This window comes from Corylus avellana, chromosome ca3, assembly GCF_901000735.1.
Source record: "Corylus avellana chromosome ca3, CavTom2PMs-1.0".
Lineage (NCBI taxonomy): Eukaryota > Viridiplantae > Streptophyta > Magnoliopsida > Fagales > Betulaceae > Corylus > Corylus avellana.
Genome location: NC_081543.1, coordinates 3900237 through 4041749, shown reverse-complemented (window position 1 = coordinate 4041749; position 141513 = coordinate 3900237). Strand labels below are relative to the sequence as shown.

The following is a 141513-nucleotide window of genomic DNA, read 5'->3' as shown; positions in this document are numbered from 1 at the left end:
CTTTCAATTGGAACAATTTCCTCCCAAACAACAAAAATAAATAAATAATGAAAGTGTCCCCCCAAGGTAGCAAAATAAAAAATAACCCTAAATGTTTGTCAATAAGACAAAAATACCCATATACATTCGGAAAAAAAAAATTGAAGTGTAATTTGTTTTTTTTAAAAAAAAAAATTTCTTTACAAAAACTATTTTTTTTTTTTAAAAAAAACAACAAATTACACTTCAATTTTTTAAGGGTATTTTGGTCATGACAGGGTGTTGACAATTTTTAGTGGTTTGGAGAAGACATTGTCAATTGAGTGACAGTTTGATGGTAAGTAGACTAGGTAAAGGAAGTATGGGTAAAAGCTCTCTGCAAATAAAATGGCCACCGCAAAACATGCCATCAACTAGAATATTCAAATGCTTCTTTTCTTGTAAAGTAAGGGTTCATTTGAGATTATGGTTTCAATAAGTGCAATTTTAAAAATTACTTTTTTGAAATCGCTACTTTTTAAACTTGCAAAGACGTTTGGTAAAACATGTTAAAAAAATAATTTTTTTATCAAATATTTTGTTATGTGAAATCGTTATTTTGATTTAAATTCGTGCCTTTTCAAATTAGCACCCATAAGCTACTTATAGAAATTGCATTTTTTTTTCTTATTTTAGATTAAATGTTTTTTAAATCACAATGCCAAACCCCTTATATTTTACAATATCTTTTAAAAATGCAGATTATTCTTACGAAATTGCAATTTCATATGCACCCTAAGGACCATAGCCAATAGAACTAGATAAAAAAAAATTAATTACTACAAACCAGTCTAATAAAGTAACATATGTTTCAAAAACATGTGAGAAGCATATAATTTCTTATTAATTTCTAAAGTAAGGATCAGAGCCAACAAGAACCACATGGACAAAAATTACCTACAAATTAGTTTGTAAGTAATTCCTACAAACCGGTCTAATAAAATATCATATATTCTAAAAACATGTAAGAATCACACTTTCTTATTAGACTAATTTCTAGGAATTAGTTACAATTTGTAACTAATTTCTGTCCACAGAAAGTAGCATGTAAATTACGAGGATGGTATAAATGTTGAAAACGACTCTTGATTGATGTTGAATCTCAATGTTGCCCCACAGTTGTTTCTTCGCATTTTCAGACCATCCCTCATTTCCTTCCTCTTTCCTTTTCTTTTAGCGATCCAGTCGAGTTGAAAAATCGTAATCCGAAATTCAACTATAGAAAAACATATCCCAATTAATGAGATAGACTAGTTGTCGGAGATTTTTGTTTCAAATTTTCTCAAGGTCTAATTTTCTTGACGTACACTCCTTGCTTTCTGTTTCTTCTATCGTCCTCGAGTTGAAAATCCATTATCTAAAATTCAATAACTAAAAATATACGACTATCTCCTTAGGTAGACTCCTCGAAATTGCTGCGTTGAAAACTGCACAGAAACAAACAAACATGGCTGCCCATATATATATATATATATATTATGAAGTTCACGCATCTCTTCACAAATTAAGCAACATGAGATTTGAGGGCAAGAGAATCCTCCTCCCTGGTTTTCTTGTGCTGATTACCACCCTATTCCTTGCATGGAGCTTGTTTTTCACTGGTAATTAAGATCAGTAGCACCTTTTCTCTAACTCATTCGATCTATAGTGTTTCGACATGCATATCAATAAATAGCTAGCATGTATAACACTGAAGTAAATATACAAATTTTTGTTTCTTCCCAATCAACAAAGATGAATTAACTTGATGTATTTATTTCTGGTCACTTTCTATTACACTGTGCTTGCTTATGATCTTTTAAAATCCAGTGCTATATATATATATATTCCTATGGTTTCTTTAATTTATTTGTTTTTTTCCTTGTCTAAACATGTCCTGCTAACTTTACTCAACGCCCAGATGAGAAGATGGACGAGTTAGTCTATGCAAGAGACGGAAAAGAATTGTCTAAAACTATTACTGTAAATCAAATGAAACGTCGACCTTTGGCCTTGGAGAAACTAGTTCATCAGAAACAACCTTCTCAGAAACGACCTGCTCAACCATCGCCACCACCCCCTAAAGGGGCCTCACCGCACATCCCCTAATAGGCATTCCATGTATTTTATATATATGCTTGTAATTGGACTTCAATATACTCACTGAAGTTGGTCCATATAATACCAAGAGTTATATCTCTTGAATATGCAACTTCCATAACCAAGAGAGAGTTGTGTTTCTTGGTTGATTGTAAATAACACATGGGATGAAAGTTAAAATAAGATTAATCATTTTAGAATTCGAAATTTTGAGTCTCTCAATTCTCTCTTTTATTCTCTCTCAAATAACATTTAGGTTGTAGGCATATGTATTTTGAAGGAGTTAAAGTCTAATTACAACTGAGTTATAAAATTAAAAACATAACTTTTTGTGTCTGTTGTAAATTTGATCATGATTTCATTGAAAATTACCTAAATCTATTATATTTTTCACAATAATTCCAAAATTAGAAGCCAAAGGAATTTAGAATATTGAATTTCAATAAGGCTACACAAGTTTGTGAAGCTAAAAGATCACTAGCTTAGTAAGATTTTATTGATTAGTGAGTTGGATTCATCACCAAATAGTCTTTGAGTAAATTTTGTAGCTAAGAAAATCAATTAGAGGAACAAGTTAACTAGACGTGTCAACGGGGAGAATATATGCTTTCATAATGTAAAGAAGAATCATGAGTCTTCTACTAACACATTTATTGATCAATGCATGGTCGATGCTCATGAACTGACATTTAGAGTAGATCGTACATACTATTTTGCATGATTTGTTATTTATGACATTTTCCCCACATTAAAAGATGTCTAATACATAAAATACAAAAAAGCCTATTAAGGGATCGGCCCATTGGGCCCACTAGGAGGTGGCGGTGGCGGTTCAGGTTCTTTGCGTTTCTGCAACCCAGGAGGTGGTGAAAGTGGTTGATCTCCAGGCAATTCTTCCGTATCTCTTGCATGAACTAACTTTTCCGCCATTTTCTCACCTGATCAAAATGTAATTATCACCGACAAATTAAGACAAGATAAAAAAGCAACGAAACGATAGTACTAACTGGTGTTGAAAGATCATAAATACAGTGCAATTGAAAGTAGACATGACATGAACCCGGGTGCCAAGTTTATCATTGTCATTGCGAAGTAATTAAAACAGGAATAGTAAACTTCATTTAGAGTAGCCTTCAAGAAATGGCCTAATTTTCACCAAGCTAAGAGTGCCACAAAATATTTCGCCACGTACACAATATTCAATCAAATTATGGCGGTTAATTAGACTGATATATCTATTAAGAAGAAGAGAAATTCTTGATGAATATTGATGGTGTGGTTAAATCCTTGCACGGTATATATTCATTAATCAGATTTTCTGGACAAAATCTGACTGGGACTTGAATATATAGCCTATATATACATATGATATATACATGTCAACAATATATATATACAGAACTTGGAGAGAAACATATATATACAAAATCTTACCTGTGACGAACAAGGTGCATGCAAGGAACATAACAAGAAAACCAAGGAGGAAGCGTCTCTTCACCACAAACCCCATCTTAATTGCCTAGCATGTGGTTTGTGGAAGAGACTTGCCAATATCATAAAAAATATATAGCCACTCTTGTTTGATTGTTCCATGCATGCAGTTTGAAACGTAACTCACTTTAATTAGTCCTTTTCGTTTACTGGGTCAAAGATATTGGAGAATTTTATTTATTGTTTCCCCTAAGCAAATAGGCGGCTACAGCCTACACGGAATTAGAAAGCCGGAAAGAGATTGGCTTTTCAACAACAAATCCAAACAAAAGTAATAGTGCTAAAATACAAAACAAAAAATAAAAAAATGGGTCTATAAATAATCCATTTACAATTGGAAATAATATCCTAATGAAACCACGAGTTATCAATATTGCAATTTGATTATTTGCCTATTTGGGAGTGTACCTTTCGTGTTGAAAGTAAAAGGGGATAGTCGTGAGTTATAGTCCGTACTACATGGTGAAAAATTAGTGAACAATTGCCACGTCACCGCATGGTGACATGACAAAAATTAGTGAACAGTTGCCACGTCATTAATATTATAGTTTTTTGTAATATACCCAGATTTTTTTTTTTATGGACACAAATTTTCTTCAACCTACTTTAATAAGGTGACAAGTGTCATTCAATATTTTTGGGTTTCTAAAAAATTAATGTTTTGGTTTCTAGATTAATCGAATGAAAATAAATAACTATTTAAATATTAAAGAAAACATGTGAGAGATGACACTTGTCACTTATATTTAGATTAGGTTGAAGAAAATTTATGTCATTTTTTGATTATTAAGGAATACATATTTCAAAAACACAAAACATGCCATCAAACCCAAGAAAATCAAGTCCTTCGCCCAAGTTAGGACTAGAGCCAACATGAAGCTAGAATGTAAGGTTTTTTTTTTTTTTAAGTGGAGAAATGGCACCAATAGAGCTGAATAGAAGAGAATGGTTTATTAGCGGGATTAACAAAAATAACCTATTTAAAAGAGGACCCATGATGCCTATAAGCCATTCTTCTCCTGCTCCTTGGCCGATGGGGGACAAGCCCCATTATTTTTTATGCAATACCAAGGAAATTAGATAAAGGTAGAAATGACACTAATAGAGCTGAATATAAAAGAATGGTTTATCAGTGAGACTCACAAAGATACTCTATCTAGACGATTACTAACCAAAAAATAACCCATGTTAAACACAACCCTTTTTTTTTTTTAGAAAAAAATAATAATAATAAAAATTAAATGTGAAAAAAGGTTACAAGAAATCACACAATTAACCTTAATTTGTAACATGCAAGTTACGAGCATGTTTGGCGGACAAAAACAAAAGCCCCTCCCTTGTGTTGTTGCTTGCGTTCAATGTGTAATATTTCAGTTAGCAATCGAAGGAAATCCATTACCAGAATCACGGCAGTTGTTCCTTCCTCTTTCCTTTTCTTTTACCGGCCGAGTCCAGTTGAAAAATCGTAACTAAAATCCAATTATAGAAAAACATGTCCCAATTAATGAGATTCTTTGAGAATTTTATTTCAATTTTTCACAAAGTCAAGCTTTCTTTGTATCCTTCAAAATGTCACATTACTTTTAAAATCACCATTAAATTTGAGATGATCATTAATTATTAGATTTTAATTTATTAGTAATTTTAAAAGTCACCTTACATTTGGGAGGACTAATACAAAGAAAACACTAAATCTTCTTCTAGCATACTCTTTCACCTAATCATGTTGAAAAAGCATTATCTAAAATCCAACAACACAAAATTTACGTCAAGGGGATAGTCTAAGGGCTTTTATTTATTTATTATTATTTTTTTCTTTCAATTTTTCAAAAGGTCACGCTTTCTTTATTAATTGGACCCCTTCTTAGTTTCTAATTGTTCGTTCCTTTTTCCTTTACCGACTAAGTTGAAAAATCATCACCTTTTAGATCTAATTGCAATCAATATTATTATATAATATAACCTTAACAAGATAGTCCAAGACGTTAATTTCCTGACTTTACATGTATAGGAGGTGGTGCCGTGGTGGACATGCATGGCTCCACCCCTCTTTTGTTGGACAGAAAAAATTATAGGGGGAATAATTTTCAAAGTGATTAAACCAAGTAGTGATTTTTTTTTTTTTTGAAACCTAGATGGCAATTTTAAAATGCGTTAAAAACCATGGACCAATTTTTATTTATTTATTATTCTCTTCATTTTCTTTGCATAAAAATCCTCTAAAATTTTAGGCTGAGACGGAATCACATTAAAACTAAGGGGGTCATCGCCCAAGTTTTTTTTCAAACTTTTTTTTTAAAAAAAATGTTGTTGAATTCAATATTTGTGCTTTTTTTTTTAAAAAAAAAAAAAAAAATTAGACTTAACCCCTATTAAGTAAAATTCGGCTTGATCGACCACTCATTTCATCAAATGAGAAACCCTACTTTAATTTGTCTCTATTCTTAGGGTATTTTAAGCATTTATTTTAAAAACAACATTAAAAAATGGGGTTGAGGACTCACAGTGTTCGACATGTGCCAATCACACCCATAAGTCCTTTTCTCTACCAAGAAATCTAAGTTTGAGAGACAAAATAAGAAATTGCTCCTAGCATGATGAGCCAAGCTATTACTTGGGTGGGGTTGGTCATGTATCTGATCTTCTCCTTAGGGTGAATGTGTAGCCACCCCCTATCTTCTCATAGAGTGGTTGCATACGTAACCACCCATAAGTGAATAAAGCGGATGGTTATGCAACCACCTCCTAAATAATAAATAGGGTGGACGTTCAGCCACCCCTGCCAAAGGATGGTTGTACAGCCATCCTATAAAATAATAGATAAAGGTAGCCACGTGATTATCCCTTATCAGTGTTCAAATTCTTTAATCATAATTATTACTAAAATGGTTCATTTTTCACATAAAAAAGGGGACAAATTGGTCACACAAAATGGTTCAAGCGCACGTCCACATATAAAGTTTTCCATCCAATCTAACGGTGAAACCTAACACGCATGGGACAACTCAAACATTTTGTAATTTATATGTTCGAATTGCAATTAGTGGTAGTGTGGAGATATAAATATAAATAAGGTGGTCTTTTTTGGGTGGGGTAAGTGTTATCTAATTATATCTACCCTAATAATTATGTATTCACTATACACACGGCTATCTCTTTCACTTTCAAGTTTCAACACACGAGGTAGACTCCTCGAAATTGCATTGATATTCCTTGACACATCTCGCTTTGACATGGTTAGAGGAAAAGGGCTAAAGATGGCATGCGTTGAAAACTGCACAGAAACAAACAAACATGGCTGCCCATATATTGTGAAGTTCACGCATGTCTTCACAAATTAAGCAACATGAGATTTGAGGGCAAGAGAATCCTCCTCCCTGGTTTTCTTGTACTAATTACCACCCTATTCCTTGCATGGAGCTTGTTTTTCACTGGTAAGATCAGTAGCTGTAGCATGTATAACACTGAAGTTTATATATTTACTTCCCGATCAACAATGATGATGAACTGTATCTGTTTATTTCTGGTCACTTTCTATTACACTGTGTTTATGATCTTTTAAATCCAGCTGCTATATATATATATACCTATGCAGTGGCGGAGCTAGCCATTCTAAATTGGGGGTGCTGCCAAAAAAATTTTTGACGTCCTAAAAATTTTCTTTACCCTAAAAATTTGGTAATTCACACAATATATGCATTACATGTGAATCTGTGATAGAAAGAACAGAGAACGAAGAGACTAGAGAGCGTCTTAGAGATTTTTTTTTTTTTTTTAGGATGCGGGAGAATTGGAAAAGGGTTGCTGTGAGTTAAATAAGGGTGCGGGAGAAGGGTTGCTCGTTGCTGTGTCTTGGGTAATGGATAGGTAAAATTGTAAAAATAATATTTTTTTTATTATTTATTATTTATTTTGAGGGTGCCGTGGGTTTAAAAAAATTAAAAAATTAAAAATCCTTGGGGGTGCCGTGGATAACGTGGCTCTGCCACTGTACCTATGGTTTCTTTGATTTATTTATTTATTTATTTTCCTTGTCTAAACATGTCATGATTACTTTAATCAACACCCAGTTGAGAAGATGGAGGAGTTAGTCTATGCAAGAGATGGAAAAGAATTGTCTGGAGCTATTACTATAAACCAAATGAAACGTCGACCTTTGGCCTTGGAAAAACTAGTTCATCGGAAACGACCTGCTCGGCCACCGCCACCATCCCCTAAAGGGCCCCCAGGGAAAATTCCCTAATAGGCGTTTCATAAATTAGACATCTCTTAGTGTGGTATAAAATGTCATGGATGGGCAAATACCATTTAAGTACTGTTAATGTTATTTCAGTACCAACGATTTAATAAAGTTGTTAGCAGAATTTCTTTGCATTAATTAATTGTGACATATTTTGTCCTAGTTGAACTTTGAAGCAACGAATTCAACTCCACCAGCCTATATATGGGTCCAATGGCATATCTTGTGTCCCTCCATATAGGTTATGGATCTATATATATAGCATCATCTCCTTAATTAAAGCATTTGAGTCCTTTGCAAATGTGTTGTTTGGATCCGGAAATTCTATGCATTCTGGCATCATTTCTTCCACCTCTTACATACTCATTAATCTAAATTCATGTTTTAAATGGTTCAAAATTATTTTTTGTTCGAATTGAATAAGGAAAATTGTTACAAGGGAGAATAGATCAAAGAAGAAATACAACAGTGCCAAAATGGATACAAAAATTAAGAAATAAGTCAAACAAGTGACTTGATATATAGTTGCTTTTAACCAACAATGATTTTTAGTAAAGAATGGAAGGTGATCAGGTTGCAGTTGTAATTTCGCGTGGATACATGACTTTCGTATTTACCCCCTGGCGAGTTCAATTCTTGAATTTGTAATTCGTATTCTATGCCAATGTGAAATGCAGAGACTTGTGTGATGTTAAAGGCTAGAAAAGTACGTCACCTATTGAAAAATAAGGGTTAAATACAAATTGGTCCATATGATTTATTACTTTATCCAAAAGTTTGTAGGGTTTTCCAAAGTAACAAATTTGATCGACCTACTTGCTTTTGACCTTAATCAAAATGGTCCTTCTATCAACCCGTTGGGGGTGCTGGTCCTGCTGGATGGTCCCTGACCCACCCAGAGTAGGAGATGGGGAGTGGTAGGGCTCTCCCACTCCCTTAATCACCTATGCAAGGTAGTGATCCCCTAAGATCACATAAGCGCGCGTTGAGTTGGGTTGTCGAAAACCCCACCAACACCAATGGCAGGGCATTTTTCCACCGGCGCCACTCCCTTTCCCTTTCCCTCCTTTCTTATTTTCTTTTCCTTTGCTGTTTTTATTTCTTTTTACGAAAAAGTTCACATTTCTTCTTACACTATCACTCAATTGATAATATATTCCCTAAATTTTAAATTACGACAATGCCTTTTCAAATTACCAAAAATTATAGTATCTTCCTAAATGACATAATATATATCCTTAATAAAAATAAGGGTAAATATATTAAAAGTTATTAAGTCAACATGACAAAAATTTTATCTCCTTTAAGTTTTTTTTCTTTCGAAAATTTATTCCATAGGTCAATCAAAATGCTGATAAAATCTTCACCATCAAAATTTTCTAATTGCCATTAGTTTCAATCAAAACGCACCGTTTTGCCATGTCAGAATATTATTTTTTTATTAATTTAATTTATTTTTCTTATTCAGAGGCCCTTTAGAAATAATAAATGCCATTCAAAGGAACTTCTTTCCACAAAGAACTCTCCTATGGTTTCTTTTTTGGGTGACATTGTGAAGGGGCCGGAGATCGAGGAGCAGGTGAAAAAGAAAAAGAAGAACAGATCAATGAACAGATTAAAAAATAAAAAGAAAAAGAAGAACAGATCAATGGTTTCTAACTTTCTAACAATCATATATTGAGAAATATTTTTTGGACCAAGTTTCCCCAAATCTAGATCTGGCCTCTCTGGACATTTTTCACATCTTACGATCACCATCGATCGACGCTAGCTCTCTCTCGAATTTTTTTTCTTTCTTTCTTTCTTTTTTTAATATTTTAGATTTAATTTTTAAATTAAATTAATAAAAATATTAATATGCTGACGTGGCAAAACGATGCAATTTGATTGAGACTAATGGCGGTTAGAAAAATTTGACTACAGAAATTTTATTGGTATTTCAATTGACTCAAAGACTAAATTTTCGAGAAAAAAAACTTAGAGGAATAAAATTTTTGATGCGTTGAACTAAGTACTTCTAATATATTTACCCTAAAAATATATAAATAAATTCTAAAACCTATTTTTTTTTTTTAAAAAAAAAAAAAAAAAAAAAAAAAAAAGAAGACCGAATGGCCAAATTAACAGAATGCCAATTAAATCCACCACCCAAAAACCTTTTTTTTTTTTTTTTTTTTTGTTTGTTTGTTTGAAATTGTGACATTGTGTGATCACTGCCTCCACCACTTCCCCATATTTCCTAACATAATCTTTAAGACGTTCTTCATCTGGACATGTCCCAAGAAATCCCACGAATGAAGAGCTTTCCAAGGTCTGACCATCTTTTCTACAATCAACCATCATCATGTACCTCTATAATTAACAGCACAATCTAAGCACATATTAGCTAAAACTGCAACCCAATTAAGACATTAACCAATGGCATCATTCCTAATAGTTAAAAAGCAGAAAAGTGAGAGGGAGAGAGATATAACAGTAAAATCTATGGTCTGAATTAATAAACTAAATTCTTTCATTGATGATAAATCAAATACAAATAATTGTCATTGAGCGAAAAAATGTAAATACAAGAAGCTTGTGCTGCAAGTTTCATTATTTCATGCAGCAATCAAGCCGCTCCACAAACAAAAAATGAAATACTAGAATCTACAGTTGAAACAATTATTCTCCTTTCGGTGCTTTAGCTGTTTGCTTGCACCAAAGATGTGAAATTGAACTTGATAACTGGCTTTTGTGGGATAGCAGATGTAGAAGCTGGCGTGGAGAATGGTGCAGCATTAAGGTCCTCTTCACCACCATTATTGAATAAACTAGAGCAATTTCTGATCACTTGCTCCTGTAAAGCCGTTAATGAGTATTCCGAGGGTTGGACACTTGCTTTAGTTTGCCCTGCTGCTAAAGCTTCACTCCTGCTCGTTGCCACATAATCACATTTTCTAAATTTATTGTTGGTATCAGATTCATCTGCTTTTCTTTTCCTTCCAACAACACCTTCAACCGCTTGAAGAGGACTGAAATTTCTAGGCTTTTCAGCAGCCCCACCACACACTCTGCCTACTCCTGTAGAACGAGCAGGCCGAATTCCACCAGGAAAGACAAATAGAGGAATGTCACTGCGTTTTTTGTGAGATACACCGATCAACATCCCAGGTTTTACAGACGTGTACATCCCCACACAATTCTTAAATTCTTCAATAGTTGACCTTATATCAAATGGTTCACCTTTCTGATCACGAACAATATGTTTCCGCTTCAACCCCACAAAGTAACAACAACGAAATTGTTTGGATTTGTCCAAAAAGCCATCGGGATGTGGGTGGCACTGTAGCTGCCCATGTGTGTCCCTATCAACCTTCATAGTCAGCAAACGAAGCCGAGAGTCGACCCGTCCTTTCCAACTCATGAAGTCGTCATGATTTCTGGCGGTAATGTCGATCTGTAGATAATTTTTATAAGCCGAAAAGAAATGAAAAGGGTCAAATAGGCTAATCAAATCTGTTTTGCTGCCTTCAACTGCCTCACATATATCCCTTCCTCTTTCAACTTCTTCTTTCATAACACACTGCGTACTCAATGACACATTATAACTGCTGTTTGAGTAGGGATACGCAGGTGTTATTACCGGCATCAAATCTCTGCCATCTCTAACATTTCTCCTTGGATCCCAAAAAGGAAGGCCCAGATATCTTTCTTCGTTGGGACATAGCATGACCGGATTAGGCCACTTCCACTGGCTATACACCTTGAAAAATCTAGAAACCAAGAAACTGGCCACTGCATTAGGATATAATTGGCAAACCCGAGCAACGAGAATTGCGCAATTTATCCCGCCAAGAAACCCTGCCATGTTCGAATAAATTCCCCTGATTTTTGCCCAATAACGTATACATCTTAATGTCGTCTGAAAATTTCGAACATGAGGGACTAGTCTTAGAATCGCATCGGTAACCCTGCAACCATTAAGACTAAGGACGCTCTTCGCATCCAAGTCTTGCAGCACCGAATCTACAGAAAGATCCAACTCTTCGGGAATAACCCAAACGGCTAATTTCGCGTAGAGTAGATCAATAGAAATCCCATCAAACTTGAACTTCATAATAGGAACATTAGCACCAGGAACGGGATGCAAATCTTCTACTTCAGGCATCTCACCGAGCATCCTATGAAGTTCACCAAAAAAATCTTCCTCCCTATTAACATGCCTCGGCCCAACACAGAGGGTGTCAATATCAGCTCCGGGACCATTCACACCCAAGCGATACGAGCCGAACGTGAAGATCATGGCTCTAGCTTCTTCAACCATCTGCTCGTTGTACCCTTTATTTTCGGTGACTTTTTTCACCCAGATGTTCACAACCTGGTCCAATCTCCCCAGGACCTCAGCCCGTTTCAAGGCTTCCGCCGGAGACTCGTATAATCCACGAGACTCCATAAACTTTTCTAATTCTTGCGTTTTAATTACATCCAGTCCAGAAGGCCCAGCAGTTGAAATTGGTTCCCATTGTCCACCTGGTGGATTCGCCGGTGGTTGGATGCCCATAGGTGCAGTCACCGTTGAGACAATCGCCGTGCCGTTGCCGCGCGTTGACGTTGAGAGAAATAGCGAAGACCGTCAAGCCGCACTATAAGAATTGAGAATTGAGAGAGTGAGAAATTAAACTGCGTACAGAATGAATTAGAGACTGTTGTTTATAAAGGAAAAGAAGTCGGTTGTTTTTTGAAATTGTCGGTGCTTCAAGTCCGAGTTCAACTCAATACACCGAGTTCAAATCGGTGGTTTTTTTTTTTTTTTTTTTTTTAATACTTTATCTCCTAAATTATCACTTATTTAACAATTATTCTTTCAAATTTTAAAAAAATATCATTGAAGCCCACATATTGATATTACTATTGTGTGCCAAATTAAATATTTTTGCATTTTTCTTTCCAAAATACCCTTGAAGAAGTTATTGATAAATAAAATTAAAAAATATATAAAAATAAGCATTTGACAAAATAAAATAAGGGAGCTAATATGAAAACGATCACCCAGTTTTTTTGTTTAATAATTTTAATTTTTTACAAATGGTTGTTTTTTTAATAAATTTAAGGGTGTTTTTGGAAGAAAAATATTAAAATGTCTAATTTAACACATTGTGGTAGTATGCAAGACCCCCTACTGCCACTTTTTAAAGTTTGGAGGTATAGGTGCAAAAAGGATGATAGTTCATAAGGCTAAAATGTATTTTCTTTTTAAAAAAAAAAAAAAAATTCTTAAGATTGAGTCTATCCAATACTACCTTCTTATTTTTATTAATCAGTAATATTTTAATTATTTTTTTGAAACAAATCGAAGACCAGCTTTCTCCCAATATTTTACCTCATTTGCTTTTCAAAAAAATTGGTGAGATATTTCTTAATTTGATTCTTATTTGATTATTAAAGTTATTTTATTTTATGGCATACTAGAATTTTATTTAGTTTTGATTTGATAATTATAGTGTAGAGTGGTTTTTAGTTCATGAAAACCTAGGGGTGTTCAATCGGGTCGGTTTTGATAACCGATTATAACCGATTTGGTAGTCGGTTATTAAAAACTGCTAACCGGTTAGGGGTTTTAGGAATAGAAAAAGACGGTTATAACCAATAACCGCCTTTATATATATATATTTGTTTTGCTTCCATTTGGTTTGTATTTTGCAATATGTATCTAGATTTGGAATTTGTCTTTTTAATTTTTTCATTTGAATTTGGATTCATGGATTTGGGCTATGTTTTTTTTAGCCATGTTTTTGGGCTAGAATTTATTCGGCCATTTTTTTTTTTTTTTCATCTTTTTTGAAACATTTTGGCCTTAAACCCTTAAAATAAGACCAAAAAATAGTAAATTAAATGCCCAAAACACTTAAAAAGCTCAAAAACTCATTTTTTTTTTTAAAAAAAAAGCAGTTATAACCAAGCGGTTATTCAATTCAATAACCGCTAACCGTCGGTTATAAAATAACCAATAACCGCCTAGGCGGTTGCGGTTATTAAAAACCAATAACTGCCCAAATTAGTTGTGGTTGCAGTTATAGCCAATAACCGACGATTATAACCGTTTGAACATCCTTGTGAAAAACAATCAAAAGAATTTATCTAGTTGATTTAGTTTGTTGAAATATCAATATCGGTCATCCCTCTTTCCCTTTCTTTTAACGACTCCAGTAGAAAAATCCTAATCTAAAATCCAACTATAGAAAAATGTATCCCAATGAGAATATCTGAGATTAATTCTTATTTCAAATTTTCACATGCTCCAATTTTCTTAATTTACTCCTTACTTTCTATTTCTCTCTTATGCTCCAATTTCTTTCCGCATAAAATGATTTTTAAACAATATTTTTCGTATTTTATAGTATTTGGTGCCATGAAAAATATTAGTTATACCGAAAACATTTTCGGGTTGACAAAAAAACTTCTTTAATTTTCGTAAAATAGTTTTCATTTTTTAAAATTGTAAACTATTTATCCTTCTCAAATTGCTAGAGTTTGCGGGACCCCGCCAAAGGCCACCGGAAGTCACCGGCTCTTTTTCACCATAGCTAATTTTTCATGCAAGCCAATCGCCAAAAAATATTTTACGTATCCTTATTCTCCTCCACCGAGTCAGGTTGAAAAACCATTATCCGAAGTCCATGAACAGAAAATTTACGTCGAGGTGATAGTCTAAGAGTTTTTATTTCAAATTTTCCCTTCTTCGTCATAGATTTTAAACTCTCTAAAAATTGCTACTAGGTTTCAAAAAAAAAAAAATACAATATAAGTTTTAATCATTTTACAAATCACCCCCTCCATTAAATTTTCTGTCCAAATTGTTGACGAAGTTTCTGCCACAACACCTAGTCACCAAGTTACCCATAACAATATATTTAGAGAAAAAAATCATATTCAGCTCATAAATGTTCATTTGATTTGAATTTAGTCTAAAGGTGGTGAGTGCCTTCCTCACAAAAGGGGCGGAAGAGGTCTTCAATCCCTCACAAAGTCGAGAGTTTTTAGGTTACAGTCTCCAACCACATTACGAAGGTGGTAGGAGTAATGCTACAAGTTACTCTTATATTCTTTCAAAAATAATGTAACTCTTAAATCATCATTAAGGTCATGATTGATTATTATTGAATTTTGATCAAATGGTAATTTTCAAAGCCATCTCATTTTTTAAGAATACAAAAAAGACTTTCAGAATTATTCATACGGTAGAGAATAATTCACCCGTATCACAAATGAGGTGCAGGCAGTCTCTACCAGAAAATCTTTTCACAGATGGATAAGCTAGGCAGCTAACATTGAACATTTAGCAAAAGGCCACAAGTATAACAAAAGAAAGGGCTAGAAATGCTTGCAGACAATGACTGAAGATAAATATTATTCATGCATAAATGGTATTCCTAGTGGCTCTCTCATTATGTTCTGAAACTTTATTTTCTCATAAATGCAAGTCAACATATCTTGCATCCAAATTCTGTTACCAATACAGAATAGCAGTCGGATCACAATATTCGTTCAAGTTGATCCAAAATATACCATGGGCTACTACTAGAAACCTAATAGTATGTATGTATATAGGTACCTTAGATCAAGTTGTTCAAACATATTCAATCCTGCTTTAGCTCTGTTCAGAAATGTGGTCATCTTCTTGTATCTCACTTGAGTTCAGCCCTGAGCTCCCACCATTAATCTCCACTGCTCCTCCAGATTCAGATATTTTTGTGATCCTCTGCAACTCATCAGTTACATCTGAAGGATGTGCTACTGACTGATCATCAGCCAGCTGCTCTCTTGGAACCGATGGTTTTGGTCGTCGGATGGCTTCAGCTGCTTCTGCCATTGCAACTGGGGGTGGCTGAGGAGGGACCCATCTACGCTGAACTGGTTGCTCATTGGTTCGCACACCATAAGATCCTGCCTTGAATTCATCTTCATTTTCAACCTCTGTTATTCTAACATTTTTCCGTTGCCACCAAGGGACTGAACTGTCACCATTTGACTGATACATTAGCCCATTGTCTTGTACATTGGAATTCAAGCCTTCACCATTTACCTGAGACTGAAATGCTTGGCTGGAGCCGTTTTGGGTCTGACTAACTTCCCACGGCTAATCAGGAGGACATAAAGTAATAATCAGTTTCTTTCTTTCCAAAAGAGAAAATCAATAATCAGTTTTATGCGGTGTGAATACTAGTAATCCATTAGTATTTCTTTTCCCCAATCTTCAACAGAGATAAAAGTAACAAATTAAGGAGGATTATATTTCTATGATTTTAAATTTTATATGGCTGCATCAGTCTAGGAACTTTCTGACTTATCAAAAAGAAATACAATGACCATTAGATCAATTCTTTTCTTTTCTTTTTTTCTTTAAAATGGCCCAACCATTAAGTGTAACTCATGCAGTCACCTATTGTAATGCTGGAATTCAAAAATTGGAAATGTCAATAACTGGCCCTCAGCCTGAGGAATAGCCACAAACTCTTCAGACCAACAGAATCCAGCTTTAAGATTCTGTTCTTATTCAGTCAGTTTCCATTAGCCCATAAAATCTATTGCTGAAAAAAACAATGGACCTATATTTGAAGGAAAAGTGCTCAAAATCAAACCTTAGGTATTGGTGCTAAACGAGGATTTGATGGTTGCTGATTAGGGTTTGGTGGTAGATCATTTATGTCCTGCATATGAATTTAGAATAAAGAAGTATTAGCATTGACCTCGCAAGCAAGCTGATCTCAATATAAAATTTACAAATAGTTTACTTTGATATTAGGAGGTCTCTCCCCTCTTTGGACCATGGCCATAATCTGCAGCACAATTATAAAAATCAATAGGCATAACTCATTCAAAAACCAAAGCAAGATACTAACATGTCTTTTTCTTCTACTTTTTCTAAGCAATATAAGGGAAATACATCAAAAGGAAAACAAGGAAAATGGGTGGCGTAGCCCAACAAAGACCCTAATACAACCAGCATAGTGCAACATAAACCTAGAGAATATTGAGAATGGGCCAAAAGATTGGCCTGGCCCAGTTGAATATTGGCATACCTGCCAAGAAAAGGGCAACCGTAAATGGCAATTTGAAGGGGAAGTCCAACGTCAGAACTGCCTGTAGCAACCTGTTGTTGCTGCAACATGCAAGCTTGGGAACCACAACAGGGGAGAGAGCACTAGTAGCGGCTGGATTGGAGCTACTGGAGCAGAACACCACAGCAATATCAAGTGGAGAGGACCCAGCCATGAAGGCACAGGGGACACTGAAACTGGATCTGCAGTCGGATTTGGAGGTCTCCATAGACAAAACAGGGGCACCAACTATGGAGATACATGCGTGAAGAAATAGGGGAGCCAGAGATCTTTTGAGTGAACCAAAACAGGAGAGGGGGGGGGGGGTGCATGGTAGTGCACGGGCGTCAAAGGGGGTGATTGGCAGGTGGATCAAGGAATGGGGAAAGCGAGGAGGTGCCACCATGGGGGTGGGGGAGTGGGTGCACAGTGGATATGGCTTCCAAGTTGTAGACAAAAAAGAGAAAAGAAAGAGAAAAGAAAGGAAAGGGAAAGGAAGGAGGAGGGAGGAGGAGCCTCCTCCTTTCCAATCAGCGCTGAGAAGGAAGAAACAGAGGCTCACAGAGGAAGATTCTGGAGAGGGAAAAGAAAGACAAGAGCTCTCTAGACACTAAAATTACATATCAATGGTAAAATGTCTCTGGCTTTACAATTAATCAAACATGAAGAGTATCAGAACCATTTATAGGCAGTAAGCGGTTTTGATTTGGAATAATAAAGATCAACGTGCATATAATCATATGATGTGAACCATTATATTTGACACACTAACCATGGATCTAAATTCAACATCCAGTCATAAAAATTCAGACTTTTTTTTTCAATAAATGGTAGTTAACTGATAACAGATATTAAAGCAGATTTGTTTTCAGATATGTTATGGACATGAACTGAATTGAGTGATATTCACATGAATGATAATTTGACAGTCATTCCAATTTCCAACCTCATGTTTTGCCCTTCTTTTCTGGTTTTTTTTTTTTTTTTATCTGCATTAACATTTGTTCTGAAATCTTTAATAACAAATAACAAATTGGTTTAAATATATAGTTAGACTGCATAAATAACTACTCAGATTAAGGGTAAGTCTAGTAGTGGTCAGAGACGAGAGAATAAAAGCATGTACATCACTAAATGGTAGTTTCATGCTCCCAGGTGCATTATGTAGTCATTCCCATATACAATCTCTCGCACTGACTCTGGTGGAGTAATTCCAAAAGACATGGCCCTCTCATGAAAGAAAATCTAACGCTTCATATCTAAGTATTTACTTGCATTAATTTCCATATTAGCATGATTAAAAATTACATGCAAAGAGGGACTGCCCTCAAGAATACAATCATGCACTAAACATGACATCTTCAGGAGGATTTCTCAACATTGGAAAGGTTAGGTTAACTACTTACATCCATATATGACTTAGGGTGAGGTGCAGTTGATGGTTCTGCAGATGTGGGAGGCGAGGATGATCTCACTGTACAGAAAATTCTAATTAGGAAACAATAAAATGTAAACCAACGGGAATTACACAATAGAGAACTGGCACTTGATCCCTAAATAACAACCTGAGCGTGAGTCATAGTCCGCCTTGTGATGCACATATGATTGCTGCAGCACATTTTAAATTAGTAAGTGCTTTTAGACAGGCCAAATGTGGTTGAGAGAATGTACACTCCAAATCATAGAGAGCATGAAACATTCTCAATTTATACCTACGTTCAGCTCACCTTTGAACTTGATATAATGACTCGGTGATCTTCTGGATCAACAAAAGAAGCTCTCCCTTGGGTGTTTGTTTGTCCTGATGATTAGGCAGAAAGAAAGAATATTAATAATAAGTTAGTAACTGGTTAGACATAATTTTCCGTTATGTCCTTAAACTTCTAACGAAGAAAATTGGTACTAAGAATGTTAGATATTTTCTCAATGAGCAAGAGGGTTCCAGGACCAACCGCACCACCAACAATGAAGCTAGGACACTATTCAGCATTGTATTAGACTACCTAAGCAAAGGTATACAATAGCATTGATAGCCAAGAAACCAATCTAAGAACCAGGATAATAACTTCACAGATTGCTCAGGCACAAAACTAGGTACCCATGCACTTCCAGTCTTAGTGTATACCTTATATATAAGATGCATTCATGATACATTGATACGTGAGTGACATTGTTGCAAGATGGTCAGAAATCAGACACCTCTAACAATTCTCTAGTAAAAAAAAAAAGGCACACCATAAAAGGGGTATAAAAAAGCAGTAATCGAAGAAAATAGAAACAATTTTCAATTATAAACTATAATCTGTTCCATTATTTCTTATAAATTTGGTATTCTCTCCCTTCTAAAATCTAGCCAATCAAAAGATTTGGTCAAATACAGCATTTTTTAAAAGTTTTTTCTTCTTATTTTCTGCTTTCAACCAGGCATGCGGGGCCATATCATCTTTATATCTTCTAAAACAAAACTCTTAGAATAATGACACATTAAGACATCACTGACTTATTCAAAAAACAAACTCTTTGAAGAATTGCAGGTAAAAATGATGCTACATGTTCTTCAGGCACAACAGTTCCATAAATCTGCTTGTTTAGTCAGAAAGAAACTTCTCAGTACCTTCCAATTTATTTATGGCACTAGACATTGACTTCATTTCCCGTACTTGCACATCTAAGAGATTTGTAAATTCTTCGAAGAATCTCTTCTCTGATCATGTATAGAACAAGATGCAGCGATCAAAAGAGATATTACTGATCAGTGAACAATGAAAACTAAATGGTAAAGAGAAAAAACATTGAAGCAAGAAATATAGGAATCTCTTCAAACAAAATCGGCTAAAAATTCAGCATAAACGCACCATCGTTTCTTGAACGCAACATTTCTTGGCTTGCTTTTGCAACATCAGCAGCAGCAGCTGCAGCTGCTTTTGCAGCGGCTGCTGCTTCTTCTGCCAAACTTGGTTTTGAATCTTTTTTTTCCGCAAGGTCATTTTCTTCCTCCGATACAACCTTGCGTATCCAAGACTTCAACCTGGGTAAAATAGCATTCTAGAATAGGGAATATTAATCAATTAATGTGAGCAAGATTGAGATATCAAATAGTGAAAATCAACCACACACAACCAGTCGGCCACAAGTGACATTGGGTGCAAGAACCATACAAAAGCATGCAGCATCAAAGACAGCACTAGAAAAAAATAATAATAAATAAAAGGATAGCTATTAGCATTAGCATGCCTGACTTATGGAAGGTATGACAGGAGATATATTAATGTTGATACCTTAACTACTACAGCTGTTCCAGCACCTGAAACTGCCAGTAATCCTACAGCAAGAATAGCATGAGACCAGTGAAATCGGAAACGCGTTGAAGTACCCACTGAGGAAATGGCAGCGGTAGGAGCTGCTGCAGCTGGCTGCAGAGTTTGTACTGGGGCCTGTGGCTGAATGCTTGACGATGAATTCACCTGCCCATCTGTCAGCATTATGATAAATCATACATTAACATTAGTGATAGAAGGGTTAACCAACTCTGGTCAAACCCAAATCCCATATCAACAGTAATACTAATTACCTTGATTAAAGCTGGTTGACTGCACACTTGGTTGTGGATCCTATAATTTCCAGAGAAAGTCAGCATGAAAAAAAGGAACAGAAATTGGTAAATTGCATATAAACGAATGCTCTAGATGACAATTCAATCGTGTTTTATAGCAAAAAATAAAGTAAACAAAAGATTAAATAACCCACATACAGGCACACGTCTAAAGGCCTCATCTATCTCCTCCTTTGTAAGGCCCTTCTTCTCAAGAAACGATCTTCTGAAGATGACCGGTGAGCCCCTAACTTTCGGGTGCGAAAGAAACTTCACCGCATTTTGCACTTGTTCCTCTCGCATCGGCTCGGAGTTCACAAACACCGAAGGCGTAGACTTTAGATTGGAAGCCTCAGCCCCGGACTCTCGCGTCGGTTCGGAGTTCACAAACAACGACGGCGTAGACTTTGGATTGGAAGCCTCCGCCCCGGACGCTTGCTGATCCTGATTCGTTGGTTGTGCAAGTTCTGTTGCTCGAGTTTAGAAAGACCAATTTTTTAAACATGAACGTATAGCTTTTCTAAATTTACCAAATCTTAAAAACATGCCCAGAATAGCTGAAGTACAAGTTCTACAAAACACTCTAGAAAAACATGGTTCATGGTCATAAAATCGATCAAGAACATCAAAATATGATGCTTTAAGCTCGACAAGGACTTCAACACAGACGACTTGTCCGATATACATATCGTATCTTTTTCCAATTAACATTTTCTCTAGCCACCTTTTGTAGAAATTGCGAAATTAAAATTCAGAAAAAGCAATGCGAAAAATAAGAGAAAAACCCAAACCCAATTGACAAAAATATGTAAAATTAGAGAGAAAGAAAAAGAAAAATCAGACCTGGGTTCGGTTGATTTCCGTCCGTTGGGTTGGGGGGAGCGGCGGATTGAGTCGCCATAGCCAATTAAAGAAGAAGCCACTGAAGGAAATGAGACGAAATATTGTTGAAGCTTCAAACAGAATACTAAAAGTAATAATAACAAAAAGCAGAGTCCATGATCGAATTGCTTACAGAAGATGAGATCAGAGGAAAGAGAAGCTGAGAGCCTGAGACTGAGGGCTCAGAGGTGGGCTTTGCTCATCCCAAAGCGTAATATGATTAGCATTGGCATCGGCAGCTCCTATAGACGACAAAAACCCTGCAGATAATATAAATAGTGTAAATGTGCAATGCTCACTTGCTCTATCCAATTATCCATGTCCAAGGGTGACAATTTTTGAAGTCATCCATAAATTCGATCAACCCAATTAGAAATCTAATTATTAATAAATGATAGATAATTAGATATTGATTATGCAATTTGGTTGACAGTGAAATCGATTTTTTTTTTTTTTTTTGGGGTGCTTGATATCGATTATTGAATTGATTGTTTTGAATATAGTTGTGAATATGTATGATTTACACATACAAGATATGAAATTAAATTAATTAGGTCATGCCAAATATTGGATCAACTAAACCCATTTATATGGAACAAGTTGAAACGAGTTTAAATTGGTCATATTCAGGACAATCCAACGCTATATGTTTATTAAACGGGTTGTGTGAGGATTGAAGGTTTAACCCGTTTAATAAAAATAATTGAATTAAGAATGACTCATATAGTCGTATAACTATAACTTAACACGATACAAACCCAACCCATAAACGCAAATGGCCACTCTAATTTATATCAATTGTTTGTCACTTGTGTTTTCTTAGGCCCAATTGATTGTTCTTAAGAGGATATATTAGGGGCCTATTTTAAGTTTCATGGGCTCTTCTCCTGCCGTGGTATGACAACTTTTGTGCATTTCGTACCTATAAAGAACCTTAGGCCCTTTAAGGTGCACATATGGTTGGATAAGCCCACACCAGGCCCAACACCAATAGCAGGGTGCATTCTCTCTCCATGGATGTGTCACACACGATCCCTTCTTTGGCTTAAGATTTTTTTATTTTCTATTCTTAAATTCAAATGAGGAAAGGATCTCTATTCTTGATTCGAATGGAAGTGAGAATGAAAGACCAATTAGAAATACTTTCAAAAATAAGGTGAGAAGTGGCACATCTAACTAAATAATGTACACGAAAATTAGCACACCTTGAAATTTTTACAACTTTCCAAACAAGAAAAGCAAGCAAATTAAGTATAACATCAGCTATTGCATTAGCAAAGTTCCAATCCCTTCTTTGGCCTATGGTTATAAGTGTTCCCTTATATATTTATTACTACCATATCCAAGGAGACTCTCATAACCCTTTTTAGCTAGCTTTTACTTTCTCTCCATTGAGGTTTACTAACTTAAGCGTTGAAATGTTTCCGGTCTCCAAATCAGTGGCCTTCTGACCACCTTTCCCTTAGTTTGCATATGAAACTCCTCTCTAAAAACTGCTTGAGGTCACTGTAAATGTCCTTGCATCATCAAGTTACAAGAGGTTGAATCTTAATGGACCCAAGCAGGGACGGAGCCAGGAAATTTTATGGGAGGGGGCCAACCAAATTTTTTTTATCAAAAAAAAATTATTTTGGTTGTTTTTTATGAACTAAAGACTACCGTAAGGGCCAAAAAAAGTGGACATTTGAAAGTAAGGGCCAAAAATAAAAAACTTAGTGGGTATGGACCAACAAAATTAAAAATAGGGCCAATTTTTTTTTTTTTAGGGGGCCAAATAACTAAAATTAAAACTTTAATTTTATTTTTTTTACTTTTTTTAATTTTTTTATTATTTTTTTCCTTATTTTGGGGGGGACCATGGCCCACCCCGGTCCCCCCCTCCCTCCGTCTCTGGACCCAAGAAATAAGAAAATTACTGAACTAGAGATATTCATATTCACTGCAGATCCATAAGTTAATGAGAGGAGTCATATCTTTAACGGATCTGTAATGAATAAATTCATGTGATTTCATTTCAAATGAACTTATAAATTATTGTAGCATGCATGCCTCTACAACAAAATGGTCCCTTGCCATATACCTTTAATAAATTATAATGAAACTAAAAATTCAAAAAAAAAACAAAAACAAAAACAAAAACAAAAAACAAAGTAAAAACCAAAAGATATGAAAAAACAAAAACAAAAAGGGCTTGGAGGTGGCCCAAGAGATAGCCAACCACCTTCGGAACCGGCCTTTAATAGTAGTTGAACCATCTCTAAGGGCGACAAAAATGGTTTGGTCACCCCTAGAACTGGCCCCCAAGTATAGTCAAATTATTTTCAAATGCCCTTAAGGGTGTTTACCACCTTTAGAATCGGGTAGGAGTGGCCGGCTACTCTCATTGGCCCTATGGGGTTGTTTCGCCACCCTATTCAAATCAAGATTTTTTCTTTTTCTTTTTTTCCTTTTGTTCGTTATTATTTATTTATTTGAGAGTAAAATTTGTAATCTCATAAGGCCTTTATCAGAAAAATGACGAAATTTGTAGACTATGATCATTTTGATTACATATGCATACCATAAGGATTTATAAGCTTATTTTGAAACCAGAGTAATATATTTATAATAAGATCAAATCACAGGAAATAGATTTAACAATCTTCCTTAATCATATATATATGTATTCAAGGGAAGACTTGATTGAATAATTCTTCATTGCAAATATCTAGTTAGTCTTATATAGCACCGTAATATGACAATTTTCATGTGAGAGTTTGTTCGTACTTTATATATTCAATGAAGTGAGGTTCCAGCTGTTCAAATATCAGTCTGAATAAGTGAATTTTGAACAAACTCTCGCATTAGTTGCCCAGTCTCAATCCAATTTTTTCTACTCACAAGGGTTTGGATAGGACAATTAATATTAGATCAATTGAAGGTGGCTGGGTTTGTTGCTTTATTGAGTGCGAAAGGAATAAAAAAAAGAATGTAATGAGACAGACTATGCGACAACAAAGTACATATTTTAAAGTCATATTAGACAGGAAGTTTTGGGCCGGCAAGTTACCTACGGGGGGTCACTCGCCTCTGCCTTTCACACCATAGGCATTATTAAAATGTCATTTTAATGTTCCAATGAATTTCCGTGTCCTTCTAGAGAAGAAACTAGGAACTAGGATTATAGTTATAATATGAGCCTATTATCTCTAGTTGAAAAGAACGGGAGAGGAACCGATTAGTTATAATATAAGCATATTTTATAACTAACCGGTTAGTTCTCTCATATTATAACTCTCATGTTATAACTAACCAGTTCCTCTCCCGTTCTTTCAACTAGAGAGAATTCTCATTCAGAAACTATGGCTCAAAATATGAATTTGATTCTGTGTTTAAGAAATGAAAAGAAAGAACTATTTTTTTGCGCACCTAAATTAACCTCAGTAATATATCTTCTTCTTTTTTTTTTTATTCTTTTTTTTTTCAGCTCAGAGAAAAAATAATTTTTTTTTTTTTTTAAAAAAAAGGTATAGTTGCACCAAAGTGATCTGGTGAAGCTCGTCACAGTTGCTCAATATCAATATTGGAGGATGTCTTCCACAAAAATGTAGAGCCTCCCCAATTATTGACATTCAAGTGTGATTGTTTTTTCTTCTCCAACTTCACTAATTAAAAGCAGGAAATAAAGTATATCAAACTTTATGTATATCATTTTTGACATTTTTATTTCACAACGTTAAGGTGGGAGTCTCAACTAATCCTTGATTATTTTTTAAATAATAATTAATTCAAGGGTTGGTCAGACTGCCATGTATGTCAGACTGTCAGCATTATAAAATAATTGTGAGATAAAAATGTAGTAGGTAACATTGCTCAGCATTTTTTCTTGATGGTTTTACTAATAGATTAGTTGGGATTCAAATTTCTAGCAATTTTTTGTCCAAATTGTTATGAAGCACACTGCATGTGAGAGAGTCCATATAAAACTTACATGTGATGTCCAAATAAATCATGAGCGGCCCAACCACCCACTCGGACTTCGAACAGATGGGTTGCATATAGGCTCACTCGATAGATATTTTGTCCATGCACAAGAAAATCGACTAATTGGACAACGAAGATGTTATACACGTGGGTGAATTAGTGTATGTGGTACCACAGCAACACGTCAAATAAAGAGATAAGAGACGTATGTGGTTGATTTTTATAATTGCCATGGACCAAAAATGAAAGAGATCGATAGGATTAATTTTATTTTATTTTAGGCAAAGTAAACGTGGTATATTAAGTTATTGTTTTCTTGTGTTGAATTTTCTGATGAGGCATGTTAAAAGCATAGACTTAATTGGCTTATAAATAGAGGCACTCAGGCAGCTAATTCTACCAAATATTTGAAGCAAGAATCCTTACAAATTAACGGTGTGTTCACTTGTTAATTTTCTGAGTATCACATGCATGTGTGCTTCACCATTTATGTTATATTTTCATTTCGATTTCCATTTTTGACAAATTCTATCTTATTCTTCTTATAAACTTATTCTAAGTTTTTAGTGCATGGAACTCTAGTGCATGTAAACATTTTTCTTTTTTGTGATATGTATTTTTAATTAGTTAAATGCATGGTTCCGATTTTATCTTTTTTTTTTTTTTTTTTTTTTGTAAATATTCTTAATTTTTATTTATTTATTGTATTTCATTAATTTATAAGCTAAGATGATAAAAGCTAACACTTTATTAAAAATAATAATTAGAATGTTCACAGTGGAACTCTTTTATTTAAAACATAAATTAACTAGAATTTGTATACATATTTTCATCTTTTAATTTACATTTTTGAATTTGCAGAAGAAGGCACACATATGGCGAAGCAGTCATTGGAGGTGGCGGCCGAACTGCAAGGGACAGATCTCGTTGGCTTTGATCACCATGTTCAAAAAGACCCAGTTCAGATGATTACAGAAGGGTTTAGATACTTCAAGACCAACAAATTTGAGTACGAGATTATTGTCTGCCATTTTCAAATTAACTGCTTTTCTTTCTTCCAAAACCAAACTTTGATAACATTTTTTTGTCCAAAATTACAAAAGCAGATGGTTTTTCTATACCAATTCTCTTGCACGGAGATGCAGTTGCAAGACCAACTTGTAAATCTACTACCTTTTCTTTTTTTTTTAATCTTTATTTTGTTTGGTTTGATTTTTGCAGCAAGAATCCAGAATTGTTCAATTGTCTTGCCCATGACCAGTGGCCTCAGGTACTGTTAGGATTAAAAAAAGCCACCTTAATTAATATGTATTTCTATGATTAAAACCATCATCAAATCTTAATTATGTATAAGATTTAAGCAAGATTAATTTCTGGTCTTAATTTATGGTGTAGTTTCTGGTATTCGCCTGCTCAGACTCTCGAGTTTGCCCCTCTCATATCCTGAATTTCCAACCTGGGGATGCCTTCATGGTCCGCAACATTGCCAACATGGTTCCACCATTTGACCAAGTTAATTTCTCACATAAATTCTTGTCCAGCTTACATTAAATGTTAAGTATCTGATTCTTAGGATAGTTATATTTGAGGGGTATTATTGTCTTTTTACTTTTAATGAGACAAAAATACCACTAATGGTCCAATATAACTAATTGAATATTCTCGAATCCTAATTTCTGATTCGTTTAGATTGCTAATATAAATAGCCTGGGTCGGCATGATATAACTAATTATATTAGATTGCTAATATAATTCGTTTAGATTGCTACTATAACTAATTTCATATTCTTGAATCCTACTGCATGCACAGCTGAGATACTCTGGCGTTGGCGCAGCCATTGAATATGCCATCAAAGCTCTTGAGGTGGAGTTTCATTCATTTATATATCCAAATTTTCTTCTTGTGTTTCTTTTATTTTCCTTTATACTATGATATCCAAGTGTTAAAAAGAAATAAAAATCCCGTAGGTACCAAATATCCTGGTGATTGGACATAGTCGTTGCGGGGGGATAAAGAGGCTTATGTCTCATCCTGAGGATGGCTCTGCTCCCTAGTAAGGCCCTTTTTACATTAAACTTAATTTGACAAACACTTGATTATTTGATCAAAGATATGAAGAAATTTCTTCTCAAATATTGCTTAACTTACTTCATCCATATCCAACTGTGATGATATTGATGTGCAGTGACTTCATCGACGAATGGGTCAAAATTGGTAAACCTGCCAAGGCGAAGGTCATTGCAAAGTTTGGCCATTTGCCATTTGAGACACAATGTGAACATTGTGAAAAGGTTGTCGTTCCATCTTGTTCTTCAAACCTAATCATATATGACTCCAAAAAACAAAATCAAGTAATTTAATTGAACAAAGCTAAACATAGTTGTGTGTGTATGTGTATTATGCAGGAGTCAGTGGACTTGTCACTGATGAATTTACTGAGTTATCCATATGTCCAGAAGGCGGTGGCAAGCAAGAGGCTACGGCTGATGGGTGGCTACTATAATTTTGTTAATGGAACTTTCGAGCGCTGGGAATTTGAGTGTCACTTTTCACCTCACCTCCCCGCATGATGAGTCTGAATTAATGTATTATGTCAGATTGCTGTTTTACTTCATATATATATATATATATATATATATATCTATTTGCTACTGTATTTAATTGGCTTCGATCGTGGACAGTATTATCCACTAAATAAAGCATATACAGCAGCTCTTTCTCTTTGCATGTTGACTTTTGTTGCCCCCCTCCAATATCACTGCTTCCTGAAATTAATGTGCTTATATATTAATATAGTATGGTTGTTACAGCCCTGCCCTGGCATGAAAAGGTTTGAAACAGAGTTGTGTTAGTTGAAATAATGATGATGTGAAAATAATAACGGAAGCAAGAGAGGGAATAAACACAAAGAACTTATGGGTAGTTCGGTATTAGACACCTACGTTCACCACTCAGAATACTCCTAAGGACTACATTGTGCTCATTAACTTGATTTGTCTACAATACAAAAGTTCATATTTATAAGGTAATGTCTAAATACAAGTTTGGTAACCAAATCCCCTTGATTTGATTACAATCTCAATATATGATTATAATCAACCCATAAATAGATAATATTTCAATATCAGCATAATTATGGAATATATGAAAAATATATCCATATATTCTAACATCGCCCCTCAAACTCAAAGTGGAATATTCTGGAACCTTGAGTTTAAAATCTGAAACAATAATGACGACGGTGGCGGAGGCCGAAAACGAGCCGTAGATGGTGGCGACTGCCGGAGGAGATAGAGGCTGGCGGGAGGCCAGCGACAGTGGCAGGTGGTTGGTGAATACAGATTCTAAAGGCCCAACAACGGGCCAAACTCCAAAATGAGCTGACAACAGGCCAAACTTCAAAATGGGCCGACAACGGGCCAGGGCTGACAACGTGCCAAACTTTAAAAGGGGCCAACAACGGGCCAAGGCTGACAATGAGCCAAACTTCAGAAAGGGCCGACAATGGGCCAAGTTGACAATGAGCCAAAAATATAAAGGACTGACATGGGCCAAAAATAAAAGGGGCCGACTTGGGCCAAAAATAAATAGAAAATGAGCCCACTTGGGCAGTTATCAGATCGGCGCACCGAACCTGACCGGTGCGTGGCGCGCGTGATGTGGTTCACTTGGACCACTTCCTCTTCCTTTTTTTTTTTTTTTCACTGGGCTGACACCTTCTCTTTTCTCCCTTTTCTTTTCTTTCTTTTCTCTCTCCTCACTCCACGCCACCCGCAACACTTCTTTTCTTTCTTTTTTTTTTTTTTTTTTTTGATCTGGTGTGGGTAGCACAACAAGTATCTTGGTGTAACTGGCAAGATTCTGACTCTTGATAAGAATCCGGTGTAATGCATTCATGTGCACCTGCGGGATATGATCTGGTGTGGGCATGTGCATTGGAGAACTTGTGAGCGTAGCTGATAGTAGACACTCATTTGGATTTGGGGGTTTCCAAGGAGACTAGAGGGACTCGCCGGCATGTGTTGGTGAACGGATCTGGACGGCGCGGAGCTGGTGATGTGGTCGGCGACTAAGGAGATTGATGCAATGGGTAGATCGGCAACTTCTCAACACAATGACTGGCCGATGAACGATGATGGTGGGCTGGAGCGTGTTGGGGCTGAAGCGCATGCAAGAGACCAAGTCGTTGTGCCCGTCTCGTTCATGAATGGTGTACTTGCACTCAGCAAGGGTATTCCAAAGCTTAATTGTGCGGTCGCGGGAGGAGGACACGGTTTGATGGAGAACGCCACGAAGAGGACGTCCTTGGTGTGACCCACAAAACAGCGGGCAGAGACCCCGGCCCGGAGATCCCAGAGGCGGAGCTCACTGTCCCAAGGAGCCAAAGAGAGTGAACTGGCCATTGGATGAGAGGACAACGTCCAAGTGGCCTTTGGCGGCAAGTGGCAGTGTGCAGACATGGGAAGCAGCCGTGTGTGCTGCAAATTTGTGTTTTTTTTTTTCTAAGAAACAGACAATAAATTGAAGAAAAATATATAGTTCACAAGACCATTAGATCGACTGGCGTAAGCAAATAACTTTGATACCATGTTGATATAATGATGATGTGGGAATAATAGTGGAAGCAAGAGAGAGAATGAACACAAAGAACTTACGGGTGGTTCGGTGTTAGATACCTACGTCCACCACTCAGAATACCTCTAAGGGCTACATTGTGATCATTAACTTGATTTGTCCACAATACAAAAGTTCATATTTATAGGGTAATGTCTAAATATCAGTTTGGTAATCAAATCCCCTTGATTTGATTACAATCTCAATATATGATTTTAATCAACCCATAAATAGATACTATTTCAATATTAGCATAATTATGGAATATATGAAAAATATAATATATTTTCCATATATTCAAACAGTGTTAAACATCCTTAATTATCTTTGAAGAGTAGTGCTTATGATTTGTTCAAGTTGGAGAGGCTACGATGAGATCGAGGATCCGGATCCCCTCTTATCAAGTACTGCCAAATAACAAGGGTCCTGCATGCCCGGACAGAACCCCCATGGCCCTGCTCGAGTATAGAAGCCCATCTCACATGTTCGTGTCTAAAAAAGAGGAGACGAAAAAATATATATATAAGATGACAAATTATAAGAAGCCAACTTATTTGTCTCACTGGTTTATCTAAATTTCTAGTTAAATTAAATAGCTAAAACAAGATAAAGCTTGTGCGCATGCACTAGCTAGACTGTAGAGTAGTGCAAACAAATGCAGCCCCCAAGCGAAAAGATACAAAAACATAACAAGAGCTGCTAATGGACCACAATATTGTTACCTTACCTACAAATAAAAAAAAAGGACTAATTTCCAAAAGGTACTCAAAGCTCATCCTTGCTTTTTGGTACAGATCAGAGGTCTAAGGTCTTTGCCTTTTGTTGTCATATATGCTAGTATATATGCTACCAAGGAATCATCGATCATCATTTCAGGTCTGAGACCAAAGATTTTACCCCCTTGGATTTCATATCTTTTAATATTTATTTTCTAAATGATCCAACGAGAGACATCATCATGTGAATGATATGTGTTTGAAGAAAAAATTAACCTTAAAATTCAATGATCAGTTCCAGCTGGGGGTCACTAGGGAAACCCAATAATTCAGTATCCAATATTGACTATAAAAACACCACGTACAAAACAATAAAAACATCATTGACTAACGTTGACACAACGGCCGGCCATGCAAATCACGAAAAGAAAAAAGAAAACCCAATACTAATTAATTAATTAATATGTTTCTAATATTACAACCACCAAAGTACTCCACGTTTTCTTTCATGTCATGACAAGACAAATATTCTCTTGTTTTATTGTTTCATTTCCAGGAAAAATGAGAAGATAAATAGTATTCACTTAATTAAGAGCCTTTGTTGAATTCTTAATAAGATCATATGGCAGACGATGGGTTTGTAATTATTATTACTGCAAAGTTCTTATTACTGCTGATCGAACACAGTTTTTATTACTATTGGACAAGCACAATTCTTATTATCATCTATTATTATTGTTAAACATTATTAATATTACTGTTGAACATGACATGATTATCACTTTTGAACTCATCAATATTGGTATATATATTGAACCTGTTCCTATTGTCACAAGTAAAACATCTTTTATGATTGCCATTGACAAATGAAATTACGATTATGTTGCTATATATTGAAGTTACATTATTTCTACAACTATTAACATGATACTAATTAATCAATATTGATTGCCTTCAAGTGTGGGTTTTTGAGATTGAGTCTGCAGTCTGGCCTATAATATTACCCTGGTAACCAACAACAACAACAGAAATGCCCCAACACAACTCAACTCCCCCACTAGAGAGATTTCGAATAAAGCTTCAAGCTATTAGTTATTGTTGTTGGGAGAGAAGCACCAAGGAAGTCAAATAAGAAAAAGCTAATATACATACTAGGACACCACTTCTAGCCCAAAAGCCTAAGCTAATGGACTTCGGTCCACTTATATATATTAACCACTCTTTTCTTCATACTTTTTCAATCTGGAACACAAACCTCATAAGTATATGCACAACAAATCTCCTCTCACTTATAAATCTCTTCCACATTGACCCAACTTTCCTTTACATAAGAGTGTCACGCGTACTCCAAAAGATATAACACTCTTTTTTTGGGATTCAAACCAAACGCGTCAAACCAAAACACTCGTATCAGCAACAACAGAAGCTAACCACGGACTCTGATACCAATTGTTGGGAGAGAAACACCAAGAGAGTCAAACAATAGTAATTTAATATACATATATAGTAGAAAATAGGGGTGTCAAAAATAACCGGGAAACCGGGGACCGGTTCCGGTTGCCAAAAAAAAAAAAAGGGGGGACCCCAGTTCCGGTTCCGGTTTTTGGCACCCAGTAAAAATGGGGAAAACCGGAACCGGGTCTTATTTTATTAAATAATATTTATATTATATTATATTACTATTTTTATTGTGAGTGTATTTGATTGGTAGATTATTTAAATATTTGTTTAATTTTTTATTTTTTTGGGTTTTGAATTGTTGTAGTAAGGGGTATTTATTTCTTGTGCATGTTGGTTTGTTTACATACTTGTTTTTACTTTTTATTGTTTTAATGTTTTCTTTATGTATCTAATTTAAAATGATTTTTAGGGTATTTTAAAAATTTTGATTTTTTATTTCTAAGGCTCATATAGGCAAAAACATTGATTTTTTATGATTTTTAGGCTTTTTTAAGTTTATTTTTTAATTATTTGGAACAATCACAATAAAGCCTCTTTAATTTAGACAAAAAGATTAATAGCTTTTTTTAAAAAAATGAGCTAACTTATGAAAAAAATAATGGGCTTATTTTAGGCCCAATACCTAAAATAAGCCCCAAACACTAATTTTTTTCAAAACCGGTTACCAAACCGGGTAAAACCGGAACCGGGACCCCGGTTCCGGTTCCGGTTTTGGCCAAAAACCGGGAAACCAGACCGGGTTGACACCCGTAGTAGGAAACCACTTCTAACCCTAAAGCATAAGCTAATGAACTTGGGTCCACTTATGTATAGTAACTACTATATATTTTTCTTCATACTTTCTCAATGTGGGATACAAACCTCACAAGTGTATGCACAACAATCATCTATTTGAATTGTTGAATAAAATTATCAAAAAAATTATTTCGAAACATACGTTTGAAGAAGATTAAGTTCCCTTTATAAAGCTTATCAAAAAACAAAAAAAAAGTTCCCTTTATAAAGAACCTAGCCAAATTTATCCCATTACACATTTAAGAAATCGAAGTGTCCCACATGGCTTAGAAGTAGATGATAAGGAAGACTCTTAGTTAAGTACAATCTTAACCATATATATGTATATAAGTTCTCTGGCATCTGTCCCCTGCAAGCCAGCTTTTAATGGTGTTCTATTTGAGATTTGTATCATTTGGTTTCAAACATGCACTATATATGTGACAGGTTCAAGTTATGAACAGGGTGAACTATGGGATCGAGTAGGCCGTTGTGGAAATCAAATTTAGAAGTGTTGTAGTATATATGTTACATCTTAACTGTCTCAAATAGCTTAAGTATATATATATTGACGAATTAACCATATGTATATTATAAGCTCTTAAATACTCTCCTTTTGCAAGCTATTTTTTAAGGGCGAGTTCCCATTTTAAGGGTGGCTAAACCAAAAAAAAAAAAAAAAAAACACCTCGCATTTAGACAGGTGAACAACACTTTTTTTTTTTGTGTGTGTGTTCTTTTTGTATCCTGTTATGCATGTGATTATCAACAAATCAGATGCATTGAAGGGCAGATAAAATTGTTTCTATATAAATATGAAAGAGAAAAAGGAATGTTAGTTGGAGGAGACAATTAAGGTTCCATAGCAAAGCGTACGTAAGCTGATCATGTGATGCATGTGTTGAAATAAGTGGCAGTGAAATATTTCACACTTTTGGCATGATACAAATGGTCTTTTAATTTTCTCATATATAGAATTTTGTTGTCCATCTGGAAGTAATTAATTGTGAATTCAAAATTCAACTTGATGTCGTAAACGTAAGCAAACAAGAAAAGAGAACCATTCTACGTGGAGCCTCATTTATTGAAAAAAAATTTTTACTTCACACGTAACTATAGAGTGTTGACGTATTAATTAAATAATTAAATTTATTATCAATTTAAACTTTTAAAATAAGTGATAATCATGATGATTTAAGAGTGACAACATGCATTCTCTGTAGCTGGGTTTGAAATTCATGGCATCTAGCTAGCATTAAAAAAACATTACATATATATATGGTCAATATGTACATACAGGATGATTGGACACCGACAATGTTTTAAACATTTTAGTGGTTGCGTGTGCATGGTATTACATGAACAAATCAAATATGAAGAAAAAAAGAGACAAGACGTGTTTGTTTTATAGTTGACATAATGCAAGCGTGCAAGAATATTGTAAACGTGGTATCGTATTTTTTTCTCAGCTAGAATGATATTTCTGAGGAAGCTAAGCATCTTAGAAGCACAGACAGATATACCAATTGGCTTATAAATAGAGACACTCAGGCAGCTAAGTCTATCAAATTTTCTACAATTTATTGCTCCTTAGCTATTATATACTCAAGGTTAATTTTTCTATTTTATAAGATCCGGCCTCTAGATTTCTTACAATAACTCCACTAGCTATGGAGTTTTAAAAAATCCAAACCATTATATTTAATTAAATGGTTTAGCTTTTATCCAAACCACTAGATTTTGTATATGATAATTCAAAGTTTTTTTTTTTTTTTTTTTTTTTTTTTTTTTGAATTTGCAGAGAGAGGTTCACATATATATGGCTACGCAGTCATCAAAGTTGGCCGTTGAAGGACTGGAGAGTTTTCTCAGGTACGTAGAGTGCAAATTTTATAATTTTCAGCTAGGTTTTGATTTAAAGCCTGGTTGGCATCCAATGGCCATTTTCTTACCGTTTTACTTTTTTACTGGATTAATGTGACGGTGCTCATCATAGCGTAGTTTTTTGCATTTCTCAGAGTGGAAATCAAAAATTCTACTAACACAGCAAGGAAAGGTTGTGATACTACGTGGACATGTTTACAATTACTGATAATTTGTTGAAACTATTGCAAATGAAATAGGAAGAACAGAAAATAACTTTATATATGTTCCTTAATTAACAGTGGCCAAAACATATGCATCGAATATATAACTGACTATGGCTATATTACTTGTCTGAATGCAGTGAGAAGAATAGCGTCGATGATGTGATCACGGCTGCAAAAATTGAGAAACTAGCAGACGAACTACTGGAAGAGACAGATATCAATGGGGCTGAGCTAGTTAAGAAAGACCCAATTCAAATGATTACAGAAGGGTTTATATACTTCAAGACCAACAAATTTGAGTATGGCACCACTTGTTAATTAGTAGGGCCTTAATTGGCTGGCATATTCAAAGTGTTTTTCTTTCTTCTAAAACCATGCAAAACTTTGCTAACATTAGGGTATACGTTTGGTTAAGGATTAAATCCTTATAATGGAATAGCTATTTTATGGTTTGGTAAGTTTTTTAATCTAAAAAAAAGCATTCTATAGGAATAACTATTTATTCAAACGAAGAATAGCTATTCCTTTTTTTAAAAAAAAAAAAAAAAAAAAATTGACATTTAACACAAATTTCCTCCAAAATATCTTACCCCCTAACTTTCGGATGTTTATATATTTTTTATGTATAATTGTTCAATTCTCTCTCCGATCCAAGAAATGACGAAGGAGTTCGTGGTGCCGCTGGTGGTGTTCCCGTTTGTCGAGAACCCGTTGGAAAAGCTCAGTATCCACCCAAACCAGATTAATTTAGCACAAAACCAAGTCCATTCTCAACCCACTACAGATACACCCTACCGTCCATAAGGACTCGTCGGACCTCTCTGACCTAATCCTCTACGTGCCGCTTTGCCTCTTTCAGCTCCTCACCGGGAAGATCCAATTCACTGTCATCCTCGGCTGGATCATCGTCTCTTCCATCTTCCTCTACGTCATGTACAACATGTTCGCCACGCGAAACGGTCCGGTTCCAATTCAAACGCCAAATGTGCCATAAGTTGTTGTTCAAAATTACTGTTAAATTACCAGTTATCCTAAAAGGGACGTGAAATATTTAATTTAAATTAGGGGCGAATTAACGGAGTCAAAGCTCGATTCCATAACCTTAGGCTTTGATACTATGTTAAATTACCAGTTATCTCAAAAGTTAAGCTTATAGGAAGAAAGTAAATTTAATCACTTAATCATTAATTTGACACTCCCCCTTACGTGTGGGCTCAAACTCTCTGATACCATGTTAAATTACCAGTTATCCCAAAAACTTAAGCTGATAGAAAAATGTAAATTTAATTACTTAATAATTAGTTTAACAATTACAAAAGTAGTTGCAAGATACAAGCCACATGGTTTTTCTATACCAATTCACTTGCACTGAGATGCGGTTGGTTTGATCTTTATTTTCTTTGGTTTGATTTTTGCAGCAAGAATCCAGAATTGTACAATAGTCTTGCCCATGGCCAGTGGCCTCAGGTACTGTTAAGATTAAAAAAAAAAAAAAAAAAACACCTTAATATGTATTTCTATTATTAAAACCATCATCAAATCTCAATTATGTATAAGATTTAAGCAAGATTAATTACTGGTCTTAATTTATGGTGTAGTTTCTGGTATTCGCATGCTCAGACTCCAGAGTTAGCCCCTCTCATATCCTGAATTTCCAACCTGGGGATGCCTTCATGGTCCGCAACATTGCCAACTTGGTTCCACCATTTGACCAGGTAATAATTTCTCACATGAATTCTTGCATGTCCAACTTACATTAAATGTTGTCTCCAAGGGGTAACTTACTCGGCAGTAAACCATGCCTCATGAAACGGACGTCACTAGTTTAAATTCTCCATCCCCGTTCCCTTTCCCTTGTATAGACATGTCAAAAAAAAAAAAAAAAAAAGACTTACATTAAATGTTAATTATCAAATACCTTTAGATTGCTAATATATATAGTCCTACTGCATGCACAGCTAAGATACTCTTGCGTCGGCGCAGCCATTGAATATGCCATCAAAGCTCTTGAGGTGAAGTTGCATTCATTTATATATTCAAATTCTTCTTGAATTTCTTTTATTTTCTTTTATACGTACTATGATATCCAAGTGTTACAAGAGATAAAAATCCCGTAGGTACCAAATATCCTGGTGATTGGACATAGTCGTTGCGGGGGGATAGAGAGGCTTATGTCTCATCCTGAGGATGGCTCTGCTCCCTAGTAAGCCCTTTTTACATTAAACTTAATTTGACAAACACTCAATTATTTGATCAAAGATATGAAGAAATTTCTGCTCAAATATTGCTTAACTTACTTCATCCATATCCAACTGTGATGATATTGATGTGCAGTGACTTCATCGACGAATGGGTCAAAATCGGTAAACCTGCCAAGGCTAAAGTCGTAGCAAATTTTGGCAATCTGCCATTTGAGACACAATGTGAACATTGTGAAAAGGTTGTCTTTTCAAACCTAATCATGATGACTACAAAAAAAAAAAAAGTAATTTAATTGAACAAAGCTAATGAAACATAGTTGTGCGTGTATGTGTATTATGCAGGAGGCAGTGAAGTTGTCACTGACTAATTTACTGAGTTATCCATATGTCCAGAAGGCGGTGGCATGCAAGAAGCTACGGTTGATGGGTGGCTACTATAATTTTATTGATGGAACTTTTGAACACTGGGAATTTGAGTGTCACTTTTCACCTCACATCCCCGTCATAGCCGTGTGAGTCTCAGTTGAATTTGGGGTTGGCGGACAGTATTATTATGGCCACTAAATAAAGCACATGCAGCAGCTAGCTCTTTGCTGTTAGTGGGCAGGAATAATTATTTTGTTTCCTATATGCTTAAGATTTTGAATCGTGTGTGTAACAATAAAGTCAAATCTGCATATATAAACTGTTTGATGAGTGGTGTACTTGCATAGAAAAAGGATATTGTAATGGAAATCTTATTACTGTTTCAAGTTATTTTCCTTTTAGCAGTGAAAGTGATCGATACTTGGAATTGTTAAAGTAATGATTAAGTGATTAAATTTATTCATTCCTATCAGTTTAAGATTTTGGGACAACTGATAATTTAACATATATGGTATCAGAGTGAGATCGAACCTTGACTCCGTCAATTCACCCCCCATTTCAATTAAATATTCTATGTATTGGGTCTCACCTATTAAAATGAAGTTTTAACATATCACAATCAAAATGTAGACCTATAAAGTTTTTTATTTTTTATTTTTAATTCAAAAAGAGGAATGAGAGAAAAAAGAGATTAGGCAACCCTAACAATAACCAAAAATCAGTGTTAAATCTTAAAATTACTGAGAATTTGTGTAATAAAGGTGATAAACATGGATAGATTGTAATATGGCTCTTTACTCTTGTTGGCATTCTGGGCCAAGATTGTAATACCCTTCGGATCAGCCCGCTTGACTTGATGAGCTTCTACTTTGCGGGCTCGTAGCCATAAATTGGCTACAGCATAAAGAATTTAGGTTTTTTTTTTTTTTTTTTTTAGTGAATTAATATATACTTTCCTCAAAATGACTTCGTTCCATGCAGGAAAAAAAATATATATATATATTATTTTTCTCAAAACAATGTTGTTTTAACTTATATTTTAAAAGTCGAGCTGGGTCGAAAATTAGTTGGAAATGGTAGCGCGCATACAAAACATTTATTATGCTAAAATACATAGCCGTCTGTTATTAAAAATTATCTCCAGTCATGTTTATTCGAGGGAATAAGAGAACCATTGACCTATACCTTCTGATGCCTTATAAATGAAATATATTGGCTTTATTTATAGTTAAGTCAAGCACCTTCAATTGGAATTTTTTATCTTATTTATTTGTCAAGAAATAAGAATCTGAATAAAAATCGATTCCACAAATAAACCCATATTTGGAATAAATTACCAAACACTTATGCTTGTGTTTAATTTAAATCACACTAAATATCACGTGGCATATAGGCCTCACTTTATTGGGATATTTCTTATAGAAAATCCTAACCTTAAATCAGTTTCAAACCCATCTTTATTGAAATCCTATATATTTTCTAATGATTTTGTGACAGTGGCCTCCCTAGTCCCTACTATGACATATATATTTTTTTATATCAACTAGTGAAAATTATAAATAAACAAGTATATATAATATTGGAGAAAAATTGTTCAGGGAGATGAGCCAAACAGACATGTGAAGAGAAAGTTATGGGGGCAAGAAGCAAAAACACCTTCTTTTTCATCCTATAATATTTCTCAAAGTGAATTGAGTTTGTTATTGAAAGGAAACCAGATTGAAGAAGTGATATATGTGATGAGAGAGTGGGGAAAAAGCAGCTTTCTAGCATTCAAAAAGGTAATAATTTGTAGGGAACATTCACATCATCCAAGGACTAATTTCCATATATTGGGTTGCCTACTTTGATGGGAATCAATGAAAAGGTCAAAGCTCATCCCTTGCTTTTTGGGTACTCATCAGAGCCCTTGCCTTTTGTAACATGGCCTCATTGCCTGTTGGTACTAGCCTCTCAAGACATACTGCTGTCATATGCTACATAGAGAGATTATTTCTGGATTGGGACCATCGATTCACCCCCATAGATTTTCTATCCATTGATTACCCCCACCTCCTTTCTGCCCTTTTTTTCTGAATGACAACAAGTAGAGTCATCATCACATGAATGATGGTTTTTGAAGAAAAATTTGTAAAATTCATTCATGATCACCTTTGGCTCATTGGGGAACCCTATGAATTTTCAATTCAGTACCCAATATTGACTACAACAACACATGAAAAACCAACCCATTGGCCATTACAATGTTAATTGACTTGCGTTGACACATTCACCTGCCGGTCTTGCTATAATGACAAAAAGAAAGGAAAAGGAAATTCCAATGCTAATAATCATCCACCAAGAAATTCCAATTCATATTACCACAAAAAACTTCAAGTTTCCTTTTATGGCACGACTCTCATCACAAATAGTTTTCATTGCGTAATCTTATATAGTATACCTTTATCTCATTTTTATTTTATTGAACTGAAATGACAATATCTATCAGCCTTTGAATTTTGTTTAAGAGCTAATTAATAGACACTGTCAAAGAATTTTGTATGTAACATTACTCTTTTTCATTATGTCTATTGTTTTATTGTTTCATGCGTAATGCTACATATTCCGCTCTCATCCCACTAAACTAATGCATAAATGTGCATTAACTCTTAAATCAATCATGGTTAAAAACAATAATAATAATTATAAAGCTGGTAAAAACTATTATATCAACCAGTAAAAAAATAATAGTATGCATCGTTATTCGTACCAAATTTTATACTCTATTTTTCAAACAAAACAAAAAAAAAGGGAAATAGAATTCACGTGAGAACAACCTTTGTTGAAAATCATTAATAACGACTAAGAATCTAAGATTCATATGTCATATATATGTAGTTTTACAGCTTTAGGCACTCTCACGCTAGCTGCTACGTACGGCCGAAATGATGGTATTGCTCTACCTCTACTCTCCTATTTGAAATTCCCAACCCAAACAAAGCAAACTTTCAGCTTTTCTCATTGTCTTTTCTGTATATATATATATATATATATATATATTTGTTATTAAATTCAAGGAAAAAAAACCCAACAACATAAATATATTGAAGTCATTTGAGACACTAATTAATTTCCAATATTTACATGCCATTAATTAAGGTTAATTATTTTGGGTTACTTTAGGGCCCTTTGGCCTCTGGGTTCTTCCTGAACAGCTATCATATATAGAATACAAAGTTGTTTAATTACAAATCAGACAAGAGAGCATCGAAAATATTCCCAAGGATTGGCATTTCTTTTGTATACAAATCCATCATGCATGTCCTTGAGAGAGCTTAACAAAATATTCCCATGGATTGGCATTTCTTTTGTGTCCAAATCCCTTGTGTCTTTTTCTCATTAATTTTAGTTGGATCTAGTGATGTTTTCCTTTATTCATGGATCTGTTTGGTCCTTTTGGATCATTTCATTTGAAATTTGTTGTTGGGGTGCCATTCTTTTAATGTTGTCGTTTGATCCATGTAACACACTTTTCCTTATTTGATTAGAAAAAAATAAATAAATAATGTTCTTCTAATATTAATATAGGTTCCCCAAACGGTCCCCATCATCATCTAGTAATTAGCTAGCATAGCTGCACAGATAATCTATGACCTCATCCATTAATACAGCTCGACCTTTTGCTTCCCATTTCTTGAAATTGAAGTAATGATGGAGATCCGTACAATAAGGCTGTTTAATTTTATTTGTTGCAGGACAATTCAAAGTGGGTGGAATTCAAACAAGCCCTCGTATGTGTTGCCTTATTATATAGAATGGGGGATATTTTTATATTTATGACACGACTAATAAAATCGACTCAAACTCAATATGAAATTAATGGATTATTGAGAGTTTCTTCTCCTAACAGAGAGCGCCGCTCAAAAGGAGAACTTTTGTTCTCTCCCTCCCCCTCTTTCCCTCTTCCTCTTGGGTTTTTATCTTCCCCTTTCCTCCCAGCCTATTCCCTTCTCCCTCTTTTTTCCCCTTTTGCTTATCTTTGCTTTTGCTTATTTGCTTGTTTTGACACACTTTAATTTGTGGGTGCCGCTCATGGGAAATTCACTCAAACTAAACTCCTAGATCTTTGAGTGCACCGCCGATCTCCTCCACACTAGCTTGTCGTCCAATTTCCACTTCCAGGTCTTTGCACGCTCCTCCCACCGCGCTCATCGGCCCTATCCGCTTCCAACACCACCTTTTGCATCGTTTTCCAGCAAATACGCGGTCAGCTTTTCTTCCAGCTGCAGTCATTCGCCTAGTGTGCTCCTGTTTTTTGGTTTTCTAGTTTTTGTTTTTCTTTCCATGTATTTTTTGTTTTATTGTTGTTTGTTGAATAAGGCTATGTCCTCTCTCTTGATCTGCCCGCTTGATGCTTAGTGGGGTATTTACTTTTGATCCAGACCCTTGGGTTGTCAATGTGAACAATATCTAGCTTTTGGGTCGAGGAGGAAGAGTTTTCGGCATGAGGGTTCTCTGCTCTCATGGCCGAGGAATAAGAGCTAACTATGCATTGAATTGAGTCTGCTTGGAGCAGATTTGATATTAAAATTGAAGACTAGTCATGAGTTAACGGATTGATGTCATTAATGGGTCTTGATTGTTAGATTGTAACGTATGAATCTTTGACGTTTGTAACATCGTAACTTCGTCTATGATTTGCTTCAAAACTTTTGCTCGCGATCTTTTCATCAATGAATGAGTATGAAATATTTTTTCCTTAAAAAAAAAAAATAATGGATTATTAGTGTTGTGAGGTCTGACTGGTTTAAATAAATGAGTCGAATTATTGTTAACATATATAGTCTTAAATGAGTCAGATTATTGTTAACATATATAGTCTTGTACCTATGAACTGATCAATACGAAATTATCAAGTTAAGGTTAAAGGGGTATAACCCATTTAATTAAATAAATCATATTATGGTTAAATTATAGTCTTATACGCTGCATTATGGTTGACATATATAGTCTTATATTAATTACATACAAATTTTACTACAAAAGAATTTAAAAAAATCATTTATTAAGGAGTTATTGACACTACATGAAGGGAAGTCTACATACCATCCCAAACAAAATCAAGACCATATTCATCTAGAGGCTCCATTAAATAAGCTGGGGTATATAAATTTAGATCTTCGTGAGAAAACCAAAAAGAACACCCATAGTTTTGATCTACGAGAGTTTCTTCTTCTGTGCTACTAAACCTCAATACGCTTTGAGAGCCATCTGCAATGACACTATGAGAGCCATCTTCAATTATTAACTCACTTGCAACCTCCCCATTGCAGTCGGAAGGTGGCTCCGAATTTGACCGTATTTCTCCGGCGAGCGACCGCAAAGAATTAGCACCGGCTTTGATTTTTGCCTTCTTGATCCCGAGCTTCTTGCTCAAATGAGTGTTCCAATGGTTCTTAACTTGATTGTCAGTTCTCCCAGGTACCCTCCCAGCTATCAAAGACCACCTAAAGATGAAACCCATTTCAGTACTTTTCAGCCACAATATTAGCATCTTTGAAACAAAAGGACAAAAAACACAATAATTAAAGCTTGGACAGATTGTTATAAAAATGGACAAAAATGAGAGAAAACCTGTTTCCCAGGAGTTTATGGAGGCGAATTATGAGGTCTTCTTCTTCCTCAGAGAAATCACCACGCTTTACACTGGGGCTTAGATAATTTATCCACCTTAATCTGCAACTCTTGCCACACCTCTTCAAGCCTGCATGGACCAGATGATGATGAAGTGTTTTTTTTTTTCAAATAATCAAGTAAAAAAGACACTGCAACGTACATCTTCAAATTAATAAAGCTGCTACAAACCTGACATTTTGGCGATGCGATTCCACTTCCCTTTACCGTGCACCCTTATGTAATCCAGTAGCATTCTATCCTCCTCTGCTGTCCACAACCCCTTTCTGTTTTCACCCCCACTCTCCATTCTTGATGCAGAAAAAGAAGATTTTTGATACACAGAGAGAGAGAGAGAGAGATGGGTGGCGGCCTTGGAGTTGTACAGCTGGAGTTGGTTCTTTGGAGAGTCCACTCCCTCTGTTGTTGTGTACACGTATATATAAAGGTACTCCTGGCCTCCTAGCGGTAGCTTTGGAAGAGCACGAGTGTGTGTGTGAATGAACCACGATTGTCGCTACATTTATCTGCAACGCTTGGTGGTACAATCTTTTTTGCGAAAAAAATTTATGTGTGAGTATTTCACATTAAAAAAATAATAATACTTAATATATCTAAGTGGACCTTAGCCTATTAACTTAGGCTTTTGAATTAGAGTTATGTTGAATTATGTATATTAATGTACTCTTGATAAATTCTGAAATAATATCATAATAATGCTGTTCATATACCGTTATTTCACTGTCATATAATTGCTATTCAGACATATTTCATTTAGAAATACATTTTCACCATGTATTTCATTTCTTTTGTATATCCATTTTTGTTTCCGACAAAAATAGTACTATTCCTTTGATACACTAAAACTCATTCGACAAACTTTAATTCGAATATGCTATCAAACATATCATATCTTTTGGATTATAGACTTTATTTATCTTTTATTAATGGATAAAAATTTGAGAATTTAGTGATTAAAAGAAAAGCAATCCTTCGCACTACTACATACATCATCATCTCAACTCTATCACACCAAGAACCTGTTTGGTATTGTGTTTGAAAAATATAACAAGCCAAAAAGAGTTTCTAGGCAAAAGCTTTATTTTTTAAGCTTTTGTCAAAAGTGTTTTTTTGATCATTTTTAGGCTTTTTGGACCTTTAAAAGCGTTTTTAATTTTTTTTACCAAACGAATATTTTTTTTCTTCAAACGGACTTTTTGAGTGTTAAAAATACTTTAAGGCCCCTCAAACGTAATTCCAAACATGCCCTAAGCTAATGCCATACTGCTCATTACCTTTTGAACTAACCTTATTAAAAAAAAGTTAAAAAAAATTCAAAAGCTGATAAACACTGTCACATTATTTCAGTAGAATGGGAATGTAATATGTACTGTTGGGAATAAATTCACACTGCAAACACACCAAATTCTAGGCCCAATAGTCAAGGATAAACCCACAAAGATATTAATTAATAAGCAATGACTATTAATTAATAAGAAGATATATTCCAATTAAGATAATGTTGGAATGAAGAAGTCCTACTCAAAGTCTACAAAGGAATAGGAGCTCAAATCTAACTCAACTATGGACTCCCAATACAACTCAAATAAGTAGAGCTAGTTCAAGCCTATAAATAGGCTCCTACACAATGTACAAATACATCTTCTCATACCCTCTCAAGATTCTCTCTCAAAGCTCAATTAGTCACTTTGAACATATTGAATGATCGTGCGCCGAAGCACAATTTCAACGCACAATCACCGTGTTGAAAACTGTTCTAACATGTATTAAGTAGGTATATATGTGATCTCACTTGAGAAGTTTTGATAAGATTGGTATTAATTAAGTTGAATTTTGATTGAATTAATCTCAAACAATGATTGAATGTATAAAAGAGTATAAAGGAACAATGGGGAGGGGGGGCACGGTGGCCCCTCCTGGGCCGGTAGCGGGTAGGATCGATGCAAGAGAAAGAAGACATAATTTAAAGAAATAATGAAAAACTGCAAAGTCATTTTTGTAAAGCTGTATTGTGCGTAGCTGTATTGCGCGTCGTCTGATATAAAAGCAAATGGGGTTTGTTTGTTACCCTGATGCACACATGCCATTAAGGATCGGGCCCTATCACGTCAGGGCCACCGCCTCTATATATGCCTCTATTTGTGTCTCTAGCTACTCTCTACTCTCTACTCACAACAAAACAAACCCCATCACCATCTCAATAAAGTAATCAACCTCAATTAGCCCTCTCTCAGTCTCATTCTGCTTTTCTGTCTTGATTCATGGTGATTTCTTTTTCAACATTTTAGCTCACTTTTTTCACATATAGGCTATGTGCTCTAAACATCGAAGAATATTGCCACTATCACTTCTTCTTTTTTTCTTTTTCTTTTTCTTTTTTAATCGCTTCTAAGGTCTCAAGATGTGCTAATTCTTTTGGTTGCTAAGTAAGTTGCTTCTCTCTCGGTGATATTGACAATGAGGTGATAGTTTAAGAAAGAAATGCGTACTTTTTTCCAAAATAAAATAAAAAATAAAAACTACAACACATTTTCTGTTGTTTTTTAACGGTTTATATTTAATTTTTAACTTTTTAAATTAAATATGAATTGTTGAAAAAATTAAAATTAGGGGAATCTTTCATATTCATTCCTCCTTGAAAAAAGATTAAGGGCATAAAACTCTTACATCAGAAAACATAAAGCTCTGATAAATCATATTCAAAACTATGGGGTTACAATGTCATAGAGACAAAACATAAAAATCTTACAATCAAATCATATATATGAGTTTACCATCGGCTAACCCATGTCTAAACTTCACTTATACAACAGACCTGCTAGCTCCAAGCATACTCAATCCAATATATAAATAGCCCATATTTTCAATTTTTATTTTATCTCTAGGTTTTCTCTTGAGCTTAGTGCCGGCTCCCTCAATATATAACTTTTTTGTTGAAGCACCCAAGCATATCCAAAATATATTTCTTCCATGATTAACTTCCATGCGTATTAAATTCGACGCCCCCTCCTCTTTACTCGATCATCTTAGCAGGACCTATTAAATCCACCAACCTTCTAACAACTAATATATTTACTCACGCAGCTTTCCTGGGGTTTGGGAAGATTACATCTTCATTGTCAGAAAGCTGGTGATCATCTAATTAACGAATTCCAGGAGTGTAAAAGCTTAATATGCTTGGAAGTAATATATATTTTTTTATTATTTTCGAAATGTATGACATTTGACTTTATTCTTAATAAAATATTTAATTAAATTTTTTATTTTTTATTAGCTTAAATTTTTAGAATAAATAGTAATTATTTATCATGAAACTAAAACAAAAGTCCTTAATTCAAATATTAACTCCACAATTTATTCTATTTTAATTAAATAATTCTACATGTTAAGTCTCTTTTATTGAATAAAACTTCAAGCTTAATTACATGTAAACTTAAATTTTTTTAGATAAGCAATGATTATTTAACAATTCTCTCTACACCATCAAGTATATATATATTTTCTAATTATCAGTATGTATAACATCGTTTAGAATGTCAGATGACGACGATAATAATTAAGAATGTGACAAAGAAATCAATGATAAACAATTTAAAAAAGAAAAGAAGAAGGAATCAATGATAAAAATCAAGAAAACAATAATGAAGATTTAAGGTCGTTGGGTCTTAATTTACACATGGAGAAAATAACAACATTCCTCGCATGGTCTCTTGTGTATGTGAATTTGAGCAGTAGTGTTGCTTTCATGAAAACGATGCGAGAGCCCTTTTTCTAGCAAGAGAAGAAAATACCAGTTTTTCCTTCGTTTTTTTGCATGAAAGAACTTTCCTTTTGATTTTTAGGGTGTGGATTGGATTGTTGGGCACAAATCTCAAAGTCACGCAGCTGAATGGGTGGGTGGCCTTTTGATTCTTGCAGAAGCAGAAGCCATGGGAAAGACATATGCTACTGTTCTTCATTTTGTTTGTTTGTGACTGCTTTTCAACTCTGGGTGACCATTGAATTATTAGATGTGATATTTTTAACCAAAGGGTGCATGAATATGAGAGAAAAAAAAAAAAAAAAACTGGGATTTATATTGTTGGAGGAAACTTTCTAGAGTTTGTGCTGATGAAATATAATAACGGGAAAAGGAATTTGAGTGTTTTGTGTTTTGAGTTGGCAAAAAGGTTATCAAACGAGCCGCTAGTTTTGGCTAGTGATCGAAGCCTCTTATTTGGGTTATCTCTTGTAAGATCTTTTGAAATTAGGAGAGACGTTTTATGAGACTTATCTATCCAAACACAAATTTAGGCTGTCAGAAGACTTGCTTACCGATTGCGGGAAACAAGTAATTGTAATATTGTAGGGAATCTTCAATTTGAAGAGATTCCAATTCGACCCTGACACTTCTGAGTGTAGATGAGGACAAATCGCTGTCACCCTTTGTTCTTGTTTCATGTCCATCTCACTATATATGTAAAACGTGCTTAATTTGAAAATTGAAACCAATTTCCGGGTCTAGGTTGTCTCTAATCATAGTAGAAAAGGGAAAATGAACAAAGAAACTGAATAATTACACAATGATTCGGGGAGGGGATACTAATTAAATAGTTTTAGGCAATTGACCAATCATATTAAGGATGATAATTCGTGTTTGCGAGTTGGATTTGGATCATGTCGAGTTATAATCAAGTATAAGATCATATATATATATATAAGTCAACTTTGATGACTCAATTTATTTAATTAAATGGGTTAAATCCTTTAATTTTAACTTACTAATTTTGTGTTAGATTTGCGAATCATATAAAAAATTATTGACCCGCTCAAGATGTGTTGATGAAGCCAGAGATGAAAATGATGGGTCCATCCAATGAGGTAAACTGCCTTAATCAACCCCTAAAAAGAAAAGTTTCCTTCAAAATGAACTCGTCGTCACCGATTCTTAGGTATTTTGGTAATGTTTGTTAGTTTTTAACAAAAGCATTAATTAAATGTTGAAAAAGATAGTTGAATACTATTTAAACAATTATATTCCACCTTCCTTTATTCATAATAAGAATTATTATATGTTTTTTTTAATAAAAAAACTATTCGGCATACCAAAAGTAAGCCAACAATTGTTTCAAAAAATAAAAATAAAAATAAAAATAACCCAATAATAATTCATAATAAAAATTATTATATTTTTAATAAAAAATTAAAAAAATTAAAATTAAAAAAAACACTATTTGGCATACCAAAATTAACCCAACAATAAAAAGAAAAGACTTGGCTTCCCTACTTTTGCCAAATCCGGCCATAGGTTTCACGAGAAATATAGTGAAGACCTCATGGCTCCTGGCCCCGTGAGTCCGTGCCTTAATTAGCATGTGATCACAGGCCACAGGAAATCGACCGACATGCATGATGCAAACTAAAACATTACAGAAATGGATAATATTATAGTCATATCATTCCAAAAATATTAATAAATTTGTAGCTTTTATAGATTTACTTATAAAACCTTAATTTCATATAATAAATAAGTAATGTAAGACTTAACACTTGTAAGTATTTTTATAAGTATTTTATAAGCCACTCACTTTACGTGAAATATTTATCTTCCTAATGTGGGATCAGAGTGATAGCGAAAATTCGGCTAGCGCTAGTTTTCGCGTCATTACGTACACCATTAGTTCTTGGATTTTTTTTTTTTTTTTTTTAACAATAACTGATCCAACGACTGATAGACACTGGCACATCAACCAAGTAAAATAAAAATTAAATTGTAGTGTATATATATATATAACATTACTCAACAATTTATATATGATGCATCCCAATCTGATCCCAACCCCATCTTATTAGATTAATGGATACGTGAAAAGAAATGTTACATATTAAACCATCATTTCACTTAGTTAAGTTGATTGTAAAAGTGATGCTACATACTGCGATCCTCGCATTTCACTTTTACAGTCAGATTAGAAAAAAAAGTTGATTGTAAAAGTGAAATGCGAGGATCGCAGTATGTAGCATTACCCTATGGCTAGTCTGTAGCATTACCCTGGTCCTTCTGCAATAATTATGCAATTTTAAAAATATGTTTGGGAAACATAAGTCAAAAAGAGAGAGAAATGGGAGCAAAGGTACTGTGGAAGGGCATCGGAAAACTCACGCCAGAGTGAGATATCGGAACTGGCGAAGGACAAAGATGAACTCAATGAAAGGCAGACAGAAACAGAAAACATTTAATGCACCCATGTTACACAGGCATAAGCTTCAGCATATATATATATATTTCTGGGCTGGGTGCACATGGAAGGTCAGTACCATTTAATTCTTGCATGCATGCATCTGATTTTCCCGAACAAGAAAAGGGAGAACTGAGAAAGGGCCCTATACCTACCTCCCTCATTGCTGGAGACTGGAGTAGTCGTTGGACTATTATAATTATTGGAAAACTCGAAGAAGAAGAAGAAGAAGAAGAAGAAGAAGCATGACAACACTATTCCCGGGCCCTGCCTACATTTCTTTTTTTTTTCTTTTTTCTTTTTTTCTTGTGTTTTGGAAGAAAAATATTAAATATTTTATGATTATAAATATTTTTTTCTGACTTGACCGTTCCAGTTCTCTGAAAGTCTCTGGTAGTTTGTCTCCGGTGGGGCCTCTGAGCTCAAGGAACTGCCTGATTCAGTGTACCAGGGCGTGCATGGCGGATCCCAAACCTTTCCTTTTTAGCTAGTTTAGTTTTTCCTCTTTTCATTATATTCATATCCTCCATTTTTTTAAAAAAATAATAAATAAAAACTTAATATGGGTATCTGATTTATGAAATAAAGCATCCTTTATGGTTTGTAAAAGTTTTTTTTTTTTTTTAATGTATATTGAAGTTATAGTTTTCTATAAATTGTTATGAAGGCTGTGATGACGAAAAAATTTATAATATAACTACTTAAGTTTAAAAATTTAAGAAAAAGGCCCTTAAAAATATGAATTAGAAATGTATTATAAGGGTGTTTTGGGAAATTTATTTCTAATTGCATTGTACAATATTCAGTGTTCTATTCCAATATTACAACAAAACTAAAGAATATAAATAGTTTTTCAATTTCAGCTTTTTTTCATTCTCAATAATAGTAGTTATTTCCATTGCAGCATTCACATTAACTACTCATTTTTCTAATGAAATAGTCGCACTACAATTACAACACGAGCCGGCAATCAAAGTTACATGTTCCTGTGTGACAAACCCGAGGTGTCATGTATCCCCAATTACAAACGTGGTAACTTTCTATACATGTGGGGTTTATTAATTAATAGGATCCTTGTCCCACGGTCCTGCCTTTCTCAGTCAATTATGCCAGTTTTTCTAATGCATTTCAATATGTCACCAAGTCTCCCATAATGTTGACTAAAGGAAAAAAAAAAAAAAAAAATGAAGAAGATAACTGTCCCATAATGGTCAACCAAAGTTACGATGGCCATTGAATGCCCATACTGATAGAGTTATATATATATAGCATAATAGCTGAGAAGACTGCAATTAGAGCGAGAGATAGGGTATGGTTTTAATAGCTCTTTCACTGCTGCCAACCAATATATATATATATATATAGACAGAACTGAATCCATGAACCAAAACACTTAACAAATGCCAGCCAATTTTGATGGAGACTGCCCTTCAGAGAGGGACAGATAATTCTTACAAATTAATCTGCCTTGAAGTTATGGGTATCACCGTATCAGTGTAAAACTCTCTCCCCCAGTTCTAAAGGATAAACCCAATAAAAGCAAAAATATAATAAACTTCCAAGTTAGTAAAAATAGCCAACAAAAAATACAACCGCATTGGTATTGACAAACCCATTTCATATGGGATTCCGCGACGGGGGGCGGAATGGACAGAATTTGTTGTATTTTGTAATGCAAACCCCACGTGACACCATGCTCCTCTCGTAGAAGAGACACTGGGTAAATTTGACAGCTACGAAGCATGTATTTTCTCTTCTTTTCATCACGCTGCAAACAAAATTTTAAAGAACTTTGTTTCATATACAGATAAGAAGCTAGAGAAAATGACTTGAAAACGACAGCAGCCAATAGATATGGAGGTTGGGGGATCATAATGTATTGGACTGACTTGATAACTTTAAATTCTGCAGCAATTTCTCCACCATAATTCTCTGCTGCACCCCACTCAATGATTCTGAGTTCATAATTGCATTAGCAGCAACAATGACTGTAGATGGAGTGGTGGCATTGACCTATAATTCAATCAGATATTATAAGATAGTAGCAAGTGGTTTCTGAAGATAAGGTTGTAGCATTAAACATGACATGGGCTTCAAGCCCATATCAGGAGAAGGTTATATAGAATAAAAGAATTTTAAACGGGGGGCAGTCTAACCCAACCACAATAAAGTAGATCCTCAAGAAGTATACCCAAACACGGCCATTTAATCCAACTGCTATCTCAAAGGAAAGCTGCTTCCCTAGAGCCTCAAGAACTGGACATGTCGGTGAGCTCAGAAGCCTAGAAACAAGACAAGTTATGTCATAATAGCAGAAAGAAAATCTCATGTTTCATAATTATGCTATATACTAGGCTGCATAGCTTATGATTTCCCATCAAAAGGAAGAGAAAAAAAAGTGCTATACAGTGACGTGTGTTAAGATACAGGAGCCTTTTGTACTTGAAAGATCTAGCAAACATCATTTCTGAATTAAAGGGGAAGCACAATTCTCACATTCTTGATAGACCAGTTGAAGATTCGAACATGAAGCCGTCTTTAAGCTGGCCAAATTCTGCTGCTTTTCCACCGACTGTAAAATGCAAAACATGATAATGAAAAGGTCATGAGAGAGCGAAAAATCAAATCAATAATAAACCTTGAGAACCTAACAAAAATTCAGAAACATGACATATTTAAGGGGCACACCAAAAAAAAAAAAAAAAAATTAAAGATAAAAACGTACCATCAGTGCATGAGAGCTCTGGATTCATGCCAGGGTTTGCCTTCACAACCCGAACATAGAGCAAAGTACCTGCCTGCAGCATGATGCATTAACAAAAAAAAAAAAAATTGCAGAAAGATAACGCACATCAAATAAATAATTATGTTAACCAGTCTCACTTTCTAACTGAGTATAAAGCAAAAGACAGAAAACATTAGAATAAACAAGTGATCAAGAATAGAAACTGTCAGTGACTTCAATACTACAATCAACTTTCTTAAAAGTTAAAATTTTTGAAAGACTATATCTTAATTCATAACAAAGAATTGACCATAGTGTATGGCCTAGCTCTCAGTGCAGTCAAACATGAAAAGAGAAGGTTGATACTATTAACTCATAGCCACTTATCAGCTCCAATTTATTTAAAGGCTTTAATTTCTGCATTAATAAGAGTCACTTCTTTCTTTAAGGAACCAACGTGTTGTGGAAAGAAATGCATCAAGCAGGTATCAGATGTAGAATTAGTAATATAGTTTACAGCTTTGTTCTCTTATCTGTGTGAAAAAGTACCCCCTGAAATAAAAAAGACCACACCTCAAGAAGTTGAACCCTGTTTCCAGTTTTTAGAAGACATAAGAAAAACTATTTCTCAGCAATCCCTGCAGGGACTAGGTATTTATGTTTTCAATTAGTTCAAGAAGATCCTTGACATCATCTATATATTGCAGGTAGCCAGAATTTCGGCACCAACAGCAAAATCAAGACCAGCAGCTATTCAAGTAACCTTCAGAGGAACAAGTTCAATAGGGAGAAAGCAGCTTTAAGTTTATACTTTTCTCTCCCTAATGGTTACAACTTAAAGAAAAAAGATAACACAACGTTGGAAAACGGAAAATACAAGCAATTGACTTCCCAGACGTGTAGAGTGCTGCTTGGGTTCATAGTGCACTCCATCTCTAAACTAAAGAATGTACGACTTTGTTTTCACAATTGACACATAAGCATGACTTTTAACTTGTACACACCTCAAACTTTGGTATGTTTCTCCTTGTTCCTCCTTCAAATGCTAGCACGGGCAAAAATGCCAATGCAGGTCCTCTTATGTCCACAAGGAAGTTCTGCAAATGAGGGACAAAAAATTCACAGAAAGGTATCTTAGAGTTCATAAAATCACAGAAAACCTTTTGTCATTATGTAATTCAAAGAGTTTGAAAACAAAAAACCAGTAATTTACATAAGAGAGTATGTCACAATGGGATGAGGACATGGAAAAACAAGCACACCTAAGGAATAAGATCCAGAGCATCATGACAAAATATCTCCATAACAAATAACATTACAAAAGTGGATAATTACAGGTAGCATCACCTCCCAAGCAATAACGTTTCTTTCAACTTGGTCATTCAAGTTGAAGATTGCATCACTCTTCTTCCTCCAATGCTCTTCTCTCCAGCCCATGCATCATTACCCCCCCCCTCTTTTTTCTGTCCTCTTTCCTACTCATCACTAAAAGACCCAACAAGTTTCAAGATTCAAGTTGATCCTGACAAACCCCTTTCTTCTTTTTGATAAATGACTCTTAACATATGTGTTATAATTGCTGAAAAACAACTACCCCATTTAACAGCAGCCGTATCCATGGCTCTATAAATTTTTATTTTTTTTATTTTTTTTCACTCAAGCAGCAACTCAGCACACCACCGCAATTGCTTTGCTCCTAATCCTTGTCTTCTTCTCCGGCAAAGCCATACAGAGAAAAATATATCCTTTTGATGCCTAATTGTAAAATGCATATATCTGGCAAGAACGAGACACAATCCCATCAGAAGCATGACCATTTCTTTTAGTCTAAATGGTCCAAATTAAACACAGAAGCATTACTCTCCCCATGAAAATATTTTCTTGTCTCCAAATCTCCATGCCAATCAACTAATAGATCTAGCACAAACCTTGGAAGCACCAATTGCAATTTACCTTCTTTTTTTTTCAAGTGGCCAAACAGTTTAACTATCAAAGAGAATAACAGAGGACGCATAAATCAATATATATTTCCTGACTGATCATACATTCTTTCCTGTCTATGTCAAATGACTTGTTTCTAATTATATATATTCAAAAAGTCATTCAAATTTCTTGTCAACAGTAGTAACCCTTCCTAAAATGAATGTATATGTGTATCATCACCCAAAATGTTGGGCTAATTCAACAAGCAGCGCGTGCACACACAAACAAATAAAGAAGGGGAAAAAAAAAAGATAAATTGCATTTTCACACCCTAAACTATTGGGTAATATGTAACCATTAACTTTATGAGCAATCAACTACCTTAGCTATGAGACTAGTTGCAAGGTCCTGCCCCACTCTCCCACCGTTAAATTTTCCTTAATTTCTGTCAAATTTAACCTTAGAATTCACATGATTAGGATGCAATTACAGAAAAATAAAAGAAAATAAGCACATGTGAATGTGATAAGCAATGACCTGCACCTCTCCCCAACTATTAAAATTCCTTAATTTCTGTCAAACTTAACCTTCATGCTTATGATGTAATTACAAAAAATAATTACTAGATCATGAGATAATGTGATAAGGACATTAATTCCAAGGTCAAGTATAATGGAAACTGGAGAAACTGTGATAGCATTTGACCCATAATATAAAGGGGTTGGCTACTATAATTTAAAGTTTAGAGGAAAATCGCAACTGCCCTCATAGTGTCTGGCAGAAAAATATAATTTATCCAAAAATGAGTTACACACATGCATATGGATAAAAACACAAATAATCAATCACACAGACACACAAGTATTAAAAAACAATATTTTCTTAACCCTTATATAGGCAATTTCAGTCTATAGAAAAAAACAATCACTATGATTTCAATAAATTCAAAGATAAATCGGTCCTAATGTATAGTGTATAGATTGGTAACAATTAAGGACACGACTGGTCTGATTTCAAAAATAAACTAAGCAGAAGTAGGATGAAGGTTACTACTAGCATTAGAGGATTAATAAGACCAAATTCAATTATATGATAGAGTAAAATTTCTTACATCTGCTCTAGAGTCTACCACAATTCCAAGAACAGAATCCCCTGCATGCGGTTCATACTGTACAAAGGAAACAAATTACGACATTAAAAGAAGAGACAAAAATAAGGACAATTGAACTAAAACTTACAAACATTGAAGTATACAAAGTTGTAAAAGGAAAAGCTCCATTTTCAATACAAAGATCGATCAATTTTCACTACACATTCGGAATAATCACGAACCAGCACATCATCCGCAACACATCTCTACAAAGTAATAACCCCCTCCCCCAACCCAAAAAATATATATATAGGGCAATGTGACCTAAAATGTAGTAATCCCCATTTGTTGGTTTTAACACCATCGCCTACCATTGCAAACTGCAATTCACTTCACTATGAGAAGAAAATCTGGAACGACATGCACAATAGGTTAATTTTCTCTACCTTCTGCAGTGCAAAACAATAGTCATACCTAAGATGCCTCAAGAACCAGAAAAAACGCTAACAATCACAATGATATGCATGTTAAATCACTATTTAATCAAAAATCTTAAGCTGATAGGAAATAACAAGTTTAATTATTTAATTAATATTTTAACGCTCTGTAACATGCAGGACGAGACATGTTTAATTGAAAATGAGGATAACTGAAGAATCATGTTTGAACTTAGGATCTTCACTTTGACCATATTAAATCACTACTTGTCTCAAAACTTAAACCTATGAATTTAATCATTTATTGATGAAGTTAATGCTTTAACAGTACAAACACACTTGAACAAGTAAAACTCACAGCTCGCCTATATTCATTCATCGTCAATACCCAGCTACATCATAGCACCCATACTCACCCTTTTGTTGGAGCTCTCGACCCAATATTTGTTTGGCTTTGTGAACCTGAGCTTCCCGGCCTTCACGACGACAATGGAATCACAATCCTGGAAAATCAACCACGTTGAACGCCAATGAACCTCTAACCCATCGAAACAATGCCAATAAATATATAGTCTTTGCTTTATGCTAATAAAATACACTCAAGCTTTAAGTCAACGCTATTTACAAAGGAATATCTACACTTATTCGAGAAAAATTCAATTTTTTTTAGCTTTTTGAGAAAGAGGAAGTAGAGAATGGAAAAGAAAAAGAAACCCTAGGCAGAGAGACCTGACGGAGACCACCGCCGAGCTTTATGGTTTGGTTGGTCAAGTTTGAGAGATCCAGAACCACGTCCCCCGGTACCTAAACCAACCAATCAGGAATGTAATACCGCTTAATTCAGCGATTTTCGTAACCACTGTAGGGAACCGAAGTGAACACAGAGAGAGAGAATTAGACTATAAATGCATATACTCACGACTAACTGATCGAGGAAGCTTGTCGGCGAAGAACCGGAAGGTTTGTTTTCCATCGCTTAGGCCGCGAGTTTTTGACGGAAAATCGGGGATTGGATTTTGGAACCTCTCGGCGCTGTGCGGTAGTGAATTGGGACGAAGAAAGAATGTAGCGGGAAAGAGAAAGACTCGGCAACGACACCGTTTTTATGACTTTCAAACTCGGGCTCAGGGGCATTTTGGTAATGAAGCAGAGTTCCAACCCTAGCCTTGATCGACACGTTGTCGTTTTTAAGTGTTTTCTGAGGAAGCTTAGCAAGAATGGCGATTGTGAGACCACTAGGTTCACCTAACGGCCACTGTACGGACCACAGCTACCTGCAAAGACCTTTTAAGGTGTACCACTACTCTCTCGGCCATGCCCTTAATGGGGCAAGAGCTTCTTCGGTATGTTACGCTATCAAGTTTCAAAATTATAGCACTTCGGTACAGTTCCAAGAAAACCCTTCTAAGAAATCAGTTGTTAAACCTGGGTCTTCGGATAATCAGACTTTGAATAGTGTTTCATCGGCTAATCAGTTGATTAGGGAGTATGTAGATGGTGGGTTATTTGAAAATGCAATAAGGGTTTATCTTAGAATAATTGAATGTGGTTTCCCAGCTGAGCAATTTAGATTCTTTCCGTGTTTGATTAAGGCGTTTGGTGGACTTTCTGATGTAGACATGGTTAAACAAGTTCATGGGCATGTGTTGAAATTAGGAGTTTTAGACGATGTTTATGTTGGGAACTCGCTTTTGAGTGTGTATTGGAAATGCGGTGCGGTCAAAGACGCAGCCCAAATGTTCGACAAAATGTGTGAGAGGGACTCAGTTTCGTGGAATGCGATGATATCAGGGTTTTGCCAATCAGGATATTACATGGGTTCATTGTCAACTTTTAGCAGGATGGTTTGGGAGTATGGTGTATACCCAAATCGGGTAGCTTGCCTTTCAGCACTCTCTGCATGTTCTTCTATTGAATCTTTGGTTCACGGGCAAGAGATTCATGGGTTTGTCATGAAAAGTGGATTGAGTGTTGATGAGTTTTTAGTCAGTGGATTGATTGACATGTACATGAAATGTGGGGATATAAGGACTGCAGAATATGTTTTCAAGGGAATTCTTGATAAGAAGTCAAGCAGAGGAAATACGGTAATATGGAATGTGATGATTTTGGGCTTTGTCTCTAATGGGTGTTTGTTGCAGGCATTGGATTTTTTCCTTGGGATGTTGGAATGGGGGATTATACCAGATACTTCTACTTTGGTGCCTGTTTTAGTTTTGTGTTCCCAGTTGTCAGATTTAGAAGTAGGAAAGCAAACCCATGGAATCATTGTCAGCTTTGGAATGGATAACGATGTAAGAGTTGAAACAGCTCTTATAGACATGTACTTTAAATGTGGTGATCCTGAAACTGGTTTGAAAATCTTCAGAAGGTCCCAAAATCGTAACTTGGTCATGTGGGGTGCAGTAATCTCAAATTGTGCTCAGAGTGGTTGTCCTGCTGAGGCGCTGGAATTATTCTATACCTTCATATCAGAGCCTGGGTTTGCTGATTCTGGAATACTTCTGGCTGTGCTGCGAGCATGTTCATCATTGACTATTAAGCCAAGAGGCATGGAAATCCATGGATTAGCAATAAAAACAGGGTTTAGTGATGACGTTTTTATTGGTACTGCCCTTGTTGATTTGTATGCAAAATGCAGAGACATGGAATCTGCTCAAAAAGTTTTCCATAGATTACCAACAAGGGATATTGTCTTGTGGAATTCTTTAATATCTGGTTATAGCCAGAATGAGCGCACGGATGAAGCTTTGAATGCTTTTCATGATATGCAATCTGAACGAGTTGCACCCAACAGTGTAACAGCTGCTTGTATTCTCTCTGTATGTGCTCATTTGTCAGTCATGATCCTGTGTAAGGAGGTACATTGTTACCTATTACGGCGAGGGTTTGAGTCTAATGTTCTTGTGAGCAATTCTCTAATAGCTGCCTATGCTAAGTGTGGAGATATATTTAGCTCAAGGACTGTATTTGAGAAAATGCTTGAAAGAAATGAAGTATCATGGAACTCAATTATTTTAGGGTTGGGAATGCATGGCTATACAGGTGAGATGTTTGTTTTATTCAAAAAGATGAAAGAAATAGGCATGAAGCCCGACCTTGCAACTTTTACAGCTCTTCTTTCAGCATGCAGCCATGCAGGGAGGGTTGATATGGGATGGAAATATTTCAAAAGCATGGCTGAAGATCACAAACTTAATCCTCAACTCGAACACTATACATGCATGGTTGATCTTCTCGGTCGAGCTGGCCATCTAAAGCAGGCATATGATCTGATTGTGGCTATGCCTTGGGTCCCAGATGATCGCGTATGGGGTTCATTGCTTGCATCATGCAAAGCTCACGGCCGTGAAAAGCTGGCAGAACTTGTGGCTAACCACATTTTCAAACTTGATCCTACATGTGTTGGTTACCGTGTCCTCCTTTCAAACATATATGAAGGTTTTGGGAGAAAGAATGAAGTTACTAGAGTTAGATCAGAAATAAAAGATATGAGACTCAAAAAGCAGCCTGGATGCAGTTGGATTGAAGTTGATAACAAAATTCATATATTTATTGCAGGTGATAATTCGCACCATCAGTCAAAAGAAATATATGGTGTAATAGAAAATTTAACTACAGAGATGAAAAGGGCAGGATATAGCTCTCAAACACAATAAGTTGTTGGACCTGATGAGTCTAATGCTGAAGGTATAAATTCTGTAAAAAAAATGATTTGCTATTCTGGTTGTACAAAATGTAGGTATATTATTTCACCAAAGTGTGTTCATAGTAATGAACTGATGCTTAATGGCAAGACTGTTGCTGCTGCTAAACCTGCTATCAGTAGTGCGACGTAGGCATCATGTCTTTAGTGATTGAGGGAGATTATACCCGGTCAACATGTGGATGCAAGCGGGAGAATATTTCAGACACCTATGTTGCTCTTGTTAACAAATCTCGCTTCCCTTCTTCAAGAATTTCCGGAGCTTAAGCATGATGTGCTGACATTTCTTTCTACCGAGATTCATAAATGGAACAGGAAATCAGGGGTAGTCTTCCAGATTTTCTGCTGTTAGGTGATGGCTATGTCATCATCTAATCACCACCGGAATGCTTCATGAAGTTTTCCCAATTCAGCAGGTAGGTGATGCTTCATCACAGCTTCTTTGATGGTCGGTGATGCCTTTGTAATAATGTACGGCAAGGTTATAGAGGAGTCGAAGAAGCTTTTCTTAGCTAAAAGCTTAACGAAGTTGAAGTTAAATGAAGTTTGAGAATAGCTAAAACAACAGATTCATAAACAGAACAGGAAATCAGATTTTCTGCTGTTTTACGATGGCTGTATCATTATCTAATCACGTCTGGGCTCGTTCATGATGTTTTCTTAATTCAGATGGTAAGTGATGCTTCATCACTAACCTCTTTGATGGTCCGTGATGCCTTGGTGATTATCTTTCTGGTATTTCAGTCGTCTGGTATGCATTTAGATTACTTAGCATGGTGTAAATTATCACAGCTTAAGAAAACTGAGAAAGCTTTGGGGCTCCTGGTTACAGTTAGGGCTGGGCGTTGATAAAAAAATTTTTGTTTCGCCAAAATGTCGGTAAAGTCGGAAATTTCACCGACTTATTCCGCCAAATTTTTGTCCTGACACCGATAGGCGGTCGGTAAAGTCGGTATGTAAAAAAATTGAAAATTATCGGCGAAGTCAGTCGGGTAAAGTCGGTTTGGTTAACAAATTTTATTTTGCCTACCGAACTGAGTTTGTCGAAAGAAAAAAAAATAATAATAAATAAATAAATAAAGTTTCACCTACTGCCCATTAGTTAATCGGTGTCTGTAGAAGTTGGTCGGCTATCAGTCGGTAGGTGGTCAAAAGTTGGTAGGCGGTGAATTTGCCAGGTCTAGTTACAGTTGTAGTTCAAGGACAGTGTAGGGAAGGCTGTCCATGATGCAGAGTATTGAGGTGGTTCCCAGCATCTTAAGCAGAAATAAAGTGAAAGGTTGTACGAGCACCACCGCGCTTGCTGCCTGCATTAGGTGTTTTGTTTCTCACCCTGAGTGGTGTTCTGGTTATACAAAAAGCAATTTTCTAAATAGCATTTCTCATTAGTCAAAGTAGTGGCACTTCTCCCTATCAAATTTTATAACAGTAGAGAAGCGTTTCCAACACATGGTCTAAACAAAATAGTGAATCAGGGAAGTACTATATCAGATTTTTCTGCTGTTAAATGATGGCTGCTTCAGCACCTAATCACATCTGCGTTGGTTCATGATGTTTGCTAAATTGAGAAGGTAGGTAATGAATACTTCACGACAACCTCTTTGATGGCCAGCTATGTCCTTGTAAACATGAAGTGCATTCCTTTCCAAAAATTTACTGCAAATGAGGTGGGCAGAGACACTGTTGATAATGTGGGGTACTGCCAGACGAAAGTACAATGATTTTAAGACATTTGAGCTACTTTGGGACCCTGCTGCATTCTTAAAGCATTAGGTGGTTGAATGATTTCTTTGTCATTCCCAGTTGTGTTCTGATCAAAATATACCAACACCACAATTGGTGACACACACACACACACCACCATCTCTTCTGTTACTTCATGTCCAATGATGCATAATAAACCAGATAGGAAAATTTAAGAAAAACAAGAGCACATATGTCAAAAGCAGAAAGTTCTCCCCAGAGATTGTGTTGTGTTCAAAAATTAGTATTGACACAGGACACTCGTTGGCAATTCTTCAAATGGTTCAGAAGGGCTCATTTACCAACGTCTTTTAGGGTTGCTTTTTGGTTTTGCTTGGTTTTTAGCAGAAAAAGTAAAAACACTAACAAACAATTCAAAACACTCAAAACTATTTTAGTTTTATATTACGTCACAACTAAAAAGCAAAAAGAAATATTTTTTAAGTAAAACCAACCCCAAATGATCATGTAGAAGAATATGTATTAATAAATGATCACATGAACGGTTGTATAAAGGGTGAATTATTCTTCCTACTTCTACCTAAAGGCTAAAACTTTCAACAAATAATTAACGCCACAATTGCATTGGGACAATGATCTTTACGTACTACCTAAAACCCACAATCAATAAGTTGTCTACCAAATTGAAACCACCCAAAGCTACCTAGTAACTACCTCGTAAAAAGTGGAAGAGGTGGCTTAAAGGCAAGTTTGACAGAACAACATAGGTGTTAAGTCAAAATTAGATTTGGATGTTCTGCAAGTATAGTGACACCAACACCATTTAGATTGTTAAAAGCAACAAGACAAAATTTAGACTCCGTGAAATGGAGAGGATCCCGTTTAAAGAAGCCAACTACTAGACCCTATCATATCAATAATTGTTGTATTAATATTAAAATAATTTTATTCTCCGCAACCATTTTATCACACCACACCCCGGCCGACATTGCATAAGTTGAACGGCCACTTAAAAGAACAAAACTTTCTACCTTCCTAACCTATAAATTGGTAGGTATTTTGATTCACCATTCAACATAAACGGATGCATTATCCTTATACCATAACTATCTTCTTGTTAACTTAAAACAACTGATAAAAAGTTTGAAATATAATTTAAACTTCACAAGGCAGCAATCAATGTTTTAAAAATTACAGTAAAAACACATTAGAACAATCTTCATGTTATAGCAGTGTAAACAAATTTAGACTTCTTACATGATCCAAAAGAAATTATTGTTACAGAATACCATAATTACTTCAAAAGTGGATTACAAAATAATATAACCTTTAACCAATAATCCAATCCGTGAAACAATAGTACAATTGAACTCTCCACCCTGCAATTATTTCATTCAACCGAATCTGATCAACACCCCTCCAAATCCCCGCTCTTTCTTCTGCTCTCTCTTTCTCTCTTTTTACACATAAATAAGACCTATAATACATGATATTCATTCCTGAATCTATAAACATTCTCATCATACCTTGACGCCATCATTGTTTACACTATGAGAGTTGGCATCGAGGAGGTTCTCTAGTGATCTGGCCTTTCTGTTTCGACCTCTGCCTGCTTCTTTTAATAACTCAGCCAATCTCCTCTTCTCATCATCTACATCAGGATTTGCTGTCCCAAGCTTTTCCTCCCTCGTTCCAACAACATGTTCCAAAATTTCAATCGCATCATCCAACCTGCGTGTAATATGACAAACAGCACAACTGGTAAACAGAGATAATGTATTGCTCAGCATTCACAGCTAGCAACAATGTTAAGATCCTAATAAATCATTCTTGTTCCAAAACATGCAGTAAATAACTAGAATATATTTCTTTAGACAATTCATTTCTCAATTTCAGCTTTTTCTGGTAAGCAGAATTCACAATTCAAATTTAAAGATTTGCCTCTTGAACACATTAAAAGCTCGTTTTTGGACGACACGTAAAAGGAAAGGAAAACAGAAGTGCATCATAACTCAAGCAACTGAAGCCCTAATACTTTATTGCAATGAATTTTAGTATCGAAAGAAGAGTAAAGCAAATCTTAGCCGATTCATTCATCTTGGTTTTGGTACTACCTAAGATGCCTAGTCAAATAAGGTAACATAAAAAATCCCAATTACAAGTCAGGCACAGTTTACAAAAAAAAAAAAAAAGGAAGGATACATGGAAAAAGGGTGCACCTGCCAACTGCATCATAAGTGCCCGCGAGATTGCTACACACTCCAAGTGTGTCAGGATGATATGGTCCGCACACTTGTTCCAAAACACTCCTGGCTTCTTCAAATAACTCTGCAGCCTCATTTATAGAAAAGCGCTGCACACAAGCAAGGCCCATTTGGTTGAGAGCAATTCCAAAGAAGGCAGATTTCTTCTCTCCACTTGCACGGAGCTTGGAAATGGCATTCTTGAAGGAATTGTAAGAGTCTGAATAATTCCCCAACGTGTAGTACATGACCCCCATCTGGGCTTCTATGCTGGCTATTGTGCTTTGCTGACCAGGGGCATCATCATATATCTTTAATGCCTTCTGTAGCAATTTGAGAGCCTGCTCAAGCTCATCTATTGATTCATAGATAGCAGAAACATCTGTGAGTCCACTGGCAATCTCCTCAGGAGGGACCCCAAGAATGGGCTTTTCATAGATCCGGAGGGCACTTTCACAGTATGATTTTGATTCCTTTACTTTACCCGTCTTGTTATACACGTCAGCCAGACGGACAAAGACTGAGGCAACGGCAGGATGATTCTCTCCTTTGATGGTCTTGAAAACTGTGAGTGCTTTCTGATAAGCGAAAATAGCTTCATCATACCGGGACAAAGATAAGTATGAATCACCAATGCTGCAATCAACAGAAGCGACCTCCACTTCCTGACCATTGGCCACCATGGCCATGCTGGCTAAAACAAGGTGCTCAAGCGCAGCTTCATGATCTTTCTTTGTTTCACATATAAGACCCATAAGCCTCCTATCTGCTGCCTCTTCAAGAGAAACAGGTGAACCATTCTCTCTATGAATGTCAAGTGCCATCCGGCAGAGCCTCTCAGCCTCATCAAATTGCAGTGCTTGAACATGAGCTTCAGCCAAATACCTACAAGTCTCGCCAACTCTTGGATCAGTCTCTCCCAGAACTTGTCTCTGGACTTCAAACCCTGTTGTGTAACACATTATTGAATTCTCAAGCTGGCCAACCATTGCATAAGTATCACCCAGTTGCATGTGACCAGCAAATTTACCAAGGGCATGATCTTGACCTTCCTCAATAGCTGGAATTGCAATTGAACGCTCAAGAATTGGAATTGCCTCACTGTACTGGCCTAAGCTGCAGTATATTGCCGCTGTAACGTGCAAGCACATGACCAGTTCTAAACTGGGCTTCCCATTTGCACATATTTCAAATGATTTTGCTGCTCGAAGTGCTAATTCGAGTGCTTTCTGGGGATTATCCCCTGAAGAGATCAAATCCCTTGCTTGCTTAAGTAAAAAGGGTCCCAGATCTGGATTGGCTAAGTCTGAGTCGGTCAAACCCTGAGATCCATTCTGTAACTTAGACCCTACTGAAGGCAAATTTCTCTGTTTCTTCACATGAGTGACACCCGCATTTTGTTTTTTCAAACTCTTATCATTCCGCTTATCGGTGGGTGGTACCTCGGGAGGACTTTTGACCTTAGGACTAGGTTTTGATGATGCTTCACAGTCCACCTGTGGCCGAGAAGCTTTCTTCAAGCGCCCTGGAGAAACAGACTTTGTACTTGCAGATTGGGACTTGTCCACCTTCCCTGACTTCTTCCCAGTGGATGAATTTCCCTTCTTAGAGGAAGAATCACTATGAGAATCACTCTCTGGTTTATCAACCACTTCTTCTTCCATTATCTCCAACTCCTTCATCTCCCCTCCCACGAGATGGCGTAACTCCGAATCAATCCTAGACTCTCCACCATCAGATGCAAAGCTTCGCCTAGAGGGTGACTGATCAGAACTTTGCATGTCACACACATTTTCATAAAGCTGCTCAATTGAGGGCTCAACCACCCCATTAACAGGGGGATCAATACCTGCACCCCGAGGGCTTTGCGGACTCAAAGTACCCTTCAGAGACTTATTTGCAACTGAATTTTCCTTGAGAGCTCCAAAATTTCCATTCGGTTCATTCACAACCCCTTCTTCAGTGATTTCATCCATAACAATGCCAGGCATCTTTATGTCCCCAAATTGATGAGAACTCCACTATCTAATAAGTTATCTACAGCAAAAGATCCACATACAGAATTCATTCAATCAAACAACAGTCACAGCAGATCGAACCAAGGAAAGCATATACTTTTACAAAACTTTCCACTTGCATACACTCACACTACTATAAATTTCCAATTGCATAGAAACTGCACAAATCAATACTTTAACTTAAACAGATGTTAGAAAAGTGAATTGAACACAAAGCATGAATGTTTCTAAAATCAAAGATTTCAACTCGTGAACAAACTGCCGGCAAAACCCTCTATATTTAGCCCACACATATAACGAACAAAAATCAAGTAAGTCGAACAAAACTTAAGCTTTACTCGTTTGTTCCTCGTCAGATCTTCATAAAACCAGGAGAAACTTACCCAGATATCAACTCATAAGAAATTGAACCATACAAATAAGTGAAATAACAAAACTCCAATAAATCAAATGAAATAATAACACAAGGCCGCACACAACATCACAAAACATTGAAAGAAAAAAATCATTAAAAAAAACAAAGAAACAGAATTGGGTTCAACTATAAGTGAAGATACAAATCAAAGGGAAGCAAAATTGGAAAGCCATACCTTTGAAAAGCACCCAACAAATTTCAGACAAAAAGGGTTGTGTTCTTTGGGTGACACACAAATACAGAGAGATACATAAGCTGAAAAAAAACGTCTCCTTTGGTTGTGGGATATATACAAGCCTGCGGTGGTGAACGAGACAGGAAGGAGTGACTTTGACAAAAGGGTTGGTGCAAAATGGGAACTTTCCGAATAAAATAATTTAAAAATGGATTTAAATTAACAAAACTGTTGAAAATAAAATTGGGTTTTGTGCAGAGATGGAATGTCAGAGAGAAGCGAGAGGTCAGAGGGCGACTTCTCACTTTCTCCGGGCGGGCGGCCTGCAAACTGCCCATTTGCCTTTTCATTTTTCTGTGTCTTTCGCTGTAACTTGCCCACCTGGCGCTGTAAAAATATTAACAAGCTTGTACTTTTCCAGGACACTGTGCTCCCTGAAATTTGTTTTTTTCTTTTTTCTTTTTTCTTTTTTCTCTTTTCTTTAACAAAAATTTGTTTTCTTCATTATTTAGCTTCTTAATAAAAAATTATTTAAAAAATAAAAGGTAGAAATAGTAGAATGGATTGGGATTTGGTGTTGTAAAATAATCTAGATCAGCACTAATTTAAATTAAGTATAGTCCTTAGAATTTTATGCTATTTTAATTTAGTCTATAAGTTTTTAATTTTAACAATTATGTTTTCAAGTTTTTATATGGTTTAAAATAAGTCTCTCTATAAATTTGTGATACATGCTATTGGTCATTTCCGTTGGTCTTCTCCCGTCCGATTCTTACAAATTTATTATTAAATTTGTGGAACCCTGGGAAAAAATAATCATTTCTCATAAACCTACTATTTGATTAATTAACTATATACTATGTCGGACCAATCAATTAATCCGACGCAACTCTCGTTTGACACGTTTTGTATTTACTATGTGTGTCACATGACACAACTACGTTAAATTATAATAGTTATATGATATGTCAAAGGAGAGCCATTTAGCATTAATTTATTGGTCTACCATAATATATTATTGATTAATTAGACATTTATTTATAAGAAATAGCTCAATCGGCTAAAGACCACATCTCATGAAATAGGTGTCATTAGTTCAAATATCCCTCCTCTTGAGTAGAAATGTTATTAGACATTAATTTAACGGAATGACACATTTGAAATTAAAATAAAATCTAAGGATTTAATAGCCAAAATTGAAAATTCAAATATTAAATTGAAATCACATGGAGTTTTAAGGACCAATATTGCTCCCTTTGTCTTTTAAATAACCTAGTATAAATGTTTAAAGTTATTCTTTTTAATTTAGGTTCGAATAAAATAGATGAAAAACAAGTATTAATTTTCGGAAGTGGATAATTTTTATAAATATTTTAAATGATCTATAGGAGGAAGGAAATATTACTTTAAGAGTCATTTTCATTTTTGGTTTCTTTATGGTTTCACACATTTGGTGGGATAGTAGGTTTTATGGGCAAAAAGTCCATGTCGTGAAGTTACTTGCCTCCTATTAATCTTCATTATTAAGTTTTTTCTTTTCTTTTTTATTTTATTTTATTTTTATTTTTTATTTTTTATTTCTTCTGTATGAACACATGAAGGGCCAATCTTATTATAACACATGAGAATAAGAAATTGCTTTTGGGTTAGTAATTAAAAAATATGCCATTTAAAATTTTTGATTTTAGAGCGCGAGATTTGAAAACGTAATTTTTTAAAATGTAGTTAAGCGTTTGATAAAATTACAATTTGACCTTTAAAATTGTGTATTTTTAAAAACTCACATCATTGTCCGTGATTTGAAAATACAATTTTTTTTATTTTTTTTATTTTTTATGTTTTCAAATCATAATTTTTAAAAAATGTACTCTCAAACAATACATTTTAATTTGTTGTGCAATTTAATTTAAAGTCGTACTTTTAATATGCGAAATTGCAATACGAAACGCACTCACGTTTATTAAATTCTAAGATAATTTGGATACAATTTTATTTACATGAAAAAGTTTTATCTCTTACAAGTTCGATGGAAAGTGCTAATCGTATTTGTGCTTTCACTCTAAATTAATTAATCAAGTTACAATTGAAATAATGCCGAACTTAACACTCATAAATGTCTTTATAATCTATTTATTTTACGTAAAAAATTGAGTATTATACTTTTTTTATTTTTTTATGAATGCTTTTATAATTAATAAATTATTCATTTTCTTAACGTGAAAATGTGTGATGCACCTGTGAAGTGTGAACTTCTTCTTTTTTTTTTTCTTTTTTTTTTATGTCCACATAAGAAAAGAGGAAGAGGAGATTCGAATTAGTGACCTCCGCTTCATTAAGCATGGTTCACAGCCGATTGAGTTATCATTTGAAGACGTAAAGTATAAACTTCTGTTGTAGGTGTCTGATAAAATTGCCTCTTATTTTTTAAAGAAAAAAAAAAGTATTTATGGTATTTAAATAAAATCAGGAATGGTGCATTTAATAGACACTACAAAAGCACATGAAGCAATAAGTTAATTTCATGCCCTTTATCCATCTGTACATCAAATCTAATTAATGCAAATTCCGTGGCCTTTACATTGCTTCATTTCTATTTCATAAAAAAAAAAACCTTTGGTTCACAGAATTGTCCAACTAGGATGGATGGCCCACAAAGTCCTGAAAATGAAAGGTGGACCCAAAAACATACAAAAGGGCAAGAAAAAATGACAGTTAGAGAAGTTATTATGTATTAATTCCCAGTCTTAACTGCACATTCAACTACCAACAAACTGTTTTCCCTTTTCCCCTCTCCCACACTGAAAAATAAAAAATAAAACATAAATCAATAAACTGTTAACTAAATTGTGTTAACTGATAATCATGGTGTTGTGGGGAATTTTAGATCCCAAATTCAAACTTAATACAAATATATCTTATTTTTCAAATTAGCAATTTTTTTTTTTTTTTACGTATCGGCACAAGGGGAGGAAAATGAGAAATGAAGATTCAAACTAGTGATTTCCGCATCATGAAGCAAGCGTGGTCTTTACCCGATTGAGCTACACATTGGGAACCAAATTAGAATTAAAATTAACAAATTAATTAGTAAGGTCTACTTAAATCAATTTGGGATATTTTTCCCATCTTGTCCAGAAAAAAAAAAAAAAAATTGTTAATTTTGACACTAGTTCAAATGAGGAATACATCATTTTTTTTTTTTACATGTCCGCACAAGAGGGGAAGGGGAATTCGAACTAGTGACCTCTGCTTCATTAGGCATGGTCCCAGCCGATTGAGCTACCTCTTAGAGACAAATGAGAAATACATCTTACATTAATCTTAAACTAGAGCATTGATTGTGAAAAAAAAAAAAAAAAAACATATATTTTTGTAATAAACATTACACACGACCATATAATTTAGGGTAAACAACTAAAATTAACCCAACAAAAAAAATCAAATTGTGAAGAACATCATGTAACTCGTGCATCAAATTAGGCAATGAAAGGTGTACTATTTTTTTCAAAGTAAACATGCATCTCAGCTATTAATTAAGGCACCCATTTAGGAGACCCATATAATAAAGTAAAGGGCCAATTTGGAAAAGTAAAGATGCCCAACTGTTTTTTCTTTTTTGTATAATTATTGGAGCAAGTGAGTTTCAATGCTCAAGGTTGGATTGATGGGGCATCCAATGATATAGCTTTTAGAAAATTATATGACCCATAATTAAACTAATAAGTACCTTTGGCCCTTGGGCATTGTTTGGGCCTATAATTAATAGAATAGAATAATACCCCCACGTTTACACCACCTTCTAGGCTTCTACAAGAGCCAAAATTTTGCCCATGGGGTTAAGAAATCCAATTATTGGGGCCACTTGTATGAGAATCTTCTCGTTGCTTTTATCTTATCATTTTGGCCATCCTCTGGAGAAGTTTATGACCAGATAATGCAATGGTATAGGAGAGCAGATAATCCCAATACCTTCCATTCTTGAAAGATAAAGTTTTATTCTTAATTAGGTTGAAATAAATTTTTTTAATTCAATTTATTATATTGATATCTATTTTTAAAATATGTGATTCTAAGGTTAGTTTTGAACAAAACTTTATCTTTTCGAAAAGTAAGGAGAAAAAAAAAAGAAAAAGATGAAGTCCCATGAGTTCATTGGAAGTTTGGGAAGTAGATTTTGAAGAAAGATGTAATTTGTTAGAGAAATTACATGCTAGGAGACTTGGGAAAAAAAAATTTCCTCAAAGAACATTCCTCAAGTCGAGTATATTAAACTAGCATATGTCTTTAGAAAATATCTTACAATCCTAAGTGTATTGCATCGCTTGAGTGCAATTTTAATCATGTATATATAAGCTCTTAAGCACCCTTTTATTGTAAACCAATTTTCAATTGTGAGTTATATTTAAGGTTTGTATCATTTGATATTAAAGTCACAATCACATCGAATATGAGATCGGACACAACTCGTCAAATATGAGATCAAATGGGTTGCAACTTTGTGGCCGAACTTCGAACAGGACGATCTATAGGCTATATTAAAATGTCTTGTATTATGTATGTACAGAATACTAAGTCATTGAATACTAATAAGTAAGTACCATCCTTAAACAACTAAAAGCTAGCAAGAAAATGACATAACTTACCCATATTGCACTTTAGAAATTGCTGCTTTTGCATCTATTTAACACCCTTTATTGAGGTAAATTTCCTTGTATGCATAATATGAGTGATAAGCCTCAAAGTCTACATGATTAATCACATGATGTAAAACCACTAAACTTTATTAAGGACAGCAACAAGACCCCATATCACATAATATCTATAAATCTTTCTTTTCTTTTCTTTTCTTTTCTTTTTTTTTTTTTTTTTTTTTGGTGAGTCATAATAGCTATAAATCAATCACATTATTATGACACCCGTGTAATATAAAAATGGGATTCTTTATTGACCACATAATATCTTTGACTCAACCACATGATTATGAAATATCTAATCAGATACAGATAATCCACATGTTGATTATGTATATGCAGATCAACGGTTTTGAACGAAGCTTAAATTACTTGATGAAGCCCAGACATGACACTTCAATTCAGTGGGCTCCAGTAAACATTTAGGATTAGGCCACGTTTCACCCTGGAGGAAAAAGATGACGAAAAATGGAATTTTTTTTTTGGCAGCTGTGGGGCAATGATAGGGTGAGCACGATCTCTACAATCTTCTGCCGGTTGGGATTTCTTGCAATCGTAAAAGGCTCTCAGTGAGGCGGCTTGTCCGAATAGATATTCAAATTGTCCGAACATTTACTTGAACAGATGAGCTTTATTCCGAACAGATACTCAAATTGTCCAAGCATCTACTTGAACAAATGAGCTTTATTGAAAGTCTCTCAAAATTATCTGCTTCGTTGACCGTTAAGACAGACGGAGATTCCTTGCAATTGTAAAAGGCTTTTAATGAAGTCTACTTGTCCGAATAGATACTCAAACCATCCGAACATCTACTTGAATAAATGAGCTTTATTGAAAGCCTCTCAAAATTATCTGCTTCGTTGACCGTTAAGACAGACAGAGATTCCTTGCAATTATAAAAGGCTTTTAATGGAATCTACTTGTCCGAATAGATACTCAAACCATCCGAACATCTACTTGAATAGTTGGACCATATCGAAAGTCTCTCATAATTAAGAATGCGTCAAATGAATGGCACGGGCCTTACTAGCCACTTAGACATGTCCTAATCTTTTAAATGAAAATTATAGAAGATTGATGAAGACAGTTTCCGATGGATAACAAGTTTGAAATTTTCAATGTAATCCTTTTGGGACAAGTGAGAAGGAACCATGGGAGAGACGATAAGTTTCACTATAATATCAAAGGAAGGAACTGCTTTAAGTTCCAAAATATATTACACAAAACAAGAAACAAGAATGGAAAATGTTTTGAAGGGTTTGTAAAATAATAAGTGATCAACATAAAAAGCCTAGACAAATATATGATACACTTTTGCATCATAGGTAGTTAAAGAAGGGGCTCTAAGCTTTAAAAGGAGATCCATGGCGAGCAATACATTTTGGTAAGCATCTCAACAAAGTGTGATCAGAGGAGGGTTTGAAGGATGAGAAAAATTCAGGATCGCGCTCAAGTGATTCGCCGTAACTTTCCAAGATAGAAACGATCTCATCAAAATGTGGTCTTTTGTCTGGATTGCTTGACCAGCATCTGTTGATGAGATGACTCAATGCCACAGGACATGTGGGTGGCAATGGTGGTCTTGCATTCTGCACAATACCAAGCAGATTCAATATGTAAGAAACTACTGATGTTTGCATACTAAAAGGAAACCTTGTCGGAAGATAATGTGTGCAAATAAAATTGTCCTATGCATATCCTTCCCCAAAACTCCAGGAATTGGATATCAAAATGAAACCACAAAGACCCAAGAAAAAACAAATGAACTAAAACATTAATATGGTTATGATTAACTAAACCTTTTAAAAGTCTGAATTCTTTTTACTTCTCTTTTTTTGGAGAGAGTGGGGAAGGGGGCTGCCTATGGTTGCCCCGGAAGATCCTCATAATAAATGAAAGATCTAATATTTTCTAGTGGGGTATGGCATAGATACCACTGGACCACAAGGCCAATGGTCCAAACCAAGGAGCAGTCAAAGATCTGCAAACTGTGTAGCTTTCTAATAGATATTATTTATAATCATGGCACTATTACCATATTTAATGGTTGCCAAACATAGATTTTTCTACTTTCTACAGCATGTTGGAGTCATATCTTGTATTTGCTCCATAGAGACTTGTAATTAAAAAAATAAATCATTTTGTATACTTAGGAATGCCTTACGCTTTCAATGATATTACTTACCATAAAAATAAAAATAAAAATAAAAATGAACTACAAAAGCTAAAGTAGATATATAAGATGTCACGACCTAGGAAAACGCTAGTCACATCTACACTATCATTCCAAAATGACAAGTCAAGTTACAATTAGAACTTCCTAAAATCACTTATATAGCCCAATCTCACCTAGTAATGTATCAATATGAGATTTAACACTTATAAGCACCTTTATAATCTACTCACTTAATGTGGGCGATTCATTTACCTAAAGTGGACTAACTTTCTGGGATGTCACAATTCTTGATGTCCTCGTCATACCTATGTCATACAGTCTCTCAACGCTACATGGTGTTACTATGTTGCTTTGGTACCATTTGTCATGATCCAGGAAAAACACTACCAACATTTGCACTATTACTCTAAAAAAAACTAGTCAAGTTTCAATTAAGGGGTAGAGAAAATACCTCGAGCCAATGTTCGAGTACTAGGCGCTACGGCGCTGAAGTAACCCATGCCATACTCACAGGAAAAGCTCGAACGACCTTCAACAGAAGGGTACCTATACCCGAAACTAACACAGGTAGAAACTCTCTAAAATCACTTAAAAAGCTCAATCTCACCTAGTAAAATTATTTATCATGACCCAAGAAAAGTGCTAGTCTCATCTACTTTATTAATCTAAAAGAATTATTCAAGTTACAATTGAATCTCCCTGAAATCACTAATAAAACCTAGACTCACCTACTAGAAAACCAATGCGGGACTTAACACCGGGCAACACCTTTATAATCCATCCATTGGGCTTAACTTTCTAGGGTATCATAATCTTACCCATTCCAATTCCTATAGTTCCTCAAGACCCATGTCATGCAGTGCCTCAACAACACATGGTGATATTAGATTGCAGTGATACCATTTGTCACGACCTAAACAAAGCTAATCTCATCTACTCTATTACTCCAAAAGAACTAGTAAAGTTATAATTAGAGCTCTTTAAAATCACTTATAAGGTTCAGTCTCACCTATTAAGGAATCAATGTAAGACTTAACACCATGCAATACCTTAATAATCCACTCATTGGGACTTAACTTTATGGGTTGTCATATAAGATGTTATTTTGTGTCTGTTTTGAGTCAAAAGATGATTAGAACATGTTGAAGGTTCTCTAATTGCAAGTTAAGTATCAGAGACACACTAAATTCAATTATCTGTGTCATCTGCTGCTAGATGTGTGTGTGTGTGTGAGTGAGAGAGAGAGAGAGAGAGAGAGAGAGAGCTATATATTGAATTTATAAAAGCAAGTAGATAGGAAATGCCTTCTGACCTTCACAAATTAAAAGGTCAAGGATCATGCTTATTGATGCTTCTAGAACGTGGATAACATTATATCATATTATAATAGTCTTACTAAAATTTGGAGATGGCGTGTCCTGCATGGATAAGAATCCAAAACAGCTAGTCCCACATGAACTGGACAAAACTCAAGGGCAAGCATATGACACCCCACCATGCATGTGAGGAAGATATTGGTTTGTGGATGCGTCTTGGAGACAAAAAAATTACAAAGGATGTAACCCATCATACAGTCTGAGTTTTACAAGTTGTTTAATATACTGTTTGTTTACATAAAACTTCGTGAATATGACCTTTTATATAATATTTGATTTGTACAAAAAAAAAGTGTATAAATCACTGAAAAGAAAACAAGATGAGCAAAAAGCTGCAAGCACATAGCAAGCATACCAGAAATATGCATGTGCTAATTAATGTGTGGTTAAAATGTGGCACCTTCCTAAATAAGAGTCGCAAGTTTATCCAAGTACTATCCAATAATTTGCAGCTTGAAAATATGGTTTCCTTTTGCAGATACCTTGAATAAGCTAGTATATAGTCTAGAAGCAAAGTCTAATAACACAATATACAACTAGAATGAGGAGAATAATTTATGCAATGGAAGTGGAAAAACAAAAAACATATTTCTACCAAATTTTCCAAAATGACACGTTCATAATGATTTCAGAATAAAAGCTATCAAATTTCAATCGTTGCATGTGTGAGATACCTCCACGTTTACTTACCAAAGAAAAAAAGAAAGAAAGAATGAAGATATAGCCTCCACATGTGTTCCATGAAATTTTCAGGACCTAGGTTCTAATCACAGATATAGAAGTTTGGATGGCTTTCATTTATGATATTTAAAAGTGACATAGGATATATTATAGAGCATGCTGATATAAATACGATAATAATTAATGGAATTCATCATGTACATACCTTATGGGAGACTGCATATGCAGCTTGTTCTGGAGTCATGTTGTCAAATGGTGTCAATGCAGTTAAAAGCTCCCACAGAACAATGCCAAAACTGTAAACATCAACTTTCTTTGTGTGCTGTTTTTCTTTTATCATTTCAGGAGCCATCCAACGGTAAGTGCCTGTGAAACCCTTTGTACTACCACACTGAGACTCTAAGCATGAAATACCAAAATCTGCTACCTTCACACACATATCTTCCCCTAGCAGTAGATTTTCTGATTTCAGATCCCTGTGAAGTATTCCCTGAGAATGAAGATATTGCATCCCACGTGCAATGTCAAGGGCTAATTTCAGAACTAGGTTGAGTGGAACAGAATGAGGATCCTGGTGATGGAGGTATTTCCTTAATGATCCCCCAGCCAAATACTCAGTGATGATACAGAACACGGGAGTTTTCTTGCATGCTGCAACAAACTTCATGAAGAAAGTAGAAAAGGTACAAAGTGGTCAGAAAGACAGATCAAATCCTAATAATCTTCAGCTGTTTAAATGTCAAGACTTGTCTCAAACAACAGAAAGGATGCTTGGTATTATAAAGCTACCCATTGCTGCTGACAGCAGGAAGAACAGGGCAAGAGATGCTGCATTGAATGCCATCTGACAACCTTTATTAGATAGTGGAAAACTATACAAGATAAGAGTTTTTAAAGAATTTTAGAGGATTTTGATCTGTTGATAATAATTCACAAAATCATTTAATATTTTTATAAAATTCTCCAAAATATGGGACTTAACAATTTACCCCCCCCTCCATTTTTGAAGGCTCATTTAACTTGCTTATTATAGGAAGCTAGCAAAGGAGAGACGCTATGGAAATGTGGCTGGGCTCAGAAAGAAAGGAGTCGTCTAGATTTCAGGCTTGTAGAAGGAATCAATGAGACATATTGAGACGGGATGGGGCTTGTAGCTCAAAGGATTAGAGCACATAGCTATGAACCACGGTGTCAGGCGTTTTAATCCCTCCTCGCCCACAGCAGACCAAAAAGGGAAATGCCTTTCCCCCTTGGGGTTACTCCACCCCTTCGCATCAAAAGAGCGAATTAAAAAAATGACAAATAGAAAATGAATCACTCTTAAAAAAACGGATTACTAAAACAAACAGAACCCAAAAGTCAATAAGACAGACCCGATCCACTAGTAAAATTTCATTTGATGACGAATTACTTTTAAGAGGCTCAGAAAAAAGAACACTTTTAACAAGGAACCAGCATTCTAATCCCTTGCCTCACTTCAGTATTTATGGACCACTTTCACTGCACAGAGATAGACTCCACATGCACTAACCCCACCTCCAAATCCCTAACCTCAATAAGCCCGTAGTTACTTAATTGAAAACTCTTGACTACTGCTAAAGTTCAACCTTATTTGCCTCCCCCTTCGAGATTGATAGAGACAAAAGCACAAAGGATGCTGCCACTTGCTATTACGAGCTCTTGTGATTTAACTCAACGTATCCAAAATTCAAACGAAAAGGAAATTCTTGACACCATCAGGTAGAAAACTAGGATTTGCAACCCAACAAGTCAAGAAGAACTGCAAGCCCAGTGATGTTCGGTTCAATTTTGGATTTTAAGGAGGGGGTGTTGCAAGGTGGGATTATCAAGTATTATGAATACAAATTACAAATTACAGAGCTAAATTTGTCTGGTTTATAACATAACATTACATTAGTGCAGGACCAGAGAGCATAAAAGAAAAGCAGGCATGCAACAACCCATTCAAGAAACAGAGCTTACAGTGATGATATTCGGATGGCGCAACCGAAATAGCAAAGCAACCTCCGAAATGAACTGCTTTTCAAGCATAACAGCCAAGTTCTCGTCCTCCTCCGGCTGGCTTATCAGCTTAATAGCCACATCCCTCTGCTTATATATCCCTCTATAGATCCTACTATGCCTCCCTGAGGCAAATTTGCTCCCGATGAATAACTGCGACATATCTGCGCTCCATTCCTCCTCTCCCTCCCCCTTGATTGACGCACCCGACGACACCAAGTACTTGGACCACGACACCGCCCGCTTGTACTCTCCGAGCGAGAGCCTCCTCTCCGATTTCCCATTGTTGGAAATCTGCTTAAACCAGTAGAAATTCTTCATGGGTCTGAGCCAAAACTCATCAAAACCGTCAAATCAGCGACCCTTTCAGCGTCTTGAACCCAATGCACCTTCCAAAAAGATGCAAATGTCTTCTAAATACTTGATTTGAAAAATACCCACAACTCCAGAAGCGAAAAAACAAAAAAAAGGGAGCTTGCAAGCTTCAAACAGTTTCTCATTCCACTACATTTCGGAATTTCCAACATCGAAGCACTGACAAACGGGATTCAGGCTCGCACATCCTCTATGAAATCCAGAACTTGAATTTTTTTCGAATATATAAGCACATAAATCAAAATAAAAAACACTCTTTTTTGTAAATCTAACCAAAAAAAAAAAAAAATCCTACCAAAAGACGTAGGACTATTTAATTTTCATTTACTACTACAACAAGCTTGTTTATAAAGGAAAGGATGAGACTTTTTGTTCAGATATGGAGTCTAAAGCGGGCAAAGAGAAACAGAATGGATAGAGAAACCACTACTCTGAATGAAACATAGCAGGAAACCATTTTTTAAAAAAAAGTTTTCTGCTTTTCCAAACGCAAAGCTATGACATGATCATAATTGCATACAGACAGACGCACAGAGAAGTTAAAGCTTGAAGCTAAGGATGAAAACAAGGAAGACAGAGAGAGAGAGAGAGAGAGTGGGTTGGGATGCTTGGAGTTGGTGTTTCTGGTATGCACCGAAAGCATATGCAAAGAAGTGGCGGTTTTCCCTCACAGTCTCTACATTCATAACGTGCGAAGATCCACTTCTGAGGAGACAAACGGGGTCTTCATTGAAATGACTCCTGCCTCTCCTGCCCAACCTGCCCTTTTGTGACTGCTGATTTGACTGCAATATCCCTTCCTACTTTCTGGTATTATTATTTATTATTATAAAAATTTGATTTTGGTAAAACATGAAACATTCGGCCAATTGTTGTGGTTAGGCTAGATTTACATTAATCAATAATTTAGATAATTATTGTGAGAGAATTCATGTCATACTTAAATGTCTGAATAAGTAATTAAACAGTCCAAAATAAATTAGGTTTACGTTCTGTTAAAAAAAATTTTAAAAAAAGTATAGCACATGTATTATAGTTTTTTCAACGGTTTAAATTTTTTATAATGAAATTAAATATAAACCATTAACCAGTCAAATTCGCTCAAAATTTATTTAGATAGCTGAATCCTACCTAAGATTCCTCACATTAGCATAATTGTTGTAGATTCCCATTCGATTTTCAAATGAGTGATTCAAAGAATTACAAGGGCAAGGCGGTGAGCAAAGTGCTTGTTAATGGTCAAGTCATAACATTTTTTTTCCCTAAACAATATAAGGAAAATGTTACACGGGAACAAAAAATAAAGAGGAGGTGTAATCCCAAACAACAAACTCAAACGAAACAAACAATGTTGAAAATAAGAACAATAAAAAGGAAATAGATGACTATAAAAATGACTCAATTCTTTGTAAGGGCTGCAGAATGCGGTAATTAGGGCACAAGAAGGGGCACAAACCTCAAAATGTCTTAACACTTCCCAAAATTAGGTACAACAACCACCAGAAGGAAACTGTTGAATGAGAGACATTATCATTATCCGATCAAGAGTTGTTGAAGATGAGGAATTAACTCTTATTGTGGAAGTCTCCATAACAAGATTAAGCCACAATGGTTGAGGGAGACAAGAACTAACAAGACAAAAACAATAAAAACATACTAACAATACAAAGTACATAAACACCAAAAAACGACAGCATCGACCAAGAAAGGCGGCAGTGAGTGGAGAATGGGAATTGCGCATAGGTGCGTGAGGGCCATGCGCTCTCACATAAGGGCAAACAGAGGTGAGAAGGTAGGCAACGTGGAGCAAAAAGGGCCGAAGAAAAAGGTGGTGATATGAGTCGATAATCGGGACTAACCAAGGGTGACATATCATGCTTGGAGAAAAAACTATTATTGTGGTTTAATGCGTGCTTGATAATGATTTTAAAAGTCTCTAAGAAGTAGTTTAATCGGTTGATAATTACGCCTCATGAAGCAGATATCATTAGTTTAAATTTTTTTTTTCCTCATTTCATTGCCCTTCGCCGATGTTACTAGTTTGAAGTTAAAGATCTCATCTCTCTAGAAGAATAAACAATTATGGTAATTTCTGAAAAAAAAAAAAAAAAAATGAAAACATGGAAATGTGAGAAATTTGGAGAGAAAGGAGAAAAAGAAGAGGGGTAGTTAGGTCCAAGAGGAAGGGGGGATGGGAGGGGTGTTTGGTAAGGGTGGTGTGAAGAGGAAGGACAGGGTAGGGCCCATGGGCAGAGGGTAGAGGGGGTGGGGGGTATCCGCGTGTGTCGGACAGGCCGTATGGTCCTCTTCCGTATACGGTCACTCCTCTGATTCCCTTCTCTCTCTTTCTTCTCTTTTACTACTCTCGATGACCTTTATTCATTTCATTTCCCTATACCTTTTCTGCCTTTATCTCATCATCAAAACCCCTTCCACATGGACATGCACATCTAGCCTTCCTCCTTTCTCTCCAGTTTAGGAAGGAGGAGGATTTAGTTTAGGTCAGGTTCCTTTTCCTGCAGTTTGTCACCTCTCAAGTCCTTATTCTTTTAGCTTGGAGGAGGGGGGAATCCCCCCCTCTTTACCCTCCTGCTTGGTGCCTCATACAACAGTGACCGTCGTGACTCTGCTTTTCTATTTTTGCTGTGCTGCCGATCTCCACCGCATTTCTCCATCTTTTTTTTTTTTCTTTTTTTTTTCTTTTTTCGTGCTGTCAGCAGCCTCTACTCCTTGCTTCGATGTTTGTTGTTGTGTTGTGATTTTTTTGTTATTTTGTTTTTTTCCTCGTATTTTCTTGCTTGTTTTATTGTCCTTGCATTTGAGCTTAGGACGTGAATAATTTTTTGGCTTTTCGGGTCGAAAATGACTAGTTTTGGCGTGGTGCTTTTGCTCATGTTTAGAGAATGGCTTACTTATGTTCCTGATTGAATCTGCATCAGGTAGATCTATTCTATAAGCTGAAGATTGGGTATGGGTTAGTAGATGTAGACATCATAGGATTTCAATATAAGATTTGTATGTTTTTTACCTCTATGACATGTAGGCTTTACTTATTCATTTGCTTATTATCTTTTTGTAACTATTATGTTAAGGAATAAGCACTTAAGATTGTAGAAGATCTGAAAGTTCATGTAGCATTTCTCTTATCTAAAATGGTCTTTACCTCAATTATTTGACAAAAAAGTTAAATATATGCATGGATCCATGTCACAACCGATCGTTGATTGATACGTAACATGGTTGATGACTCAACCTATTGTAAAATCACTTTTTACTCTTAAAATCAAAGCACAAAAATAAAATAAAAAAGAGGGCCACTCCTCACCAGCTAAGGGATGGCTGCTAGCCTCTTCTCACCATGCGACAGGCAACCATGTCATGTCATGTGTCAATTAAAAATTGGTTGTGACACATATTTACTCGTGCATCTAACGAATTTTATCAAATAGTTGACTACATGGATTATTTGGGACAAATAGCTTATTTTAGAGATAATTTTGGTACAAACCAAGAAAAATCATAGCATTTCTTTTATATATATATATATATATATATATATATATATAAAATGAAAGAAAGAAGAAGGTGAAAATGGAAGTGATTACTTTGGAAACTTTATTGGGTTGATTCCAAGGAGAAGATTATATGTTATAATGATTTGTTATGCAGATAATGGTTGTCCGAGAATCATCCACAATGACAACCGTGTAAGCAAATCCAGGCTGGAATGATAACATAAAGAGTAGATGATGTGTCCCTCATGCACCCCGACGAGAGCTAGAGAAGGTACAGCATTTGGCCTTTCTTAATGTCGTCCGTACGTGTTGGCTCATCAGTCACTATTTTATTAACTAGTCTCATCTAAACTACTTTAATAAAACACAACTTTAAAATGATGCATGCATACACGATGGGTGCTTCATGTTTCCTATTCTATCATGCATCATGCATGAATGGTATGAATGCATGATAAATTCACAAATACACGTTGAGTATTGGGTGCTTTGTTTTATGTTTTATTCCCTTTTTAAATAAGAACAGGATTGAAGTGTGGCTTGTTTTTAAGGGGTAGCTTAATTAGTTGTGAATCATGTCTTATGAAGTAAAGGTCATTAGTTCAAATTTTTCTCATCTTCTCACTCTCCTTGTATGAACATGTAAATATATATATATATATATATATATTTGAAGTGCCATCTTAATTACTATATATGTAGAAATTTTAAAATTAGAAAATAAAGATCAAGGGCCAACATTATGGGAGGAAATTTGGAATGAAATCAACAACATTCATTTTACCTTAATATTTTGTTTTGTTGCATCTAACGGTGAATATGATACCATTAAATGACATGGCAATATATTTATCATGTGATAACATATACACTAATAAATCTATAAAATCTAACATGGGCGGCCATAATTAAAAAAAAAAAAAGAAAAAGATGATTGCTTGCTATATTTGTTAATGTGCAACAATGCCACTTTACTCAAGTGGACGCCTCTTAAAACATGCATTACGGGATGCGATTTCAAATGTCATAAAAGGCTTTAATGGCTTCCTTCATTGGACGCCAATTGATTTTCAAATAAAATGGGAAAAGGTTTTACCCTACAAATGGTATCAAAATTAGGGTCGTGTTTAATTCGCGGGATCAGTATCACGTTGAGGGAGGAATTGTTGGGGGTGCAACAGTGCCGCTTTGCTCACATAAATGGCTCTTACAACATGCATTGTGGGTGCGATTTCAAATGCCATAAAAAACTTTGACTTCCCTTACTAGACATTAATTATTTTTCATATGAAATGGTTGAAGGTTCAATCCTACATCCGGTAACAAAACAAAACAAAAAAAAAATTATTTAGCTAGTGATCTCGTTAGTTGGGCTCGAGGGGAGGCAAATCATTGATTAATTTTGTAAGAAAAAACAAACAAATTGTGAAAAATTATAGTTGTTGAAAATTGTGTATAGATAATTAAGTAGCTCAACTTTAAGTTTATTTAAAAAAAATTAAATTAAATTATAAGCTACCACTTTTATTATAAATTTTTCATAATCTGATGTGATCATTTATGTTGCATACTTGCATAAGTCGGTCCCCACATTTTTCTTTATAAGGTTGTATAAGTTCCCGGTGGGCTTTAACATCACACAAGAGAGGGCATGATTTGGGGGGACATGCACATGCAATGGTACGTAATTTCAGATAAAATAGCATGTGTCCTTATATGGTGACCTAAGGCTCAATTATTTAATCAAACTTTTAGTACAAGATATATCACCTAGCCGTACATGATGAGGGTTGGTGAATACTTTTAATCTTGAAGGGGAATAACAATTTTTATATATATATATATATATATATTTTAATACGTGGGGACTAAAAATTTTTAGGTGCAACGTAACAGCCTAATCTATAGCTTTCTCTTTAGGTGTCATGGACCTACTTGTTTGGTATGCTGTCATAATTAAGAAGATCATCAAATGACTTGCAAGTATGCTTTTCTCTAAAGCATAAAGTTTATCATGCTTGGAGGAAATTCTAATAGCCTCGTTAATTCAGTTTATTAAATTGATGTGTGTTTTTACAGTATGTGATTTTTATATGTTTTTTTTTAATAAGTTATAAATTATATTTTTATCTCATTTTACTACTACGTTAACATGGTGAAATAATAGTAAGAAAAAAGTGTAATTTTTATAATTATTCTTTTTAAAATATATATAATTAAAAAAATATATGAGAATTACATGACATTTGACATTGACATAGCTAGACTGAATTAGAGAACCAAATCTAAAAAAAAAAAAAAACTATCCTTCTCAGAAACGAACGGCTTAGATTTTGTGTATGCTAGTATGAAAAGTGAAGCAAAAATATAATTAGGCTCGTCTGTTAATGCTTTTTAGAAAATATTTTTTTAGTTACAATGTAAGTAAGGTAAAAATAACTGAGTATTTTTTTTATATAAGTATTTTATGTGTAAAGTTATTTATTAATATTTTTACTTTTTTTTTTTTTTTGGGTTACTTTTTTTGATAATTAGGTTGTTGGGTTGAGAATTTTGTCTGTGATTGAGAAAACTTGTCATGTAGTCCACGTTTGTGACTGCGCATGAACATGGGCGATGGAGGACACCACGTGAACCCATTTGAGATTTCATGGGAAAGAAAAAACAGTACTCTACCCTGCAACGACCATGCAAGAAACAAAACAAGCTAGTCTTCTTTTTGCTCATATCTTTACACGTGGGCACATTTGATTCGACCATGCAAGAAACAAAACAAGACTTCCTTTGTTCATATCTTTACACGTGGGCACATTTGATTTGAGAAGACTCACTTGACCCGGAACATCTGGCTTATACCATGCATGATTATCATATTATTGACAAAACATAAGTGCAAAATCAGACATATATTTGGATTAGGATCCCTTTGAAATTTGCAGGGGGTTGCATTAATCGTAGTAAGTGGCTCACAATGAGCCACATCATCTCAATGCATGAAGAAGTGAAAAAAGGAAGAAAAATAAGTCAAGGCCAAATGGAAAATGGTCGGCCACATTCAAAGGGATGATAGATCCCTGGCCAAAACACGTTGAGGGCTAAATTACCTCTAAAGGGGTGGCCGGATCACTCACAAATAAGCTTGTGGAGTGGGCGGTCTAACATTTTCAACATGTTTTAAGGGCGGTCGACCACTCTTAAGAAAATTGAGAAACATATTTGTTTTGTTTGCTTTTTCTTATGTTGCTAACGTGGCTCGTTTTTAGCATTCATTTCAAACCAACAGTCAACGTAATTTTTTCTCGTTGGTATTGACCGCAAAGAACTTTGTTTGTAAAAGAATGTGGATGTTTACTGTAGATAAAGTGTTACATATATAAGCTTATTACGCAACTTAAACAGTACAAACCATATTGCATTTCGCAATGAGCTCTCTTTTGAATTTTGACAAGTTTTGGATAAGCATCTACTAGTGGGTGTTGGCATGTCCATTGGCCTAGTTGATACACCCAAAGAATCACCAACCATAAACACTAGCTATTGTGACATCATAGTTGTTGGGTTGGGATCACATGATGATGATCATTGATCATTTTAAACCAAATGTCTAAGCTTGTTTAAGTTTAATTAATTATCTGACCGAAGCCGAGAGTTAATTAGCCTTTTTAATAAGTGTATTATTCATTTAAAAAGTTAAAAAAGATAAGAGGCACCTATATGACGCTCAACGGATCGAGATTTCTTACAATTGAGAATCTTTTTTCATTTTCTTATCCTTTCTTATTTGGGCAGAAGTATGTGAAAGGTGCTTTCTTGTCTGAATAGGGAGCCCCTCTTTCAATATCCTATTATTACTCTTGCGGCCTCTTTGATTAACAGGAAATAATAGAAATCTGGATTCCACGCTTAACTACTCATATATAACAAAATCAGTGCAACTAAAAAAAATATATAAATGGTAAGGTTGATGCAAGCATTAAGCTAGTTGCCGACTGAAATATCACTATCTCATGTATTAAAACCAGAGATGATTTAATTACTCCGAGTTAATTATTAGTTAATTAATTTTGAAGGCATTACATCCATAGCGTAACCATGGGTTTGGTTTTGGTTTTGGTTTTGGTTTTGGTTTTTTACTTTTACTTTCTTTTTTATTAGTTAAGGGTAAATTTATATTTTTTTATAAATTTTATAGGAGTGTAAGATATATTTTACCAGTTTTCCTTTGATTTAACCCCAAGTCCTAACGTTAGGGATAAAATTAAAAGGGACTCAAAAATAGAATACAAATATAACAACTCTTGATAATTTGAGGTTAACATTACAAAACCCGTGACACGTCAGATGAGCTAAGTAAAGTTTCTCCTGTTAAATATGTATTTGAAAATCAACTCATATCAGCAAGTCTAAAGTTGGTATAAATACTTGCAAAAAAGAAGAAGAAGCTGGTAGTAACTTAATGGGCCTTGTCCAACAAGAGAGGGCTTGGCCCACTCTGTTGGCAACAAGCACATTTAGACGACTAGGCCTTGAAAATTTCCCCGTCTTTGGTTTCCTTTGTTAATAATTTCCTGCAGGAAATGGGATCACACCGGGTGCTTGGGTCAAATGGTTTAATCAAAATCATCCTACGCTAAAGCAATGGCTTATTAATGTCTTCTATAAACCCTAAACTCCTCCATCCTTTTCTTTTTTCTTCTTTTTTATTCATGCATGCCAATGAGACTAACAAGTATAGGACAAAGTTTTCCTACAACTCCAGCCGAGTTTGGTGAAAAACTTTGTTATTTTATCTTATTGAGAAAGAAATAAATTATATTGAATCTGTCTCTGTACACATAGAAAGTATGTAATATTCTATTTAATAATTCACACCACAAAACAAAACTTAATAACATAAACCTGGTTCCAAGATCATTTAGATCCGCGTGTACACAGGTTGTGACCAGAAATGAGGGAACTAAAGGCGAAGGCAACAAATGCCAGGAAGGCTATCCCGACAGACGCACTAGCCATCTCTGTGAACTCGTCTTTCCCCCAGTTTGACTGCCAATCATCAACCCGGGTGGCAGCTGATGAGGATGCTGATATGAGAAGATATGCCAGTATCTGCAACCAAATTAACAAAGCAAGTATTACCTTTGACTGCACAAACATGTAGCTCACAAACCCGTCATCCAGTTTGTATGGCAGTAGAATTGCTTGTAGGAATAAGATGCCAAGACCCTAAGGTTCAATCATAATTGGCAAGCCCAAGAGATGGGGACATTTGAAATTAACAAAGTAATCTGTTTGAACATCTACAACACTTCTGAATGATTTCAACAGTTGACTCGATTTGCACTCCCACCAACCATATTCATCAAAACATAACTTGTGAAGACCCAGAGCATTGGACAAGCAAAACATTATAAAAATGCATAGCTAAAAGCAACAGCCGCCACCAAATCATGGAAGTAGAATAACCCGTATAATGTTTAATACGAAAATAATTTCATAAAGGGATAATTTGGATAAGTTCTTAGAGGGAACTTGGACCTCCTTCAAACTCACCTTTAGAAATAAAGTTTTTGGTTCCCTTAAATAGACACTTACAGTAATATAAGATAGAAAATACCCAAATAATGAATCAATGATAAACTTAATACAACTAATCTTAATCCTAATAGAAAACTAATAATTCTAATACCCTCCTAATTCCCGTAACAATCTCCAAGATCCACCCCAACTGCATTACAGTAGCAGAGTAGTGTTTGTAGAATGAGCATGCTACCCTATGGCCCATAGTGGCATGCTTAAAAATGAGGGGAACTGAACAGGAAAACTTGAAACCCACTGGGTTAAACTAAATCACAATACTCAAGGGGTTGCCATTATGCAGAAAACAAGACACAATTGATATGGAATATGGAAATCATCAGCATGATACATGAAAGATCACAAATGGACACTGAAGTCGCACAACTTGCCTGATCCATGAAGAAATCAAAGTGAAAGCGTAGGGAGTGGACGATCAAATTATGCTTGGTGATCAGAAGGAGAGATAGATCAAACGCTTGAAACCCCGAATACACAAATGCGATAACATTCACTGATAAACAATACCTGCCAACAGAAAAGGAAATAAGGAGAGAAAATGCTAGAAAGAGAACAAAGAAAGACTGCAAATATGGTTTATAATGAAATTCAATAAAAAAGATCAAATTTGATTCTCAGTCTCAAATTTGTATGAATCGCAAATTTGGAGACTGAGAATCATACTGTGATAAACAAAGAAACTTGACTTGACTTGACATGATCATTGGTTGTAATTGTGTAGTATTTCTCATACAACATAACACTAAGAAGGGAAACCCATAAATTGTGCCTATCCAGTATAAATTAACAATAAATTCACAGAAATTAAGAGAGACCTGTACTCCTTGTAGCGGTCAAAGGAGTCGCCGCTCCAACCCTGTGTTTTATCGGCGGCCATGACCGCAAAGGAAACCAAGCAGAGCACAAACTCGCTGAGCCTAAACCCTAGCGCAGCCTTATTCATCATCTGGTCCGTCTCCTCCCTCTTCGACCTGATCCTCTGATTCGACGCCATCATCCCCGTTCCCCGGCCTTCCTCGCCGACGCTCGGCCCCACCTTCGTCACTGACGGAGGCGCGTCCTCTCTCCTCGACCGGTTGAACACCACCACCGGAGAAGGTAACTTCGCGCTCTCCGGCGGTTTCTGGCGGTCCGCCGGCGACGGAAGCGGTGAGTACTGGGTGAACCTATCGACGGCTACGATCGCCCTGGAGTATTCGACGGGCTTCTCCAGCGAATTCTCCGGCGACTCGTAGGGCGGGGTCTCCGGCGGGTCGCCGAGCTCGGATCGCAGCGGCGAGTGGAAGCGGAGCGGAGAGTGCGGCGACTCCATGTGAGTCGACGAACAGTCGGAGCTCCTCGAAGACGATTTCTTCATAGTTTCTTTGTTGGGTTGGCGTTGCTGGGTTTGGGTTTGGGTCTGAGCTTCCATTTCACTTTCTTTTGCTTTCTCGGACTATATGGAGCGAGAAAAGAAATCTGTTTGCGAACTCGGAAAAAGAGAAAGCGAAAGAGAGAGAGAAGAAGGTCATATTTCGCCTGTGGGGCCACGCCACGCGTCTCCGTTTGTTCACTTTAGTTTACTTAAAGTAAAGACTGAAACAGAGGATTGTGTACTTCGGGTGTGTAAAGCGAAGTTGACCAATGGAATGCCGCCACATCGATTTTGTTGGACCTTAGTATTAATGTGGTCTTTGATTACAAAAGATCTTATAGAAATAATATCTCGTAGGTATACAAATGGGTCATCAATTCAGAATTTTCTTCTTACCATATATCATTTATTAAAATTCGGGATGCATTGATTGATTGATTTGTTACAAATCTTATAAATCAAATTCACATCCACCTTAAATTCAAGAACCAAACCAGATTGTAATTAAAAAAAATGTTGGAGATACAACAATTTTTACACTAATTTTTCAATAATTGAGGTAGAAGACCGTATGAACGTCATCTAACACAATTAGTAAATTATGGCAATTTAACCCATACTTTATATTTTTTTTTGTTTGTTTAGACAAAATTATAAAGGAGTGGTTCTATTACTCTCAAATTAGGATAGCCGAAACTACCCCTCGCTATCTGAGAGTAGTTTGACCACCCTCTCTGTCTGGTTTAGAAGTGGTTTGGTCACTCCATACCTATTGAAGGTGGCTCGGCCACTTCCTTTGACTAAATAGGGGTGGTCAAGCTACTCCCAAAATGGCAAGAGGGGTTTCATTTACCCTCGTTTAGCTATTTTAGGGGTGGCCGACCACCTCATGCCGACAAATGGGGTGATCGAGCTACCTTCTTTGAGCAAATGGAAATAGTTTGGCCACTTTTTTTTTTTTTTTTTTTTTTAATTTTTATGGAAAAAAAACAAAAAATTGTTAAACACTTTACCCCTAGGCTTTTTTGGAATTAGACAAAAAGAATCCCATGAGATGCTCACAACTTAACTTCCGTCCAGATAGACCAAAAAAAACTTAACAAATGGGACAAAGTGTCACAGGTTGTAGAATTCAAATCTCTTTCTAAACTTTGAGATTAAAAATGCCAAAATAGTGATACTTTGAAGGTAAAGTGTATTTTTTTTAAAAAAATTAAATGACACAATTTGACAGATAAATTTAATTATTTAACAGGCAACGTATTGTCACACAGACTATCATATCAATTTGTTAAAAACTTATAATACCCCTAACCGCACTTTCGGAATTATTCCTTGTCAATCCACTGTGTTAAAAGCTAAAGTAGGGATTGCCCAAGTCATCAAATTCTTACGCAAATGTGGTACATAATTTGCTCGAACCAAGCTGCAGTGGTAGGCAACAGGAGGAAGAAATCAAAGTGGGCCTTGTTAAATCCAAGCAAAGCTTTCAGTGGAGACTTTATTAAGGCGAAAAAGTAACAAAAGTTCTTTTGGGTTGCTTTAATAGTGGGCTATTCTTTGTGAGCTAAAGCCATAAAGAGCACCAAATTCCTTCCCATCTTTTTTCTCATCTTCTGATAAAAAAAAAAGATTCTCCTACCTACCCTCTGATGTCAATGGAAGAACAATCATAGGAAGCATACTACCAAAGACACGTCTTTTACTAATACCCCCCTACAGATTTCAGAGGATATACCTAAAAGAAACAAGAAAAGAATCACTCACAAACACACACACACACACACACACACACTCTCTCTCCCCTCCAAATTCTGAGAAATGTTGAAGTATTTGCCTTTTGAGTTTCAATAAACAAAGAAAACAACAAGAAGTTTCCCTCTATTGCTTTAAGGACCAGCATGATATTTCCCAATCTACTTTTTCATATAGGGATATCGACCACGGGTTTGGCTTAGGTGTTGTTTCAACTTTCAACAGTTCAGATTTAGTTTAACTTTCTTTCTCATAAAAAACTTGGAACTAAATCTAAACCGTTGAAAAAACTACGTAAGCCAAATCCAAAGACCACATCTGTAAATTTGTGACAATAAATATGCTCCACACAATCTTAAGCCCAAAAGAACATGTCACACGACTTTGGTTGGACTCCTACCAAAGAAAAAACCCCTCACAGCTAACAAAAGGCCAATCCTTACACAACTCGGCATTCAGAAGAAAGCTTCTTCTGGAACGCATGATGGGGACTGCATTGCAAAGATTTCGTCACACTATTTGGTTGGTCAGCAAAAATGATATACAGCTCAGAAGAGAAGCCACAAAAGAAAAGGAGGAAAAAGTTGAAAAAGAAGGCTTGAAAAGAAAACTTCCAAAAAGAAAGCAAAGAAAGATGAAACTTCCTTCCTTGCTCTAACATGATACAGATAGGAATCCTCTTCTCTATGTTAAGTGCTTCATCTAATGGCTCAGTCTGGTAGCTTTAATCGGTTGAACAGCACAAGAAAACTCTGCTCAGGGACTACGTATAGGAAACCAAGATCTGCGCCTTTGACATATGGACCTATGCCCTGCATAAAAACAAGAAAAACAAACATAATAAAGAAGACAGCTGAATAATTCGAGCCGCAATTGGTTATCAGGCTTATGGTGAGAAGAAATGACATCACAAAAGTGAACAGTTTCATTACCTTGCCGTTTAGTTGGAGAAGTTCTCCATCAACCCACTGTGGATTTCTGAACCCAAATTCTGCTATTCTTCCTTGACCTTTGTAACTTGCAACCTGGTTAAATAAGCTTAGTTGCAGAATCAATATATAAAAGAAGAAAAAAAAAAATACATGTCATGCACATAAACACGCATGGACATACAGAGCTATCCAATTGCAAGTACAATTACCACTCCTAATTCATCTGGATACATCCCACGGCTGGATGCGCGGTTTCCTCTCCCAATTTTAGCACGAAAAGTAACCTGGATTCCCAAAAACTACATGGTTGAGCATCGTAATTTCCTTTAATGTCTTTATGCATGCAGTTACACGCTAAAAGTAAACCAGCATAGCCATCAAGAAATTTTAAAGCCAGACCTGGCCGGCAGGAACGTTAAGATCCCCAGTCAGCTTCACTGCCTCTACATATTCAAAAAACTCCACATCTGAAGACTTGTCTTCGTCATTCCCACCATTCCAGTGGCCAAATTTACGCCGCAATTGTACCACCTCAGTCCCATAAGGGCCAAATGCACCAACATACAGGCCTACACTTCAACCAGTTGGTTTCACCATCAAAATGACATGCTTAAATTGAATTTTAAGGGGTGACAAAGAAAGAAAAGGGATGGATAAGTGAACTCACCTGAGAAGGGATCTAAATCTCCTCTGGAAGTGGTAATCCGATTAAAAGTTGTGTACTCAGATAATCTGCTGCGCTTCTGTGCTTGACTAACAGCGAGCTTAACAATTTCACGCACATTTCTGGAAACCTAAAATTAGGTTAAGAATTTGTCAAACAAGATCATACCATTGCAACGAAAACTAATGGAGAGCAAAAACAAAGGGGAGGGCAATGCTATAAAAAATTTTAACATTGAACAAAATTATTCAGCTCTAAATACTAACTACTAAGTATTTTAATATTTGAACTCTAAAAAAAAAATCTGCTATTTCTATAATTTAATGGAATTTCATAATTTCTGTTCGATTTCAATCTGGACATATAAATGCAGCAATGGCTGGTCTAAACCTCATTTATACCATGATGGGAATTTCTTAATTCAAAATACAAGAAGACTTAACAAGTAAAACAAGAAAGGGGCTAAAGACTTGCCTATGAAATATTTAGCTTGGCTCATATTTTGGGCTGTAGGGTCTCTCATCCTTGCCTATGAAATATTTGGGCCTCCCTTTGGGTGTTCCGTTTAAGGCTAAGTTTATCTGGGATTGTATTATTGAGAAAATTGAGAGAAAATTAGTTGGATGTAAAAGACTTTACTTGTCTAAGGGTGATCAAGTAACATTGATTAAGAGCATTCTTTCCAACCTTCCTACATATTTCCTGTCCCTCTTCCCTATCTCAGTAGGTGTTGCTAATTAGTTAGAAAAGTTACGGAGGGATTTTTTGTGGGGCAGTTTGGATAATGAGCCAAAAATCCATCTTGTTAATAAGAAGGTTCGTACTCCTATTCAGCTTCAAGGGCTAGGGATCAGGAACTTTACTACTTTCAATCACGCTCTATTGGGTAAGTGGTTATGGAGGTTTGCTATGGAGAGAGGTTTTTTGGTGTCAGATTGTAGATAAGAAGTACGGGAGTTTGGTGGGCGGATGGTGTAGGGGTCATTGGAGCTTTTAGGGTGATTCTTTGAAAACACATTAGGAGGGGGTGGGATGTTTTCTCTAGTTTTACTAGTGTGGAGGTGGGTGATGGCTCTCTTACAAGGTTCTAGCATGAATTATGATGGGGATATCGCCCTTTGAAGGAATCTTTTCCGGAGTTATTTTACCTTACAAGGAATAGGGATGCAATGGTAGCCAACCTTTGGAGTGTTGGCAATGAAACGGTTCATTAGGTTGGTGCATGATTGGGAAGTGGACTCCGTCTTCTCTTTCTTCAATGTTTTGCATTCCGCTAGCATGGTTTAGGAAGGAGATGATAGGCTTTGTTGGACACCCTAAAAAAAAAACATTTTGAGGTCATATCCTTTTATATGGTTCTTCTTCCTAACGTTGACTCTCCTTTCCCTTGGAAGAGCATTTGAAAGACTAAGACTCCTTCGAGGTTGGCTTTCTTTACTTGGAGAGCTTTCCCCTTGAGAAAAATCTCAATTTGGATAATCTCTACAAGAGTCACATTATAGTGATAGATTTATGTTATATGTGTAAAAAGAGTGAGGAAACTACGGATCATCTTCTTCTTCATTGTGATGTCGTGAGAAAGCCATGGATCATGGTATTTCAGATGTTTGGGCTGGAAAGGTTATGCCTAGACGGTTGGTGGATCTTTTGGCATGTTGTAATAAAAGGGTTGGCCAAAATGATATCAATATTTGTTTGGAACGCAATTCCTTCCTTTTTGATGTGGTGTGTTTGGCGAGAAAGAAACACTCAATGCTTCGATGATTGAGAGAGAACGAGCTCAAATCTACGGACTTGTGTTCTTAAATCTACAGATCTCTGCTATTGCTTTTCTCCATGTCTCTAGCTATACTGATTTTTGTTCTCTTTTTTCTTGCTCTTGATTGCTAGGCTCCGCCCCTTGAGCTTTTAATTAATTTCCTTTACTTATTAAAAAACAGTCTTTCCAATATGTATGAGTAGTAAATATATGCCAATCAATAATTTATATTGTTTCAACCTAGTATCCTCGGTAACCATAAGAGTATTCAGCTATAAATAATATCAAATCTCAATTACCATCCAATACTCTAAATCTCAATCTCACCTTTGAAGAAACTTTGTCAGCACTCCAAAAAGCCTTTGCAACATCAGGAGGCATAAGCTCAGAGACGCCTTGAGCTGCTAGAGCTGCCACTTTGACCCTGGACACTTTACTTTCTCCAGCATCATGATCTAGGCTTCTCCCAGGTATATGTAGCACAAAAGAATCTCTCTCCGTATCTTTAATTTCAGCAGGAAGACGCACATACTCATCCTTGGTAGGAGTATCCTCATTATTATGCACAACCCCACCAATAAAAAGCTTCATATCCAAATCCTTTTCATCTTCAGAGGCATCACTATCTCCTCCTAGAGTGACCTCATCAGGCTGAATCTCATCCAAATTACCAACTCCGTCTTCAGAATTCTCAGTAGATCCTGTCTTCTCATTGTCTTCTTGCATCAACTGCTTCATAGAGTCGCTATCCTTTATCACTTCTTCACTCACATTTATATTCATGACTTTAACTTTCAATCCTGGAATTTTTTCTTTAAGAAAATTTATCACACTTTTAATCCCCTCCTCAGTCGCTCCCTCAATGTTAGTGCCCTTCTCCTCAGTTCTCTCTGACTTTCCTTCATTTTCCTGAATGTCCACTACAGATTCATTCTCAACTTCGGAAGTAGAAGGGTCTTTTGTGAGTTTTGATGGTGAACTAGAATTTGTAGAATTTCCTTTGGCTCGTTGCAAGTATACCACCTGTCAACAGAAACATATCAGAAGCATTTCACATAAACTGCAATAGAAACTTTGAGAACCAGACAGATCCTGGAGACCCCCACTTAAGACATCTAAAGAGACTAACATACAGTGGGTGGGACCTAACCCAGATGCTATGAATATATAGTTCCTCCATATGAGATTCACCATTGGATAGTCTTTAAAATAATGCAAATGTCAATTTGAGGCCAAGGCAACAGTTTAATCCTGAGATGCAATCCTTAAAAGATAGTCACAGAGTCCTTAAAGAGAAATTACAATTGGAGCCAAAGAGAGAGAGAGAGAGAGAGAAAGAGGAAAGTTATAGTATGATGACCATGGCTGTTACAATGTTGTTCTTTTCTCTTTGTCATGCAATTACACCAAAGAGAAAGAGCGAGCTAAATCTCATATCCAATATATGAGAACTGCGGTTGACCAAAAGGGGGAAAAAGGAGATTACATTACTAGCAAGTAATTGCACAAAATGATCAGGGTTTAAAAAGAACATTGACTCTGCACCAGAAGGGGCCTCCAAATCAGCAGCCTATATTCATCTTACCAACTGCAACTTAATGAGTTATGTGTGTGTGTGTGTGTGTGTGTGTGTGTGTATACATTCAAATTGAGAAAGCATAAAGACAGACTATTTTCAATTGGCCCGGTCAAGACTTGATAGTTGTAAAGTAGTACTACAGATCTACAAGAGCTCCAATTATGAGACATGAATCAAATTATGAACATGGTACATTGTCTAAGAGCTCATTGGAATTACATGGGTGTGCTCGTTGTTCAAAAACAAAGAACTGGAGACAAATTATGCAATAACACATAATCTAGTGTCCCCCATGTCATCTTGTATATTTATGGATTTTAACTCGAGTAAAAACATAGATGTGCGATAACCTAATGGGAACGCCAATAAATCACCTGCATGACATATGTCTTGTCAGTGTCTTTTACCACAAATATTTCAAACAATGGCGTTCCAGGAGCTGCAGTCACCAACTGTCTGCAACAATGAATAGATAATACATTTAGAAAGGGCAAAAAAATGAGAAGGAGAATAAGAAGAAGAAGAAGAAGAAAGAAGAAAGAAGCAAGCAAGCAAAAAAAAAACAAAGAAAGAAAACCTTACCTTGGACTGTAACTCCTGCCAACAAATCTGCCCACACCAGGAGTTATGCGTATTAATCTGCCAAAGGGATCATCTGAATCTTTTGAGTAGCCCACCCACCAACCTACCTACACATATAGAGATGATGGTTTAGAGGAGACTAACAAGCACTTATCCACAGAAACATGTCCCATTAGTAAGGCTGACATTTATGATTAGTGGATCAAACAGAACAACTTAGTTATTAGACAGCTGATTAAAATTAACCATCAAAGGAAACATCTTTATATGTAAAGATGTATTCAGAAACAAAGTTTCAGTTTTAAGGATAGATATTACCATATACCAGAGCATCCATTTCACAAACAAGTCACGTAAATGGAGTTCCATATATCACATGTAGACGAACAGCTTTACAGAAATCAGTCCAAACTGCTGAATGTCACAGCCCCTCTTATCAGGTAATTATTGCAGAAAGTAGGAGCATCACAGAAATCCGTTAAGTTATAAAAAAAAAAAAAAAAAAAAAAAAAAAAAAAATCTCAACCGAATACTTCAAGATAATTTTACTATCCCACAAAGACACATGTTGTGACAGTCTGGTATAATTTCCAGAAAAGCGTGCACGCGCACACACACACACATATCTTTCATCATCAAGGCTATTTTGCCCATCAATTTCCTTGATTTTGAACTTCATTTCTAAATGCTTTCTCTAATCACAGCTGAATGCCATCCCCTTGTTCTAATATGGTTGACTGTCCCATCAAAACTACATTGTCTGCTATTAAAAATAATAAATGCGGAGAAACTGAATTTAACCTACACAAGATGCTCACAATCCCAATTAATACGTAAATAAGAAATTCTCTTCCAAATAATAGTCTCTTTTCAACCCTTTTCTAAAGTTTAACCAGTCACTTGAAACTATAATAAATAGAAAGAATAAAAGACAAAAGAAGATGCCTATTAATGCCAGGGAAGATAAGACATAATTAAACAAAATTGCAAACCAGGTTAACAGAACTGGAATAGGGTGACTAATTGAATATATTAGCTAAAACTTGCTATAAAGATTACCAGTCCACTTCCTGTGTACCTACACAACCTTGAAGCATCATGGTAACGCTCTTCTTCAATCGCATGCTGCAAATTAACAATGAATCAGATCAATAGCCAAATTACAACCTGGGCTGATCCAGCATCTAGTGATTCAAATGTTGATCTGACCTTCAGCTGAGACATGATTTCAGAAACGGTGTCCTTTGATGTAGCTTCTGCAATAGCCATTTTCAACTTCGCAGCTTCTTGGAAGTCTTCCTTCTCAATTGCATCTTCAAGTTGAAACTGCAAAGTACGACATCCCATCAGAAGTAAACAATCACAGCAACTTGTATATGCTGGTCTGACATTGAGTAATTTTTATAATTATATGGACCTAAGACCTACAGATACGCAGCCAAAGCCCAATGGCACTTTTTGAGTGATAATCCTAACTTTACACTCTTCTGTATTTTCATCAATGTGTGTAAGCCCGAAATAGCGTACTTTCCAAAGGAAAAAAAAAAAAAAGAAAAAGGCTTTAACATCGTGTATAGATTCATTATCTGAGTTGTGCTCAATTCTCAAATATAATTTATCATTTTAGCATATCTTTCAATACATACAATAAGTAAATCTAAAATTTTGATTTGCAAAACAGATCAGCACTCAGAGCTTTTTTCAACGGTGCAGACACGATTATCCAAAATGAATCTTGAGGCCATTATATAGGCATTCTTAAGGTCAATATGTAGTAGTAGAATATACACTAGTCCGATAATTTCCTGGTTATTAGTTCCCATGTTCAGAAAATCTTTTGCCTAAAGGTCACACATCATATAAAAGTTACTACATTTCCTCGCTTTTCTACCCGAAACAAAAAACAACAACAGCAACAACAACAAAAAGATGTGAAGCAGTAGAAGGTAGCAACTTTTGTGAGATATGACAATTCGTCCAGCGATTGAATAACATTAAAGTCTCACCCTTTACGTTCTTAGGAATTACAAAATTTTCAGTTCCCAAGTGTCTCATGCTAAATAAACAAAGCAAAAGGGAATTGAATCTGAACATCAAAAGAAACCCAGAAGCTAAATTCACTTTAAAAACTCCAATCCCCTAGCTAATTAGGTATGGAATTATGTGTGAATTAGCAAATTGGGTGCACTGTACCGGGAATCCACTTAGAAAAAAATTACAACAAAATGAGCAAAGAAAAAGAGAAGCTCTATCTCTGACACAAAGTGACAGGGAGAGGAAAAAGCGGTACCTTGAGAACAGAGGCAAAGCTCTCGGCCTGTTCAATCTCAGAGAAATGGCGGTTCCAGCGGTTCCAATCCCATTCCAAAGACGAACTGATGTTGGTGTTGTGAATGTTATTGGAGCAACGGCAAGGGAGGCTGGAGTTCTTGCGGTTCTTATTGGAAAAAACGGCATGCTTGGTCTGAACAGAGCAGCCCCAACCCAGAAAAAAGTTGAGATTGGATTTGTATTTCTTGGATTGAAAATCTGCGCAACAGTAGAAGAAGGGCCTCAATTGGGGCACTGGGATTGCTTGTCCCACGCCCCACGCATGAGCCACCACCATCTCTCTCTCTCTCTCTCTCTCGATGTTTGTGACTCTGTTTTTATTTTAAGAGGGGCTTCAATCTCTGAAAGTTGTCGTTTGAAGGTGCTCTGATTGATAATTCGGATAGGAACGAGGGATAAAGTTGAGCCCAGCTCGAATATTCAGACCCGTCCGATCCATATATCTGTGGGCTCCACTTTGATTTGGCGGATGCATTTAAAAATTATTATGTGTGGTCTTCAATTTTATGGATGAGGGTTGACGTGGGTTGGGCTTCTCTACGTTGTTTGTTTGTTTGTTTTGTTTTGTTTTGTTTTTTTTTTTTTTTTTCAAATGTCTGCACAAAAAAAAAGGAAAAAAAAATAAAAAGATAATTCGAACTAATAATCTTTGTTCCATAAAATAGTGTGATCCGCTATTGAAGACTTCTCTTTCAACTTTGTTACCCACATAAATAGTGAAATATTGATTGAATTAGGAAATTTTCTCTAAGGTAACAATAAATTGATTTTATGGAAAATTAAGTGACCTACGCCCGGCCCAAGCCTGCACCAACACGCAAGTGTCAAACAAGGACTACAAAGGCATGGGCCCAACCCTAAACAACCCGCACAAAAACACAACAATGATCAATCATAAACTTTATTAAGTTACCAAAACACCAACAATCAACTCATAAACTTAAAATACAAAACCAAGACATTAAGAAAAAAAAATTAAAAAAAATAAAAACTTACTTCTTGAAGTTTCCTCTTCCAACTCTCCTCTTCAAGCTTTTCCTCCACAAGTTCTCACTCTCAAAACTCTCTTTCTCATTTTTCTACCGTATGGCTCCTGTCTTAACACGAACGAATGAAGGGAAAATGATTTTCCTTATTTTAAACTCTTGGACCGATGCTTTAAAACTAAGATTGATTGAATGAAACTTGCATTCTCTCTATTGAAACGCGTTGGCATCTATTGCACGAACGTCAAATCTCACATACTCGCATGCATGAGACCCGGTTTGATCGAATGAATTGTACTTCGATCAAACGAACCTTGATAAATATCTTTACCATTGTTGGATCTCACCTACCCATGTGACATTACTCTAATTGATGTAATTTTTTTTTTGTTGATAGAGCATGACAAATTTACTAATTGCCATTTTAGTATATTAACATATCTCAAAATAATCTTTTTTGTTATAGTATTCAAGCTCACTTGTTGTCGCTAAAACTACAAGTGACTTTACAGGTAGATTATTATTTTTTAAGAATTATTGATATGACAACCCCATTCTTAGACTTCGAGTCAAGAAGATATTTTAGATCGGGCCAATTCTTTGACTTATTTTCAGTTTTTTGTTTTAGCTCTATTTTGACTATATTTGGACATTTGTTGGGTTGGGGTTACCAATCCCTTACTTATTTTAATTTAAATGCATTTTATCTTACCCATAAAGCAACTAGTTTTCAAGCTAACGATGATCATCTGCTGGCGGGCCGTGATTTAGCATAAGTGGAGAAACTTGACTTGGAAGCATAAACAAGTACGTAAAGTCATCATAGTCCCTTTTTGCACCACTGAATTGAGTGGTTGAAAATTAAGAACAAGAAAGAAACTTGTGGTGATTTGGATGAGATTGTAGGCATGTGCTTGTGTTTCATTTTTTTTGAACTCTTTAAAAGTTTTCATAGCAACCTGGTTTTAGATTCGACGACAGGTCCCACCTCTCATTGAAGAAAATTCCAAATTCCAGTATCCTCTATCATCATGTTATTTCCACCATAAGATCTTGTCTAGGATTTTTAATTATTTATATACATATATTAAAGAATACACCTTATTCGGGTGCCGTATACCATTCCAGATTGGATTTTGATTCCAAAAAACGAAATAAGGGTCTGGGCATCTTCTAACATACAAACTTCAAGTTCTGCACTGTTTATTGACCAGTTTACGACTCGACTTATCAACCGTAAATACGGGGTTGATGTCCACACAAGAAGACGTTGATGGACGTTAGATTTGGCTTGGGTCAAGTTCCAACTAAGATCAGAGCACGTCTCGTTACAATTTAAACGGGTTCAGTTCCAATTGAAATTAGTAATCCCAGCAAATAAAGCTGCACATCTAATCATCTATCATCTAATGGCCCCTGTTTTATTCACCCTCAAACACTCCCAAACAGACATTTCCGCACTTATTGTCAAACAAACAGAAAATGAGACCAAAAGTAGACTGCAATGCACGACTGGAATTCTAATCTCCACTGGTTAACAAAAAGAAGGTATCTTTTACAGTTTTTTAAAGTCCATGACTCCATACACTTGGATCAATCAAAAAACTCTGTTCATTACAATGAGAAACCATCACTACACCTTACAAAAGTGATGGCCAAATATGGACAAGTATCATTTACCTTGTCTTGGCAGAGGGTTAGGAAATCTAGTAAAAATTGGGGAAAAAAGATGCAGGATCAATCTAGTGTTGCGGTTGGGTGGCCTGACCAACAAACATGCTTTCAACCGAGGGTACTGGCTCTGTGCTTGATGGATCCCGAGTCACCACCGCCACACCTCCATTCTCTGCAGTTTCCAACGACATGTCAGCATCATCAGCTGCCCCTGCATTACCTGTACGTACTGGACGGAGCAGACCCTGCAATCTCAACAGATAGCTCTGGCTGGAAGGTTCCCTTACATATCTGTTGGTTGTCACCACACTGGCAGTTGTCCGTTCGGTCTCAGCACGAAGATTAGATAAAGCACTAAGGTCAAGATTAGGGAAAACTGAGCAACGGCACCGAGGACATTTCACATTCAGTCGAAGCCACTCATCAATGCACTCTACATGGAAATTGTGAGCACAAGGCAGGCCACGAACCTGCACCAGTTTTAGTAAGAAACTTGTGTCCAACTGCCCCAGTAATAATCCACTACCAAAAGGCACAGAAATTTCTTTGTATGAATGAGCAGGGGTGTGGTGGCCTGCACCTCCTAATGGTAACAAAAGCCCGAAGAAAGGATGTTTTCTAGGACTTAAAAATTTATTACATATTTTTAGGGCACCCAAATTTTAAATAGATAGAAACAAAAGCCAAAAGAAAGGATGAGAAGTTCTAAAGGTCAGCAATCAAAATTAAACCAAGTGATCCTGCAAAAATTAACCTAAAAAACTTAAAAATTTATGTCAAGTAATCCCTTCATGTGGCCCCACATACAGCCAGATGACGAGAAAGGAATCCCATCCAACAACTCCCATATAGTTTGAGTAACGCTCTTTTCACAAGGTTTCTTTCACAATGTATCATCTCCGCCATTAAATTTGAAAATCAAGTGCAGATTTAATAACTGTTACGTCACAAGAGGGCTGCAGATGATACATCATGAATAGATTGTGAAAATAGCATTTTAATATTTTGCTCTAACATGAAAGATACTTGGTTCTTAATAAAGTAGTGTAACTGGTTTGTTTAACATGATGAATTAGTCTTAGTCAGAAAAGAAAAGAATTACCTCATTCCCTACATGGAACTCTTCTAAGCATATGGGACATTCACTGCAATCCGTTGGAACAGCCTTTAGTCTGAACTTTGGAAGTTCCTGAATGAGTGCTTCAACCGCTTCCCTCTGTGAAACCCCCCCCAGCCCCCCCCAAAAAAAACCAACCTTCAGGATTCAGAACTAATATTAGGAGTAAAGTTGTTAAATGCAAAATGGTTTCCGCAATGAAGAGAGAATTCGAAGCATTATGAGGGCATGATAAATAATACAGCCTTGAAACATTCAATAGTGAATGGTAACTGATATATTCTTGAAATATATGAATACTAGCCCTGTAAAACGATTGCATAATTCTAGTAGAACATACACATGAGCACATGCACATAGTGCCTTAGTAATGCCCTTAAATGTCCCCCTAATTTCTGATCAGCCCTTTTTGGATTATCAATAGTGGCCTTGAGTTCATCTAAACAGCTTTTAGGGGCTCAAATTTTTTTCTACCATCATATTATCTAGGGAATACGTAAAGAAGGGTACAAAGCAAAAAGACTCAAGACTAAATGGCAATATGTACTATAACCCAATGAACACTTACCTGAGCAGGAGTCAAGTAAAGTCCAGGATGGTATGCAGCAGCATCTTGGCCCATGCTTCTTGTTTCCTGACCAGCAGCTTCAAATGCCCAATCTGGTACACGGATCATGTCAACCAGAACCTAGGAGAGGGAGGAGAATCCTTCTTATAATTGCTTAGTCTTATTTAAGGCCGAACAAATGTAAGCTACATACAGATAAAACTTGAACTGAATGTTATACCAGCTACCAATATTAAGCAGGCATGCTACATAGGCTGCATCACATTGTACTGAACTTATCATTCTTATGAGTTCATACCAACACTAAGTGGGCAATTAAATAGGCTGCATTACATTGAACAGTACTCATTGTCCTTGTACAAGTTCAAATACAGATGCTTAAGGAAATATTAGCCTCAGGCATAGAATAATGGTGATACTTCATCCCTCAAATAATCGATCTACATTCAGGGTAGAACAAGTTCAAGTCTTTTTTTTTTCTTCAAATCACATAGGTCATTCTTTAATAAGTTGTTCCATGACTACAGTTAAATCATTCCATTTTGATACTAATTATAACAGTAAACGGCAACAAAGGTTCCATGCTTCCATGAGCCATATAGCTAATTGATAATTATTGATGGCAAAAACCTTACAAAAATTACTGAAGATGAGAAGATTGCTGCAGAAGAGATGCAAGAAATTTGAGAGCTTACCCCATATTCGGATAAAGGAATCCCCTGTTGAGCACGTAGTAAGTGTGCTTGTCTCCGTGTCAACCACTGCAGAAGAGATGTTCAATAAACAAGGATCAGAACAGCACAGCTGAAAATAGAAAAGTCAAGGACCTATATTACTAAATAGGATGCACAATATGCCAGCAAGAACATGGGAAGTAAAAAATGCATAATGAAAAAAAGAACAAAGATCTCACTCATAATATAGTGCCAAATCATAGTCAAATATAAAAAATGCACAAGTACAAAGAGCACCACTAACCTTCCCCAATGACATGCAAGCAATGCAAAAGAGTCCACAGTAGCTAAAAAGCAACCAAATCAGGAAACCCCATTTCTGACCTTCTTCGGGCAACTGCAAGCATTTAATGCATTGGCTCCAAAATCAAGCCATTTACAGATGACAGTGCCACTGATAATAAAGGAATATCAAATAGAATGAAACATGGAATTTTAAAATAACTTACACAATCTTTTGCTCGTCTGAACCAGAGTGTACCAATTACAGTCCAAGCCCAAAGGAATGGATACAGTAGCAAAGACAAAATCGAAAGCACCACTACTCTTCCACAGAAACGAGCGTACCTCTGTTGCCACCCAAAATCCCTAAAAGCACATAAATTTGTTAGGGGAAAGGAAGAGGTATTATATAAGATTTAGCTATATGAAGTGCCATTGGAAAATAATGAAAGAAACAAGAATAATAACTAACCATACAGCCACTCTAAAAGAAACGGGGAGAACAAAATAAAACAATTTGAGTGATGAGATCTGAGTTAACAGACAAGGAAACATGTTTATGCAATAATAGAGCAATTTCTGCTTCTAGAATTATTAACGCTCAGCTGACACTAGCTCAACATTGCCCCACGTCAACTATATCAAATCAAACACACCAAGCTTTCATTCCAAGTTGCACACATCCTAGGTGATCAGCAAAAACGCGTAAAATGTACCTTTAAGGCACAACTAATTTTTTAGTTGTATTATTAAATTTTTGCCTTCAATTTGATAGGCTTACACCGATCATACAACAAAAGTCTTTCCATTCCTCTAACATGCCCAATTTCACGAGCTCCAAAACTGAAAAGTGTCTATATTTCTCCTCCATCTAGTTAAAAAAGGGGGATAAGATTCCATCCCAAAATCAAAACCCATCTCAACAATAAAAGAGAGAAGGCCTTACAAACCCATTCCAGCAGCAAGTCCATTATCTACGAACATCAAAAGGCGAAAAACAAATACGGTAGTATAATCAACCTGAACCAACAGAGATAACGCATAACTCAGAATAATTAAAAACTCAAATTGGATAAGTTTTTCACAATTGCTTAAAATTCTGAAAACCCACCACAATCCATATGTGCAACGGGAATGTACAAGAATGGTACCGCTTCCAATTGATCGCAACAATTACTCTATAAGCAACAACGTCAAAGGAAAACTTATCAAAAAAAATTGGCATCTTTCACATTTTCACCTTCTCTTGGTTTTTAAAACAGTAAACATACTTGAATAAATACCATAAATACATTATTTAAAAATAAATCAGTATATAATTATTATTATTTTTTAATAAAAAAAATACTCTAATTCAGACACCACCAAAACAAAGGATACACACTCGTGGCCAGCATCGACAAGAAGAACCCGTCGTACCTGCAAAACCCCAATTTCACATCAAAAACCCCAAATTCCTCACACACACACTGACACACACACAACACAAACTCAAGGTTGAAACTAACCACTTGAAATCGATGCCTCTCATGGCCATGGAATGGGAAGAGAAGCGAAACCCTAGAGTGACGCACAAGATTCAGCTACACTCATCTGAGGACGGAAATGCTCGAGTCCGAGAGCGGAATCCAGATCGGATCTCTCACGAACGGGTTCAAGTCGGGACCAATCATCCAAACCCCCGAACAACAGCGAAGAAGATCGGCGAGAATGAGATTTCGGAGTGAACGAAGCTGAACAAAAAGCTGAGGGAGTGAGGTGCAGACGCCAAGTAATGCCGAGGGGGCCTTATACGGGGACGGAACGTTGACGTGTTTTGACGCCGTTACGTCACAGCGTTAAACTGACGGACCCCTTTTTATTTTCGTGCCGTTTTCGGTTAGAGAGCAGTTGTGAGTTATGACTAGCAGTTGCCGACTTTGTTTCTCTCTTTTTTTCTTTTTCTTTTTCTTTTTTCTTTTTTTCTTTTTTAATGTTAATAATTATGCTGTGATTGTTAGCAATGACCAAACAAATTATGATGGCTTAAAACATGGGTGGATAAGATTAATTTATGTGGGCTTAGTAATTAATAGGTTTTTGAGTTTAATGATTATCAATTTATGATTGATATTTCTTTTTCCCTTTTCTTTTTCTTTCTTATATTGGTAATAAGAAACAAGAGAGGCTACAAGTAGCCAAAAATAAAGAGGAAAAGGAAAAGGAAAAGAGAAATTTCATTTTGTATATATGCTCATGTCTTTCTCCCATTCTCTTTTTTTTAAAAAAATTAACCATCGACCTTTACTTCACCCATGTAGGTTTTACAAATTTAATAACTCATTTTCAAGAAAAGTGGATGGAAAAATGAGGAGCATACAAAATAGCACGACACAAACAAAAACAAAAGAATTAGAACGCTTCCGGGAATTGAAACCGACTAGGAAGAGACCTTGACAACATATCGCGAAGCAAATTTAGCGGCACATGTTTTAGCAAAGGCCGCAGTTAAACAAGTCATTGATGATATTTGGTCAGAAGAAACTCCAAGCTATATTTGCAATATTATTTTCCTAGAGCAATCTGTTTTACTTTCTTGAACAATGAATGAAAGATGATCTCTTTATTTTTTTTTTAAAAAAAACAAAAACAAACACAAACCAAGAAGAGAGAGAAGATAGGATCTTTATAATTGATATTTTCCTTATTATTATTAGGATATCACTTTGATTTCTCACTGAACTTTAAATAGACATTCACTTGATAAAAATAAATTTACATACCATAAGCTTCGGATAAACTTTTCTCAATTTTAAATAAAATAAAGAACACCATTTCATGATTTATATTTTATTTTATTATATTTAACGATATACATAATTTCACTTCATTTAAATTTTTTAAATAATATTACAACATATTTACCATGTAGCAAACATATACGCCATTAAAATTTATTCCGGACCATAAAATAGTTCATCTTCGGTCCTACTTATATTTCATTTTTTCAGGCTGATATGGGAGGAATAAAGTGAGATTTTGTACGAAAAGCAAGTGGATATATATGTATGAGGGAATCGATGGTGACTTTAGGAATTAGATTTGCCTTTCTGCAGAGGAGTTTTACCTGGTCTTAATCAAGAGGACCCATTAGAAAAAAAAAATAATAAAATAAATCAAGAGGACCCAGAACTTTTGTAATGTGTACTTTGGAATTTTCCAATTTGCAATATTTTACGTCAATCTTATGTAATAGATGAATTAACGTAGGAATCTGCAGGAGATATGCCCCAAACAGATGCTCCTCTCTATCTACGACTACAGAGTTTCTCAAGTCTCACAACATTTTTGGTCGTTGGAATCATATTCTCCTAAATTATTAGTATTATTGTTGGTATTTTGACGACCACGTGATTTCATAAATCAAGAGTAAAGAAAAAATAATGCAAAGAGAATTTATGTGATTCGAGATTGTGCTTATTTTTACGTGAACAGGCGGATAGGATTACAATTTTTTATATACTTCCTCCAATTAAAACCGTAACTTGGGTACATTGAAATTTTCAATTTAGGCTTCATTCCCTCCGCCCGGTGCCCACAAACCTTTATGTTAAAGCTTCGTTTGTTTCATCGTAAAATATTATCAGTATTTTTTGGTGTTTGGTGCGACCGAACAAAACTTCTTTAGCTTTAGAAAATGGATTTTGTTTCTAAATTTTGTGAACTATTTAAATTTCTCATTCTCAAATCATTACACATCGTCATACCATCACCGAAGTTCGCTGGAGGTTGTCAGAAGTTGCCAGCCATTTTTCGTCGTCGCTCATTTTTTCGTATGAACCATTATCACCCGCTAAGAATTATATGAGCGTAGAGGCTTTATAATTGTGCAGAGAGCTCACACACATACGTACACACTCGTTGTATTTGGAGAACCCTAGCAAAGTATATGAATCTTGCATATGTGCCTCTCAAATTGTACATGTGGGTTTGGAATCTCTCTGTGGGTTTGGAATCTCTCTGTGTGTTTGGATGATCTAATCAATGACAAAGATCCATCAATATTAAAAAAAAAAAGAAAAAAAAGAAAAAAAGAAGAAGCCCAGATGATCTGCTGACATGATTTGCTGCAATCAGCTTGCATGTATATTACCGTTGCAGATTAAATCAAAGTGAATAAGCTAGAAGGATTGCCAATATGTTGGAATTTGGTGAGGCAAAAGCACTGTCAAGAAGATGTCTGCAACTTTCATTGTCATGGCCTCGAAGGAACTCCACTAGGCAAATGGAAGCATAAGCAGTGAGAAAAGAAATTATGCTTCATAAAGGCAGCTGAATTATGACCCTTAAAGCTTGATGGCATGAAAAAATAACAACGATAAGCCTAGTTTGAAAACAGATTCCAACTTCAATATTGTCTTCATGACTCAGCAATCACAAAGTACATATCTAGGAAGCTGTGTTTGAATTCAACAAAGCAGCAAATTAGAGAATATAAAAAATTAAAAAAAAGGACTTAAAATGCAGGTAATTCTCATCCACCAAAAAATGTTGTTTTCACTACCTCCTAGAGAAATACTATACATTAAAAGGACTAGTCCAGCAATTAAAATTTCTTAGGGTTATTTAGATAGCCCAATTTTATTTAGTACACAATCCATGTGGAATTTGACTCACACAATATTTTATAATTCACCCACTCAATCTTAGGTTTAGTGATATGAGACAAGGAAAGAGATAATTGGGTCATGTAGTTATTTATGTTCTTTTAATTAATGAAATTATTAGTATTTAACTTAATTTTTAAGAGTTAATCTTTTTTTCTTTTTCTTTTTTTTTTTGTAATTCAATAAATGAGTTTTGTCCCAAATGAATTAGATTATGGTTACTTGGTTAGGGTTTTGTAATTACTCCAAAACTAGATAGGTCACGTCACCCCTTACGAAGAGTAATACTATAAGTGGAACTTTTATTTGCCTTTTATCTAATATAGTTTTTAAAATTACCATTAAGGTTTAGTTAATTTTAAAAAATCACATCACATTTGGAGATAAAAGTCCTACGTATATAGAATTACTCTGTTGTAAAACCTAGCCTGCCATCAAAATAAGTAACAAAAAATTATTCAGAACAACATAGATCAAAGTACATAAAACGTCAAGCTTGATAGAAAAATAAACAAATAAATATATAATAAGCAACAATGAATTAGATACACCCTTCATAGAAAAACATCTAAACTTCGCAGCACCTAACAGAGCTCATAGGATAGGATTTCTTGATGTACAAATTGCAAGAGGATGATAAATACTCGTTACAGAAGAGGAAGACAATCTGCCATATCAATTACTTCTGTCTTGAGTACATTATAATTACAAAAATGAGGAAAAAAATTAGTTGCAATTAGGTGGATTAAAACATTTATATACAGCAGAAGCAGGTTGCTTGTAAGTAGGGATGCTACTGGTGTCAACAAACCGGACTTCGCCAGGAGCAAAAGAAAGATCAGAATGCCTGAAATTGAAAAAAAGTCATTATGGCTTACTCAATATTTATTTACTTTCAAAGATTTTGATAAGAACTATGGGTATTTATGGATACCATAAAAAGAGTCCGCTCGAATGGACAATTCGTTTAGTTAAATATCAAGCAACCAATATACAGTTCCAACATTTAAAAAAACAAACAAACAAAACAGAGAGCAAGAGTTAGGACCATCGAGTTACCTTCGAAGGTCAAGTCCAACCAAACCAGCTTGTAGGATTGTCAAGTTGTCAGAGTCTGGAGAGACAATAATGACTGTGTCACCAGAATACTGGGTCTCAAGAATTGACATGAGTTGTGTGACACGAACAAACACGTCTGCAACACTCTCATTCGGGGTCCCATCATCAATAGGAGGAGGTTTTATGCTTGTAGAAATACCATCTGATGCATATACCTAAGCATTTCGAAGCAAGCATATTTTGCATCTTTTAAGGATACTGACATATGTATATGCTTTTTACGCTAAATGAGAGGGAGGGAAAGATAATCAAGTTTAAGAAGATAATGAAGAAGATCCCTACTAATCCCATGAAAGAGGGTAGGCAGAAATCCTACTTTAGAAACGGATTCCAAGTTTTTGCCTTCATACGCTCCCAATCCACGAGCATCTAGAAAGCTGTACTCTGGCACTATATAACTGAAACCAAAGAGAGAGAGAGAGAGTTAAGCAAGCTGACTATTTGGCAGAATAGATTACAATGAAATGAAATAAACTCTCTTGCAATGCAATTGTCATCCTAGAATGGTCTTCAAAATCATAGATTTGAATCCCCAACAAGATACATATAAAGAAGATGTTGAACTATTCCTTTCTTTGATAATCATGAAATAATGAAATCATTGACAAATTTAGGGTCCATTTAGATTTGCGGTATCAAAACGTGCAACTTGAAACCCAATTTTAAATTAAGTGTTTGGTAAAATCGCGATTTGACCTTTAAAATTGTGCGTTTTTAAAAACACACCCTCCTATATGTGATTTAAAAACGCAGATTTCTTTACGTTTTAAAACTGCAACTTTTAAAAAATGTTAAGAAAAAGGTTATATATTGAATTACTTAATCAATACTTTAACACTTTTCTCATGCGTGCTCAACTCTACTTTCATAAGTGAGGCATAACACGTAGAATATTTAATTGAATAAGACGTAAACTGTGGAGTCAGAATTTGAACTCGTAGCCTCTTGACTCTCATTCCATGTTACATTATCTCTCATTCCAAAAGCTTAGACCAATAGAAAATAGTAAATTTAATCATTTAATCAATATTTCAACCAAAAAAAAAAAAAAAGCACTCCCGAACAATACACTTTTCACAATTTTTTTTTAAAATCGCATTTTGACTTGTGAAATCGGAAAGCCAAACGGATTCTAAAATCATTTGTGGTCAGAAGTTTAGTTTTATTGGACACCAAAAAATATAATTCCTTTCTCTTCCAACGTACTCTAAGCAACCAAATGGACCATCAAATTTTATATTTTGACACCCAGCACCATTCAACTCCAAATCACATTTTCTATTAAGAAAATTCTCATTCTGTTACTCTCTGAACAATTCATTGAATTAAAAAATAAAATAAAAAAATTCACACACCTTCGACTGACCCCATTAACTGATGCAATGATCTCTGCCGCCTGGTAAGCTCTCTGAGTAATAGAAGGCCAAATCCAACATCCTCTAGCACAAGCCCCCTTTGCCTTCAGTTCAAACGCAGCCTTCACAGTCTGCTTCTTCCCTTTCTCCGACAACCCGTTATCCACCGAAGTCTTTGCAACTGGGTTCGTATTGATGATTCCCAAGCTCTCATATTCAGACTCTCCAGCCCTCACCAGAAAATACCTTCCCACACCAACACCAATTTACCAACAAAAATAAGAAACAGTAACAGTAGCACTATTGCTCAGTTTGCTGATCAAGCTAAGGCCTTTACCCAACTATGCTTCAGTACAATAACGCAGCTTAAATGGGGTTAATTTTTCTCAATTTTCTGAAAACAAATATACGCACATACCACAAGCCCCAAAACGCATTATATATTCTCTCCTTTTTTTCACCAATGTTCTCAGTAGTTATATATACGATGAGCTAGATATAACATCAACAGTTTCTGGGTTTGTTAAGTTACCTATTGCTGAGCCGAAAAGGGGGCATCTGGAAGAGGCCGCGCGCATCAGCAACCGGCACGAGTACTGGGTTGACATAATTGGTCTGAGGAGAAGGTATCAAAGCGGTAGTAGAGATGGAGATGGTGAGTGCAGTGAGGAGATGGCGGCGGTTAATGGGGATGCTGAAGTCACTATGGGGGGTTTTGGAGGTCGATAATGGAGGAAGAGATGATGGGTGCGAGAGAAGAGAGGCTGTAGTGGCAGAGGAAGATATAGGCATTTTGCAAGGCCTCACAGGACCGTGGTACATTCTGTGTCTTTGACGGACTAGATTGTTTAGTTAATTATCCTTTATTATTAATTCTAACTAAATAGTTTTGAATTTATTATCTCAGCATATAATTTATACAATTTTTTTTTTCTAAAAAAAAAAAAATCTAGACACTTTTAATGCGTCTATATAAGACAACAAGGGTATTAGATTTTTTTTTTTAATTTCTTTTATTTATTTATTTTATCCACAGCCCTTGATTGAGAATTTGAGAGGGGTGCATTTTTTCCTCTGAAAAAATTCATCCGTTTTCATGGGATTTTAATTAAAAAAAAAAAATTGAATTTGAATTTTTTTAGGTTTTTTTCCTTTTTTTATTTTTATTTTTAAATTATTAGGCGACATTAACAATATTAAAGCATTGATTAAATAATTAAATTTACCTCTTCGATCCTATTAGATTAAATTTTTAGAATAAGTGATAAATTAATATGATATCGAAACCAAAGTTTTAAGTTTGAACCTTGACTTGGTGTGGACCACTCTTCCACCACCAAGTTATAAGGTTATGGGCGACAATCCCAATGGTGGGGATGAAATCACTCCCATCCCTTGGTGTGGACCACTCTTCCACCACCAAATACCATTATTCCACTAAACACTATTCATCTCACTTTTTCAAAAAATAAATAATATTAAAACATTCTCACTTTTTATATCGCATTATTTATTTTTTATATCACATCATTTATTTTTTACTATTATTCAAATAAAAAAATTATTATAAAACAAAATTTTTTTACTTTTTAATACCACATTTTTACTTTTTTATATTAATTATTATTTTCTTTTTTAATTTTTTTTATTGTCAACAGTGTCTTGAAAAAGACTTCTGGTTTAAGAAACAAGGCCTCTTCTATTTGGAGCAACCGCACCAGCAATTTCTTTGTTTGATGTGATGGCGCAACCCATACTTATCTTGGATTAATGTTACAATTAGGATGATTAGAGTCTTCTTAAAGGAGACGTCTAATAAATCAAAATTCGATTATGATTTTGAAAGCTACGGCCCATTTATTTTAGAACACTTTTAAAAGACTCTTTCTCTCGTTATAATATTACTCCTTATCTTAAGGGTGACTATGCATGCAGAAGCCACCCACCCACGAGCATGTGAGTATTGAATTGGAGGTGGTGTTGAACTTGGACCGACAAGTTTCATGGAGGCTTGGACCATGTAAGTCTTGGGCCTTATGATGCCCTTACATCAAATTCCCACTTTTATATATGCATGCATGACTTGTATGATTTTTCCTGCTATCATGTTCCCCATGGTAACACGTACATAAATTAATAAAGGAAGAAGAAAAGAAAGAAAGAAGAAGCTCACATGGCACATGCTTTTGAGGCTCTCGAGTGTGGATCAGAAGAACCTTAGGATTTAGGAACAGTAGTTGTTGCGCATAATTAAAGTACATGAGGAACACCGGGACTTGTGAATTTACTGCACACGCCACTTGTCCACACTCCACCGGGTGTGTTTTTTTTTTTTTTTTTGTTGACTTTTTGTCGTATGCTAGTCTAGGGAGTAACTAGACTCAAGCATTTCTAGGTTGGGACTAATATAAATGGAAGCTCGATCTATAAATTAATTATACCCCCATTGAAAAACGGTCGATTACTTCGGATGCAATTTTTCTACAAACGGTGGAAAAATTGTAGAAAATTTGTGACATAATGCTCTTCTTATTTGACTAGAGATGGATGGAATTTTCAACAATTTTCTGTCAAAATTAATCATCAATAATTGTAAAGATTCACTCTCAATTACTTTTTTTTGTTTTTTTGTTTTTTTTACAACAACCCGCTTAGCTTTTAAGTGTTGTGTAACGTTACATACATTCTTATTTTTTTACGATTTTTTTTTTAATATTTTTTAAGTGTTTTTTAAAACTATCATTAATTTAATATATATATTAAATTGAAATCTCTAATAATAATTTTAAAAACTACGCAAACAATTAAAAATGAGCATAAAATATTAAGAGGGTGAGTAGCATTACTAGCTATTTGGTATTTGGGTATCATTAAAGTATCTTCAAGACTCTAGCTTTTGTTTTTAAGAAAATTTGAATTAGTGACCTCCGCTTCATGAGACGTGATTCATTACTGATTGAGTTATCTCTTAAGGACTTTCAAGACTCTCACTACTGTTGAGTGGATGATACCATTTATAATCTTTCATCTTTTTCTTCTTGGTCTGCGACCAAAGTTTCTAGGTGAATTAATTTTGGGGCACATTCTATTGTCAAATGAACTGCTTCATTTTATTTCCTCTCTAAGAAACAAGAGGTCCCCTTGTCCCTCCTTAGTTGTATCCATAAAAAAAATAAAAATAATAATAATAAATAAATAAATAAATAAATAAAATCTTTGACTCTTGCTTTCAACAAAAAGATTTGAAGCACGATGCTGTGGTTCACTGAAAAAGCTTTCCTGCCCACTAGTAACTAATTAATTATGCTTTTGATTTATTAATTTATACCATTTCAACACTTAAAAAACTATTATTTTTGTACTTAAATATATTTATCTCAAATACATGTCTAAGACTCTTTTTTACTACCAAGATCTTCTCGCTGGAATCGGAACTTTTATGTGCTTTTTGACTCAATCTAATAGCGTATCTATCGGGCGCCATAGATAATTAATTAGTTGATCTAATACAGCTAATAATGATTATACTTGCTGAATCAAAAATAAAAATTCAATTCAACACTGCTCCTTAAATTATAAAAATGCTGGGTCCTCTTTTAATCATCTTCTAGTGATGCAATAGCAAGTAAAAGAGACAAATATTTCTATGATTACAAGACTATCACAAGAATCAAATAAATCTGACTCTCTATAATTTAAGAAAAAATAATGAAGAAACTGAACTTTGAGTATTCTTATTGAGAAAACCAAATAAATAATCAAAACTGCATTCTCAGGGCTCTAAGCATCTATTTATTGCCCTAAGAGCACTCTTAATCCTAAGATAACAATGAAATAATGTCAATTTAGAAGTTTACAAAAGACAACTAAACCAAATAAAGATTAACAAAGAAACTTAATTCAAATAAAAACTGAAAGATAAGATAGAATAAATGACTAATAAAGAAACCTAATAAAAGACTAACAAATAAACATAATAAAAGACTGAAAGATAAGATAGTCCTGATCTACATCATTTAGTCTTATGTGGATATTATTTTTTTTAAAAAGTGAAAATTCAATTCAACACTGCTCCTTTAATTATGGAGAATGCTATGTGCTTTTTTAGTATTTTTCTAATCTTAGGTAGATATTATTTTAAAATAACAAATAAAAAAGAAAGTAGCACATATTTATTTTTTAAAAATTATATCTACTTATTATGACTAAGAGGACACAAAGAAAATACTAAGATCACTTGGCATTTTCCTTAAGAAATTTGTTTGAGCTTCCGTCTCACTCAACAACATCATAGCAAGTTTACAACCATGGAAAGTGTCAAAGAGAGAAGACGATCTTGTCCCTCATCTGTCATTACATGTGCAACCATCTTCCCTATAAAAAGAAGAAAGAAAGGAATTATATCAAGATCGTTACAGTTACAGGTATCAATTTCAATGTGTCCTGGTAAAAGTTAATTTATTAATTAAATGCATGATCCCATAACCTAATCTTCACACTAAACTAAATTTGGAAAAAGAAAAAAGGTCCGGCTTACTTTCTCTGGCAAAAGAACTGCCCAAAGCAAAAGAAAACATTAAGATTCGAAAAAGACACCACACCTTCCTCTCCCTCTCTCTCTCTCTCTCTCTTATTTATGCTCTGCTGACTACACCGACCAACTCTCTCTGCAGAAAGACTGATGAACAGAATGAGTTTCCTCTTCCTCTTCTTCTTCTTCGTATTACTCTCATCTTTCAACAATGTAAGTATATATATATCTACTCTCTCTTCTACCTTCTTCAATTCTTCTGTTTGCTATATATATATATTTCTCATTCATATACATATATGTGCAGGTTTCTGATGCCAGCAAGATCACGACCAACCCATTCACGCCCAGAGCCTCCATGATCCGCCACTGGAACAAGCAAATCTCTAACAGTATACCAACACCGGTTTTCCTTCTCTCCAAAGCGTCTCCGCTCAATGCAGCAAACGCCGCCGTTTTCACCAAACTCGCCGAGCAAAACTCGCTGTCTTCGCACCTCTACTCCTTCTGCTCATTAGCCAACTTGTTCTGTGCCTTTGACGACTCAACCGCAGCCTTGACCAAAAAGGACGACACCAGAGACGCCGACTTCGCTGGCTACTCCAACAACCGCTTCGCCAACTACGGCTCGTCCCGGCAAGGCGGCGTTGACTCGTTCAAGAACTACTCTGACGGGTTGAACAACCCGAACGACTCGTTCAAGAAGTACAGCGGAGCCTCAACTGGCCACGGCGAAGCATTCGCTAACTACGCCAACGAAGCAAACGTTGCTGACTCCAACTTCACCAGCTACGGCGCCGGCGCCACGGGCGGATCTGGCCAGTTCACCAACTACGACAAGCTCGTCAACGTCCCCAACCTCCGGTTCACCTCCTACGACTCCGACGCTAACAACCACAAACTCTCTTTCACAACCTACAGCGACGAAACCAACTCCGGCGCTCAAGAGTTCGTCAGCTACGGCAAGAACGGAAACGGCGGCCCCAGCGAGTTCAACAGCTACGCCGGCAACTCTAACACTATTGGCTCCGGATTCACAGGCTACGGCGAGTCAGGTAACTAATTTATAACGTTAAAAAATATTAAATTCATCGAATACGTACAACTTTTAAGATGAACGACGATTGATTTAACAGGTAATGGCGCAAACGATTCGTTTAAAGCGTACGGTGAATCAGGCAATAACCCACGTAGCAATTTCAAGAACTATGGCAATGGAGGGAACGCGGGGATCGATAGCTTCTCAAGCTACAGAAATGGAGCAAACGCGGGCGCCAATTCTTTCCAATCTTACGGTAAGATTGCCAACTCCGGTCAACTGAGTTTTGCAAGCTATGGAAAATCGTTCAACCATGGAAAAGACACGTTCAAAGAGTATGGCAAAAGATCGATGGGTCAGACCACGATAGAATTCAAATCTTATAGCGTGGACCGTACATTCAAAGAATATACCAATAAGGGTGTCACATTTTCTGAGTACAGCAATATCAGCACCGCATCAGCAGGTTCTTTGCGCAAGAGTGGCAGTTCTGTAAATAAATGGGTAGAACCGGGCAAGTTTTTCCGGGAGGCTATGTTGAAGGAAGGGAATGTTGTGGTGATGCCCGACATTAGGGACAGGATGCCTAGAAGGTCGTTTTTGCCACCGTGGATTTTGTCCAAATTACCATTCTCGACCAACCGTCTGTCGGAGCTCAAGGAAATTTTCCACGCGCGAGAGAGTTCGGTAATGGAGCGCGTGTTTGTAAACGCGCTGGCCGAGTGCGAGAGGGGTCCGAGCCAGGGTGAGAACAAGCGGTGCGTGGGGTCGGTGGAGGGCATGCTAGACTTCGCCGTCTCGGTCTTGGGCAACAATGTGGTTGTGAGGACCACAGAAAATTTGAACGGGTCAGATCAAAAGGTGATGATCGGGACGGTCAAAGGGATCAACGGTGGAAGAGTGACGAAATCGGTGTCATGCCATCAGAGCCTGTACCCTTACCTATTGTATTACTGTCACTCTGTGCCCAAAGTTAAGGTGTACGAGGCTGATATTCTTGACGTGAAAACCAAGACCAAGATCAACCATGGTGTTGCCATCTGTCATATTGACACATCAGCTTGGAGCCCAAACCACGGGGCCTTCGTGGCACTGGCGTCCAGCCCCGGACAAATTGAAGTGTGCCACTGGATCTTTGAGAACGACATGACGTGGGCTGTCGCTGATTGAGTACCAAATATTCCTTGGTTTAATTTCATGTTTCATTAAAGTTGATCATGACATTATTCTCATGAATCATTGCTAATATCTTAATTATAGCAATTAATGTCATAATTACCTTTTACCAATTTTCTGGCCTTCGAGTACTACAATCTTTTACTTCAAAAAATGGGCAAACTGTCATTTGAGTAATGTGATGCATCATCTTTTTATCTTCTTAAAAAAAAATTTAAATTGATGTGACTTTTAAAATAATTATTAAATTTTAGATGAATCATACTTGAATTTTGATTTAATGGTGATTTTGAAAGTCATATCAACTTCAAGAGAATTTTAAGAGAATAAAAAAATGGTACCTAGCATTACTTAATGCCATTGCTCCATGTGCATGTCACTTTCCTCCTTTTAAACACACTTTTTACCGTTAAAAACCAAAATAATGGTGTCATTATATTGTAAACAGTCAAATTTAGCATTCCCTGATGGGGCAAAAAGAGAAATGAAAACATGAAAGGTTGTTGTGGAAGCTAGAGCATTCTCTGAGGAAAGTAATGGAAGGTGGTAAAGGAAGAAAAGAAATGAAGTGCGCGTGTTGTTTAATTTTGAGTGATGGTGCAGTAAAAAGCACCACGCAAATGGTGCAGCTTTAAGTGCAGGTAAAGAAAAGAAAAGAGAAGAAATGAAGACAAAGTTGCAGCTGGCCGGCTCTCGTGGGTCTTTGATGGGATGGGATGGGATGGTATAGAGAGACTATAGAATGTGAAATGGGAGAGGATTTTTGTCAGTGAAATGGGGGTCAGTCCCACCCACACCCACTCAACTGCATGGTCCTGTAAAAAGTCCTTTAAATTCCCGTCTAGCACGCTCAGGTTCGCGTCTTTTGCTGACTACCGCCTTTTTCACACAAAGCCGCCACGACACCTATTGTACTAACAATACCCAACATAATTTACCTTCTCTTTAGGGTTGAGCTATGAGAGGACTTTTTGTACATTAATGAAGTTCTTACAAAATAAAGGTTAGCTTAAAGGATTTTCGGTTGGGGTTGAAGACTCTTAGATGCTTAAGTTAACATCTCATATGTAAATAAAAAATATAATAATAATTTACCTATAATATCCATGAATTAGTAGTGTGTTGAGTGAGATATACATGAGAGAGAGAGAAAGAGACATGAGTGATCCATGGAAAATCAAGTTCATGGGGAGAAAGAAGAAGAACCCTTAGAAAATGTTCTTCTTTCTCCTTTTATTCTTAGGTGCTAAAAATAGTATGCACATGTTGTCACATGGTGAGTAAGTGATGGTATATTAAACATAGGGGTAAAGAAATAGGGCCTAGTGGGGGAGAAAATCTCCCCAACATGCATTATTTTCATCCTAGTTTTACGTTTTAATGATTCTTCTTGCATTTAATGATTCATCTTTTATGTTGTTATTGCGGACTCATAATGGTATCTACGAGACATTTTGATGCAAATCATTAAAAGTAAAACGTCCATAGTCAGTGATGTTGATATTATATGAATGGGAGCTTTTAAAAGTTGATTTGATGGGCTATAATTTTTTTGTATCTTACAAAGTGTTTTCCACTCCGATGCTTATTAAGTTAAAACGAGTCGTAAATAAAGATTTAAAAAATCTCTTTTAGAAAGTTTGATTGAACTTGTGATTGATGCCACAGAAGAAAGAATTGAACGTTTGATTGATCTTCGATAAACTTTTGATCGATTGAATGAATTTGCAATCTTTTAAATAAAGAACAATTTTATAATTTTCTTTTTGAAGTTGCTAATCAACTCCTATTTAAGCTCAATAAAAATGGATTAACCGTGCTAGATAATTTATTTTCTCAGTTTTATCGATAAGAAATATTCTAAAGGGGGTCATGATTCTAACAATGCCGGTGTGCATGACTGTTCATGCACGCCAGGCTTCTTTCTTCTTTCTTCTTTTTTTTTTTTTTTTTTTTAATAATTAAAATAATAAAATAATTAAAATATTATTATTTTATTATTTTAAAATAATAAATCACCCCTGCGTACAACACGCCGGGCGTGATGTTTAGCATTACCCTTCCAAAGGAGAGTTGTTCTTTAGTTTTCTTGTAACTCTTAAAATTTTCTAAGATTATAGAAGGGTTGTGAGTTATTATGTTTGCAAATTAAGCTTTCCACTACACCATACTGTATCACTTTTGAAACACACACAGACTAAAATCTTAATATAATAGAAAAGTGGAAGAGAGAAGAAATAGAGATAAGGATTTATGGGTAGTTTAGTGTTAGACTTAAACACGTACATCTACCACTAAAGCAAAGCTTAAGGGCGACATCTTGCTCTTATTCTTTAATAATCTTTACAGTATAAATAACTCATATTTATATTAGAATTGGAGTAGGTGAAGATAATATGACATCAAACTTAATTGTTTTATAAGTGCCAACAAATTTTATAGTGTGTTTGAGATTGCGATTTCATAAATAGAAAGTATAATTTTAAACAAAGTCACAGAAAATGAATTATTTTGAATTGCGACATTGCGTTTTAAAAAAATTGTTGGATTTTCATAGCAAATAAGAAGGTATTTTTTTGAAAACGCACAGTTTTAAATGCTAAATTGCGATTTTAAAAGTCAAACCACGATTTTGCTAAATCCTTAACTTTATTTTTAAAAATCACGTTTTCAAATCACATATTTTAAAATCGTTATTTTAAATCGCATTTTTTTTAAAATTCACAAACATAAATGGAATTTTCTCCACATGCAATGTTTTCTTAAAAGTCTACATATTTCATTGTCACGTAATCAAATGGGGAAGAGAGCAAGGAAAGTCATTCATATGTTATCTGTGATTAACATGGACTTCATTTGAAGACGATTTGGTTGATTAATCTCCTCCATTCATGGGTTGGCTACCACGCATGCAGTCAAGCCGCCCAGCTACCATGTGTTGTTCATGTCAAAGACATTGTAGGCGACATCATCTCAAAGACATTGTTCAGTGTTGAAACAACGTCTCCCGTTGTCTATACAGTGACTTGTACTATATGTACGTTATGAATTACATTACGAATTAAAATAAATATATAAATAAATTGATTCTCTCCTATTATCTTAAGCTTTTGGGTTAAAGGTGATTCAACAAACAATATGTTTTAAAATTTTCATGAAATATGAAATTACCACTTATTAAATAAACAAATATGTTATTTCACAATTCCCATCATTTATACTCTTATATTGTCCTGTGCTGCATGTACATTATAAGAATAATTAAGAGCATTCACAATAGGTGCCCAATAAGTAAGAAGCAATTCTTTGTGTTGGGGAGATTTATTGTATAAGAAGATTTTTAATTAGACCATACTATAATATATTAGTACATTACTCAACCTAAAATATTAAGCTAATGGGTTTAATTAAACTCATTTGTATTATCTTAACTATTTATTCTTATGATATGTTTTTAATGTGAGACTTAAATATTTGTTACTCCAACAATCTCCCCTCACCTATGAGTCCAATATTGCTATATCGACTACATCCCTCTTCAAATGAAAGTTCTTTTATCAAATATTCACGAGTCATAGCCAAGAGCCCAACACTAACTATTATTCATCGATTTAGGGTGTTTGTATTTACTCAAATTTATCCCAAGAGTAATGCTATACTTTACATGCATGCAATACCTGATATACACAAAAACTATGAACTATAGTAGAAAGCACATAAATTTTTTTTGCTACGTTTAGTACTACAAAAAAATTTTATGATATAATTTTGGAGGAGGGTGTCCTACAGATTGTAAATGCGATTAAAGCTAAGAATTGAAGTAAAATTGGCCATTTAATTGATGAGATTAAAGAAGATTTGTGCCAGCTGAGATCGATCCTAGCTCTAAGGTTTGATTGGTATTTTATCCATGAAAATACATTCCGTTAAAAAAAAAAATGCACGTGGAGGATTACACAACTCGTTTTTCATAATTTAGTTGAGCCCCCGGCGTCCGATCTGTCAATCTGTAGAGTAGATTCTGTTGACGTTCAAACAGAGTATATATAATAGTGCTGACTGGTCAAAGTCGTAGTTTTCGTATGTCTTGTTCATGATCTTTGATTGACCACACAGAACATGACTCCTGTCGCTAAATGCATGGTCCCCGAAACAAACGTGTCGCACATCTGTGTGATCTCATTGGACGCAGCTTTCCAGCGCATGTACGCTACTTAATTGTCTTGTCATAAATTATTCAACAGTCAATTTTCTTTTAATTGCTTTTCACGTTTAGCTTAGCTTCATCAATTTAACATCTAGAGATATTAGCAATTATCCTCAAAATACAAATTTATTAAAAATTAATAAATTTGGTCAATTATTAATATTCTAAACTCCTCTCAACGAGTAATGGTATATATATATAGGCCTCGCTACCATACAAAAAATAATAAGATAATTATAAGTTTATCTAGGGCTGTAAATAAACCAGTCCATTTAATAATCCGTTCGAAACTTGCTTGATTTAACTCGATTCGAACTCAAGCTCAATATTGTACAAACCCGCTCGATTAATAAATGATACATACTCAATTCGCATAATAAGGGCTCGCGAGTTCAGCTCGTTTAAATATTGACTGATTCGTTTGCCTGACTTGTTAGCTCATTCATATATGTAATATTAATTTATTACTGAAAATTAGTTATATAAATTTATGTATGTATATTAGTAATTTAGTAATACACATGTAATATAAATTAGTTAATATTTATATTATAGATAAATGTCTAGAGGTTATTTTCAAATTCGGGCTTGAACTTTGCTCGGATCATGCATTAAAGAATTTAATAGCTTAGCTCGAGTTCGAGTTAAGCCCGACTCAGCTCGAATAGCATTCTCAACGAACTCAAGCCTGAGCTCGAACTCGTTCAAACTTTAAACGAGCCTAGCTTGAACACACATTTAATAACTCGGCTCGAATAAGCATCTTCGTAAACGAGTCAGCCCTAAAATCCTAAAGTTCAACTCAACTCGACTCGATTATAGCCATCTATTTACCACATAAACCAGCATATAGGAACTAGTATCACATTATTTAAAATTTTAAATGATGTGACTATATATATATATATATTATACTATTAAAAATGTGAAACTTAATCTGAGGAAAAAAAATGAACATAATTGAGTGTATATCCTCTTCTCTTTATTTTCTTCTCTTGCTGTCCTTTTAGGGAGCAAGATCCACTGAATGAGTGAAGGGTGGCTTAAGTATATGATTGTACAGGATCCCCCACTCTCCACAATCCTTTGTTTTTTTTTTGGGGGGGAAGTCGATCTTTGGCCGATGGGACCCTATGAACTATATGATTGAAATTAAAGGAAATAAGAGAAAAAAAAAGAAGTTAAAATTGAAATTAAATGATGACATATATATATATATATATATATATATATGTGTGTGTGTGAATTGTAAATCGGGGGCTCATCAGTGGGCAGCCGCCCTTTATTACCCCACAACATGCACAAACATTTAAGATAGAGACACTATACTAATAAATGTCTAAATAGCTTGTCCCTGCGTTGCATGCAATTTACTATTGGTGTCTTCAATGTTGTGTCGGGGGGGAGTAATGTCGTGTGAAAACGTGTGGTATTCCGACAACCAGCTCTCTGTCTTTCTACCATAGATTATCATGTCAGATTATGTCGCTTTGAAGCTGCCATATATTTTGGGTACTTCAAATAATTATAGATTTTTTTTTTTAAAAACAAAAATATTATATATATATATTTCATAAAAATCATTTATCTCAATAAAATTTTTTGAAAAGAAAACTAACATTTTAAAAATGTGCAAGGAAAAATATTGAATGCATGTGAACATTTACTTTGATTGCAATGAATACCACATTACTTGGTTTCTTTTTTTGTTTTCCACATCCTTTGATCCAAGACATGTTTCACTCATATGATGGGATGCAAACAGCTTATAGCATTCATATTGAGTTTTTTAAATAAAAGTTAAATTTGAAGAGAAAAATTTATTTATTTTTTAATTTAAAAAGTTATTTTTAAAATGAATCAAATATCAAACTCTCTATATCTTCTTTTACTTTAATTAAATATTATTATTTTTGTTATTTAGTGCCTTGAATATCTCGGGTGAAGTAAAACAGAACGTAGCACGCCAGACAAATTTTTTTTTTTTTTTTTTTAATAAAAAAAATTAAAAAAAAATTGCATGGCGTGCTAAGCATGCCGGCGTTGTCTGTATCACGACTCGAATATCTCAAGTCCTTCACATGGGGCCCATCAAGTTTTGTCTTATTTGTTTTGGCCTTTCAAAGTTGTAACCACTCTTTTCTTTTTCCTTCTTTGAGTTGGTTTTGATTTTTCAATAAGGAGAAGTAAACCAATTTTGCTAACTATAAAGGAGAGGCTATAGATCGTGAAGTGATGTGGGAGAAAAATTTAGAAGCCGCATTTCATTAGGGTTTCTCACTTTGTTGTGCCTTATGGCACTTAAAGAAGAAGAGAATTTTCTTGGTCAACCTTTTTTTTTTTTTTTTTTTTTAGAGTGAGATTTAGGTGTATTGGAGCTTTGGGTTTTGAGTGATTTTTTCCCGGTTATCTTTGCACTCCATCTTTTGTTAGTGAATTTCCTTCGAGTCATCTCCGCCAGTAGATGTAGGCTTGTTAAGCCGAACCACTTAAATTTTAGTGTCGTATGTGATTGATCTATCTTCTATTATACTATTTTATGCTTCTTTGGGATCCTGTAGTTTAATTATGTGCACAACAAGTGGTATCAGAGCCTAGATTCTTTATTTTTTGTGGGATGGCTTTTGCAAAATTTGAAGTAGAAAAATTTGATGGTCAGAATAATTTCAGTATTTGGCGTATCAAGACGCGTTATTTAATGCGACAATAAGGTTTGGTGAATATTTTGGATGGAAAGGTGCCATCATTAAGGGAGGAGTGTTTCATGTTGCATCTATATTATTTTAGTGTGTTTGGGAGCATCATGTATGCTATGGAGTGCATGCGTCCAGATGTTTCACATGCAGTCAGTGTTGTTCATCCTAGAAGGGTTTACTGGCCGGCAGTGAATTTGATATTCCATTATTTACGGGGTGCTACAGATGTTGGCTTAGTCTTTGACAGAGACAGTGGTATCGGTTCTAATGTCATTGGGTATGTCGATTCAGATTGTGTTGGTGATCTGATTGTGACACGAGGATATATCATATTGAAGAAAATTGGCTTTGAGAAAAATCTAGTGGATATGTTGACTAAGCCAATTCCGGTTCGCAAGTTCAAGATTTGCTTGGACATGCTTGTTGTTTGTAGTTTGTAATTGCCCGTGTGGGTGTTGGAGGAGACGTCATGAGGAGATTTGCATTGGGGACTTGATGAAATTCAAGTTAAGGTAGAGTTTATTGTTTGGTACCTTGAATATCTCAAGTCCTTGTAACCACTCTTTTCTTTTTCCTTCTTTGAGTTGGTTTTGATTTTGCAATACTCCTCTTTTTAGGAGAAGTAAACCAACTTTGCTAACTATAAAAGAGAGGCTATAGATTGTGAAGTGATGTAGGAGAAAAATTTAGAAGCCGCATCTCATTAGGGTTTTATCACTTTGCTGTGCCTTATGGCACTTAGAGAAGAATAGAGTTTTCTTTGTCAATTTTTCTCTCTTTTGTATTTTTCTCTTTTGTGTGAGAGTGAGATTTCGGTGTATTGGGGCTTTGGGTTTTGAGTGATTTTTTCCCCGTTATCTTTGTACTTCATCTTTTGTTAGTGAATTTCCTTCAGGTTGTCTCCGCCAGTGGATGTGGGCTTGTTAAGTCGAACTACTTAAATCTTCGTGTCATGTGTGATTGATCTATCTTCTATTCTGCTATTTTCTGCTTCTTTGGGATCCTGTAGTTTAATTTTGTGCACAACAATTTTCTTATTTTTTAATTATTTTTTTGTTCTTGGGAGATGAGAGAGAGAAGGAAAATTAATATATAAGATTAAAAAACTAAATAACTTTCACTTTTTGGTACTTGGTATTTGGAGAGCCTTGTTGATCAAAGTTAAAATTGAAATAGAGTAGAGAGTTTATTAAATGACTTTTTTTTTTCAAAATTTTAAAGAAAAACCAAATTTAAAGAGCTCAATGTGAATGCTCTTATATATAGAGTGAAACCCTTCAACCACACAGGGTAGGAAGGTTGGCCGTTTGGCTGCCTCCCTCCTCCCCTCGTCCTCCTCGTTCCGGTGCTAGTTATTTACCTGATGCCCTAGCCTCGGTGCCTCCTCTCTTCCCCTTTCTTGCCTCTCCTTTCCCCCTCTGTTTTCTCAGTTTTTGCCCATTTCCTGCCGTTTTTCTTCCCCCGCCTTCATTTTCTATAGTGAGCTCCTTGGCCTTGTTTTGGCTCTTTGTGGATTCGGATTTTGTCTGTGGTCTCCGCCGACCTGTGTCGCCGCTTCAGTGCCCGCTATTAGGGTTTTCTTTCATGCGTCCCCACCGCGTCGAGCTCCCACGCCCCTTACGCGGTGGTTTCCGGCCTACACGGGTCCAACTCCCTTAACCCCCTTCTGGCTACCGTCTTCCCACTTTGTGCTCATTTTTCTTGTTTTTTCCCTGTTTTTGTGGTTCCTTGTTGTTGTTTTTTTTTTTTTGTTTTTTTTTTGTTTTTTTTTTTTTTTTTTTAATTTGTGGTTGTTTTCATGTCCTGCTTTGCCGGTCTTCTCCACGCCTGTTCGTCGCCCACCGTCCACTGTTGTGTCTTTCGACGCGTCCCCGCCGGGATGAGCTTCCAAAGCCCCTTCGGTTTTCGGTTCTCGACGTATGCGTGATTGGAGTGTGCTGTTTCTTTTCTTGTTTTATTTCCCTGTTTTGTTGCTTCTTTAACATGTATTTGTGTTTTGGCGTGTGTTTTTTTCCTGTATTGTTTAATTTTCCTATGTTGTTCGGTTTGTAATAAGGCTTCTTCCTCTCTCACTCAATCTATGTCGCCTTCGGGTTAATTAGTTTTGATCCAGACCTTTGGGTTGTGGATGTGATCATTATACTGGCCTTCGGGTCGAGGAGGAAGAGTTTCGGCGTGAGAGTTTTTCCGTTCTCAGAGTCGAGGAATAATTGCTATCTATGCATTTGGTTGAGTATGTCTGTCACAGATCTAGTATTAAATCTGATTTTAGTCATGGGTTAGCGGATTGGTCTCGAATCTTATATTAAACCCGATAATCTTGTAACTTTATGTTATGGTTGCTTCAGACCTTTGTTCTGTGATGTAAGAACTTTATGTTCGTGATATTATTGAATGAAATGTTATGTTTTCCTTAAAAAAAAAAAAAAAAAAAAAAGAAGAAGTATATATAGTTTCATTACACAATTAATTCTCTTAGTCGTAATTAATTACCATCTTTTCCACTTTCTCACGTCTTTGAAAATTAAAGAGCTTCCTTCTATCATGAAAATGATTTTGTCCAATCCAAAACAAAATACGTCATTATTGTGAGCAAGCCTTGAAGTCCTAATTTTTGCCTTTATATTTTCCTTTTTCGGGCCACATTTTTCAAATTTTTTTTGTTGTTGTTAGACAGTGTGAAAGGAAGCTGCCCCCATTTGAGCAAGAAATTTGAGCCGAAAGTGCCGAAAGAACAAGGCATTTACATAAGAGAAAGAGAGGATGCTATTACTCCAGTCTCCATGACCAATTCTTCGTTGGACAGATGGAGAAAGAATTGAGATCCCAATCGATCCCCGTGCATGTGTGTGTGTGTGAACTGGCTCTTGGACCATGAGTGGCCAAAACAAATTGCAATGAATCGCAAGAAGCCAATAGAAAAAAGGTACATGTAATTAATAATTGGTCCCAACCATTTCGAGGATGTCCATCAACACTAGCTATCAACCTCTAATAATTCTCAGGAAAACCAAAGAAATGACCTCTAATAATTGCCTTCAACCAGATCCACCAAACCAAGAATCAACATAGTCGAAAAAGACTCATTTTATAGTTAAGGTTAAATTTTATAGATATAATGATACTTACAAAATATTACTTTTTCATATCAAATGTTCTTACATTTTTTTCACATCAATCCACGTCAGCTACAATAACAAAGAAAAAAATAGTGAAAAAGGGTGGTGTCAAAAAAAAAAATTAAAAAAAATGCAGTAAAACAAAATTCTAACCATAAATTACCATTTTAATTATAATATATTACATAGTATTGTTTGTTTCGAATTACAATATTAAATGAAGTATTGAAGGGGGAGATGCTAGTAATGCTACAAGTCCTTCTTGCATGTATTTCTTCAAGATTGATGTGTTTTTTAAAATTTTCTTTAGCTTTGTGATTGATAATTATTAAATTTTAATTGAATAATAACTTTAAAAGTTAATTTTTTTTTTAGAGTAACACAAGATAAACTTTTAAAATTGCTGGAGAATACCCGACCCTAAATATTGTTAGATATGGAGCGACGTGCAAAAAGTCTTGGAGGTAGGGACCGATTTTGGGGGGAGGAGGGGGAGGGGGGCTAGGAGTGGCAAAAAAAATAAAAAATTGTCAATTGATTCCTCTCAAAAAATATCTGGCTCTTGGTCCGTCTCCAAAGTAAAAGCTGGCTCTATCCCTACTTGGAAGGTGACATGCATCCTAGCTCTACTATACATATATAGCCACCAGATTGTATAATCTCCGCAATGGGCGGTGGAAGCGTGGATGCGCGGTCAAGGAAAGACTAGGATGGGATCATGTGAAAAGGTCAACAGTGAGTGAGCCAGTAGCAGCAGCCGAAGCCCCCCTTTTCACACGAACGTCAGTAGTACCACGTAGTATGTAGAATGGGTCATACGCAATTCTTATCCAATCAGCCAGCCTTTTGGGCCCCACCTTTCTACCTTCTCTGGCGGGCATTTGACAACGGATACTTCCGCTGCGGTTCCAAAACTCCCTTTTTGTTTTTCAATTTCCGAAATTCAAATTCAATTATTATTATTGTCATATTTTCTCCATCTCCATAGACTCTATTGTCTCTCTATATATACATACAACGTACACGTTCACAATGAACTGCAAATTCAGATCCCTCCAGCAACCTCTTAATTCTCTGTGTCTCCTCTCTGAGTGAAGATGAAGAAGAGCAGCAACAGTGAGGCATCCAAGGTTGACAGAAAGATGGTGGAAAGAAACAGAAGAATCCAAATGAAAGGCCTTTGCTTCAAGCTTGCTTCTCTTATTCCCCCCCACTACATCAAACCCTCCAAGGTATTATAACTCACTCCACCATGGTTGATCTTGCAATCTGATTTTTTTCTTTTTAGCTTCACCCGTCTGAATAGCGCCCCCTCCACACGGTTTAGGTAAAGTTCCAGCGAGCGTCAAGGAGTTAGCCAATTTTTTTTTTTTTTTTTGGGTTTTCTAGTTATGGTAAGTATGAATTAATTTGTACAAGTCCATATATATGGATTAATCAAAATGTTGAGAGAGTTAATTAGGATAATTAGAGGGAGAGAGATGCCAAAGCCAAACCTGCATATATATGTCTCTAATTCAACATTTACTGATATTTTTGGTTCAGTATTTATTAATTTGTTGCAGTCTTTCGTGGCCACAGATCCAAAGGCCTTCTTAGCTAGTACTTTCCCACGCGCGAGACAAAAAATATCAGGCCATTTTCCTTGAGTTTCTTTCGAATTATTAGCGACAGATTCATATCTGGGAGCAGAACCACGTTGGAGCTTCAGGGCTGGTCCCATGAAAATCTTGATACAAATTCTTTCAAAATTATCTTTTTATTCCCTAAAAAAGTGTTTTTTTTTTTTCAAAATAATAGCTGTGTTTGGAAAAATCCTTTCTTTTTTTATTTCTCTAAAAAAAAAGAAAGAAAGTTAAAACTCTTTTTATTCCTCTCTTCTTCTTTTTTCTCGATATTAATTATCCCCCCCCCCCAAAAAAAAATGATAATAATCACACCTAAAATGAGTTTCCAGTGTGTGTTTTCTCGATATTCCGTGTATATATTTACTTTCTTACAAAAAAGGAAACCGATGTGTTCTTTACTGCCCGTTTTAAGTAAAAAAAAAAATATTTAAACACGCCTAAATGAGTTTTCAGTGTGTTTTCGCCCTATCTATTCTATGTACTTTCTTACAAAAAAGGAAACCCTTGTGTACAATATTCCTTTCCTTTTTAAGTTTAACAAGTTAAATCTTCTTTTGTCTCTATTACTTGTCTCTATTAATTAATTTACCCCTTCACAATAAATCACATAATTATTATTATCATTTCTTTAATTTGTTTTGTTCTTCCTGTTTTTCAGGAAATGCTTTCACAGCTAGATCAGCTTGATTACGCAGCCTCCTACATAAAACAGCTGAGGGAAAGAATAGAAAAATTAGAGGGTGAGAAGGAAGAAGCAACGAGTTTAGGTAATAGCAATAAGATGATTGACACGATGAAGATTGGCACAAAGTGGCCTGTAATTGATTTAAGAGACATGGGATCCAGTATAGAAGTGAGTTTGATATCTGGGTTGCACAAGAACTTCATGTTTTCTGAAGTTATAAGTATTCTTCACGAAGAAGGAGCTGAAGTTGTTAGTTCTAGCTTTTCTACTGTGGGTGATAAAGTTTTCCATTCAATTCATGCTCAGGTACACGTACCGTCTATAATTCTTATTTTCATCCCAAAGTCTTTGGCAAAAAAGAAGCGTTTAGTTTAATGACGTTTTCCTAAAATACGTCATTTTACTGTTCTATATATATATTTGCTAATACAATTCACTTTTATTTGATGAATTATGTAGGTAAAAATTTCTAGAGTTGGAGTTGATACTTCAAGGGTATTGCAAAGATTGCAGGAGTTGGTATACTGAATCCATCTGTTGCTGCAAATCATTTAATTAGATTGGAGGATGGGAGTAACTCAGTTCTCATGCATTTTTCTTTTCTCCAAAACCTGAAGATCAAGATTTTCTTGTCTGGGGATCCGGATATTTGGATCATTAGATAACGAGGGATGATCCAATTAATTAAGGATGGAGTTAACAGTTAATTTGTATTTGAATTTACCTTTGCTGCATGTAAATTAATTTCGAATTGAAGTTCAATATCAGAGTCATTCTCAATATATATTTAGTATCCATTATTGAATTTAGCTCTTGCGCTCAGAGCGTATATTTTCTATGATAATTATTGGATCGGAATGTTTTATAGTTTGGGTAGTGCTTAATAAGAGATGTGATTGTGACAGTACTTCACTTGTATGTATCATATTTTAGACCGTTTAGAACAAGTAGGTCTCACAACTCTTTTTATGTGGGGAATCTGAATTTTAATAAAATTCTGAAATTAAGCACCTCACGTAGCTTTAGAGAATCTTTGTTCTAGTTTTTGACCTATTATATATTTGAGCATTTCTAAATAAATTTAAGTCACATATATCGTATGCTTTATTTGATATTGTTATTATTGTTTATGGTAATTCGTAATCAAGAAAAATAACTAGATAAAATCATAAAAGGCCACCAAAGATATTATAAGCCCTCTAGCTTTGGCAATGGACCGGCTAAAGCTCAAATTTTTTTTCTAACTTCCTAACATTTTTATTTTTTTATATTACATCAGTCACTTTTTATTACTACTCAAATAAAAAATTTAATAAAAAAAAAATTCTAAACTTTTATTTATTTTATATTACATTAATCACTTTCAAACCAAAAATCATATATCCGGCATAGTGCCAAACTGGCCTAAGAGTTCGTTGTCAACCTAAGAATAGTATTCAACAAATGGTTGTTGTTCTAAAGAATCTAAACTAAATTAAAATATTTGAAATATCAAGCAAAATATATTCAACAATATTTTTATCACAAAAATTGGAAAGCAAGTCGAATAGAAAGCTTTTCATATAGTAATTAATAATAAAAAGAATAATAAATATTCCAACAAACAACTGTGAAGAAAAAAGGTACATATATATTAAGTACATGCAGTGACTTTTTGCAGTTGACTTATCAAAAAAGTACGTAGTTCAAACAAAACGTTAAACATTTAGAGATAATAAAGTGTTGTAATTAGGTTACGCGGATACATAGACTAGAGACTTTTGACTGGGTTCTAGAAGAAATTAAGAAACATGACTGTCTTGTCAGCATTCAGCCTTCAGCAACGAGGTCTAATTCTTTGCCATGTCTCCTCTCCTGGAAGCTGCACTCGGGGAAGAACAAAGTTGACTCGGTAGTTCAATTGGCTATTATTATTATTATTTTCTAAGAGGGGAAAGGAGTACTAAAAGGCCGGTGTCTCCCACTCTTAGGGCTCGTTTGGGAGTGCGATTTCAATAAGTGCGATTTTAAAAATTGCGTTTTTAAAAATTACGTTTTTAAAATCGCTACTTTTTAAAATCGCATAAGCGTTTAGTAAAACATACTAAAAAGTACTTTTTTTATCAATTGAGTGTTTGGATAACATTAGCACATAATTGCGGTTTCATGACCAAATTACCAATATGGATGAACAAGACAAAGAGGATGAAGAAAAAAAAAAGAGAAAATAAGGGTTTTAATATATTTTAGGTGGGTATTCTTGGTATTTTTTTCATTTCCGTTCTAAAAAAGGTAACTATTGCGCCAAATATCTTTTTAATAGAAATCGTGATTTTGTTTTAAATTCGCACTTTTTCAAATAAACACCATCTAATCAGCTTATGGAAATCGCAGATTTTTTTGCGATTTTAAAATTTACGTTTTTAAAATCGCAATCCCAAACACCTTAAAGTTGCGATTTGGTTTAAAATCGCAAATTATTTTTTAAAAAACGCACCCTTAATTCGGAAGGAGAGAAAAAGGGAATAAACGGGAATATTTCCAACCATAATATTGTAGGAAGTGGCCCATTTATCAAGTTCAATTGGCTATTAGATATTGACAAGAGATAGTTTTTTTTTTTTTTTGGTGGGTTCTGATCAGAAAGGTGTTAGTGCTGCCAGTATACAAAATACAAAATACAAAATACGAATAAAATAAAAATAAGAGGCTTCTAATTTGACCAATTTGACCAATAGGGTTAGTAGGAATTGAATCAAGTTTAGGCTTAAAAAATCACTACAAAACAAAATTTTTTTACTTTTTTTATACAAAATATTAATTCTTACTTTTTTCTCTTATATCAATCAAATCTGCTACAATACCGTTATACTCCCTTTTTCTATTATATTGCCAAACATAGCCCAAAGGACCCCAAGCCTCAGAATTTGACCTGGGGATCCATCCGTAGGGTTTCTCAAGGTTTCTGAACGATAGTTTAAGCTTATAAATATTAACACCCCACTCAGATGCGTGACAATTATTTAAAAATAAATAGCGATCTTATAAATTACGAGAACTTTTTGATATTTTAAAAACGATTAAAAGTATAATTTCCTCTTAAAAATATATTATAACATTTATGTACAAGTCTTCCACAAAAATGTGATAAAAATATTTTAACATTTACGTTTAGCGACCATCGAACGTTCAATGTTGTTAGATTTTATAGATTGGCTCATTCAGTGTCAGAAACTTTATTTTATGTTTTGAAATTTTATGGGTAGCTCATATTTAGGTCTGCAACCAAAGAAGGTTGAAGAAAATGTAGAAAGATAAACAAAGCTGAGTGTCTAGACATACTAGACATAATGAAAGAGTGTCCAAACGGGAAGTGGAAAAAGGGACTCTTGGAACTTATCGAAATAGAGATGTCCGAACAAACAATTAAGTGTATAGATGGTTGGAGGTACAGGGACCTCTCGAAATGAGAGATGTCCAAATGGCACTGTAGACATCATAGATCTAGTGAGTCCGGACGGGATTGTCGATTACAGTTACGAAACCCTAAGTGCGTCTAAACGCTCACTTCTCGTGTTTGGATGCCACCGTACATCACAGATTGTGGTTTTCTATTAATTACATGACTAATTATCATCTCTTAGTCACACTAAATTTTAGAGAAACTCTTGGGGAGTTTGGGAGATTTGGTCCAAGTGCTTGGTGTGTTACTGCACACAAGTTACTTGAGAATATACTTCAATGAGATTATCGTGTAGAACACTTGAAGGGTTGAAGTAGCCAACAAGGGTGTTGTGATAGCACAACAAGAAATCAACACAAAGTCTACCAGTAGGAATCGGTAAAGATTCGGCTAGCTAGTTGAAGATTGGCCAACATATGACTTATTGGAGTAGCAATTACGTGAACAACTATGACTTATTCCACCCCCTTTCCATTTATTTATTGATTTTGTTGGTTTTGTTTTCTGTTTATTTTATAAAAAAATTTAATATTTTTTGTTGAATATTATAAGGGGTAAATTTGGTTTTTGAAGTGTCAAAGTGAGGCTATTTTTGGAAGACCTTAGTCAAATATGACATTTTCATCCAAACAAACACTGAACGCTAACGTAGGGACTTAATTACAACAAAATGGTAGTTTAACACCTAAGTGTCACAATTGTCAGTTCGTAAGTCTTTATAAAGATGGTTGTTAGTTGAGGGGGTTAAAATATATTTAACCCTTAAAGATAATATAGCATATCATCAGGATCTTTGCTAGCTAGACAACGTTGGAAGATTGAGAGTCTTTGATAGTGGAAGGTGTCACATAGGAACAAAAATTTCCTCCTAACACGGTTAGAATAAATTTTTTCTAATACAATCTATTGAACTGTCATGTGTCTTTTGAATATGTGAGAAGCATATGTTTTTTTAATAGTTTTATGAAAACCTGACATACTTCTCACATGCAAAGGGACACATAAAAAATTTATAAACCGAGTTGGAGGAAATTTATGTCCATCATATTATATAGTATTTGGCATTGTGATCATCACGTTGATGTTTCAGATTTTTGAACTTGTTCCTGGAGATCAACTTTCTGTTTCACTGTGGATTTTAGAATTATGCAGTACTATACTTGTTATTACTTTAGGTTTTGTTTATTATGGTATTATTATGGATATGATATTATGTGAATACTGAAATTATATGGATGATTTTTTTAGTTCTCTAAGTGTATTATTTCATTTTAAAGATAGTTTTAATGACAGCCGTTATCATGCCTATTTTAGATTTGGGGCGTGACACATATTATATATATATACATACACTATGATGTTTGCGTGCTTTTTGAAATCTCTATTATAAGTTTATAAGCATGCATGTGTCATGTCGTATCATTCTCAGCATGTGTCATGTCGTATCATTCTCAGAATAGTCCATTGGTCACCATGTAATAAATAGTCAATTTTGGCGTATTGAATGCCTAATTTTAGTGATAGGCATTATCATGCCCATTTGGGATTTGGGACGTGACATGTAACATGATTTTTAATTGTGTGCCTTTTAAAATCTCTACCACAAGTTTATAAGCATGTGTCGTGTCGTATTCATTTTTAGAACAGCCTGCTGATTGCCGTGTAATAAATAGAGTTAATTTTGGCATATTGATCAATTCCTAGCTAGTTTTAGTAACAACCGCTATCATGCCCATTTGGGATTTGGGGCATGACATATATATAATATATATACCATGATTTTTGGGTTCTTTTTTAAAATCTCTACTACAAAGTTATAAGCATGTGTCGTGTTATATTCATTTTCAGAAGAGTATGCCAATGGAGTCAATTTTGGCGGCTTCATGAGCAATCACATACCAGGTTACTGTACATAGTACCGAGGAGGCGTCATACAATTGACATCTTGGTTGTTTTTTAATGATCAAGCAAGCCAGCTGCAAATACCTAAACGACAAGCAATTGCTATCAATGCATGCTGATCGATGATGCTGTCCATTTTTTGTTTTTTTTTTTGGTTCTTTCTTTCTTCTTCATTTCATTTCAATCATGGCGTCTCTCCATCGGGCCCCAATCGATTCCATGCTACAAAATTTTGGATTGGCTGAAGCCTGAAGGGGGAGGGGATCTTCAAGCTACCATTGATGAGTGACAAGACATCATCTCAGAAATGTTGGGAGCTAGCAAAAATGAATTGTCCAATCTTCTTGGAGAATCTATGAGTGATTTTTTGTTTTTAGTCATCAGTGAATTGAAAGTTGATGCCTTCAAATTAATGCAACTTAAGCCCGTAGTTAAGGGGAAATTAACAAGAATCTATAGAATCATGAATAGTTTGATATGATCTTCTTCATTTCATTACTTTCTTTTTAATTTTTAATTTTTTTTTTAATTAAAAAGGTTGGAGGGGAAGGCCAATTATAAATATCCTACTTGAGTGTGACCATTGTAGTACTAACCCGCTGAGCACTGCTCAGGAGGGGCCTAGGCGGTGGAAACTGCAGGCACTTCTTCAAGACCGACCAAACCATAGCTTAACACCTGCCTTACAAGGGCATCAATGAGACTCAATATAGCTAATACTAATAGGCTAAGGAATTCTCATTGCGGAAGTCGAACCTAGACCCTAGTGCATACCCAACTTTATGAGAATTCTCTTGAGATCATTGAACTACCACTCGGTGGTTCTTCATTTCATTACTTACTTGTACAAGTTCTTTATTTAATTTTGAAATTCACATCTCAAAGCTAGGAAGCCAACTCACCCATCCCAAAGACTAAGGAGAATTTGGTGCTTTGCTCCTTATGGAACCTACCTGCAAGTTTCTGACCTTGTCTAGTCTTTTGTAAGGGCTTGATTTAGCCTGTTTCTGGGTTGCTGTTGGTGTTTTGCAGCTTGTGTTTTTTTTTCTTTAGTGTGGTTTTCGTTTTGGCCTCTAGCTGTTTTCAGCCTGCTTTGCTAGGTTTGTTTTAGGTTTGATGTGTAATTGGTTATTGTTTTGATCTATAAAGTTGCTTATTCATAAAAAATAAAAAAATAAAAAATAAAAGCCAACTCACCCACGACTTCATTTCAGATTAAATTATATTGGTAAGTTTTCGACCACATGCAAAACTCTCTACCCATCGTCAAACCAAGACTTCTCCGGCCAAAAAACTTAAAAATAAAATAAAATCAATCAATCAATGCTATATATAAATATATCCAAACCTGATTTATAATTTGTTTAACAGAGAATTAATTTGGCAACAAAACATTTCACATGAATGCCACCCGATATTTTAGTACAAGAAAACTCACAAAATAGTACATATCTATTAGGATTCTTTTCCGTTTGTATGCATCAGTATATAATTAATTCATAAATATAATTACATGAAGGGAATTTTTAGTGTTTACATAAGTTTTAATTAGTACAATTTATAGGGCAAAGTTGTTCTCCTATCTAAATTGAAACAAGTCTATTTTTTTTTTTTAGCAATTTTTATTGTTGAATCATTTTAAGTATAACACTATATAGAGATAATTAATTAATATAAAAAATGCAAAGAAAAACTTTCTTGATAAAACCGCTAATACAGAATGTGTTTAAAATATATGTGATTCTCGTGCACATTTTCAATGGTTATCATCACATACATTTGGAAGGAAACTTTATTTCAGTTTATATAATTACTTTCTGTCATTAATTTCTAACCGAGTCGCAGAAAGTTCAAACCGCAAGAACATTAAATTAAGCTACGGATCAGTAAATATGGATGTAATCCAAATTTCAAATAAATCCAAAATTAATTCGGAAATCTGAAATTTATTACCTAATAATCTAAAGAGATATAGTTGATAAATAAATGTTTGATAGCAAAAAGTCAAAAGTTTCCTGATCGATTGATCTTTTCATGCAGAATGTTTGATTATAAGTAGAGTCCCACTGCAAAGTCTCCCGGCCATGTATGTACACATTTCCCCTTTTCCTGGCCTTTTCCCTTTGCCCTTTTCCCCCTTTTGAATTGAAAAAAAAAGGGTCCCAGTTTGATACAACCAAGAGAAACCCAATGTGTACATAATAAATATGGTCGGTGCAGGCGTGGATGCGGCCGGTCACAGCTACTCAGCTCACCGGAGAACAACCGAGCAAACTTGAATTAACGTAGGAAAATTAAGGAGACCAAAAATCAAATCCCAACATGCCAGCTGGAAAAGTGTTATATAATTGGTTTCTAATATACCTAGCTAGTCAACTTCTCTTCTTGTAATGCTTAGGGTCCGATCATCTTGCGGTTTCAATAAGTACGATTTTTAAAATTGTTACTTTTTAAAATCTTGATTGGTAAAACATGTTTAAAAGTGATTTTTTATCAAATATTTTTTTTATGGGAAATCGTGATTTTGATTTAAATTCAAGCTTTTTCAAATAAATACCCCCTATCCTACTTGTAAAAATTGCAGAATTTTTTTTTCTTCCAATTTTAGATTAAGTGCTTTTTAAATCGCAAATGCTAAACGCTTTATATTTTGCGATATCTTTTAAAAACACAGCTATTCTTACGAAATCGGAATCAGAAACGCACCCTTAATTATTTCGTTATTTGACATATTTTTATGTTGATACAGAATAATTCTATAAGTCTTTTTTGTGTCATTCTAAAAATAATGTGACTTTTAAAATCACAATTAGACTTGTGATCGATTGATCACTATTGAAATTTTCTCAAAGGAATAATTTAGTCTTTTAGTTTTAGTTAATTTTTATTTAAGTTATTAGAATTTTATTTAATTCTTAACTGTTAGTATTATTTTGTAATTCAATAACGGGCTTGGTCCAAAGTCGGTCAAATTAGAGTTAATTTAAGTGAACTATCGCACATTCACACTCCAACGGAGATAGATTGGAATTGATGAATAAATTAATAGATTTTGTGATTACTCTTCTCCTGTGGTGAGATATCATTCCCTTGGTGTGACATCAGTTTCCTCTACTTGCTAAGACACCGACCAGTCCTTTATCTTTCCCGTTCTTTATCTATTTGTGGAAAAATTGTTCTCTGTGATGCGTCATCATCAACCCAAATAATTTATATATTAGAAATGTGTCTTGTGCCTAACTCAACTCAAAAGCTAGCTTTTGAGTTGAGTTAGGCCCAAGACCCATTTCTAACATTATAAAACTGTGTTGTGTCTCTTGAACCACAATCTATAAATTGTTTTGGTGTTTCTTGAACATGGAGATCGACTTTCTACTTCGCTTCGGAATTTAGAATGAGTTGAAATTTGTTATTAATGAGATGAAATTTTATAATCTCTAGTAGTAGTAGTACTGTATATAAAACTATAAGCAGGCATGTGTACGTACGCGGTGTCCTTTTCATTTCCAGAATGAATATGTTGTATTAACTATATGCATGCACAGTAACATGCTCCAAATTTTTTGCATTGGCTGAACGCCGGTGGTGGCGGGGTCTGGTGATCCCTGTTCAAGCTACAATTGGGTGACAACTCATGGCCTACCTTGAAAATTTAGATAGAGATCTAGAGAGAGAGAGGGAAAGAGAGACAGCAAAAATCGAATTGTCCAATCTTCTTGGGAGTTCTTATCCAATCTGCTTCTTGGCCGGGGGTGCGTGGTGATTCTTTTATTTATTTATTTTGTTTTGTTTTGTTTTGTGAGTTATCAGTGAATAATTGAAAGTTGTTAGTTGTTACCTTCAAAGCCTTCAAATCAGTACAACATTCGATCGATCGATCGGTCGGTCTTCTTGATAATATTGCATATTCCTTGCTTTACGTGTACAACTTCTTAACCTTCGAAAATTTAATTTTGAAAATCACATGATCGATCTCAAAGCTAGGAAGCCATCTCAATCACGGCTTCATTTTCAGATGAAGATTATAATTAGTTGGGAAAGAATATATACTATATATATTGGTAAGAATCTATATAACCACATGCAAAACTCTCAATCATCGTCAAACCAAGACTTCTCCTGAAAATAATAATAATAATAATAATAATAATAATAATAATCAATATTCAATGTTTGATCTTAGTTTGAAATTAAACCTCTTGAAGATTCAATTGCATTTAATTTATATCTATAATTTTGAAATCTGAAATCGTTACCATATTTAGGGTCTATTTGGGTTTGTATTTTCAAAAAGCGCGATTTAAAAATAGCGACTTTAAAATATGATTTTTAAAAACGTACTTAAGCGTTTGGCGAAATCACAATTAAACATTTAAAATTCTGTGTATTTTTTTTTTTCTAGCTACTTATTTGTAATTTGAAAATACAATCCCAAACGATTTATACTTTTCTACGATTTTGTTTAAAATTATACTTTTTGTCTACATAATCGCAATGTCAAATACATTTTTAGTATTTTTTAATGTAAATGACACTATCGACGCTAGAAAACTTTTCACATGAATGCCACACGATATTTTAGTACAAGAAAACTCACAAAATAATGATATACTTTCATTATTATTTATTTATCTAGCTATATATTAGGATTCTTTTACGTATAAGCAGTACATAATTATTTGTGATATTTATCTGTGTCAACTATAAATATTACATGAAGGGAATTTGTATTGCTTAGATAAAGTTTTTTTCCAACCCCAAATTTATTAAATTAACATAGGTTTAAAACTAAGCTACACAGTAAATATCGACTGTAATCCAAATTTCAAAAAATTAAATTTAAAATGAACGTCAAAATCTGAAATTTATTACGTAATCATATATCTAAGGACGACAATTGTTAAGTGATTGATAGCTTAGTCTTCAAAAAATTAAAGTCAAAGTTTTCTATTCATTTTCAATGCTCAGTACTTATCATGTTTTATTATTACTTTTTTGGTCAAAATTGGAATTCGTCAATGTCGTACAGTCCATTCCCATGTATGATTTACTGGTGTATGTTTTCCATTTATTGCATGGGAGATCTTTTATTAAGAGGACTGGTCATTTCATATATATATTTTGCTCAACAATTACAATATTTTGAATATATATATATAGGACTATTTTCCGTCCAAACTCGTTCTATAAATTGATACAAAGCTACTTTCGCAAGACGAGGAGCTACTTCATTAGTTTTATTTTATTTTAACATGTTCGTACAAAAGAAGAAAAAATAGAGATAATAAATAATTACAAAAAGTAGGAAATAAGTCAAATAAGTGATCTATTCCTCTCAAAGAGTCGCACAATGCGGTTACTAAAGCAAAAATGACACAGAGTAAGACAAGCCTATCTGAACCCCTACTTGTAAACAGCGACAACCACTGGGAAGAGGCAAAGGCGGTAGAAGCACCGTTAGAGTCCGAATAAATCACGAAGACAATAACCTACAAAACACAAAAACACCAAAATGCAAATAAAACTGTTAAATATGCATTTCTTCTACCTTCAATTTTATTGGGTTGGTGTGACAGGATTTATAAACTCTTGTTAAAAAATAAATTTATAAATTCAAATTAAAAAAAAAAAAAAAAAAACGTGTACACATGTAGGGGGTGTTTGGCAACAGGGATGACCTTGGCCTAAACACTGTTTTTGTCATTTTCCTAATGTGAAATAACACTTTTGCCCTTCAGCCCAAAATCTCTGCAGCTTCTCTTTTCCTCTTCTCTTTTCCTCCAGCTCTCTCTCCATCTCCGTCCTTCTCCTTCACGAGTCAAGCTTCTCTCTCACCCTAAAATAAAACCTCCCGTTTCACCCTCCAGCTCCAACTCCGACTCCCTCTCGCCATTCGTCACCTCTGTTTGCTGGACTCCTCTCCCCCTCCGCCGCGACCTCCTCTCCATGGAGCCCTCATCGTCCCATCTCCTCCTCGCCGCCGCCGACCGCCAAGGACGCATCTGCATCCTCGATTTTCGCGCCCAATCCCCGCTTCTCTGGTTCGAGACCGACTCCGCATCAAAACCCGGCATCCAGGACCTCTGTTGGGTCCAGCCCGGCCCGACTCCTGTCTCCTCGCAGCCATCAACGGTCCCTCCACTCTCTCCCTCTACAGCGCCTCCTCCGCCCGCTGCATCTTCCAATACGACGCCGCGCCCGAGTTCCTCTCCTGCCTCCGCCGCGACCCCTTCGACTCCCGCCACTTCTGCGCCCTCGGCCTCAAGGGCTTCCTCTTATCCGTCAAGGTGCTGGGCGAGACCGAAGACGATATCGTCCTCAAGGAGCTACAGATCCCCCCACCGACAATATTGTCTGGTTGTTGAAGCTAAAGCCTAAAGCCTCACAGGCAGAGCCCAACAACACACCAATCCCTCACTTCTTAGTCACACAAAAAAAATCGGAAAGTGAAGGAACTGACGCAGGGGAGGGACTCTGTTTCGGTGCTTTGAGGATTTTTAAGCAAAAAAAAAAATCAAAAAGTTGAGGATCTCACGCAGGGGAGGTGCGCCTAATATGTGCTTTGGGGATTTTCAGAGAAAAAAACTCAAAAAGTTTGTAGAGAAAGTTGAGGGCAATATGGGGATTGGGGGTGAAATATTGATGGTCAACTAGTCAAAATATGAACAGTATTTAGGCCAAGGCTGTTGCCAAACGAAGCCGTAATATGGTCGGTGCAAGCGTGGATGCGGGCCTACTGAGTCGAAAACAACCGAGAAAACAAGAATTAACGTAGGAAAGGGAGACCAAACCAGAAGAAGCCACGCTGGAAAATAAATGGAGTCCTAGGAAATTCAATGTATCATGCTTGACCCTGTGGGGGCTTTTGACAAGGGATCCTTCCACAGAACGTTCACATGCGCGCTCTCGATTGCTTTTTGTTTCTACCTTCAACTTTCAAATCAAACTGTATATATATATATCAAAGACTTACGGCTTTATAAATTTCCTATCTCTTGCCCATTTCATTTGCTTTCAGGGGCACTACTGATAGATTGATAGATCAATCTCTTGTCTCTTGCTTTTATATATATATATATGCTTTGTGTTGGTGTGAGGGAGAGGGGAGGGAAATCGATGAAGAAGATCAGTAGCAGCAGTGAGGCGTCCAAGCTTGACAGAAAGATGGTGGAGAGAAACAGAAGAATCCAAATGAAAAGCCTTTCCTTCAAGCTTGCTTCTCTTCTTCCTCCCCACTACATCAAATCCTCCAAGGTACTCTTATCTTGCAATTTTTTTTGTATTTTTTGTGTTTGATGTCTTTTATTTTTTTTTAAATTTAAGCCTTTTCTTCTTAAACCGCCATATAAAACTACTTTGCTTGAAAACAAACAGAGGCTTAACATACG

General features: G+C 35.5%; 16 protein-coding genes across 16 annotated transcripts in view; 6 read left to right on the top strand and 10 right to left on the bottom strand.

Annotated features, from left to right (window-relative positions):
* Positions 1-10508: 10508 nt before the first annotated feature.
* Positions 10509-12368, bottom strand: LOC132173563 (nuclear poly(A) polymerase 1-like). Its single transcript, XM_059585078.1, has one exon. It carries the CDS (start codon positions 12366-12368, stop codon positions 10509-10511), a length of 1860 nt encoding a protein of 619 aa, XP_059441061.1.
* A 2830-nt stretch (positions 12369-15198) lies between these two features.
* LOC132174945 (peroxisomal membrane protein PEX14) lies at positions 15199-21649 on the bottom strand. The gene is made up of 13 exons (XM_059586709.1): positions 21513-21649; positions 21341-21419; positions 20657-20964; positions 20477-20516; positions 20184-20377; positions 19761-19950; positions 19520-19609; positions 18633-18706; positions 18471-18513; positions 18312-18379; positions 16600-16644; positions 16447-16515; positions 15199-15944 (listed from the first exon to the last, which is right to left on the bottom strand). Exons 2-13 carry the CDS (start codon positions 21396-21398, stop codon positions 15456-15458), a joined length of 1668 nt encoding a protein of 555 aa, XP_059442692.1. The 5' UTR covers positions 21399-21419; positions 21513-21649; the 3' UTR covers positions 15199-15455.
* A 4088-nt stretch (positions 21650-25737) lies between these two features.
* On the top strand, positions 25738-28121 carry LOC132175682 (carbonic anhydrase 2-like). Its single transcript, XM_059587704.1, has 8 exons — positions 25738-25777; positions 26204-26351; positions 26564-26612; positions 26738-26854; positions 27153-27206; positions 27311-27396; positions 27529-27634; positions 27749-28121. Exons 2-8 carry the CDS (start codon positions 26218-26220, stop codon positions 27911-27913), a joined length of 711 nt encoding a protein of 236 aa, XP_059443687.1. The 5' UTR covers positions 25738-25777; positions 26204-26217; the 3' UTR covers positions 27914-28121.
* A 6312-nt stretch (positions 28122-34433) lies between these two features.
* On the top strand, positions 34434-37986 carry LOC132175420 (carbonic anhydrase 2-like). Its single transcript, XM_059587368.1, has 9 exons — positions 34434-34518; positions 34710-34780; positions 35136-35297; positions 36417-36465; positions 36597-36713; positions 36957-37010; positions 37116-37201; positions 37333-37438; positions 37542-37986. Exons 2-9 carry the CDS (start codon positions 34728-34730, stop codon positions 37713-37715), a joined length of 801 nt encoding a protein of 266 aa, XP_059443351.1. The 5' UTR covers positions 34434-34518; positions 34710-34727; the 3' UTR covers positions 37716-37986.
* A 4606-nt stretch (positions 37987-42592) lies between these two features.
* Positions 42593-43656, bottom strand: LOC132175782 (transcription factor WER-like). Its single transcript, XM_059587835.1, has 3 exons — positions 43410-43656; positions 43179-43308; positions 42593-43051 (listed from the first exon to the last, which is right to left on the bottom strand). Exons 1-3 carry the CDS (start codon positions 43525-43527, stop codon positions 42643-42645), a joined length of 657 nt encoding a protein of 218 aa, XP_059443818.1. The 5' UTR covers positions 43528-43656; the 3' UTR covers positions 42593-42642.
* A 7172-nt stretch (positions 43657-50828) lies between these two features.
* Positions 50829-56693, bottom strand: LOC132175317 (uncharacterized). Its single transcript, XM_059587210.1, has 10 exons — positions 56551-56693; positions 56361-56435; positions 56048-56134; positions 55216-55272; positions 53186-53278; positions 52182-52254; positions 51953-52028; positions 51648-51738; positions 51346-51469; positions 50829-51224 (listed from the first exon to the last, which is right to left on the bottom strand). Exons 1-10 carry the CDS (start codon positions 56602-56604, stop codon positions 51220-51222), a joined length of 735 nt encoding a protein of 244 aa, XP_059443193.1. The 5' UTR covers positions 56605-56693; the 3' UTR covers positions 50829-51219.
* Positions 56694-56833: 140 nt separating this feature from the next.
* On the top strand, positions 56834-60046 carry LOC132175316 (pentatricopeptide repeat-containing protein At2g03380, mitochondrial-like). The gene has a single exon (XM_059587209.1). It carries the CDS (start codon positions 56849-56851, stop codon positions 59288-59290), a length of 2442 nt encoding a protein of 813 aa, XP_059443192.1. The 5' UTR covers positions 56834-56848; the 3' UTR covers positions 59291-60046.
* Positions 60047-62299: 2253 nt separating this feature from the next.
* Positions 62300-66226, bottom strand: LOC132174994 (protein KINESIN LIGHT CHAIN-RELATED 3). Its single transcript, XM_059586781.1, has 3 exons — positions 65893-66226; positions 63261-65321; positions 62300-62772 (listed from the first exon to the last, which is right to left on the bottom strand). The coding sequence occupies exons 2-3, from the start codon at positions 65273-65275 to the stop codon at positions 62562-62564; spliced, it is 2226 nt and encodes a 741-aa protein (XP_059442764.1). The 5' UTR covers positions 65276-65321; positions 65893-66226; the 3' UTR covers positions 62300-62561.
* A 5538-nt stretch (positions 66227-71764) lies between these two features.
* LOC132175245 (serine/threonine/tyrosine-protein kinase HT1-like) lies at positions 71765-77934 on the bottom strand. The gene is made up of 3 exons (XM_059587119.1): positions 76800-77934; positions 75022-75477; positions 71765-72172 (listed from the first exon to the last, which is right to left on the bottom strand). Exons 1-3 carry the CDS (start codon positions 77157-77159, stop codon positions 71927-71929), a joined length of 1062 nt encoding a protein of 353 aa, XP_059443102.1. The 5' UTR covers positions 77160-77934; the 3' UTR covers positions 71765-71926.
* Positions 77935-85492: 7558 nt separating this feature from the next.
* On the bottom strand, positions 85493-87826 carry LOC132174924 (CASP-like protein 4A3). The gene is made up of 3 exons (XM_059586677.1): positions 87139-87826; positions 86695-86830; positions 85493-85834 (listed from the first exon to the last, which is right to left on the bottom strand). The coding sequence occupies exons 1-3, from the start codon at positions 87732-87734 to the stop codon at positions 85640-85642; spliced, it is 927 nt and encodes a 308-aa protein (XP_059442660.1). The 5' UTR covers positions 87735-87826; the 3' UTR covers positions 85493-85639.
* Positions 87827-89773: 1947 nt separating this feature from the next.
* LOC132174814 (protein EXECUTER 2, chloroplastic) lies at positions 89774-97623 on the bottom strand. The gene is made up of 11 exons (XM_059586500.1): positions 97239-97623; positions 96158-96274; positions 96008-96073; positions 94949-95055; positions 94741-94822; positions 93115-93810; positions 91032-91158; positions 90764-90933; positions 90574-90648; positions 90365-90457; positions 89774-90244 (listed from the first exon to the last, which is right to left on the bottom strand). The coding sequence occupies exons 1-11, from the start codon at positions 97554-97556 to the stop codon at positions 90143-90145; spliced, it is 1953 nt and encodes a 650-aa protein (XP_059442483.1). The 5' UTR covers positions 97557-97623; the 3' UTR covers positions 89774-90142.
* A 2137-nt stretch (positions 97624-99760) lies between these two features.
* On the bottom strand, positions 99761-104349 carry LOC132175810 (E3 ubiquitin-protein ligase SIS3). The gene is made up of 10 exons (XM_059587868.1): positions 104089-104349; positions 103961-103999; positions 103692-103758; positions 103527-103600; positions 102808-102946; positions 102603-102695; positions 102320-102385; positions 101625-101744; positions 101042-101155; positions 99761-100409 (listed from the first exon to the last, which is right to left on the bottom strand). The coding sequence occupies exons 1-10, from the start codon at positions 104115-104117 to the stop codon at positions 100008-100010; spliced, it is 1143 nt and encodes a 380-aa protein (XP_059443851.1). The 5' UTR covers positions 104118-104349; the 3' UTR covers positions 99761-100007.
* A 3353-nt stretch (positions 104350-107702) lies between these two features.
* LOC132175352 (uncharacterized) lies at positions 107703-110522 on the bottom strand. Its single transcript, XM_059587272.1, has 5 exons — positions 110233-110522; positions 109701-109946; positions 108662-108743; positions 108286-108500; positions 107703-108073 (listed from the first exon to the last, which is right to left on the bottom strand). The coding sequence occupies exons 1-5, from the start codon at positions 110520-110522 to the stop codon at positions 107953-107955; spliced, it is 954 nt and encodes a 317-aa protein (XP_059443255.1). The 3' UTR covers positions 107703-107952.
* Positions 110523-114316: 3794 nt separating this feature from the next.
* On the top strand, positions 114317-116559 carry LOC132174981 (polygalacturonase 1 beta-like protein 3). Its single transcript, XM_059586761.1, has 3 exons — positions 114317-114444; positions 114539-115286; positions 115368-116559. Exons 1-3 carry the CDS (start codon positions 114382-114384, stop codon positions 116438-116440), a joined length of 1884 nt encoding a protein of 627 aa, XP_059442744.1. The 5' UTR covers positions 114317-114381; the 3' UTR covers positions 116441-116559.
* A 10851-nt stretch (positions 116560-127410) lies between these two features.
* LOC132176253 (transcription factor bHLH162-like) lies at positions 127411-129563 on the top strand. The gene is made up of 3 exons (XM_059588405.1): positions 127411-127700; positions 128755-129087; positions 129241-129563. The coding sequence occupies exons 1-3, from the start codon at positions 127566-127568 to the stop codon at positions 129307-129309; spliced, it is 537 nt and encodes a 178-aa protein (XP_059444388.1). The 5' UTR covers positions 127411-127565; the 3' UTR covers positions 129310-129563.
* Positions 129564-141105: 11542 nt separating this feature from the next.
* Positions 141106-141513, top strand: part of LOC132175372 (transcription factor bHLH162-like) — a 3253-nt gene continuing 2845 nt past the window's right edge. The window contains exon 1 of the mRNA XM_059587306.1: positions 141106-141379. Coding sequence (XP_059443289.1) covers positions 141203-141379 — 177 coding nt within the window. The 5' untranslated portion in view covers positions 141106-141202. The remainder of the gene's footprint in view (positions 141380-141513) is intronic.

What these genes read in the sequence shown, in the direction of transcription:
- LOC132173563 (XM_059585078.1), bottom strand. Translation starts at nt 12,368, where the DNA reads ATGGGCATCCAACCACCGGCGAATCCACCAGGTGGACAATGGGAACCA.
- LOC132174945 (XM_059586709.1), bottom strand. Translation starts at nt 21,398, where the DNA reads ATGGCGACTCAATCCGCCGCTCCCCCCAACCCAACGGACGGAAATCAA. An exon ending in GTCAACCAGCTTTAATCAAG is followed by an intron (nt 20,378 to 20,476) that starts GTAATTAGTATT and finishes TAATGCTGACAG; the next exon opens with ATGGGCAGGTGAATTCATCG. An exon ending in GTTGCGTTCAAGAAACGATG is followed by an intron (nt 19,610 to 19,760) that starts GTGCGTTTATGC and finishes ATACATGATCAG; the next exon opens with AGAAGAGATTCTTCGAAGAA.
- LOC132175682 (XM_059587704.1), top strand. Translation starts at nt 26,218, where the DNA reads ATGGCGAAGCAGTCATTGGAGGTGGCGGCCGAACTGCAAGGGACAGAT. An exon ending in TTCAAGACCAACAAATTTGA is followed by an intron (nt 26,352 to 26,563) that starts GTACGAGATTAT and finishes TGATTTTTGCAG; the next exon opens with CAAGAATCCAGAATTGTTCA. An exon ending in CCCATGACCAGTGGCCTCAG is followed by an intron (nt 26,613 to 26,737) that starts GTACTGTTAGGA and finishes TTTATGGTGTAG; the next exon opens with TTTCTGGTATTCGCCTGCTC.
- LOC132175420 (XM_059587368.1), top strand. Translation starts at nt 34,728, where the DNA reads ATGGCTACGCAGTCATCAAAGTTGGCCGTTGAAGGACTGGAGAGTTTT. An exon ending in GGACTGGAGAGTTTTCTCAG is followed by an intron (nt 34,781 to 35,135) that starts GTACGTAGAGTG and finishes GTCTGAATGCAG; the next exon opens with TGAGAAGAATAGCGTCGATG. An exon ending in CCCATGGCCAGTGGCCTCAG is followed by an intron (nt 36,466 to 36,596) that starts GTACTGTTAAGA and finishes TTTATGGTGTAG; the next exon opens with TTTCTGGTATTCGCATGCTC.
- LOC132175782 (XM_059587835.1), bottom strand. Translation starts at nt 43,527, where the DNA reads ATGGAGAGTGGGGGTGAAAACAGAAAGGGGTTGTGGACAGCAGAGGAG. An exon ending in TCGCATCGCCAAAATGTCAG is followed by an intron (nt 43,309 to 43,409) that starts GTTTGTAGCAGC and finishes TGGTCCATGCAG; the next exon opens with GCTTGAAGAGGTGTGGCAAG. An exon ending in CATAAACTCCTGGGAAACAG is followed by an intron (nt 43,052 to 43,178) that starts GTTTTCTCTCAT and finishes TTTCATCTTTAG; the next exon opens with GTGGTCTTTGATAGCTGGGA.
- LOC132175317 (XM_059587210.1), bottom strand. Translation starts at nt 56,604, where the DNA reads ATGGAAAACAAACCTTCCGGTTCTTCGCCGACAAGCTTCCTCGATCAG. An exon ending in GAAACATACCAAAGTTTGAG is followed by an intron (nt 52,255 to 53,185) that starts GTGTGTACAAGT and finishes ATCATGCTGCAG; the next exon opens with GCAGGTACTTTGCTCTATGT. An exon ending in AGAGCTCTCATGCACTGATG is followed by an intron (nt 52,029 to 52,181) that starts GTACGTTTTTAT and finishes TGCATTTTACAG; the next exon opens with TCGGTGGAAAAGCAGCAGAA.
- LOC132175316 (XM_059587209.1), top strand. Translation starts at nt 56,849, where the DNA reads ATGGCGATTGTGAGACCACTAGGTTCACCTAACGGCCACTGTACGGAC.
- LOC132174994 (XM_059586781.1), bottom strand. Translation starts at nt 65,275, where the DNA reads ATGCCTGGCATTGTTATGGATGAAATCACTGAAGAAGGGGTTGTGAAT. An exon ending in ACTTATGATGCAGTTGGCAG is followed by an intron (nt 62,773 to 63,260) that starts GTGCACCCTTTT and finishes TATTACACGCAG; the next exon opens with GTTGGATGATGCGATTGAAA.
- LOC132175245 (XM_059587119.1), bottom strand. Translation starts at nt 77,159, where the DNA reads ATGAAGAATTTCTACTGGTTTAAGCAGATTTCCAACAATGGGAAATCG. An exon ending in GCCATCCGAATATCATCACT is followed by an intron (nt 75,478 to 76,799) that starts GTAAGCTCTGTT and finishes TTCTTCATGAAG; the next exon opens with TTTGTTGCAGCATGCAAGAA. An exon ending in CATATGCAGTCTCCCATAAG is followed by an intron (nt 72,173 to 75,021) that starts GTATGTACATGA and finishes GGTATTGTGCAG; the next exon opens with AATGCAAGACCACCATTGCC.
- LOC132174924 (XM_059586677.1), bottom strand. Translation starts at nt 87,734, where the DNA reads ATGGAAGCTCAGACCCAAACCCAAACCCAGCAACGCCAACCCAACAAA. An exon ending in GACCGCTACAAGGAGTACAG is followed by an intron (nt 86,831 to 87,138) that starts GTCTCTCTTAAT and finishes TTCTGTTGGCAG; the next exon opens with GTATTGTTTATCAGTGAATG. An exon ending in TTGATTTCTTCATGGATCAG is followed by an intron (nt 85,835 to 86,694) that starts GCAAGTTGTGCG and finishes ATTTGGTTGCAG; the next exon opens with ATACTGGCATATCTTCTCAT.
- LOC132174814 (XM_059586500.1), bottom strand. Translation starts at nt 97,556, where the DNA reads ATGGTGGTGGCTCATGCGTGGGGCGTGGGACAAGCAATCCCAGTGCCC. An exon ending in AGATTTAGATCCCTTCTCAG is followed by an intron (nt 90,934 to 91,031) that starts GTGAGTTCACTT and finishes GTTGAAGTGTAG; the next exon opens with GCCTGTATGTTGGTGCATTT. An exon ending in TTAACGTTCCTGCCGGCCAG is followed by an intron (nt 90,649 to 90,763) that starts GTCTGGCTTTAA and finishes TTGGGAATCCAG; the next exon opens with GTTACTTTTCGTGCTAAAAT.
- LOC132175810 (XM_059587868.1), bottom strand. Translation starts at nt 104,117, where the DNA reads ATGGCCATGAGAGGCATCGATTTCAAGTG. An exon ending in CGTTGCACATATGGATTGTG is followed by an intron (nt 103,601 to 103,691) that starts GTGGGTTTTCAG and finishes CTGTTGGTTCAG; the next exon opens with GTTGATTATACTACCGTATT. An exon ending in CTTGCATGTCATTGGGGAAG is followed by an intron (nt 102,386 to 102,602) that starts GTTAGTGGTGCT and finishes TCTCTTCTGCAG; the next exon opens with TGGTTGACACGGAGACAAGC.
- LOC132175352 (XM_059587272.1), bottom strand. Translation starts at nt 110,522, where the DNA reads ATGTACCACGGTCCTGTGAGGCCTTGCAAAATGCCTATATCTTCCTCT. An exon ending in CCTTTTCGGCTCAGCAATAG is followed by an intron (nt 109,947 to 110,232) that starts GTAACTTAACAA and finishes TGGTGTGGGAAG; the next exon opens with GTATTTTCTGGTGAGGGCTG. An exon ending in GTTGGACTTGACCTTCGAAG is followed by an intron (nt 108,074 to 108,285) that starts GTAACTCGATGG and finishes TTTCAATTTCAG; the next exon opens with GCATTCTGATCTTTCTTTTG.
- LOC132174981 (XM_059586761.1), top strand. Translation starts at nt 114,382, where the DNA reads ATGAACAGAATGAGTTTCCTCTTCCTCTTCTTCTTCTTCGTATTACTC. An exon ending in TACTCTCATCTTTCAACAAT is followed by an intron (nt 114,445 to 114,538) that starts GTAAGTATATAT and finishes ATATATGTGCAG; the next exon opens with GTTTCTGATGCCAGCAAGAT. An exon ending in CACAGGCTACGGCGAGTCAG is followed by an intron (nt 115,287 to 115,367) that starts GTAACTAATTTA and finishes TTGATTTAACAG; the next exon opens with GTAATGGCGCAAACGATTCG.
- LOC132176253 (XM_059588405.1), top strand. Translation starts at nt 127,566, where the DNA reads ATGAAGAAGAGCAGCAACAGTGAGGCATCCAAGGTTGACAGAAAGATG. An exon ending in ACTACATCAAACCCTCCAAG is followed by an intron (nt 127,701 to 128,754) that starts GTATTATAACTC and finishes CCTGTTTTTCAG; the next exon opens with GAAATGCTTTCACAGCTAGA. An exon ending in TCCATTCAATTCATGCTCAG is followed by an intron (nt 129,088 to 129,240) that starts GTACACGTACCG and finishes TGAATTATGTAG; the next exon opens with GTAAAAATTTCTAGAGTTGG.